This window comes from Amblyomma maculatum, chromosome 3, assembly GCF_055883805.1.
Source record: "Amblyomma maculatum isolate TAMU_Amacu chromosome 3, ASM5588380v1, whole genome shotgun sequence".
NCBI classification, from domain to species: Eukaryota; Metazoa; Arthropoda; class Arachnida; order Ixodida; family Ixodidae; genus Amblyomma; species Amblyomma maculatum.
Window position 1 is genome coordinate 81,017,419 of NC_139346.1, and position 143,374 is coordinate 81,160,792.

Sequence of the window (143,374 nt, forward strand, 5' to 3'; positions counted from 1 at the left end):
AATGACTCATGCGTGCACAGCTTTGGCACAGATGATGATGCAGGATAGACACAATGGCCATTGCCTCAAGTGACCGCCTCTTCGGGGAGCTTACCAGCTGCAGCCATGCTTGCCATTGAATTTGGTCATTCCCTTCAATTCTGACCTGGCACATTGTCATGGGCCAGGGAACGCTTTGATATTTTTTCAATGCCTTCACTGTTCTGCCAACATATTCTAGTTGCAGAGTTAATTAATTTTCTTTACATATGGCGACATGAATGTATATAGCAGGTTTGCCTGGGTTGAACCACAACCCTACGAGAGCAAGCTTCTAAACTCTGTTTTTAAAGGCAGCTTGTTAAAGGGCACGCCATCTGTGCTAAATGTCAGACTAACATCCGGTCCAAGTGGGAGTCTTCTATGCATTTAGTGATGTCAGTGACATCATATAAAGTGCATTTTTCCCTATACGCCATGCGCAGCGCCTATAGGGGCGCCACTGAAAGCCGCTTAGCGGCGGCCGTCGGAACCCGAGGCGGGCCTCATGCGGCAAGCCTGGCTGTGGTGCGCGCGTGCGATCTGCCGTTTGTGCGCGTCTCGCGGGCACCTCCGCGGTGACAGTGTGTGCAAGGGGATTGCCCTTTATAATAGTAGATGTGTTTGATATCACAGCCGTCTGAAACTGCATCGCCTCCATATGCATCAAGTGTCTCCTGCAGACTGGCGTAAACAAGGTTGCGTACGAAGTGAAGGTCATATTGAACGCCCCGCTTTTATAACGACGCCACGATAATTAGTTCATTCCTTGACCTATGAACCAGTGCTCTTTCTTTACTTAATGGTATACGCTTGCTTCGTTTACATGCACTATATTGCTATAGTAAACTAGGCAGCGTCTTCGAAACTACGAGCGGTTTCGTAGCGGTGCGACCGCAGGAAAAGCCAGTGAGCTAGCAAACCAGCATTCTGAGCATAAAAAAAATAGCGCATATTGGGTTCCTATAGCAAGAGTTCAGATTTTTCATGCTTGCACTTTACCACTGTACGGCATGGATTTCACGTATTCCGTCGTCAAAACGGCAGATCGGGTAGATAATTTCATGGGGGAATGAGATATCAGCATATCTGAAAAGCTGCATCACAGTTTAGCCAAGAGCATATTAGATTTAAAATTTGTATCCTAAACCAACCAAACCTATTTTATTATTGTAATATCATGTTCATTTCATTTGTATTACCCTCGCGCCCAACTGCAGAATTACAGCGCGCTTTATAACAAGCTCTAGAACATTTAAATTGAATATCAAGTACAGCGACATGTTATGTTTTTGTAATCTTGCCAGCCAACAGGAACACTGGCTCTGGTCTTCAAAGTAATTGCATGGCGAGTTTCAAAACGCATATCGGAAATTGTCTGTTCAATAACCTGCCACAGCGGCGGCTCAGGCTACTGAGAAAGATCGAGTTATCAGGACTGAAGTCGACCGCGCCGCCCGCGTTTAAGTGGAGGCGAAACGCAAAATGCAACCGTGTGCTGTGCGATGTCAGTGCACGCTAAAGATTGTCTGGCTGAGCATTTAATAAATCTAATGCGTATTGTATATTCCCGGTAGCGGAGTCAACCAAGTTTAAACAAGAAATGTTCATGGAAGGTGCAATGACAAGCAGAAAACACTAAAAACATAGTTATCAATAGTTATCACTCAGCCCTGGCACACGGTAAATTTAATACCTTTTCCATCGAATGACGTTTGTTCAAAATCATATTTGTTTGCTGCTACACGAGAACATATGACATTCGATGAAAATGACCTTAATTATCGAATGAGTTTGAGGTACTCATCCGAATGCGATCAACGAGGAAATGTGTTATCTCGACGCCAGAGACTCGATGAGAAGACACACCCAAAATAAACTACAAACGTGCCACCTGCAATAAATGCTACTGTGCTCCTATAATTGGGCAGCTTGTTATGTTTGTGAAATATGTCAAATACCATCGTAAAAAAAGAAAAACTGGCACCCATTGCTGCCAGCCAATCCGTAGCCACCGTACCCTGCGCGGGCGGAACAGGTCGCTCCTGCTGCCGCGGTCTGTAGGCACTGAGTTGCTGACACGGCGAATTTCTTGCGCCACCTTCAGAAAAGCATGCTCTGTTGATTATGGATAATAAGCGCCTAATTTGATGAAGGAATAAAAAAAAATTTACTATTTCCAAAGCGCTTCCAGCTACGGCTTTGATGTGAAACCGTTTTGGCGTTTAGGCATAGCGACGACTAGGGCCTAGCACGTGGCCAGAGCGCCGTCGTCTGCCGCTTTCGCGGGAGGCGTCGTTGCGGTAAGCTCACGGCATCCGATGTGGCAAGCGTTACGAATTTCCCATATGCTTTCTTGATGAGGCTAAGCTAGGGCGTTTTTCGACGGGCCTTAATACGCCGAGCGAACGATCTGGCGAAAACGTTTTGGAGTCAACGGGGCTGTAGTATGCTGCGCTGTAGGGCGATACTCGAAGGTTCTATAGGAGCGCCTTCGGACAGTACACTAGATACTGCCTATTTTACGTGTTGCTCTTGACACTTGTTTTAGTGCGCAAAGTGTACGCGTTGTTGAAACTCGTACGCGTTTCGCAGTCGAGCGCAGATGTGCGCACCTTCCGTGCCCTTTCGTAAACAAACGCCACCGACATTGCCGCTGACTTCATAATTGATAGTCCTAATCAACAGGTTGGTTACAAGGCATGCAATACATGGAATGTAAATTTTAAAGGCTGCTTTCGTTTACAGCGCAGTGATCTTCGCAACATATTGAAGGCGCACCAACATTTGCATGTCAATCGCAGTTTTACCATACTTTAGAAATGGCATTAGCTTTGGTTGTGTAGCAGTGCGTTGAAAAAAATGGCATTAACCTGAACAAATGTCATTCGGTGCGATTGCTTGCTTTCTGCGTCGAAAAACCGCGATTCATGGCCGCCGTCGTTCTCGTGAAGCGTCACTGGAAACTTATACAAACATGTTCCTGGTAAGGTTTTATGTCTGTTTGAAAAAACAACTTCGCAGCAATTCTTCCCGGACATTGCTAAAGATTGACAGCGGCGTTATATCAGTTAAACCACGATCAAAGACAAAAACACGACGCGCGCGCATAGAGGCTTACATGAACAGCGCCCGACCGAGCTCGCCTACGCTTTGCGGCTTTGGCGACAGGCGGCGTTGTCGGCGTTTTGCGCATCGCCTATAGTGATTTGACTTGTCCAAATGTAATATATCTGAGACACCAAATCTAGCACCCAAAAAAATGATGGCTTCAGCAGGTCAGCAACTTCATGTCGTGTATTGCATTTTGTGCACGCAGCCTCTGCCACTTCCAAGGCCCCAATATGATTGGAGCACCTGCTGCAAAAAAATGCTTGGTCGGGCTTGCATCAGTGCCACTGAAATGTTTTTGGCCCTTGCACAGGAGGGTGGACATGCGTGTCATTTCAGTGCTCGTTAGATTGTGATATGGGAGGTGGTAAAGGAGTTGGGAGTGGATAAAGGCTTGTGCAAGATGAACATCTTCCCCTAAATCATGCCTGTTATTGGTAACCCATTGTATTATATTAAGAATCTGGTTGCATTGGTTGGCAAGAGCTTGAGGTGTTGTAGTGGCCTTGACATTAGCCTTTAGAATGAGCCCTATCACTCGAACAGCAGAGCGACGGGGGTCGACCATCAATGTATATAGAGATAGGCAGTTTGTGCTTGTCTCTTGGCTTGCCTGGTAACGACTAGTAGTTCACGCTTAGAAGGGGAGCAAGTTAAACCTCAGAGACAGGTGTACTTCTGAATGGTGTCGGCTACTTGAAGATGGTCTTCAGTGGATCTGAGGGAGCCAGTGTGGACCGAGACAGTGATATCGCCTGCGTGTATAGCATTGTGAGCCTCTGATACGTGGGTAAGAGGAGGAAGTCCACTCATTGCGAGGTTAGAGAGCAGAGGAGAAAGCACCGAGCCTTGTAGTGTGTCCCGATTGGCTACAAGAATGGGAGGTGCGTGTGGGGGACTGAGGGTTATTGCAGCAATGTGATCTCAGAGAAAGTTATGAATATAATTTTTAATCCGAGCACCACAGCTTGAGGCTGCCAAGTGTCCAAAATTAGGTAATGTGAGACATTGTCAAAAGCTGCTTTCAAATCGAGAGGAAGCACCGCACGAAACAGATGTGCTGGGATCATCAAGGACAGTCTCTGAGCTGAAAGAGGATGTCCTGAGTAATTCGAGATCTTTATTCATACAGGGTGTACGGGAAGCAGTGGTGTCTGAGAGGAATTTAAGACGACACAGTTGAGTAATTTTAAGTTTCTCTGTACACGAAGTCAGTGTCAGAGGTCTTAGATTGTCAAGTAAAAGGGGATTGCTAGGTTTGGGAATAAGGACCACAGCGACATCTTTCCAAACAGATGGAAGGCCCCTAGTTTCCTTGGCTCCATTTAGCTAAGATGTGAGAGATGCCATGTTGCAATTGTAATAGACATGTGACTTCTTAAATAACAAATACTTCAACTGTAAATGTCATGTAAAGCTTACTCGCAAATGATCACACTTTGCGCGTATAGAACTTATCAAAATCTGGATCTTGTCTGGTTCCAATTTGTCATTCAAACGGAAATGGAAAGCAGGGGATATTTCTTCATCGCTTTCCGATTCCGATAAATCCCTCAAGACATGAACGCTGATTTCCTTTGTGGCACCGGTGCGTTGGTTTTGAATAGCAGTGTTTGGCTTCCTTTTGTTCTCACATCACTTGATACATTGACACATCACTCCCAGCATGGCTGTCAGGATCCGAAGCAATATCTTGAAAGTGGCTTTCTGCAAGAAAAAGTGTAATTAAGCACACAACACCTTTAGTGGATGGTTGGGTGACCACCATCATAACTCATGAGCCAGCATGATTTGCCCTTCATGCTCAATATCAACTGCGCAGCAGTTATTCTGCACGTGCAAGCTTTAAATGTCGTAGTTACTTATACTACAAATACTTCAGATTCATATGCTTAATAACCTAATGGCAAGGCACATGGCTAGGATTGCATTATTTTGACAGGGATGGTATGTTTGGTGTGTGTCTGTTGCCACTCCATCTGTAGTGTGAGGTGCAGACTTGTGAGTATATTGTTGAGTCAGCAGCATGGCGCAGGGAACAGTCATTTTGGACCAGAGAATGCCATGCCTTGTAAGGTGTATAGATACTGCAATATAAAAAAGACTAAAGGGTGCCTCTAGAGCATCAAGCTGTGCTGCAGCCTGTACTTTCCTTGCTCACGGGCACCAGAAAAACCCCAGAAAGGAGAGAATGTATTGTGCTGAACTTGATTGATGTGGAGGAAATGTCACAAGTGTACAGCTTTTTAATTCCACAGGGCTTGATTTTCCTCTGCATTTTGCCACCTGGCAGGAGGCTGTTTCGCATTCCATTTTTTGTCTTTGTAGTACTTCCGATGCTTTTGCAATAATGCTAACATGTTAATATGTGCCAGAACTACACAGATAAATTGTTACCATGCATCATATCTTAAGAATGACACTATAAGGTCCTAACAAATAGCAGAAGGGTTTCACTGAATCAAAGCAGTGCTTCTTAAAGGAGTATAGACACCTAACTTTTGGGTTTGTTTTATCCTTTGTAATTGATGTTAACGTACTACTGTACACGGATTACCATGTAACATCTGCCTACGACCACTGAATAATTTTTAATTTAATTTTTTTTTCACCTGTTTTGGTTTGGGTTTCAACTTAAGCAACCTCTCGACAGTAAGCTCACAGAGATGCTCGATTGTTCCTTTGCTTCATGTGCTCCATGCTAGTTGGCGACCTGTGTCCAAGCATCTTCCCCGTGTTAATCTGACGATCAGTCCAAGCGGGACAGCATTTGTTTTAAAATTAATAAAGGGGAGGACTCACTTTATACTCTTCAAAGGCGTGCCGAGTCGTTATTCATCATCCCATTTGTTCAGCCTCTGCAACCAACAAGCATTTGTGTCTATGACAAAATCTACGTGTTTTCAGGTGCTGTTTTCTAAATATAAATTGATTACATATTTATTTGCTGTGAACGCCAAAGTGCAGTCGCTGATTTTGCCGTACTCAATAAAGGTTCAGTACTCAAGCTCATGTTTCTCAATCATAAGTAGTTGCTTTATCCGGATGTGACCAACCATACAGTGCTGGGAGAATCGGGATGATGCAAAATGCACAGAATGGTCTTTGTCTTCCTAAGCAGTCATTCATTCACGAGTGCCTTGAGTATTTTGCTGGCAGAATAAATACTGCCTCACAAAGACGACCAAATCTGAGACACCAAATCTAGCGCTAAAAAATAATGATGGCTCGTGCAGGTCAACAACTTCTCTATTGCATTTTGTGCATGCAGCCTCTGCCACTTCCGAGGCTCCAATTTGATTGGAGCACCTGCTGCAAAGAAATGCTTGGTCAGGCTTGCATCATCATCATCATCATCATCAGCCTGATTATACCCACTGCAGGGCGAAGGCCTCTCCCATATTTCTCCACTTAACCCGGTTCTGTGCTAGCTGCATCCACTTGACCCCTGCGAACTTCTTAATCTCATCCGCCCACCTAACTTTCTGCCGCCCCCTGCTACGCTTTCCTTCCCTTGGAATCCAGTTTGTTACCCTCAGCGACCATCGGTTATCCTCTCTTCGCCCTACATGTCCTGCCCATGTCCATTTCTTCTTCTTAATTTCCACTAGAATGTCGGTAACTTGAGTTATTTCTCTGACCCACTCTGCACGCTTTCTATCTCTTAATGTTACCCCTACCATTTTTCGTTCCATAGCCCTCTGGGTTGTCCTCAACTTAAGTAGAACTCTCTTGGTTAGCCTCCACGTTTCAGCCCCATAGGTGAGTACAGGCAAGATGCAACTGTTGTATACTTTCCTCTTGAGCGATACCGGTAAGCTGCTAGTCATAATCTGCGAGTGCTTGCCAAATGCGCACCATCCCAATCTTATTCTTCTTGTTATTTCCTTTTCATGGTCCGGATCTGCGGTTACTACCTGTCCTAAGTAGACATATTCGCCTACTACTTCCAGTATTTCGCTACCTAATGTAAACTGCTGTTCCTTCCCGAGGCTGTTGAACATTACCTTAGTCTTCTGCATATTGATTTTCAAGCCTACCTTTCTACTTTTTCTGTCTAGGTCATCAATCATTATTTGCAGTTCATCCCCCGAGTTGCTTAGCAAGGCAATGTCATCAGCAAATCGCAGATTACTGAGGTATTCTCCATCTACCCTTATCCCTAACTGCTCCCATTCCAAGTCTCTGAATACTTCCTCTAAACAAGCTGTGAATAGTACTGGGGAGATTGTGTCTCCTTGCCTAACACCTTTCTTTATGGGAATTTTGTTACTTTATGCAGAACTATGGTTGCTGTGCAGCCACTATATATATCTTCCAGCATTTTCACGTACGGCTCTTCTACCCCCTGATTTCGCAATGCCTGCATCACCGCCGAGGTTTCAACTGAGTCAAATGCTTTTTCGTAATCAATGAATGCTATGTATAAGGGCTGGTTATATTCCGAGCATTTTTCTATCACCTGGTTGATGGTATGGATATGATCGATAGTAGAGTACCGTTTCCGAAACCCTGCTTGATCCTTTGCTTGATTGCAGTCTAAGGTTGTCCTGATTCTATTAGCGATTACCTAATACCTAAGGCTTGCATCAGTGCCACTGAAATGTTTTTGGCCCTTGCGCAGGAGGGTGGACATGCGTGCCATTTCAGTGCTCGTTAGATTGTGATATTGGAGGTGGTAAAAGAGTGGATAAAGGCTTGTGCAAGATGAACATCTTCCCCTAAACCATGCCTGTGATTGGTAACCCAGTGTATCATATTTATAATCTGGTTGCATTGGTTGGCCAGAGCTTGAGGTGTAGTGGCTTTGGCGTTAGCCTTTAGAATGAACCCACTCGCACAGCAGTGCGACGGGGGGGGGGGGAGGGGGGGGTTGACCATCAATGTAGATCGAGATAGGCAGTTTGTGCTGTCTATTGGCTTGCCTGGTAACCACTAGCTGTTCATGCTTAGAAGGGGAGCAAGCTAGAGCTCCCCGACAGGTGTACTGCTGAATGGTTTCGGCTACTTGAAGATGGTCTTTAATGGATCTGAGGGAGCCAGTGCAGATGCAGGCAGTGATATTGTCTTCGTGTATAGCATTGTGAGCATCTGTCAAGTGGGTAAGAGGAGGCAGAGGCCGATAAAACTTTATTCACAATGAGTGGGAGGAATAAGGAAATCAGCTAGCGTGCCGCAGGCCGTGGAGACTGATCGTCAGTGGAGCGATGCCAGGGTCATCGCTGGAACTTAGCTTGTCCCAAACTTTAGAGGGATCAGGCAAGAGTTCTGAGGGAGGCTTATGGGCTTTGCACGTCCAGATCATATGCTTGAAGTTGTCTTTCTGCAAAACCGGCAGAAGGGATTCATATCCTTATCTATGAATTTTGATTATTAGTTTGGATTGGGAGGGTCCCCGTCTGTAGCTGTGTTCATATTGTTGTCTGGTCATTGTTTTATGGGGTGGTGGGAGTGTTCTCATTGCTTTGTAATGTGCGGTGAGTTCGTGGTATGGTACGGCTGGCTCACCGAAGGGTTCCGGTTCCTGATTTTGCGCCACCACTTGGCCGGCTAATTCTAGAGCGTATTGGTGGGCAGCCTCATTTGCCGGATTCCCAACATGAGCTGGGATCCATATTAATTCGATATCTCTCTCGAGAGGAGATTCTATTATTTCACTGAGTATTTGTGAGGCGGGTTTGGAGACTACCTCTAGCAAAGTTACTGATTGCCAGTTTGGAGTTGCTTACTATGGTTGTTGCATTAGTAAAAGCGATGGCCGCAGCGATAGCGGCCTCCTCCGCCACTAGGGGTCTGGATGTGGAAACAGTCTCCGCCATATTGAGTCTCGCTGGGTTAGCGTTGGGCTGTGTGACTCCACATAACGAATATTTGTTAGGGTCTTCTGCAGCGTCAACGTAGATGACATCCTGTAGCTGGCTCAGGGTTTTGTGCAGTCTCTTAGCTCGTGCTTTTCTTTGGCCTTGATGGGGAAGTCCACTCACTGCGAGGTGAAAGAGCAGAGGAGAAAGCACCGAGCTTTGCAGTGTGTTCGATTGTCTTATAGGAATGGGAGGTGCATGTGAGAGACCGAGAGTTATTTCAGCACTGCGATCTCGGAGAAAGCTACGAATATAATTATAAACCCGAGCACTACAGTTGGTGGCTGCCAAGTGTCCAAAATTAGGTCATGTGAGACATTTTCAAAAGCTGCTTTCAAATCGAGAGGAAGCACCCCACGAAACAGATGTGCTGGGACAGTCTCTTTGAGCTGAAGGAGAATGTCCTGAGTGGAAATTCCAGATCTCCAGAAATTCCAGGAAGCAGTGGTGTCTGAGAGGAATTCAAGACAATACAGTTGAGTAATTTTAAGTTTCCCTGTACACGAAGTCAGTGATATAGGTCTTAAATTCTCAAGGGCTAGGGGAGGTTTGCTGGGTTTTGAATCAGGACCACTGTGGCCTCTTTCCAAGTAGACGGACAGCCCCTAGTTTCTTAGGCTCCATTTAACTAAGATTTGAGGGATGCCATGCTGCAATTGTAGTTGTTTTTGACATGCGACTTAAATAACAAATACTTCAACTGTCACATCAGTGTGGTACCCCAGCAAGAACATCACTAAGAAATGCACTGCTCCTAAAACTAAGCTTCACTTTGAAATGGGTTGTCTTTTACAGGAATACTTCAGGAAGGTGGGTTGTGTGAGAAGCTCCATTTGAGGCAGGGAAATACATTCACTATATATGGTGATCCTGCGTACCCCCTCCACCCTCTGCTCATGCGGCCATATGGTGGTGCACGTCTCAACAAACAGCAACAACAATTCAATACTGCCATGAGAACTGTAAGGCAGTCAGTGGAATGGGGATTCGGCAAGACAATCAGTCTGTTTGCCTTCTTGGACTGCAAAAAAAAATCACTAAATCTTTCTCCAGAATGTGCCTCAAATGTACATAGTAGCGACGATACTAACAAATTGCCACACTTGCCTTTATGGCAACCTAGTGGCAATGGTATTTCACTTTCATACACCTCTGAAAGAATACCCTGTGTTGCGTAACAGCTGACAAAAGCTGGTAAGAGTATCATTTATTTCTGCTATTTAAGCAAGGTAGATTGGCTTACTGACGATCAATTATGGCAGAAATCTCCGACGTCGTTCACCACAAGCCTCAATGACCATTGACATTTATCTAACGTAATCATTCCCTGCTGCCCATATAGTTGCTAATTATTGTTATCAACTTTATGCCCCTTACATTGTGTATTAATGTTTTCACTCAACATTTTATGTGTTCTTGAATAATTAAGATATGCCATAAACCTTACTGTACTGTCATGTCTACTTCTATGTTGCACTGCCATCATTTAACTTTTTTGTCTGCAATGCTGATCCATTTTGTTTGTTTACTAATCATTTGCAGCCTTTGTTTATTCTGCCTTTTTTTGTACATATTTGATCCGTGCTTCGCCCACCCTGTGAAAATCTCTTCCTGGGATTGCAGTATCAGTACATAAAATTAAAAATTAAATAAATAAAGGCACTTCGGCTCATGTGGACTATACAGTTCAAAGTTGTATTATGACCATTACGCGATTATGTTGTTGGAGCAAAATACTTTCCAAATATGCAATGTTCACAAATGCATGTCTCTTCTGTGAATAACAAAAACGTTGAGTTGGCTTTTTTAGCCAACACGTTCTTCAAAACACCAAGCAGCACGTTTTGTTATACCATTAACATAATCCTCTCTACTTAGCGCTTCCTGGATACTGCATCAAGTTCTCTCCGAAGCCTCCTTTCCTCTACATGGTCTTCTATTTGGGCTTTCTATTCAGTAATGTGTCGCTGCAGTTCATGCTGCTCGAGTGCAAGTTTCTTATCATCGAGATCCAGGCACTGCTTTTCTAGTGCGGCGTCTCTCTCCCTAGCAGACAGTTCAAACTGCAGCCTTTGCTCAAAAAATGCAAGGTTGGCTTCAGGATTGGCAGCTGTAAATGAAAGCACACAACTATTTACATATGACTCTTTGATAACTTGTAAAAAGTATATGATGCCCTAAAATGTTTTAACGTAAGTAAGTTTGCTTTAACGTTCATCCTTCGACATTAAAAATTTGCCTGCACATTATGCAGTGCAACATCCAGTAAGAAGTCCGAAAAGTGGAACTGTGGGTTTTAAGTGCACTCATGGACTACTTTTCAAAATTTGTATTGGTTAATTGTGGACACATGGCAAAGTGGCTTTTGCAAGCCCTTGCTGCAGCAGGAAATTATATTGAATAACCTCATAAAGGTGACTTGTGAGGTAATAAATTATTAGAGAAAAGTGTTAACACTGATTTGCATAAGGCAGCACAGATATTCAGTGCAGAATGTTTCACACGGAGGATAAAGGTGTGAGTCACCTGCCTCTTTTCCTTTGCTGGGTACAGCTTGTGGTGGGCGTACGATTTCTGGACTGGGCATTGGATGATTGAATTGTATTCCTTCTTCCACCTTGCGCCAAATTGCTTGCATCATGATGGCCGGACTGTGGTCCAGGTGACTCAATGCCACTTGGGAGGCTCAAGGTTGGAGCTTGCGACTGGCTGTCTTGGGGCACTGGAGAGGTGGCGTCTCTGTGGGCTGCTTGGGTTGGCATAGATGGCACTTTGTATACTTGGGAGTGACACATCTACAAAACTGTCACTGTAGATGTTTAGAAATTGTGATGCTTCTGTAGGCTGAAAATCTTCTATGTCTGCAAAGGAAGCAAAATTATGAATAACATTTGGGATTGTATTATTATTCATGTAGTCATAACTCCATAATTTATGAATCAGTTTTGATAAGTCATACTGGATACATTAGCTAAGCACCTGTAATATGCAAACTGATAATTTTCAGGATACATGCTGCTGCTTGACAAAATGCCAGAACACAACAATATTACAGCATCAGATTTCTCGTTTCATCTTCATTTGATTGCAAAAACATGCAGTACCATATTCTGCGTTTTCCAGTTGAGCGTAACGACCTGCTGCTGCTGTATCCCTTGTTACAGCTGCAGCCCATCTTTCCAAATTTGCAGCTCTACGGTCAGTTGGTATCGCTGATTGGATGTTGCTGGTTGGATGTCAAATGTTCGAACAACTACCTTTTTCAATGTGGCTCCTCTGATGATGTACCCAAATTTTTTTGCAATAGCTAACATTTCTGTGAGAAGCTGCTCTTTTTCTGCATGCTGTTCCGCTGTTCCCAACCTGTAACAAGAGAACAGTCAGCTTCCTATGTTCTTCAACTTGACTAAAGATAAAGCGCATAGGAAACACACACACAAGAGAAGAAAACACAGGACACGCGCCAATCTGTGTCCTGTGTCTTGTCTTCCCTCACCACCCACGAGTATACAGTTACACGCGGCAGGAGAAATGGCTTCGCATTTGTCTTCCAATATTACGGATGCAGCACATCGAAGGCAAATAAACATTACATAAGCGTATGCAAAGGACACAGCTAACCTGCAGCTACTGCAAGCAGAAGAAATGTGGTGAATATGTACTTTTTTAGATTTGCCGTATCATTATGCAGGAACTGTGCCATCAGCAACGAAGTGGTTGCATATTGATCGCAGTGAAAAGTTTTTCTTCATACCCTCTGCAAGATTTCTCGGAACTTGTGGCCACAGCTTCACGTCCTGAAAAGGGTTTGTTGCGAGCACTTCTCGCAATAAACAGATGTCATCTTCTGCTGTGTTGTGGGAGCACGCGTACGTTGCTCTCGGAGCTGTCATGTTTGCCGCCTGAGAGATAACGGCTTTGGATGGCTGCGGCTCATACGGCTCTCCTGTCTATCGCGGTTTCTCATCACTCGCGAGGGTGACCCAAGACGGCTTGGGAGCCCATGCTAGTTCAATTTTTGGGTCTTGGGTTAACGCGAACGCAAGAGCCCAAGACTGGCTTATGTTCTGCCCATGTGCACCTCCAGCAGGCAGTTCTCTTGGGGCCAAAGCCGCTTGGGCCCCCAATTCTAACTCTAATAAGCTGAATTCTGTAGAGCAATTTTTAGGGTAATGGAAATCATGTTGACATCGGGAACGCTTCGTCGAAGTTATTTTATGTCTATGCGGGACACACGCACATTGCCCATAATTTCCTTCTAGCAAAAAAGAAATCTGGGTAAAATGTACAGTGATGAGCTCACAGTTAATCACATTTTAATTGCATGCCTGCATAGCATTTAGGCAAACAAGCATTCATCGATTTTTCTCATAGTTTCTTAAGCCAATGTCTTACATCAAATATGAGTGTCATAACTCTAGGCACTTTACATAACAAATCACAACTTCGTGCTTGCCGCATCATAGCCTTAATTGCTTATGTGCCATAAGGACCCTTAGAACTAACATTTGCTACCACTTATTGGTGCGATCCAAAAGCATCTCTTCCTATGAGGGTCAATGGCAGACAAGGGATGAAGGAAGGGCTGTCCGCAGGACAGAGAGGAGGAAAGTGTCCTTCCTGCGTGCTTCCCCTCCATTTGTGCCCTAATCTTGCCAAGTAGGCCAGCTGTCATTACCTACGATGGCAAGAAAGAGCAGTGCAAGCCATGTGCAGGGCAAGAATATTAAAAGGCTGCCACAGGAGAGCAGATGCACTACAGCTGTTTTGCCTGTGGGTCATTGTCACGCGCTCAGTAATCACCGGAGGTCATCACCAAGACATGTCAAAAGGGGGGTGTTCGTTCGATGCCCGGCGTAGCCGGTAAGCAAACGTGGAGAATGAGACGAAGACGCGTTGACTTGAAACAACAAGACGTTTATAGGCCCAGAACGAGGAATACATAAAACATTTAGAGGGCAGCAATTAACATTCTAAAAAGCAATGACACAAGTGAAGGAACAATCGAATTAAATACTCCGAATTATGTGTTCAGGGTCATGCTTTTCCGGGATGGAAGTAACAATTTTAGTAACAGCAAGGGAAGGAAAGTTGACAGCAGTTTCAAACATACAAGTGACCGGGGCGGCAGTCCATTACTGGGACGACGCAGATGGACGGCACTCGAAGGCGACGATCCTACTGATGCAGCTTGCGGTCTGTGGATGCGGTACCGGTGGCAGTGGCTTGGGTACCCCCGGGAGTATGCGGCAGCTCGGGCTTCCTTCTTCGGGAGCGAACTGGGCGGACTGACTTTGGGGCCTCGGCGGCTCCTTTTAAACCCTTGTCGACGATGCATTGTGCGCAGGGTCGAAGTCCGAAGCAAAACACAGAGCGCACAAAATAGTTCACTCATAGAGGATGGCTGATGTAGACACACCACACTTTAGCACTGCATGGCCGCCCATCTTAGGTTTGAAAAAATAATGTGCAACAGAAACAACAGTCACATATGCCCCAACTTCGGTTCTTCTGGGGGTCACATTGCCAGAGAAAAAGAATATACAGAGATACAAAGGAAGCTCTATACTTTGAACGTAGTAGGGGTGACTTTGAGTGCGGAAAGTATTGGGGAAAGTATGACACAGGCAGCACATACTCTTCTGCTCGAGCATGGAGAGAGTTGGAGCTAACACAGGGAAAGCTATACTGTTCCGAGGCAACGTGCACGTATGCATTCTTGCATGCCCGACCAACAGTCACATATACAGGTCCCGTGAACATATGGGGTTTACAGAACAACAATTCAGCGTGTGTATAATGCAACATGGGCAAATTAATAGATGCTGCCTATTCTGTGACACGGCCCCCCCTTTCGAAATATCGCATGATATTCTAGACACACAAGGCAGCACACGGGCCTATACTATACACAAGTAAGCTTGCAGGACAAACATAACCGTTATATAAAACTAGCACATAAGTCAACCTACACGTATGATACAGCATTTGAATGTCAATACAGTGAATGTCATTCAAAAGAATCTATAACCTGCTAAGATAATTGGCTTCCACGTTTTCCTTGCCCTTTATATGCTCGATTCTGAACTGATACTCTTTGAGCACCAAGCTCCAATGCAGGACCCTGCTGTTTAGTTGCTTGGCCCATTGCATGTAGCTCAGTGTTTGGTGACCCGTTCGAACAAGGGCACCCCGTACAGGTAGGTGGAAAACTTCTGAAAACCCCCCAAACCAATGCCAAGCACTCGATTGTACTGTGTGCTGCTTCCCTGGGGAGCAGCTTTCTACTAGCTTAAGCCACTTGGTGAAGCATCCCGCCATGCTTCTGCATTAGCACTGCGCTGAGGCTGGTGTCAGAGGCGTCCGTTCGCAGCACGAATTGCTTGGAAAAGTGGGAGTCGTATGGGAGGGGTCGAAGCTCGCTGCATGAGTTCTTCAGGCTTTCTGGTGGACCATGGTCCACTTTATAACGTTGCTCTCACCCTTCCTCGTGAGCTGGGTGAGGGGTTCACTTTTTCGAGCATAGTCTGGAATGAAGTTGCGGTAATTTCCACTCAAACCGAGGGATGCTCGTACCTGACGCTTTTTTCGAAGGGTTGGGGCCATCTGAATCATCTCCAGCGTTTTCTCAAGTGGCGCCAGTTCACCTCTACCAATGCGATGCCCGAGGAACTCGATGTTCTCCATCCCGAACTCTCATTTGCTGGGTCACACTGTCAGACCGGCTTCTTGGATCCTTGCAAACAGCTGTCGTAGCGAAGAGAGATGCTCTTCTCACACAGTACTGGCAACCAGGACATCGTCATAATAGTGTTGCACTCCCGGAATACCTTCCACAACTGCATCAACTTGGAAAATACTGGGGGGCTGTCTTTATGCCAAACGACATAAAACAAAATTGGGAGAGTCCCACTGTTTTTGAAAATGCAGTCTTGGGCTTGGACTCTTTGGTCAATGGAATTCGCCAATATCTTTTGATGAAATCCACCTTGGAGAAGTATTCTCTCCAGCTGTAGTGAAGACTGCGTCAGCTCTGGGCATGGGTTCTGAATCTGAGACTAAGACATCGTTCAGGCATCGGAAATCGATGCAAAGCCGGTTCGTGCCATCCGGTTTCTTCACCAAAATGACTGGAGAATTGTGAGGGATTGCGATTTCTCAATTATTCCGAGTTTCTCCATCTGCTGTACCTCTCTTTCGACACCTTGCCTCGTCGCGAATGGAAGGGGATATTGCCTTGCGTGCACCGGGGTGCTGGTGGTGAGCTCTAACCGACATTCAGCCCAGTTCATCTTTCCCAAAACGTTGGAGAAAATGTGTGTTCTTAAATTACACCTCAAAGCTGCTGTCATTCATCCACCATCAAGATATCTGAAAGCTTCAAGTCTTGCTCGCCCTCTGTCTTCTGACAACCCGGAATAGGAATAGCCCCATCGCTGTCCGATTCAGTAATGCTACAGATTGCAGGGCATACCCTTTCTCTTGGCTGGTTTTCTCGCTCCTCTTATCTTTTAAGCAGGTTGGCATGAAAAATGTTTCTCCCTCCTGCTGTCTCGATTACGTAGTCTGCTTCACCTTTCTTTTCCTTGATCTCGAAGGGCCTCTTCCACTGATGTAGTAGCTTGTTGTTGTTGGTAGGCAGCAAAATCAGGACCTTGTCTCCAGGATTGAACATACTTTCTTTGGTTTTTTGGTTGTACGTTTTCACTAGCATGCTCCGACCTTTGTGAGCTCCTTATGCGCTAGCTTACAAGTTTCTTCTAGATGATTCCGGAGGTCGAAAACATGTTGACACGTTTTCTTCGCCTTCTTGTCTATCTGGAGGTTAGTCCACAACTCCTTCAAAATCACCAGGGGTCCTCTCACTTGTCGTCCATACAGCAACTCGGGCGAAAAACCGAGACTTGCTTGCGGCACTTCCCTGTATGCGAAGAGAAGCGGCGCTAGGTAGCGGTTCCAATTTCTAGGCTTTTTTGGTGCATGTTCTCTTCAACATTAATTTCAGGTTGCCGTTAAATTTCTCGACCATCCCGTTCGTCATCTGGTGGTACGGCATCGTGTGAAGCTGGCGTATGGAGAGAAGCCTGGCCACCTCCTTCGTCAAGTCGGAAGTGAAATTGGTGCCCCGATCACTTCCCAAGCAGCACACCAACAATGGACCGGCGTTGGCGTAACAATGGTAAAAAACGGCACGAAAGTCGGATCGTCATTGGCATTTAGGTCAAAAGAGACTTTTTCCAACCTTTGACCGATGTTCATGCCACGATTGGACCACTGTTCAGCCTACATTTGTCTGACATTATGCCATGATTGAACCACTGTACTGCCCATATATTCATATTGGCCCGCCGTTCACCCATGATTAGACCACTGTTATGCCGATGTGATAACATTGGCCTGACATTCATACCACAATAGAACCTACATTCAGCCAGTCTACCAAAAATGGACATGCCACAATTAGCCTATCTGTTAAAGCTGGCCCAGACTTATGCATTAAGTCGGCCAGTGCAGTCCCCTGATCGCAGCAAATGAGCTGTGGAACCAAGCCGCAAAAATATGTTTACCAGCGCCTGACACGTCGCTCGGGCGGTCAGAGATCGCAGTGGTATCACCTCGGGCCATCTCGTACACAGGTCTATTACACAGGCAGCGTGCCTGTGTCCTCGCGCTGAAGCGGGTTCAATGGGGCCTATGCAGTCCATATATACTACTTCCAATGGTTCTTGTAGACACGTCAAAGGAGTGATAGGCACTCTGTCCGTGGAACGTCTGTTTGCGAATGTTTGACAAGTGTGGCACGTCTCGCAGTGCGTCTTAACGTCAGCAGCAAGCGTGGGCCAGAAGAATGCACTACATATGCGCTGCTTGGTCCTCTTTTGAGAAAAGTGCCTCCACATGGCATATCGTGCGCCAATACAAGCACCTCCTTACGACGATTTTGCGGGAGGACCAGCTGCTTACACGGCTTACCGTCGACCACCTCCCGGTGTAAAAGCATCCCCTCCTCTATCAGCATGCCATGGGTGCCGCTGCGCGCTTGCTCCCATGCATCCGCTAGAGATGAGTCCGCTCTCTGTTCCTCGGCAAATCCGCGCTCAGCTGTGGCCGTTTCCACCGGAGAAGTAACTTCAATTTGCATCGCTTGAATGTCTGCAGGGGTTTGCACAGCGACCTCTTCAATTTCGAAATCTAGTGCAGACGCGCTCCCCTCGTCAACATTATGCTGCTCGGTTTCACTCTCTGCCCTTATTATTGTATTGGCGAATTCAACTCCCTCTTCCTTCACTTTTCTCAGTCCCTGAAATACATCGGGGGTCAGTAGAGCGTCCACTCCTTCAGCCAGATCGTCAGTAACGGCACGAAGTATTAATGTTTGTGGGTCCGCACTACCGTCCTCCACGACCAAACCGAGAGGGACGTACATAAGATCGGCCGGCACAGTGTGGCCAAACGCTCCACGCAGTTGCACCTTCCCTGAGCCCTGCTCTCTCGCGTCAACCGGGACAACACTTTTTCTCAGTACGGTTATATCTGCCCCTGAATCAAGGCAAGCTTGGAACAGATGTTTCCCACAGATAAACTCCACCCACGTCAGCCTGGACTCCTGTGCTGTCCCGCTTGTTTCTATCTCTCTAATGGCCTCCAGCTCACACGCTGCTCTCACTGCCAGTCTAGAAACCTGGGGATTCCTGCCTGACTCCTGACCTGCTGCCCCCTTTGGTTTAGTTTGCGGACAGTTTCGCTGCATATGCCCGAGGCCTCCACAGCCAAAGCATCTTGGGGCTGGTTGGCGTTCATTTCTTTGCTCGTTATCGGCTGATCGGCTGCCTGCCTCTCGCGGATGGCCACCGATTTTCTTAGGTGCCTCAACTGTTCCCTGGCGGTGTACAAGCTTGCTTTCCTCAAACTTCTCAGCGAGTTGGGCTATCTTTGCAGGCTTAAACCACTCTTCGGTTTCATGCTGCAAGACATATGCGCGTAGCTCGTCAGACATCATCTGTTTCGCCCGGTCCGCGACCACCAATTGACGCAAGTCATCTAACGTAGTGATGCTTCTACTACGGAGATAATAATCCAACAAAATTTCCACTTTGGTCACGAACTGACCCCAGCTTTCGCTACCCTTACGACATGCATAAAGTCTGCGCTTTTACTCTTCTGGTGTGAGTTTCAACTCAGTTAACACTAGCTCTCGGATTTATATGTGAGTACCCCATCGTTGGACTTGTTGCCTACCAGCGTGCGGCTCCTTTCATTCAGAAAAGGCAGTATAATTTGGCCAGAAACCGAATCAAGGATTGAACAGTTTCGGAGCATGCTTTCTGCTGTCTTAAACCATGCAGGCACAAGTTCGTCTGACTCGGGCATTGGTGCAAGCACCGCTCTAAGCTCATCCGCGTACACTCCCAATCTCGTCCTATCACCGTGACCTCCACCTTCGAAGGTTCAACCTCCATTTCGAGTTTCTTCAACTCGATTGTCAATTTGAGCCTCTGTATCTCGAGCTCCTTTTCTCTGAGCCGCATGACAGCATCATCGCTGCTCGCGGCTGCCGTGCTCTGCTCCCCCTCCGGAGCGTTCTGCCCTTCCGAGTTAGACACATTCTGGGGATTAGCAGCATCTGTTCCCACACTCCCAGATTCCTCTGCGCGCTGAGACTGAGATCGTGTGGTGACCGACATGACTACACTCACAGCAAACAGGAAAGGGCCCACCTGAGTTTCACTGTCGTTGTCCCGCGTCGGTCCCGAAGAATGATGCCGCAGATGGCCTGCACCTCGTGTTGGCTCGAACTGGCTCAGGCGTCGCTAGGTGCTCTCGTTAGGCGATGTCCACGCAACCCCGAGTTCGTTCTCCACTTCGTCTCTAGTGGCCGCTTCAGCGACGGAGTCCTTCCCCGCCGGAGCGATAGCTGTTCGTCGTTGTATCTTCACCCGGGGATACTGCTCGTCGTTACTCCGCCACGGTCTGGTGGTCTCCTTCCAAGCTCCACCTCTTCTCTTCCTCGAGCTACGGAGGCGTTTCTTGTTTACAGCGAACGCCCAGGCGTTGTGGTGTTCAGCTGTAGCTGTGAGGCCGCTCACCAGGATGTCGCCGCCATCCGAACCGTGACTGCAGGACCTCTCTTCAGGGTGTCCTCCTCAGCTCGTGCCCCGTAGCGCCGATGTCCTTGTTCGCTGCGCAGAAAGCCGCCGGATCGTCCCGCTCGACTGCGCCAGTTAACTTTCTTATATATATATATGGATGATAAGGTGTTCCAGATGGTTTGTTGATCCGGGGACACGTTGCAGGAAACGGACAGGACAACTTTTCGAGCGCTACAGGCACTTTATTGAATGGGTCAAAAACACATTTTGCTTTCGCGACTTCCTGCCACCAGTCATAAGTCGGCAGTCAGTCTGTCTACCCGTCTGTCCTTTTCTCCCCAAACACCCGTCTTAAGTATACATTTTCAACATCCTGGTGACCAACCTCGTGGCCAATCGGAGGAAAAGAGCTTCTTCAAGCCAATCAGAATGACAAAGCCACATTTTAAATAGCCAATGCAACATCGGCACCTCCGAGATTGGTCCTTCGCGAGCCCCACGTGCCTCCCACCAATCGTTCGCCCTTTCCCCCCTGTGGAGACGACGCACAGATACTCTCTCAAAATCAGGGGCGAGACAAAACAAATTAGCAAAGACACATGAACGCCCTTTCACTTTCACCAGCAATGCATACACGGGAGAGGGCACACAGGGCTTCGCCCTTTCCCCCCTGTAGAGACGACGCACAGATACTCTCTCAAAATCAGGGGCGAGACAAAACAAATTAACAAAGACATGTGAACGCCACTTTCACTTTCACCAGCAATGCATACATGTCCAAGGGCACACAGCGCAGCAAGAAATACGAGGGTAGTGTCCGGACCCCGCCGGCCGTAGGAAGAGCGGGAAAAAGAAGAGAATTTATTGCTGCCACGCTCATCAACACGAGCGCCGTGTGCTGCGGCAATGTTTCCGTCAACTTTAGAACCGACAGCACCGGATGTGCCCTACTGTTCTCCCGCGTCTTGGCCGGCTCGGCGAAAGCGCCGTGGGGATATTTATGTTCATGCTAGAGTCGACAGCTCGATGGCGCGGTGAGCGCCTTTCCGCTTGAATACTACGAAGGCATCACATTAGAAACGGCATCCCCGGCTTGCGCAGCCAGAAACACGAGACCGCTTGTGTGTAAACGTCGCACTTCCCGAGCGACCGTCCGTTTTCGTGTTTTGTTTTGACAGCTTACGGTTGCGTCGGTGCCGTCCCATTGGTAATGCGCTGAGCAGGGAAGTCATAAACCTTCGCCCGTTATTGGTCTGAGCTGACAGGTTAAATGACGACGTGGTTCGTTCTCCGCAGTCTCCGCGTCGCCGGCACGCCTGACTTGTACGGATCTGTCTTTGAAACTGAAACAACGTGTGCTACCCGTAAGATGACCCTGGGTTTCCCACGCGGCTGCAACAGCAACCAGCACACTCCTCCGGTCGCACAGGCCAAAGGTCACTGCAGCGTGCACATTTGCAGGCCCCTTAAGTGGTACGAGCGGCAGATGCGGCTCAGGTTGTTTTCCCCGAGAGTCATAATTCCCGCGTCTGGCGCCGAGATGCCTATTCTGTCTCACGGTCAGACCACCACCTCCCAAGGTCTCAGCCCCGAGCTCCCGGTCAAATAACTTTCCTCGTGTATTTCAGGTTCAACGGGCGCCCGGACGCGTACTCATAAAAAAAACCCCTGACAACAAAGTTAACAATCAGAAAGAAAAGACAAACAGAAGAAGTGAGCCGGCTGTTTTGGAGTGTTCCCCTTCTCCACAACAGCCCAGCAACTTAACACTTGGTAACAATGTTTGTCAAGCATTCCCCTAAGATGCACAATTGCTAATATGGCTAGTCATGTATAAAAGGAAAAGAAATCTGTTCATTTACATATTGCCTCATTGCCAATGACGCCGTGCTGTCTGTCATGACCTCTTGTGAGCATTTAATTATGGCGGTCACTCTTAATGGAAGGGGCTTCCTGATCACAATTACATATCGCATTTTTTTAAATATGCAACACCCCCGGGAATCAAAACTTGGAAGTAGGATCACAGACTTCCATAGTAGCACAAACCTGCAATTGTTTGAACGACCTGCCCTTCTTTATAAATTTCATTGATATTATTCCTCAACACTTGGCCACAACACATACACATCCGAAAGTGCATGACACTGCTGTATGTAAATGAAGTTCTAGGCTACTTTGCCAAATTGATGCCTGTTTGGCTGCCCTTGTAGCTGCAGTCACCAGTCAGTTCAGCCAACAGACTCCATCCATGTTTAAATGCCATTGAAACACTCGTGGCACAGGCATTCTTTTATATTTACTATTAAAGCGTGTTTCCGATTTCTAGGGTTTAAAAATTATGAAACACATGGCTACGAAGGACAACATTGTGGAAGAACACTAATTTTCATCAAGTGGGATAGTGTAACAAGCACTGATACTACATTGCACAAGCACATTCTGCACTGCTCCATTTCACTGCATAGACCTTACACAGGGACTCGTCCCAGCAGCAAAGTGCCTGACGCTTAGCTGCTGCAGCACGCTTACTTAAAACTGGAAAAAAAAACTGAACCGTATCAAACTTTACTGTCTTAACTGTAATTATTTTGCATGTTGACTCCAGCACTGACGCTGAAAACTGTAGGACTGCAAGAATAAGGCACTAGTATGTTTCAAAAGTTGCCTTCGATCGGCTTACAGATAACAGTTCATTCCTCTTTGTTTTTTTATAACTGGCTAAGGGGCTGCTAAATTACAACTTCTTACCCCCGAATGCAGAGATCTAACTTGACTCGGACTTGACTTGCAGCGATCTCAAGTCAGCTCCAACGCATGCCATAAATCGTGCTTGACTTGAAAGGCGACTTGCGCTCGACTTGATGCGGTCGAAATCGGGTCAATTTTCTTGGGGGCTGTCTTGAAGCCGACTTCGTTCATTTTTTTCAACATGGCCGCCACCAGAAGGGACGTCGCTCACCAGATAGCTTCTTTCGAATTCGCATGCCATGCCATGGATGTCGCGTTTTCGGAGGTGCATCGAATGCCTGCGATACTGCGACCGCCCATTCGTGATCGGGGAAACCCTATGGAGGTTTATGACGAGGAGCAGTTCCTCGCGTGGTATCGGTTTACGAAGGCTACGTGCTGCGACTGCTCAGCATGCTGTCCATGAAAGAAAGCGGCAACAACCGGGGACAGCCAGTGCCTCCACTGCTGCAGCTGTTGATGACTACGTTTCTACGGGGCAGGGATGTTCCAAACAGTTACAGGCGACCTCGTCAAGATCCCGCAGTCGACAGTGTGCCGTGCCGTGGGCAAGGTGACCCTGCTCATTGCAAAACATCTGCGTCCGATGCTCGTAAACTTTCCACACACCTCCAAATTTCGGGAGGTGATGAGGGAATTCTACGAGGTCGGTGAATTCCCTGGCGTCTGCACCCATGTGCGCATAAAGAGCCCCGGCGGTCCGAATGCGGAGGTGTTCCGGAATCGAAAGGGTTACTTTTCTGTCAACGTGCAGGTAAGCAATGATGCCCTTCGTACATCAGCAAGCTATTTGCACGTATGCGCGCAAACCATCGCTTGTGAATGATGGGTCAAATTTAAATGCAAGTATAACGCCGTGCTTCTATGTCTCTATTGTTGATCTGTTGACGCTGTTGATCTGCAATTTTTGTTTTTCACAGTGGCATAAGGTTTTTCAGGTTACAGAACAGCGCTTCCTTAAAGATAATATCGCATTGACGTTTAGTGACGTAACAGAAAGCAACCTTACGGCACGGCCGTTTATAAGGCCAGGAAGAAGAAATGTGCTATGTGCAGCGATGGTTGTGCCTACCTACATATTGCTAATCTGATACAGGCCGTCACCGGACCACAGCTGCAATTCTACAACATAGTAGCCAGCTGGCCTGGGTCCGTGCATAATAGCCGGATATTCGACAACTCCCGGGTGCGTGTGCTATATGAGGAACGGCGGGTGCCAGGCGTGCTGCTTGGGGATGCTGGGTACGCCTGCCAGCCGTTTCTAATGACGCCTCTAGCAGACCCTGGTCCAGCGGGCACACCCCGTGGAAGGTAAGTCTACATGTTGACAAGCCGGAAGTTCAGGAACAGATTAGTACCAATGTTCTTTTAGTCTAAAGCATTTTGTCTTTTAACTATTGGGATAAAACAAGCTATGGTGATATAGGAAAAAATGTATTTCAAAAAATAATGTGGTGTAGCATAATTTTAAGCACATTGGGAAGACGTCTCTTAGCGACTCATAATGCATTGAGCCAAATGTTTATACCATTTATTTATTTGCACAGGTACAACAAGGTCCACATAAAGACCCGAAACACGGTCGAGCGAGCCTTTGGGGTTTGGAAACGACGCTTTCCCTGCTTAGACATGGGACTGCAGCATAAGCCTGAACAAACTGTACTCATCGTGACGGCCTGTGCTGCACTTCACAATTTGGGCTGTTTGATGAAGGAGCCACAGCCACCTCATCATCATCATGTGCCAGCTGACACACCAGCGTCCACACGACCAGTGTACCTGCCACCTCGCGATGCTGTAAATGACAGCTTGTCAGGAATGCAAGCACGGCAGGTGCTCATAGAAGAGAGTTTCACCTAGGTAAGTAATGATGGAATCTCCACTATTTGCTGAGGACCTCGAGCCATGCATGATTGCAAACAAAATCCTGTATAATGCTTGCCACAGCCTACTGTTTGGAAGCATATTATAGTCAGATACAACTCGAGAGTGGCAGGTATGCCCATAGACATGCACAAGGCTAGGCATTAAGGGGAGCCAAGTTTCACCACAATCCCCACTTCCACCCTAACCAAGGCCCCAAGGACCAAACTATAATGCAGAGATGAGGGATGCTTACAAAACATTTGTCTTTATGTGATGGAATTTCAACACTTGCAAAATATTTTGTGCTTAATAAACAGAACAAGCATCGCCATGGTTGCAGTACTGTTTTTTTTTTCAATAGTGAAACTATGGCGAAACTTGTTCTCTTTATTAAGCTCAGAATATTGTCACGTACACGGTGACTAAGGATACCAATGATAGCAGGGGGTAGCCCAGACACAAGAACACAGCAGCACAGACGCAAACGTGTAAGCGACACTTTGTCGTCCTCTTCAACTTCGTCCTCCTTTTCCACCTCAGTCATGCGCCACCTGGCAACGCTAGGTGGCATTACCCCCTCCCTCCGGAAAAAAATGAGAAGGGCCGGTAAAAATGGTGTGAAAAGCAAGAGAGTGGTCACAGCGGGTGGCCATACGCTATCGGTGGTAGTACGGCTTCAGTCGCACAATGTGCACAATGTCCGAGCTGTGCTTTCGACGTTTTGGTTGTGTGGCACCGTCTGGGATAACTTCATAACTAAGGTCACTCACACGGCGCAACACTTTGTACGGCCCGAAGTAGCGGGAAAGGAGTTTCTCTGACAAGCCTGGACGGCGAACTGGTGTCCATACCCAGACTTGATCTCCAGGCTTGTAGTCAACCTGGCGGTGCCGGAGGTTGTAACGGTGCGCGTCAGTGGTCTGCTGCTGCCCAATGTGCACACGGGCGAGCTGGCGGGCTTCCTCAGCGCGGATGGCATATTGCTGGGCATCTGAGGATAGCTGGTCATCATCTGGGCACGGGAGCATGGAATCGAGCATGCTCTGAACTTCGCGTCCGTAAACAAGTCGAAATGGTGTGAAGCGCGTTGTCTCTTGTAAGGCTGTATTATACGCAAATGTAACGTACGGCAGCACCTCGTCCCAGGTCTTGTGCTGCACATCGACGTACATTGCCAACATGTCCGCAATCGTCTTATTCAATCTTTCTGTAAGGCCATTGCTTTGTGGATGGTACGCTGTGGTTTTGCGATGGGTCGTGCAACTCAGCTCAAATATGCGGTCGATCAGCTGTGATGTGAAAGCTGTCCCTCTGTCGGTAATGACGTAGGAAGGGGCGCCATGCCGCAAGACTATGTTGTGCATGAAAAACTCTGCTACTTCGGAAGCTGTGGCATGAGGGATTGCCTTTGTCTCAGCGTATCGAGTCAGGTAGTCAGTAGCGACTACTATCCATTTGTTTCCGGCCTGCGACAAAGGGAAAGGGCCAAGGAGATCCATTCCAATTTGGTCGAACGGAATGCGGGGTACTTTAACGGGCTTGAGAAATCCGGCAGGCTTCTGGGGCGGTGTTTTACGGCGCTGGCATTCGCGACAGCTTCGTACATAGCGTTTCACTGCTGCGGAAAGTCCTGGCCAGTAATACATGTTGCGGACGCGAGCAAGCGTCCGTGAGTAACCCAAATGACCAGACGTTGGTTCATCATGGCAAGCAAGGAGAATATCCTCACGGAGCTCGCATGGCACTACCAGAAGGTAAGTTCTGTCTTGGCTCTGGGAGTTTCTTTTATACAATACGCCTTGCCGTATGCAGAAGGAACCAAGGTGCCGAGATAGGTGTCGAGGCAGAATCGTATCACGCCCTTCCAGATAATCGATGAGTGGAAGGATGTCTGGATCAGCTCTTTGTCGATCCCTGAGCTCAGATGCGCTGAGGGCTCCTAGAAAACCGCTATCGTCATCGGCTGTAGTATCGCCAGTGTCAACGGGTGCTCGTGACAGCGTGTCAGCGTCTTCGTGTTTGCGGCCGGACTTGTAAACAATGGTTATGTCAACCTCCTGAAGACGTAAACTCCAGCGTGCAAGTCGTCCAGATGGGTCTCGCAGATTTGCCAGCCAGCACAAACAATGATGGTCGGTGACGACTTTAAATGGCCGGCCGTAAAGATGGGACGAAACTTCAGAGTAGCCCATACGACCGCCAGGCATTCCTTTTCTGAGGTGGAATAGTTCATTTCGGCACGAGAGAGAGTGCGGCTGGCATAGGCTATTACTCGCTCAAACCCGTCTTGATGCTGAACAAGGACCGCGCCAAGACCAATACTACTGGCGTCAGTGTGTACCTCAGTGTCAGCCGCTTCATCGAAGTGCGCCAGAACAGGGGATGTTTGAAGGCGCTCACGAAGCAAAGAGAAGGCCATCTGCTGCTCAGAGTTCCACACAAAGGAGGTGTCCTTCCTTGTAAGGCGCGTCAGAGGTTCTGCGATCTGAGAAAAGTCCGCAATGAAACGCCGATAATATGCGCACAGGCCGAGGAAGCGCTGAACAGCCTTCTTATTAGCTGGAACGGGAAATCGTGCGACGGCAGCAGTCTTATCGGGATCCGGGCGCACCCCATCAGCGCTTACAACATGGCCGAGGAACTTGAGTTCTGTATACCCGAAGTGGCATTTCTGGGGCTTCAGCGTGAGACCAGCAGAACGGAGGGCTTCCAGGACAGCTCGAAGGCGTTCGAGGTGTTGATCAAATGTTTCGGAAAAAACAACTACATCGTCCAAGTACACAAGACAGATCTGCCACTTGAGGCCAGTGAGGACGGTGTCCATCATCCTTTGGAATGTAGCTGGGGCAGAGCACAATCCAAATGGAAGTACTTTGAATTCATATAGGCCATCTGGAGTGACAAATGCGGTTTTTTCTCGGTCTCTTTCGTCTACTTCGATTTGCCAATAGCCGCTTTTTAAATCAATAGATGAAAAATACTTCGCACGTCGCAATCTGTCCAGTGAGTCATCGATGCGCGGCAACGGGTATACATCTTTCTTTGTCACATTATTCAATTTTCGATAGTCGACGCAAAATCGAAGAGTGCCGTCTTTCTTTTTGACAAGGACAACTGGTGAAGACCACGGACTTTGTGAAGGCTGCACAACACCATCATCCAGCATCTCCTGAACTTGCGTCTGGATCACTTCTCGTTCTTTGGCAGACACACGATAAGGCTGCTGTCGTATTGGGCGAGCGTCGTCATAAGTAATGATGTGATGCTGTGTAATGGGCGTTTGACGAACCTTCGAGGAAGAAGCAAAGCAGTGCTTGAAGTCTAGCAGCAGTTGCTCTAAAGCCCGCCGTTTCTCCTTTGACAAGTGACAGTTAATGTCGATGTTGTCAAGAGATGGCTCGTTAGTTTCTACTGCCGTGGATGCAAAACAGACCGGATCGTGCGCAACATGGTCAGCAAAAGCGATAGCAGTCCCCGGGAACAAGTGTCGGTACTCATTAGAAAAATTTGTGACAAGGAGTGCAGCCCGGCCATTGTGAAACGACAATAAACTTCGGGGAGCGCAAATGCCATGAGCAAGCAGGAGTGTATGGTTCGCCTCCGCTACAGCATCACCGGTACGGAAATCGTCACAGGTAACTTCCACAAGAGCACTGCTTCGCGGCGGCAGCGAGACGCTCTCAGCGGAAACACGAAGTGCGTTATTGCAAGGACTGCTACTATCTTGTTCGGTAGAGTGTCCCATCGAAAACGTGACGAGTCTATTTCGCAGGTCGATAACTGCTCCGTACTCCCGCAGAAAGTCAATGCCGAGGATAAGGTCACGGGAGCAGTCACTTAAAACAACGCAACTAACGACGAACGTACGTCCGTTAATCTGAATGCGAGCCGTGCACATCCCCTTTGGAGTAACTATATGACCGCCGGCGGTTCGAAGGCACACACCTGGCCAAGCAGTGAGCACCTTCTTCAAAACAGTCGCCATGCGACCACTCAAAATTGAATAATCGGCACCGGTGTCCACTAAAGCATTGACTGTAGTGCGACCGTCTAAAATAACCGGAAGGTCCAGAGAAACGCTTTTTGCTTCCCAAGGTGACGGTACCAGCAGCTCGCGGTCGGATCGAAGCGGCGACGACGGGAGGTCTTCAACGCAGCGACTACCAGCGGCCTCGCCCCCGAAGGTCGCTGTTTTCAGTTTTCCCGACCAGGGCTAGACGAGCGGCCTTGGTCCTCTCGCGAGGAACCGTGAGTGAACGAGGAGGAGCGCCTTGGCGAAGGGGAGCGGGGCTGACGCTGCGAACGAGATGAACGCTGCTCCGCCAGGTACTCCTCAATAACTCGGGGCCGTTGACCAAACCGGGGAGGAGGCGAGTCGATGCGGAAGCCGCGGAGACCGAGGCGTCGATACGGACAATCCCGGTAGAGATGTCCTGGTTCACCGCAGTGGAAGCAAAGCGGACGGCGGTCAGGCGTGCGCCAAATGTCGGCTTTGCGTCGGGGCAGCGGGCGATTGTCGAAGTTCTGCACTGGCTGCACCGAGGGCAGCGGAACTGTAGGTGACGCGAGAATGGGCGGTGGTGAAGGGGGAGCCCGACTCTGCAGAACTTCCGCATATGTGGGACGATTGTCGGTCCCCGACAGCAATGGCGGGCTCGGAACTACAGGCGAAAGAGGGCTCTTGAGTGCCTGCCGCACCTCCTCCCGCACTATAGCAGAAACGGAAGATGGCGATTGCTGCAGAGGGCTCCAGAACTTGCTTAGTTCTTCGCGCACGACGCTGCGAATCAGTTCGCGCAATGCATCGGGATGCCGCTCTGAAGATGCAAATGATTCCGCGGTTGTGCGTGTATGAAAAGGTCGGTCATAAGCCACGGCACGTTGGTGTAGCACCTTTTCCATTGTGGTGGCCTCTGCAAGGAATCCGTTTACAGTCGAGGGTGGGTTTCGCACAAGGCCTGCGAACAACTGCTCTTTCAAACCCTGCATCAAGTGCCTGACCTTTTTGTCCTCGGACATGGCGGGATCGGCTCGCCTGAAGAGGCGCGTCATGTCCTCGACGTATGCTTGGACACTCTCATTCGGCCTTTGGATGCGAGAGTGAATGGCACGTTCTGCATGCTCGCGACGATCTGCGCTAGTGTAAGCCTCGAGCAGTTGACGACGGAATTCCCGCCATGAAGTTAAAGCTTGCTCTCGGTTCTCGTACCAGATACGGGCGCCGTCCTCAAGGCTGAAGTAGACGTTCCTTAGTTTGGCAGCATCGTCCCACTGGTTGAATGCAGCGACACGTTCAAACTGAAGGAACCAATCCTCCACATCCTCAAAGAGGTCCCCATGGAAAGTCTTCGGTACCCGAGGGGCCTGCAAGGTGTAGTTACAGGCCGGTGCGAGGCCCGTCACCTGCTGCGCAGGAGCACTAGATGTCATGGCGGCGGGTGCTGGCTGAAACTCCGGAGACAGTCCCTGGAGCCGTCGACTGGAGCGATGCACGGGGGTGTCCAATGGTACAGGGCTGGCGCGACGTCTTGTAGATGGAGATTCTTGCATAGGCGATCGTTTTACCCAGCACCTCCACCAGAATGTCACGTACACGGTGACTAAGGATACCAATGATAGCAGGGGGTAGCCCAGACACAAGAACACAGCAGCACAGACGCAAACGTGTAAGCGACACTTTGTCGTCCTCTTCAACTTCGTCCTCCTTTTCCACCTCAGTCATGCGCCACCTGGCAACGCTAGGTGGCAATATTTTGTGCGACGTGCCGACACACTTCTCAAAACCGTTCCTTGAGCCCATGGCTTTCCATTTGTAAAGGTGACAAGTAAGCAGTTTTTGGAACTCAGGATCATGGACCTAGCCAAGCCCATTCAGAGGCTTTTTGTCCATGGGCCTCAGCATCACTGATGTTGAAATAAAGATTTGATTTGAAAAAAAAAAGCCTAGGGTTTTCAACTCCACAGTGTCCTCAAAAATCCTGCAGCAGGTTAAAGATGTGGGGGCAGACAAGGCGCCATCTTAGAGAATTGGGGGTGCCCCCCCCCCCCCTTTCCACACACCTATAGATATGCCTCTCAAGGGAGGGCTGATTGTCCGAATATCACCGTCAATCCCATTTTACAAATGCACTATTCAATCACAAGTTCTTACATTTAGTTATGACCATGGCATTGTGAGGAACAAACAACCAATTGGCCGAGGAAATCCTTTAAGAGGCATTTCCTGCTGGATTTTTAAGCTTTGCCGTATGAAAAAGTGCTTGAAGTTTCTACTTTCATGTTAGGAGGGGGTGGGGAGGCTGTTTATAGGCTGTGGTGCCTTTCATAGCCGCTCTTGTATGGCCTCCTTTGTAAGTTTGCACTCTTGAAGTACTTTCTTGAGTGTCCCTTTGTTTAAAGTGCACTTCAGAAACACTGTGTTCATCTTCTAGGGGCAGGATGCACGTTGCTTGCTTCACCTACGATAGGAGCTTGGACTGCAGCCTCCTTTCCGAGCATCTTCTCCAAACATAGCCATCTGCTCTCTGGAGGCCTTAGCACTTGCCAGTGAACACTGCTTGGGCAGTCGCAGTGACCTCACCTGCCCAAGCAACTGGATCATCGCTACAGATCTGTGTACCTGGGTTCAAAGCAGAATCAGCATACAAAGGGTGGAATATGTGCTGCAGTAATTGTAATGCTACAAGTCGAATGAACGAAGAAGAGGCAGACAAAGTGTGTGTGTGTGGGTGCATTGACGTGCTCGGGGCCCGAATCCTTCACAGCGGTCTGTTTCGACGTCTGTTGTGCCCCGTGCTTTTTTTTCAAACTGTGCTTGTGTCTTGCGTAATGTGAGTGCATCAGTGTTTTGCATGCTGTGAAAGCTTTGTGCAACATAGCAATATGTTGTTTCTGTAGGTGCTATGGCTATCTCTCTTCATTCTAATACTGTCATTGTTGTGGTATTTGGGCACTGTTTCCTTTATATACAGTTTAACATTCCCCAGTGCAATGTTGGTGTGTGTGCATAATATGACTGCATTTGTGTTGCTGCATATACTACTGTGTGATAGAATGCAGGATCCTTAAAGGGGTTTATAGACTCATGTTTTCACGTAGTCTACCATGCCTCACACGGGCCGCCACATATTTTCATCTGTTTCTCGGGGAACATCTTGGTAGAGTAAAGGAATTCTCTTCATACTTGTTGACTTCAAGAGCGTTTACTCAATGGCTGCATTATTACCCTCCGTAGCAATCAGCACACATACTTTCATCATTTTGTCTTGTTCATTCCAGTGTCATCTTTTCTACATTAACGGATTTGAGCCAACACACTAGGACACGTCTTCCTCCTCTGTTATGCTTTCTTTTCATAGCTTGTAAAAAAAAAAAATGGAATATGTGCTGCAGTCAATATAATGCTACGAGTCAAATGAACGAAGATGAGGCTTCGTATATAATCTCAGCTTCATATTAAGTTGTTTATGCCATTTAGTAATTTGGTGTGTGGGCAAGATGTTCAGGTTGCATTCAGTACCTTAATGTTAACACATGCTGTGACCATTTATACCAAATATTTCTATGCACTGCAATGTTTAAATGGCAATGACAAGATTCAGGCTACCTAGGGTAAATCTTTTGCTGATCCTGTTACCAATGACCTTCGAGAAGCCCAGGAACAGCTGCATAGTCTTTCTTTATACATGCATGAAAACTGATGCACATGGTGCAGGTGTAACAGCTGTAGCGTCCGACTGGGCAGATGCATGGCTTGTTCATTGTTGAAATGGGCAAGCATTTGAGTTAACTGCGTATACTACTGCGTGATAGAATGTAGGATTCTTAAAGGGGTTTATAGACCCGTTTTCTCGCAGTCTACCAGGTCTCACACGGGTCGCCACATATTTTCATCTGTTGCTCGGAGAACACCTTTGTAGAGTGAAGGACTCATTCTCTTCATATTTGTTGACTAGAATTCATATGTCAAGTTGTGTATACTGTTTGACAATTTCATATATAAACACGCTCTCCACATGATCTTAACAAGCCATGTTGGCAGAGCGAGTGCTGCATAACCTTCTTACCACTTATTTGGTTGTGGTAGCTTGTCAGACATGCAAGCAGGTAACACACAAAGCTATGTGTTTGTGCACATAAAGAGTACTTAAGTACTTATTGTTTGTATGCGCATTCATTCAGACAGTTTCCAGTTTCATTGAGGTTAAGCAACTCTTTATTTTGCTGCCTCTCGCAGCCTCTTTAGTTGCTCAAGCTTAATATTTCTTTCTATTTCAAGAATTTCAATCTCAAGTTCATTTTTTTGTTTTACAGTTTCCGTCTCCAGCTTGTCCATTATCCATTTATGGATAATGGACAAGCTGGATAATGGACATGGATAATGGACATTTATCAATGAGATTATCCATTTCCAGCTTTTTTTGTTGGAGCTCGAGTGTGCGAATGTTCTCTTCGAAAACACTTTTCTTTTCTCGTTTCTCCAGTACACTCTGATTGTCCTCCACCAGCAGTTTTATATGCACATCGTGCTTCTCACGAAAGAGAGAAGCTCTCATACCGTTCTCCTCTCGAGGGATTTTTCGGGTAGAGCCATGCGCCCTCTCGGTACCCTGCTATTATCAGCAGAAGCCATGGTATTAGGAGCGGCGGACCTGTTAGCATGCCCAAAATTAGAAGCATTGCAGCAACCCCTTGCAATGATGTTTTGCATATTGTCGGGCTGCGTGGCAGATAAAGATACACTGCTGTTTTCAGCAGCTTCTGGAGCTGCTGTACCAGCCCCACTTTCAATGGTATCAGCTGGTGATGCTTGATCATCGACGATTGCTTCCCAATTGTCATCATCTGTATTAAAGAAACAGATGATATATGTGGGTCAAAATAAATACAAGCTCCTGAAACACTCCCTGCCTAGCTTATTAGCTGCACATATGTTATCTATGGTGGGGAACACAAAAGAGTGAAATTGAAGTATTCGAAATCATGCGAAGGATAATGCGAGCTGCATGTCAGCTACAGTGAAACTCCTGTTTTTCATGATCTAATAAAGCAGTCTTGAACCAGAAAATGACACAACTGTGGCATGTGTTGGTAGGGGCAGTGCCATTCCTGTAATTAGTACTGAAACTTCATGCACTGGAATCTATGTTCTTTGTATGATATATTTTGTGTTATAAATTATGCACAACTGGCCGTGCCGAACTGCATCACGATTACAATGCAGCTAAATGACAGACGCAATAAAGATATCTTGCTGCACTTAACAATGCCTTTCCATTTCTAATGCTCATGCCGCCTGCATGAAAGTTACTACACAGTTTGCCTATGTGCACATTGCGGTCAGTGATGCTACTTAGAAAAAGTGTAGTTATTTCCACCCTAATGCTCCGTACACTAGATAAGCATCAGCCAACTACAGAGATGAGCACATCCATAAGCAGCAAAATTTAAAGCTACAAAAACGTGAAGTAAATTCTCTGCTGTATAAATTCACGTAATGTTCTTAAAATTGTGGTCGGACATAGCTCTAGAACGAGGCGGCAAATGCCCCTCAAAGGATACCAATGGTTTCTTCAACCTTCAACATGCGAAATGCTTTACCTGTGTAGTCAAAGCCAGTGTCACCTGACCCATCTACCATGGGCTGCAAAAGCCTCATCACGGGTAAGCTGTCAACTGGTGGCAGATCATTAGCCCCATCTGAGACATATTCATTTTGGATCCGGGTACTTATGTGGCTGGCGATTGCCACCACTTTCTCGCTTAGGGGTGACATGGTAGCAGGTGCTGATCCTCCTCCTAAACAGAAAAAAAAGTTTAGGCATATTGAAGCAAGTTTTAAAGCAGGAGAAATACCTAGACATTCTCTATTGTTTTGTCTCTTATGCCAACTGTTCTTAAAGTGATCCCGTACAAAAACGAAGTACACTGCTTCATTTACACGCCACTGCCAGGTATAGAATCTGTGCTCGCATGTGACGGCAGCTTAGCGGGCCCGGAGCATTTCATCGATTCACGTTAGCCTCAATTTCACGAGTGTTTATGCTCTAGTTACGCAAACTTCCACAAGAAGACGCAGCTGAAGGCAGAACACTTGCCTTCCTCCCCTAACTACTCAAACTACTTCGCTGTTTATCCGAAAGCGGATCACTCACGTATTGCAGTGCAGCGCGTCTGCTCCGTGGAAAACGTGCTTCCGAGCTTAGTAGAAATATATGGAGCCACTGCTTACGGCCCAGTTAAATTATGCACAATAAGATGAAATTTCATGCACTTGTCCAAAGCACAATTTATACAGGCCTTGCTAACAGCACTTACCCGTCTTGTGGCGATCTCTCTTGCTTTGCAGCCCCCTCTTTGGATTTTTGCTTCATATTATTCCAGCATTTTTTCAGCTGGTGGTGGTCGCGCTGGGTCACTCTGTGATTGGAGTTAAAGAGCCGCGCGATCTCTATCCACACTTTGTTTTTCTTTGCTAGCGAAGCTACGTCCGTCTTTTTGCACTCCACGACGTGCTTGTGTTCGCCAACCAAACTTGTTAGCAGCGCTCTCTCCTCGTGGGTAAAGCGAGGGGCTGCTTTCCGCTGAGAGCCGGAATCTTATTGTGACGAAGCTGAGGGCTGAGACATTGTCACCTAGCTTCTATAGCACAGCTTCGTAAACAGCAACCGAACTGATGGCGATGGTGACGGTCATCTGCGGGGCCGGTTGCCAACCAAAACATCATTCATGTGTACTCGGCGGGCAGCGCTGATATACCATTCCCGCTGTCAGTGTTTATCGACAAAACTCATTCATACATACTGTTCATTTATGAAAGCGAATTGAAATACACGGTTTTATTGCCATATAATGCGCATTAATATATTAATGTGTTTGTTACTCTTCGCCTCAGACGACCAACGTGCCCGTCAAGTCAAGCACGTGCTTGACTAAAATAATGGACATTGCAGACTTCCTCAGATCCCACAAGACAGAGAAGGAAAGCAGTTGGTGCACTGCGAACTCACTGGGTGTAAGACGAAACTGGAAAATGGTGTATACTGGCCCTTTCGTTGTACTGAAATTCCTCAGTGCACTCAACTTTGTGGTCTCTCACCTGACCACCCAAGGTTGCCGTTCTCGGAAGACGCATGTAGTTCACACGGCCCGCATGAAGCACTGCTGTCAACGTGACGAACCTCGACTCATCTGCCGGGCATAGTCTGCAAAGGGGGCAGTGTCACACACTCTCCACGGTCCTGTATTGGAGGGAGATAAGGTGTGGTAGGAGAGGCAAAAGCGGAAGCTGAGCCTGTTCGTTCGTGGTGTGCTAACATCCAGCACATCCTAATATCCTACATGTAAATAAACCTCGTACCAATTTATTAGAGCATGCCTTGTATCACAGCTTCACAGGTGCTGCCCTTGATCCTTCAAGCGAAGACCCCAGCCTTGTTTCTGTCGCCCCGGGGGCCAGCCAACTTGAAGACACTGCACCCAACCAAGCCAAGCAGCCTGATTTCGACATTAACCTAGTGCTCCCCCGAGACAGGCAAGACCGAATTCGCACTCTTCTTGAAAACAACTACAGCGAGTGCTTTTCTTCAGCGTCGAAGGTGTGGCAAACTCCGTTGGCAAAGCATTGCATCATCACGGGCGAAAACACTCGACCGCTACGTCAAAGGGCCTACCGTGTATCGCCACGAGAACGCCAGGCCATACGCGATCAAGTTGAGGAAATGCTGCGTGATGATGTGATTCAGCCATCCAACAGCCCCTGGGCGGTACCAGTTGTTTTGGTGAAGAAGACGGCACACTTCGCTTCTGCATTGATTACCGCCGCTTGAATAGCATTACTAAGAAGGATGTCTACCCACCTCCCCGCATCGACGACACACTGGACCAGCTCTGCAATGCCTATCGATGGACCTGAAGAGCGGATATTGGCAAATTGAGGTCGACGAAAGAGATTGCAAGAAGACTGCATTCATCACACTGGACGGCCTTTTCGAGTTCAAGGTGATGCCAATTGGCCTCTGCTCCGCACCAGCGACGTTTCAACGAGTAATGGACACTGTGCTGGCAGGCTTGAAGTGGCAGATTTACCTGGCATACTTGGATGATGTCTTCTCGTCAAACTTTGAAGACCACCTGAAACGGCTGCAGACAGTGTTGGAAGCCATCAAATCATCGGGACTAACGTTAAAACCAGAGAAGTGCCACTTTGCCTACGAGAACTGCGGTTCCTAGGTCTCATCGTTAGTAAGGATGGTGAAAACAGCTGCAATCGCACAATTTCCACCACCTGCTGACAAGAAAGCCGTGCGCAGGTTCCTTGGGCTGTGTGCTTATTATCGACGATTTGTCAGAAATGTTTCGCGCATCGCAGAACAGTTGACGCAGCTTACAAAGGCTGACGTACCTTTTAAATGGGAAGCGCCACAAGGAGCAGCCTGCAGTCCTCTCCTGTCCTTGGCCACTTTGTTGAAAACGCCGAGACCGAAATTCACACCCACGCAAGCAGTTTGGGCCTAGGAGCTGTTCTCGTCCAGAAGAGTGCCGGACTGGAGAAAGTAATTGTCTACGCTAGTATGTCCCTCACTAAAGCCGAAGTCAATTACTCGGTGACTGAGAAGCAGTGCCCCGCGATCATCTGGGCCATTTCTAAGTTCCGTCCATATCTATACGGTCGACCATTCAAGATGGTAAGCGACCACCACGCGCTCTGCTGGCTGGCTAATTTGAAAGACCCCTCCAGCCGCCTTGCCCGATGGAGCTTATAGTCTATAAGTTGTGCCGCAAGCATTTAGACGCAGACTGCTTATCCCACGCTCCCGTCAACGTTCCTCCGAAGGACGATGACGACGATTCCTTTTTAGGACCAGTAAGCGCCAGCAGCTTTGCACAACAGCGATCAGATCCTCAGCTGACAGACCTAGCAGATTACTTGGAAGGCAAGACCGCTTCTCCTCCTGCTGTGTTTAGGCTTCAATTGTTTGGTTTGTGGGGTTTAACGTCCCAAAGCAACTCAGGCTATGAGAGACGCCGTAGTGGAGGACTCCGGAAATTTCGACCACCTGGGGTTCTTTAACGTGCACTGACATCGCACAGTACACGGGTGCCTTGCTTTTCGCCTCCATCGAAAAGGCTTCAGTTGTCGTTCGCCTTAAGCAATGATGTCATCGTAAAGAACTTCGCTCCCAACAAGACAGCGCAGCTTCTTGTCATGCCTAAAAACCTCAGACAAGAAATTCATCATGCGTTGCACGACGAGCCAACAGCAGGGCACCCCGGTTTTGTGTGCACATTGCATCGAATCCAGAAGTACTACTGGTCGCGAGTGCCTGCAGACGTTGCCCATTACGTAAAAACGTGCCGTGAGTTCCAGCTACGCAAGACGCCGCCGATCAGGCCAACTGGGCTACTGAACCCGATACCGCCCCAACCCTGCCCTTTCAACAAATTGGGATGGATCTTCTCGGCCCCTTTCCATCTTCATCTGCGGGTAACAAGTGGATCATCGTGGCCACCGACTACCTTACCTGATACGCCGAAGCAAAAGTACTGCCCAATGGTACTGCGGCAGAAGTCGCAGTTTTTGTCGAACGAATTCTCTTGCGACACGACGCCCCAGTAGTCCTCATCACGGACAGGGGAACGGCATCTACGGCAGAGCTGACGCAAGCCATCCTAGAATAGTCATACAAGTCATCGACGACCTACTGCGTACCATCCCCAGACAAATGGACTTACGGAGCGTCTCAACAAGACTATTGTGGATATGACTGCAATGTACGTCGATGCCGAGCACAAGACAAGACACCATTCTACCTTACGTCATCTTCGCTTATAATACCGCCGTCCAGGAGACAACCAGGTCGACCCCGTTCAGCCTTGTGTACGGCAGGGAGCCCACAACGCTTGACGCAATGCTGCCACACGTAACCAATGAGGATAACCTGGACATCGCCGCCTACCTTCAACGTGCAGAGGAAGCCCGAAGACTCGCCCAAATGCGCATTAAAGATCAGCAGCGAACTGACGCCCGACGTTACAACTTACAACGACGCGATGCTGAGTACAAGCCGGGAGATCAAGTCTGGGTGTGGACGCCGATTCGCCGCTGTGGACTGAGTGAAAAGCTTTTACGCCGATACTTCGGCCCCTACAAGGTGCTTCGCCGACTAGGACAATTAGACTATGAGGTCGTTCTCGACGCCGCAGCAGCATCGCAGCGGCACCGAATGCATCCAGAAATTGTGCATGTTGTACGCCTTAAGCCATATTATGCGCGCTAAAGGCTATTCATAATTGCTTTGCAATGTTTATGTTAATTCATGTCTTTATTTTGAAACATCGAGGCGATGTTTTTTAAGGGGGGGGGGAGTAATGCCACGAACTGTTTAAATCTTTATTTGTTCCTGTTCGAGAGCCGCTGGCATGTGGCCTTATCATTGTTATTATGGCGCTTATCAATTCTGTATCCCGTGCTTGTTCATGCTCGTTGTTGCGATACAACGTGTTATTTTCTTTGTTGCGAACGATGCACCGAGATCTGTCTCGAAGATTCCGATCACTCGCGTACGTTTCTACAATGTTCCAGGTTTTGCTACTAGCAGTTTGCGAGTTAACTAGATTGTTCTGAGTAGCCTTTAAATTGAGCGTTTACAAGTGCGACGGGTATTCTTTGTTCGACGAGCACGTTTGTTGCTATCGCTGCCACTGAGTTGCTTAGCTTCTTTGCGGGCGCAAGTCAGCCCAATAAAGAGTTTCTTCAGTGCAATCACCGACTCTTCATTTGTGTCATCGACCTTGTCACCACCACGTGACAATGTGACAAATGCTCTCAACATAAACTTTCTATCAGGGGTACTTATACTGCTGTTGTAAGTTACTACATCAATATAAAACCCTGCATCAATATCAGTGCAGATGAAACTACTTTCCAGTTCAGTAGGTACAGCAGTGCATTTCGCTATCAACACACACTGAAGGGCAAAATGGGCAGTACCCGAAGAGCGAAGACCTTGCTCATTCGTGGGGTCCGGGGAGGTTTTGCTGAGCTGATGTGATGAATAAAATCTGGAGTCCGAGTCGTGCTTTCAAGTCAGGGGGCCGCGCAGTTTACCTTTTCTGTGTACTTCCTGAGGCAGAGCCAGATCGTTGCGAGGCTTGTACTGTTTGCCTTTGTGCACCTGCAACATACAAAAGTGTCTCTTTAAGTAAGGCAAATTTTCAAATACTATTAATACAGGTTTTTTGGGTGAAGAAAGGCACCCATCAGTGCCTTTCACTCTTCTATCAGAGCAGACTCTTCAGAAGCTGGTATAACTTGCGGCAAAGAACTTGCAGTGTGTCGCAGTCTGTCGATGAATCATGATTTGGCTTTAGAAAGCTCAAGTGGTGGAGTACCTTGTTAAATGGAAGTCTAGACAGAAGGCGCTCTGTACAGGTGATGTAGAACATACGTGCCAATAAATACAGGGTCTTCTCAGAAGCGGTCCACGAGCGCAATGCTGCCTCTATGTCAAGGCCCAACTCTGGTTTTTCTTTCCAGAGAGATGGCTGCAGATCCAAACCTTTGAGCTGTCCTCCATTCAGAGAAGAAAAAGAAGTGTGCGTAAAAACCTCCCCAACACTTGCTTATGATAGACACTATTTCTTCATAGAGGATGTGCAAAAGTGGCTCTTTGAAAGATTGTTTCAAACTTCTGGTAAAGTACAGCTGAATGGTTTACGGACAGCAATTTTGCTTGCAGCCTCTGGTCAGAAAATGTAGCTGCAAGGTGTTGACGCCTTGCTGCAGCTGTAGCTATGACAGCTTGGTGTTTAGTGAAGAAAGTGTGCAGTGCTTGAAACTGCTCGAGAATGCGTTCTAATCCTCTCAGAAGCGTAAGCCAGCGGCATTATACATTTCTTAGAAACTCAAGAATTTGGCAGACCTAACTCCTTATGTAGCTGCTTCATGTCAGCATTCCGGGCAGCAAATTTAAGTAATAGGGCACACCTGCTACAATACCTTCTAGATTATTGGAAAAAGAGTGTCGCCCAGCTACGAGTGCATTGCGCACCTTATGGAGTGTACACTTTCCAATGTCAAGCATATCGGTGCTCAGATCTTTTAATTTATGTTTAAGGGATTTCATGACATTTGGCCCATCAGTAAAAAGACAGCAACTATCTGTTTGGTAGCTCTACAAGGGCCTCTTTCACACATGAGAATAAGTTTTATCTAGTGGCATGGCCAAGAATAAAGGACTGAAGATGTTCCACAACAACACAGCCTGCCTTTTCTGAGTAAAATTGTACTAGAACATCTAACTGCTGGACCTTTTCTTCAGGTTTGGGAGTATCATCAATCATAATGGCATAAAATATGCCTGGACAAAGAAGCTCTTAACCACTTTTGATTTGAATAATGGCCCAAGGCCATCAGAGATCAGATATAACTTCTCGTCCACATTTGAAATTTCTTGCAATTGCTGAGTCTGGAAATGTGTGGATAGATGACTGTGGCAGTGTTGCCCCATGTATATGGCAGAGAATTGGCAACTACAGATAAAGTGAACACTGCCTCTGCCTTCACAGCATTGTCTTGCAGAGAAGCCACTGCCTCATAGCGGTTGAAATCAAGGCTCATCTGAAGAAATCCGGGCTTGACAAGTCGGTCCATCAGAATCCCGCATCTTGGAGGCCCTTTCGATATGTTTCTTCAACATGACACGGTGCTTTTCTGCTGTGCTGTGCACAATTCACAGGGGCACAACAAATGATGCAGAACCCATCGGAGTCCTTCGAAGTTTTCTTGCACCAGTCAGTAATGAGGTCTCCATTTCCATCCTATTCTTGGAGTATATTGCTGTTGAAATTTGTGCAACGTTTTGTAAACAAAAAGGCACCCTTTATACTCACTACCAGCAAAAGAGCACTGTGTGACAGCTTGAGCACCACTTATCACTACCGAAAGAATAGGCTGTCATTAATAATCAGTTACAAAAAAGTCAACATTGAGCACCACTTATCACTACCGAAAGAATAGGCTGTCATTAATAATCAGTTACAAAAAAGTCAACAAGTCTTAAAATGTGATGGTCATAAAACATAATAAAATAATAAAACAATCGTGCAAACAAACGTCACGTATATCTAATGTCCACACACACATTAGGCTGTGTACTATATAAGCCTGGTGAACAATTTTACCATGTGCCGATTTCACTAAGGACACAGAGTGTGGTGCACATAATCCTTGTGCACCTTAACTAGCTATATTACATGTGAAAATGTATGCTGCCACTAGTCTGTAATACCAGCGATTTTTTCAATGGCCACAATAAGCATGCTACAATCAAGTTTAACTATTGCATGTGGCTACCATGTTTTCAGTGTCTTGCAGCAACGTGGTTGCAGCTTGCACGTTTGCGAAGCTTTTGAAATGACTATAAGTCATCACAAGATCATGCTTTTTTCCACCCTTGTGCCTCAGATTTTCTTACAATGTTACATCCGCATGTTAATGGCCAGAAAAGAAAAAGCCCGATCACTCCTCCAGAACCGAGACATGGTAGCTGACCTGACTTCGTGCACACATCATGCTGCACACGCCATGATTTTTTTAGAGGCGTGCAAATGTCAGTTTTGACTCCAAAGCGAACACAAATAAATAAAAACTAAAGGCTATTTTGCATTCATGCTAGCCCGCACAACCACCGCATAGTGCATGCTTGGGTGCCCCGGCACGAACGCTTCTGTCGTACATTACGTTATGGAACTCTGCTGCCTAAAATATGCAGTTTCTATACTCCGCGACTTTTTTGGCACCGCTAGCGAAGCTACGGGGGAGGAGCATCTGTAAATGTGTCCCTCCGCCATGTAGTGAAGGGTTGGCCTCCACGGAGCCTTTCACTGCAGTTTCAGTTTCGTTTCCGCGGCCAGAGAGGAGCGCTTTCTGCAGCTTACTTGTTGGAGTCCGATATCTTTTTTTAATAGGTTCACGCGCGCTTTATAGCCACCATTAATGACGAGGAGCCAGACGAGAACGTACAGACGTTGCTGTTTTCTTTTATACGTGCAATCAACCGTGCGCAGCAACTTTCAGTAAGGCATTATAACTCTTGGCTCGCACATTTTTCACTAACGAAGTAAAATAGATAGCTTACCTATATTTTAGCACTAGAAGCCAACACTAACGTGTGGTAATGCGCGATATATTGTTACGTTTCCGTGAGTAATAAAAAGTAAATTGCGAAGAAGAGACAGCGCCTAAATAATCTTTGCTAATGCTCGTAGAAACTATATATCTGTTGTATGTTTGTCTAAGTAAGCATTCAATAAATGCTTGCACCAGTAGATCACACCACGTATTTTCATACGGCACAGAAAGCTACAGCAGGTAGTTTTTCTGCATAAACACAGCACTGTAGTCGAATAAATTAACAAAAATATATGGATGCTCCACAACACTGTCATCACACAACGTGACAATAGTTTTCAGCGGAAATAAGAAATTCCTATGAATCAGCAATCTTGATGTCCCCCTTCCAATTCTTCCACGCCACTCATTTCGCTGCTTTCGCTGGATGAGCTAGATTCCAAGTCCAGAGAAATTATAATGGCATCCAGCTGCGTGTCAATTACTCCATCACGTTCCCATGCTTCTTCTTCAAGGCGTACAACATGGGCACAGTCCCGTGACCAATCCTCTCTTGTAACGCGGGAGACCCCTTCGTTCACGAGTTTTTCTACTGCGGACAGAATGAGCGTAGTGTTGTTGGCAGCGACGTAGCCTTTCACTTGACTCCACACCAGCTCAATTGGATTAAATTCACAATGATAAGGGAGGCAGCCGGACTACGTCGTGGCCAGCACTCTTTGCCAGAGCATCAATGCGGTACCCAGAATATCGATGTTTGTGTTGGTTTACAACCTGCAACAGTTCCGCCTTTAGCTGGTCGCCCGAAAACGGCATGTTTTTTTCTGTCAATCAAGATTCAATGTCGCTTTTTCGAGTATGCGAAGTTGGTACTTTTTTCAGTTGCACACTATGGTACGGAGCGTTATCCATCACTATTACACTGTTTTGATCAATGTTCGGCACTAATTCTTCCATGAACCACTTTTCGAATCGAGCACCGTTCATTTCGGTGTGGTAATCGGCAGTTCCTTTTGTAGCGCGAAAGATCAGGCACGCATTTTCGACGAATCCATTCTCACTGCCGGTGTGAACCACGATCAATCTGCCGCCTTTGCCGCTTGGTGCACGAAGTCCAGTTGTTAGGCCTTGGCGAAAGGCATCTTCCCTTGACGCCACTGTGGTGTCTGTCCAAACTTTATCTTTAACGTGGCCTGCACTAACCCAGGTCTCATCAAGGTAGTAAACGGTCCTGCAAAAGGAAGTGAATTTATGTGGCACGCGGTTTTCTGCATCCATTGCTAGTTGAAAGCTAAATACTACTACTACTACTACTACTACTAATAGTAATAATAATAATAATATAGTAATAAACAACGAGCCCAAAGTGATTTTGACGCGATCTTCGATTTAGGACGGACAGAGGTTTAAAAAAAAGCATACAGACTCATACATGCAGCCCCGAAGCGACCCCGTCGCTATAAGTAATCGCAGGGTACGTGAGACGATGCACCTGGACGGTTTTCATCGCGATCACATGACACGACGAAGCCGGCAGCGCAAGGCACTCAACTTACGTATGACCGTATCACTTCGTCTATTACGCGCCTGCCTCTCCAGGTTCATCCGAACCGCTTCCGACACTGCACAGCGCTTTTCCATTGTAATTGTCTTACAGCTCTGCAATTACAAAACAGTACATGTTTCATCCTTGCCTTCTCACATAATGCATGCAGTTACATGTCCAAAAATACCTAACAAAAAGCGTACTTGCCTCTGCTTCTTTCTCATTTCCCGGATCGTCCGGAGGTACTTTCGTCGCCACGCGACGATGTCGTCTCTTTCCAGAAGGGAAGAGTTCCGCTTGCGCTTCCGGAACGCAAACCCGATATCGTTTAGTATCCTCTGCAACGTACGGACACTTATATTCGGCATATCCATATCGTGATCATTTACTACGTCCTCCCGTAGCTTTGCGGCAGTCTGCACTTCGTTGCGCATATAATACTGATGCACTTTGCGCCTCAGAGCAGCGAGAGTGAAAGTGTCGTACCTTTCAAGCCGCGTCTTCCCGGTTTTTTTTTTTAACAAGCCCAGGTGACGACTTCAGCTTGCTTCGCTTTGGAGATTTAAGAGTGCCAGAGAGGGCCTCCGCTTTAATACGGGAGACGGCACGCTCGCTCACACCGGTGAGCTCGCTGACTGCGGCGCACGGATGATATAGAAAGCTGAGGCTGACTGCTTCTTACGCCAGCGTACACGTTGCACACCATCTCTTTTGCCTGCTTGGACAACCATCGGTTTTTCAGTCTCACTTGCATCTTTTTTGGCGAAAGAAGAGGTCTAGTTTTGGAAGAACCCGACACGGTGCAAAGAGCAGACGCCATCCTCTTTCAGCGCGCTCGGTGTTTTGAAGACCCGCGACGGAACTCAAGCGAACCCAGATAACCCGGAAAAGAAAACAAAACGCTTCGCAGTCACCTTCCAATGCTAGCAAATCGTAGTTATGTTAGAAATGTGCTTAAAATAACAAGTTTTATGATTTCTATTTTCTTCAAGGCTAAACACTAATTTTAATTTGCAAACTATATTCACCCGCGCAGGGAGACAATGCGTTTCGGCCCCGCAGCCTTCCCAGTGGTGCCAAGAAAAGTTGACGCGGAGTATAGGCCTTGACGAAAATGGAACGATAAAAGCCTTTGCTGCAAAACAACCGGCTCTGCGCGTGCGGTTTGTTACTTCGCTCCTTCATAACGTCTCCATTGCTTGGCTCGCTCCTGCTGACCTAACAGCACTTCATATAGCAAAATGGTATTTTTCGCCGTTTCTTTTTAGTTTCCGCATCTCGACTTGAAATCATGGTTGCCGCCGCTCACTGCACGTATATTATGCCAAACTTCGAACTAGCATTCTTGAAGCTATGCTCGCTGACAGGCACAGATGCACTTTTGTCCATCGCGCTAGCTGGCGCCACTGGCTGCTGATGCGAGCTTGTGGGCTGTGGTCAAGCAAAACACTCGCGAGCAAACAGAAACCGAAAGTGCCCGATTTTGTTTTTATTTGCGCACCAAGCTTTCTTCGTGGCACAGAGTGGCACCAGAAATTATACAAGGCGCAATTTGCCATTTATAGAGCAGGATGGCGCAAGGAAATCGTCGTGGCGCAAATGGCGCCGCAATTGCACTCCTGCAGTTCCTTCCGAGTTTGGGACTTTGGAATACACAACATAGCACTGACTGGCTGGATCTGGTAGCTTACCTTTACTACACAAAATGAAGCCGAAGAAACCTATGGGAGAGACACCGAAGTGGCACTTGTCAAGGGACACTTTGGGGTCATGCTGTTGTAGTCGCTGAAGTATCCGGTCAAGCAATTCCAAAAAGTCTGTGAAGGAAGATGCAAGCACAAGGATGTCATCCAAGTACATCCTGACACCAGATCCTGAAGGATGTTGAAGGTCATGAAGAATGAGCTGCATAGCACGTCGAAATGTGGAAGGGGCGTTCTTGAGACCAAAAGGCATGTGTGTCCACATATATGTCCCACTATGGGTGACGAATGCTGTTTTCTCATAATTAGAGGGTCGTAGGCTGTTTTGCCAGTAGGCGAATTTCAAGTCCATTCAGGCAAATATGACTGAGGCACCTGCAGCATCTTGCATGATCTCGTCTGCATGGGTGGATGACACTGATGGTGAGTTTGTTCAGCAGAACATAGTTGATGCACAAGCGTTTCTTCAGTTCTTTAGACATGACTATGGTGGCAAAGGTCCATGGCCAACACCTCCTAGACTTGTTCCAGGCCTGCGCGTCAAGTGCCTCGACGTCAGCTATGTCACCGCTGCCCGTCCCAGGCGACGCGCCACTTCCAACTCCCCTGCTTGCTGGTGCTTGCTGCGTAGCCGCGCTCAGGCTTTCCACGAATGTGCTTGGTGCGCAAGAAGTGAGGTGCAGATATAGTACATTATTGTCGAGATGTAGGAAGAGTTAAAATGAAAAATAGAAAAGAATGAGAACGTTTGAAAAATAGCATGTTGTGACGTTCGCTCCAGGTAAACACATGGGCTTTTTGTCAAAAATGCAAAATGCGTAGAAACTTTACAAATAGGACAAAATTTATTTTTGGGACTCATGATGAAAGCACAACACAATCAAAAGACAACAATAATTGCTTTCATTATCACTTTTTGGTGACTGTTGCATTGTGTACTTTGTGTACTTTTGCATCAACTTTTGCAGCAGCAGTGACAGTGTTGTTCCTGTCTTTAAAATAATTATTCAGGATTATACTTGTAGCACATCTTGCTGCCATACTAATCACAAGTTCAGGTTCATGGCCGTTTTCACATGTACACAGTTCTCCGAGCTCTGGCAGGCTTTTAATCACAAGGCGTTTAACAATGTTCCTGTGATTAGACATTCTAAGAAGTTCGTGGCATTTTTGGGCTGCAGCAATTTTTTACTACTACTTCGGCATGCATTACAATGGTACCTACACACGCACTGGGAAATTTTAAGCTCCCTCGACTGAGGTTCGCTGTCAGTGAGTACATATCCGTGTCTCTCTCGTCATCTCTCTCAACAAGCTTTTCTTTACAGGTGTCGCACTTCAAAACAGAGTGCACGCAAAAGCCTGCAACATAGCCAAACACAGCGATACGTGAACTCAACTTGTCTAAGTCTTCAGACTCTACATTAATGTCGAAAGACGCTTTATGTGGGGCACTTTGTGAAGCAGTGTCCAGCAGATCATCATCGCTTGCTGCCAGAAGGGTGCTCTGCAGTCGCAGCCAGCCTTGACATTCATAAAATTGTCGGATGCTAATGTGATAGTGGCCTCCTGCAATTTGCCTGTTCTTACCGAACCTGTGTTTGAGACCATCTGTCTGCACCTTTCCAAGAAATGCGTACTTGTAGCGAAGTTCAACAGTACAGTACTTTGTGAACTCCAGCAAAGTGTAAGCTGAATTTCTCCAAGCAGTAAGAGTTGCTCTTGTGAGTGTACCACTGTCATGTTAATATAACTCCCACACATCAAACCAAGTCACCAAGGCACCCAAAAAGGTCAGCTTAGGGTCATCTATCAAGGGTGAAGCTGGCTGCTCGTAAACATTCCAGTGCTGATACCCTTTGTCTGGTGTTTTAACATTTACAATTTTCCACCATCTAACAATTACTCTCACAAAATTTGCAGTTTGCTTAGCATGTTGAAATGCTGGCAAGTCACTGTGGGCACCTAATGCATCAGCCACAAATTTAATAAATATCTGTAAGTGAGCTTGATATTGTCTCTCCAAATTGCCGAGGTTCAGTGCTTTTGAGGAGAGGTGGTAGCTGCATTTTAGGAGCTGCGAAGCTTCAAGCTTATGAAGCTTGCGTAGTTCCTTGAAAGAAGCCCACTGTATGGCATCATGATGCACTGTGTTATTTGAAAGGTCAAACAGGGGGAGATAAAGGTTAGTTCCAGGATTTTTTTATTTAACCAATTGTTTCTAATGCACTTCAGCAAATGCACAGCATCAACAACATAAAATAAAGGCCGCAATGCGTCAGCCAGATTTGGATAAGCTATTTTCAGCTTGGGGGGAACTGAGGGCCTTCCTGTTGATCAAATTGTTATCCAACACAACAGCTAGCACTCTGAATCCGATTTTTTCAAGCCCGAGGATGACTTCCGGCAGCACTTTATGAAAGGACTGGGTATTCAGCGTTCGCAAAGGAAGAATGTGTACAACTTCCCAAACAGCTGAGCATGCTTTGCAACATAAACACATGCATGGATGTAGTGGCCACATTGGAGTGTGCCGCTGCTGCACTAATATTGCCACCTTTATAATAAAAAAATGGTTGGATATGGATTTCATCTACCATGAGAACAATATCTTTTTTCATGTTGCTTCAGTTGTTTGAATCTGTGGACGATGTATTTTAGAAAATTATCATTCCCAGGTTCATTTTGCGGCGACAACTGAAATGAATTGCACAATTTCTTATTCTGCTCAGATGTGGCAAGACAAGAACACCGGACGACCTAAGGAACTTGTATGTGTGAGGGTATATGGTGTGCACAATACAAGCAAGCACCATAATCTCCCATGAATACTGGATGCGTTCCTTTACAAGCAATGTCACCTGTTGTTTAAAAAAGCTAACCATATCCCTTTGCTCTCTGTGATGTGTTCCTCGATTTTTTTCAGAAGGGCACAAACAATATCTGGATGGCACTGAGAGGAACACTCGGCGCTCTCAATGCATTGCATTCGATTCAGTAGTTCCAGGAGAACATGAAATCTATGACCTTATTTGGCACCAAGTAATTTCCAAAATGCTTCAAACGTTTGTCCAAGAAACGCGCTTATCTCCATATCAATGGAGATGGTCATGGATGACTGCAAAACAGGTGCTCTCTCATTCACTATGTTCAAGAACAGCGTACAGTTAGGGCGATGAATGACTGCCCACACATCAGGTGCACACACTGTCTTCAATCGTTCTTTCAGTTCAGGAAGCGAGGAAAAACTACGCTCAATTTCTTCACTGTGGTAGGAAGCTGCAGATTCAGAAATCGCATGAGCAAGTTCTGATGCTTCTCGGCGTGTCCGTTTGCTATCTGGTGATAGTCTGGAATGGCAGGAGTCTTGCTTTTACAAGTAGGATGGGCATCCCTGAAAGAGAGTAGGCACTGATCCTTTTCGAAGCCGGGGTACTTTCAATGAAACGGCAAACACTTGCCCAGTCCTAGGATCCGTATAAGAAGTCTTCCATTGAAGACATGATTCCTCGAAGTGCAGTGCGCATACCTGCATGTAAGCAAAAACAAAGGCATACTGATAATATGTGACTGCTAGAATTCAATACTTGTATACGGTTCTCGTTGGATAAAAATGAATAATCTAATTGTGCTTCAAATGTAGGCTAGAAGCGCAGTGTAACAAATATATCCCTTACCTTGTTATTCTCTGTAGGCCTAAAATCCTTCCTCAGTATCGCCCTCAGCCACTTCGTGCATTGCACTTCTTCCTTCGGGAAGGAAAACACTTGGGCTTTTTCCCCTGTTCGGTAATTGCTTGAACATGCCGGAACACAACACTTGTTTGGCATGTCAAAACCAGCATATGCCGCAAAACGTAGGCGCACAGCAACCAAATAGGGCAAAAAAATCGCACAACAACAGCCCACTCGCACACGACACAAAGCAAATATGGCGTGCGGTGGACTGGTGGGCCGGGACATTACCCCCTGAATAGCTTTCAGGCCTGCGCGTCACGTCACGCGATGTCAACGATGTTACTGCGCGCCGGCTGAGGGCCGCAAGCGATTGCCACACGCTCATCTCGCGGGAAGTGATGCCATAGACAGGCTCGTCGACAAAAAATTAAGATTACGAACAGAATTATACATATTTATCACAGCAGACACTGTCTATATATATGCATATTTACTACTACACATTGCCGCCATAATACATGACAGACAGAAAACGATGCGCTGTAATATAGAGGGATGTTGCCTTTTATGCAGGTTTTACCCTCAACCTGTTGAGGGTAACACCAGGCAAGGTTTCAACAAGGGGGCCTGTCTTCATATGAAAACATTGCCTATGTTTCTCGCTGGAAAGTTGCCAAACGTGCTGATGGCCAGTAGCAACAAGGAATGCAGCAGTCACTCATTAGCAGACTTTAGCTTGGCTGAATCTTAGCAAAGTCATAGACACAGTATTTAAAACAAATGGTTGGCAAGTAACAGTATTTGTCTGCAGAAGCCATGGGGGCAAATTGCGCTAAAAACACAGCACACAAGAAAAAAAAGGGGGGGGGGGGGCATGGCTTCTGCACACATTCACCAACTAGCCCGACAACAGCTCTTGCTAAAGCATATCAGTATTTGTGTTTCTCCAATTTCTTGAAACATTTGAAACATTCCTTTCATACCAAGGTTTATTCAAGGTGATTTGTTTGTCTATTTCGGTTGCCCCAACACCTGCCTCTGCTGGGATTGTACAAGATTTGCTGGAGTCGCGGGGTTCAGGATACGAAATAACACTGGGAAGGCCCCTTTGTCACCTGAAACTGGCTGACGTGATCAAAGTTGGAAATGAAAATAACCAAGAAGTGTTAATGAAACTTAAGATCACAATGGCCACCTCCATCAGTATTGAAGCATCTACAAAAAAACGAGAATGCACTGCATGGTTTCTGCACCGTAAAGGCAGAATAACTGTCTCAATGCTCAAAGATGTTTGCCGCTCCAAGCAGCTGAAGTGCTAATTACTAGTTGATAAAATATTGAATTCCAAACCAATTTTTAGTCCAGCCATCCAGTATGGCATAGAGTTTGAAGAACTTGCAAAGGCTTGTGCACTTGCTGCCTTTAAAGCACAGCACATTAATGGCAGACTAGATGACTGCGGTTTGATGATACTGCCAAACTATCCATATCTTGGCTGCAGTCCAGATGGGTTACTATATTGTGACTGCCATGCTCCAGCACTACTTGAGGTTAAGTGCCTCTACACACTTCGAGATGTGCATCCAAATGATTTGGTTAAAGCAGGACAAAGCCAGACCTCTGTTTGGATGCCACTAGTGCATTAAAGTTACCGCACAAGTACTACTACCAGGTTCAGGCACAGCTACACTTGAACCTGATAGGCAGCACTACGTGGCATCTCTACTTGCATGTTAATAAGAGAGAAATGATGATTGGTGCAGAAAAGGAAGAAGCATTTATGGACACTTACATCAGTGCCCTAGAAAGTTTCTGCATATAGTGCTACCGAGGCTGTAATTGCAGCTTAACTGGTAATGCCCGCATGGTGAAGAAAGTCTGGAATTGCTAGTCCACTAATGAACAATATAAGGTACCTAGCATATGGTGTGCTTGGTCATATACTCGCACCTCAGTGTTGCATGTTGTGCTTTGAATACGTGCCAGACAATTGCAATGCTTCTGCTGTCGTTTCGCTTTTATTCACGCCTTTTTGATAAGAGGACCCTTCAGATTGCACAGTCCAGCACAAACAAAAACAATTCTGTTAATGTGCGTTCTGGACTTTATCGCCAGTGCATGTTTGAAGATTCTGTAAGTCTTTATACGGTTAATGGCTCTCTCAACATGTATCCGCACTGATGCAATTGTCCTTGTCTGTGTTACATCCTTTTCTGACAGTTGAGAATTACCTAAAAATAAAGAAAATGCTTTTGAGTACTCTGAAACAACAAAAGCTATGTTTGCTGTAGTAAAGAACACTCACCTCTGGTGAAGGCCAGTGTATTCATGTTTATGCCTCGTGCTACCAGGTGAGGTACAAGCTTGAAGCCTCTGTCTGCCAAAATATGATCGCCTGGAAGAAGGTGGTCCTCTACGCCCCATGTTCTATGTGCTTATCTGAGGCCCTGCCACTGTACACGTCGGACACATGCATTATAAGGCCATTGGGAGCTATTACTGTGAGGAATTCCACAGTGTTTGATCCCTTGTATGGACTAACTTTGGGCTCTTGCCAGAAGTTTTTTGGCTGTTGGAGTTGGTGCCTCTATGCAATCAAAGATGCACATTGTTTGTCCATGGCCACTTTTGACAAAGATTTGTGGAATGCTATACATAGCTGCCCGCGGCAACCAAACGACATCTTCCATTATTACTTCCAAGTTGAGTAGCATTTTTGAAAATATTTTTGACACACGCAACTGAGATCTCGAACCTTCTTGCTAAGTCTGCACAGAGAAGCCAAAGTCTTAGCCTCATTAGAGTCAGAAGCAGTTGTTCAAGGTTTAAAACCCTTGATAGTTTTGTCGCTTCCATGCTTCGCAACTTCAAAACAAGATTGTTAAATACATCAACTGGGATCCCAGTGTAAAAAATTTCTTGTGATGTGAGGTATTGGGAGTGAGTACACTGCGATACAAAAGAATTCCCTAGCAAAAATTCCAATAGAGGAAATCAAATAGCCTATTTGCTTATTGACACCAATAGGCATATTTGCCTACAGGTCTGTTGGTGTATAATCATATTGGTGTATATGTCCTCCAGGTCTGATGGCTAATTGGTTTTGAGCCTATATGTCACATATTGGTTTCATACCAATAGGCCTTATTGTTTCACTGGCCTACTGGTGTCCTGGATGTGTGCCGGCTACCTCAGTAAACAGCAAAACAGAGGGAAGGGGCCTGAAACCATTTATTTATCACTTTTTTGTGCCTTCATGACGTCAGCAATCTTCATCGCGACGATCTTCTTCAAGCAGCGGTGTCGAATTGCAGCTTGCTCAGATGTGCACTTATTTCTGAGGTAGTGCCTGAGAAAAGCTGCAGCAAAACGACACAATGAGACTGAGAAAGCCACACTGATGCAATGTAAGACCAGCAACTTCAATTAAAAATTGCATGTTTGCAAAACATTCACTACAATCACTCCAATACAGCACATGACATTTAATGCCTGGCAAATGCTGTGCTGAACTATTCATTATATTTATGATGGTTTCAAATGGAAGGTTTGAAATTGTTTGCTACTTGCATTTTAATGAGTACTCTCAAACTATGCAAGTTTCACTAAGGTGCAGGTTATACTGCAGGTCATGCACCACTGCCATATTTCATTCATTGAGCAAAGAGTGATGTATAGATATGTACACAAGTGCATATCTTCAGTTATCTGCTGTCTTATAAGAATTCGTGAATGCATGATCAATAATGTTACACACACCCCATGGCCACTACACCTGGCTTCTCAGCTGTGTGCCTTTTGTGCTGTCCAAGACATTGTTTGTTGCTCAGGATCTATGCTGGCACAAATACCAGTAATTGCAGTAATGGAACTTGGGCAAGCAGTGCTGAATCCAATTCTGACAATATAAGCAGCTGAAGTGCATCCTGGCACACGTCTCATGGTACTGTGTCACAGTCATAGTGAATGCCAACTACACCAGCAGTGTAGCCACTGACGGTGCAAAAATGTTTTGCTAAAACTGTCTCAGACAAGAAAGTGCAGGCACTTGTCAGCAAAACTTGGCTGCTCCAGAGCACAAGTGATCGCTTATGAACACTGATACTACAAAATGGTATTTAACATTGTCTGGTGCAAGAATAGGCTTTTTTTTTCAAATTTCAAACGTGTAAATACGTACATTCAAGGGCAGCAAACTTATTTGGGTCGAGTGCTGGCTTTACCTCGCCTTTTGTCCGGTTTGATGCTGCGCCCGTGACGCTCCTGTTGACGAGGCCTGTAGTCGAAAACAATTTCACGCAAGCCTCCCGAACAAATACACTGTCCTTGGGACGTGACATCAAGCACTGAAAGGATTCTTTGGCCAGCCAGATGCCATGGCCCAGATACACCTGAAATGAGAAAAGAGAAGTAACTTACAATGCTGGCAAAATTGCACTAAAACTATGTTTAGCAAATCTATTTACCATGAGATATGCTCTAAAATTATCAATGCCAGTCTACAGCTGGAACACATGGTACAAACTCATAGCTAGGGAAACGGCAGAGAAAAAGATCTTCCCAATTCTATGCTGTTACCTCTGCTGTTCAAAAATTTTTTTCGGCATTCAAATTCTTAAACTTCATTAGATGTTAACCCCTAATAGTAAGGCTTCGCAAGTTATGAAAAAGAAAAGAAACTAAAATAAAAAACAGTACACTACATAACGCACATGTCAATGTGCCAATGTGCGAGAAAACCCGAGATGGCCGGAAGAAAGGTCATCGTGGCACGCACGAAGAACTTCGTCATGTAGCGTTGTGGGTACTACAAGCAGGTAAGCAGTTTCTGTTGGACCGTAGTTCTTCTTGTAGAGCACACCATCATGCAGGCAAAATGACGACAGTCCGCGCCTGAAGAGCTGAGGAGGAGATGACACGGTTCCTTCGAGGTATTCAATGAGGGGCAAAAGTTCAGAGTCAGCCCTCTGCTTTCGGGTAAGGTGGACGTCGCGATAACACCGAGGAAAACGGAATCGTCGTCGGAGCCGTCCGCGTGGCAGGGAGTAGGGGCGTGGGACAGACAGTCAGCATCACTGTGTTCTTGCCGGACTTGTGCACGATTGTAACGTCAAATTCTTGCAACCGAAGGCTCCATCGAGCAAGCCGACGCGATGGATTTTTCAGGTTTGCCAGCCAACACAGAGAGTGATGGTCGCTCACGACACGAAACGGACGACCGTACAAATATGGACGAAATTTCATGACTGCCCACACAACAGCGAGGCACTCCTTTTCGGTAGTTGAATAACTAACTTCGGAACGGGACAAAGTGCGACTGGCGTAAGCAATGACACGTTCTGCACCGTCCTGCCACTGAACAAGGACCGCACCGAGGCCAACGTTACTGGCATCCGTGTGCAGTTCCGTGTCGGCCTCTTCGTCGAAGTGGCCAAGTATTGGCGTACATTGGAGACGAGACTTGAGTTCCGTGAAAGCGTTTTCCTGGTCGGGGCCCCAAAAGAACGGCTCGGCATCTTTTGTCAGGCGGGTCAGAGGCTCAGCGATCTTGGAGAAATTGTTAACAAAGCGACGATAGTACGCGCAGAGGCCGAGAAATCGACGCAAGCTTCGTTTATCCGCTGATTTGGGGAATGAAGAGACAGCGGCCGTCTTATCTGGGTCTGGGCTAACACCTCGAGCGCTGACAATGTGGCCGAGAAATTTCAGCTCGTTAAAAGCAAAGTGGCATTTTTCGGGTTTTGGAGAGAGACCGGCAGATCGGATGGCCTCGAAGACAGCGCGCAAACGTTTCAGGTGCTCGTCGAACGTGTCCGAGAAAATCACAACGTCGTCGAGAGATACGAGGCATGACTGCAACTTCAGACCCGAGAGTACAGTGTCCATCATTCGCTGAAATGTGGCAGGGGCCGAACACAGGCCAAACGGGAGCACTTTAAATTCATACAAACCGTCCGGCGTAATAAAAGCGATCTTCTCACGGTCTCACTCGTCAACCTCTATTTGCCAATATCCACTGCGGAGGTCAGGGGACGAAAAGTAAGTGGCATGGCGAAGGCGATCGAGGGAATCGTCTATGCGTGGCAGGGGGTACACATCCTTTTTCGTGACTTTGTTGAGGCGTCTGTAATCCACGCAAAACCTCAAGATTCCATCCTTCTTCGCGATGAGGACAACAGGCGAAGACCAGGGGCTCGTCGACGGTTGGATAACATTGTCCTGGAGCATTTCTGTTACTTTGCGGCGGATGGCATCACATTCTTTTGAAGACACCCGGTAAGGACGCTGACATAGTGGACGTTGGTCATCGGCAACTATAATTCGGTGCTTCGTTAGTGGCGTCTGTAGGACCTTGGAGGATGATGCAAAACAATCTCGGAACGAATTGACAAGATTCTCTATGCAGCGTTTCTCACTGGGCAAGAGGTGCGGGTTCACATCAGTCTGAATGGCTGTAGGCGTCGCATTGTCGGGGTCTGACGTGTTGGATAAAGCGTACTGGCCTGTACATTCTCCAAGTTCTTAAAAATAAGCGACCGTCGTGTTCGCCGTCAAATGTTGGGGTTCACATGTGAAGTTTGTCACTAGCACGTTGGCTTGGCCACGGACAAGTTCGACAAGGCCCCGAGCTACACAATCTTGTCGAGTTATAAGCAGTGACATGTTAGTTTCAGCAATGCCACACGTGCCGGTGCTGTGATCACATTCGAGTGTGACGAACTTGCTCGCACGCGGAGGGATCGTTATGTGGTCGTCACAGACGCGCAACATCGTTTTCCGGAAGTCCGTGTTGTTATCAACGGCTCGCTTGGTTGAAAACGATACCATGAGCTGCTCCCGAATGTCTATAACAGCACCATACTCTTGGAGAAAATCCATGCCGAGAATCAGATCTTTGCAGCACTCTTCTAATACGGCAAATGTGCCAGTGAAAGTAAAACCGCAGATCTCTATGCGGCAAGAGCACATGCCAATCGGCGTCATTACATGACCATCGGCGGTACGCATCATTGGCTCAGACCAAGGCGTCAGAACCTTATGGAGTGCCGTGGCTAGCCAGAACCACCTAGACTAGTCTAGCTAGCTGCTCATGACGGAGAAATCGGCGCCGGTATCCACAAGTGCGGTCACATCACAACTGTTGGCGGTTACAAAAATTTCCCCGGAAACAATGCGTTCGCAGCACTTCGGTAAGTTCATCGGATCGGGTCGTCGCCGCTCGGGCCGTCGCGTCAAATCGTCGGGTGGAGGCTGTTTAATCTGAAACTTAGTGGCGGCCCCACCCCCGGAGGTCGCCGTGTTTAGTTTTCCCGGTGAGGGGACGTGCCTCTGAATTGCCCAGAGGAAGAGTACTGACTGGGCGAAGCAAAACGTTTCGGAGATGTCGATCGCGACCGCCGTTGTGGTGACGTTGGCTGCATCTCGTTAGCAGCCAGGTACTCCTCAATCTCCTGTGGTCTTTCGCCATAGCGGGGTCGAGGCGCGTTTGGTGGAAATCCTCTCAAGCCTATTCTCCGGTATGGGCAATTGCGAAGAATGTGACCAGGTTCGCCGCAGTGATAACAGAGCGGCCGTCTGTTGGGCGTGCGCCACAAGTGCGCCTTGCTGATAGCGGGACGCTGGTATTGCTGTGGCTCGACGGGGCGCAGATCTTGTTGCTGCTCGACGGGGCGCATGTAGCGAGGCGGTGGTCCGACAACGGGACGGAATGGATTTGGCTCGGGAGCAGGTCGACGTAAGACATCACTATAAGTCATGATGCATGGCTCCGGTTGTGGTGCTGGTGGTGGTGGTGGCTGCACCGCTCGCCGAATTTCATCACGGATGACGTCCACAGTAGAATAATTCTTTGCAGAGGGAGCATTCAAGTGGAGGTTTTGCAGCTCTTCGCGGATAATGCTCCTCACAAGCTCCCGCAATGCCTCGTCCCTGGCTGCTGGCACGGACGCGCAGCAGGGTGTGGCCGCTACGCTTGTCTGGCGGCCATATTGGGTACTCCGTTCCTGCAGGGAACGTTACATGCTGGTAGCTTCTCTCGCGAAATCTGCGACAGTTCTTGGGGGGTCGCGAATGAGGCCAGCGAACAACTGCTCCTTCACCCCGCGCATGAGGTGCCGTACCTTCGTTGCCTCAGGCATGGTAGGGTCGGCCCGATTGAAAAGCCGCGTCATGTCCTCGACAAACATGGCCACACTCTCATTTGACTGTTGAGACCTTGAACGAATTGCAATCTCTGCATTTTCTTTGCGCGCACTCGAGCTGAATGTTGTAACTCATGGTGAAAGGCTGCCCAGTTGACAAAGGACGCCTCGTGGTTCTCGAACCACGTCTTGGCCGAGTCTTGCAGCGCGAAGTACACATTCATTAGCTTCCGCTCGTCGTCCCATTGGTTAAATGCAGCCACACGGTCAAAACTGGCCAACCAGTCTTCCACATCCTCTAACCGGTCACCATGAAATGATGACGGTGATCGCGGTGCGAGAAGGACGAACGGTGGGGCGTTGCTGGAAGGCTGGCTTGTCTGGCTGCTCGTCGTGGATGTCATGGTTCGTAGCGGGTGGACAGCGGTTCAAACTCAGGTTGTAGGCCTCGCAGGCGACGGCTGGCTTTATGGACAGGAGTCGCGTCCACGCGTTGATGAGCAGCGTCACTGACGTCTTCGGGGGCAACGTACATGGGATCTTATCCTGCACAATCCACCAAATGTCACCAACACACGTAGCAAGCAGCGCAACAACCGAGCTGGCTCTTTTTAATAATCAAACGAAAACTCGAGAGAGACGAGGATGACGCTTAGCCACGTGCCAAGACATTCGGCCACTTGGTGGCGCTAGAAGATGGTCAGCGGTGTGGCAATATACATTAGGGCACATCTAGCTTGTAAAAGTAGAATCAGCAGAACCACTGGCAAGAAATATGTATTCGGCGAGTTACATCCCCTCACCGGCCACACGACCTGTGCATAGGAAATAACTGGAATAGGGTAGAAATTCCATATTCCTCAGAGCTAATATCAAAGTAGAGTCTTCTGGTTTCAGAGCTCAGGTTCATATGGGAAACATTATAAGCTGCACATTAGGGACAGTGCAAAGCACAACAAAGAAATTAGTTCTGGGTCAAATAAAGAATGCCAGCAGTTCTCTCGGCCCATAATAAAGTTTACAAAATATATGTTGATGAATGTATTTAGTTAAAATGACAAAATATCAGTGCAAAAAATGACACTAACTTCGCTTCCATTTTCTGAAAAGGGCACCTCAGTACCGGCCACTTCAGCACCATGGCCTCTATCACCATTGTCAGTTGAGTCCTGGCTTACAGCTGGCACAAGCAGAGCTTCCGGCTCTGCAGTCCTCTGCTTCTCGGTTGAAAGTGGCAGTGCCGCTGACGAAACTGGAGGCTTGGAAAGTCTTTTTTTAAAATCGGCGACTGGTTCCGTGGTGGGTGTCAGTGGTGCGCGCTGTTTGGATGGCGATTTTTGCTTTCGTTCTGAAAATTAGAAAACAGATGGCAGGGAGCTCAAATGGGCAGTTTTGATAAATTACAATTGTAAGCTGGTGATCAGCAAGTTAAATTTGTTACGTTAAAAATATATAGTTTATTATAGCACTATAGCTTTTACTTCTTAAATTGTGCTTCTTTGCATATAATGACAAAGCTAACAGACCTGTTCCAAATAATTTGCTGTGTAGTGCATCCTCCAGTCGTGCCACCCTGTTGCGCAAGTCCCTGACGTCATCTTGCAGTCATTCGATCTCTTTCCTACAGGCTGCATGTGTGTCTTCTTCACCATCAGAATTTAGTAGGTCCAGTTGTTGTTTCCTGAATCTCTCTTCTGTGTCCCGTTTTTTGTTGTTGCTCTTGGCTTTCTTTACTATCTGAAAACAAAAAACAAAATGAAGAAATGGGGCTTTGCCAGCAATACTGCTGATGGATTTACACCCCTGATCAAGTCTTTAGGCCACAGTGCCCACTTGTAATGGAACGAATGTCCTATTAATTCCCTCCATAGAATAGTATTTAAAGCACACATCGAGCAATAAGCTCTTCTACCGCGAAAGGAGACTGTCTCTAGCATATCGAGACCCTTTGGTCTGTAACAATCTTTGGGCAAAAGACTGAACAGACACTACACTTGTATAAATATGACGCGTTAAATCAACACAGTAAAATTTTCAAACTCTTCTCGCCACTGCATTGTTCACTCAAAACACTGTCATAAAGAAAACACTGCAACAAAAACTTGCTTCATTGATCCTGTTTTAAATAATTTTGCCCGCAACTGCATGCCTATCTGCGTTGTGAATACATGAAATTTTTTTGTTGGCACAAGGTAAACCTGACTATACTGCGCTATAGCACAAGGTATTCCGTTACAGAAGGTGGGGCCTCAGAAAACCAGCTGCATTAACTTTTCTTGCACAAGCTGAGCATCAGGCCAAATGAAAGCTTGCAATACAGGTGGGTACTGCAACCCTACTGAAAATAACTCTATATAGGACCTATTCATATAGGGTTATTGGACATGGGAGTTGTGGGACATAGGAGTTGTGGGAAACAGGAGTTGTGGGAAACAGGAGTTGCGGGACAGGAGTCGGGATAGGAGTTGATGTGGGATAGGAGTTGCGGGATAAAGGACATATGGGACAAGCAAGCAATGCTGCCGAAACAGTGTGCCTATATATATATATATATATATCCTAACATGGTTTAAATTTCCAGGTGCACTGTTTCTGCAGCACTAACTGCTTTGCATGAAACGGATAAGCAGCTTTTACTTCTCATGGATGAAAATTGTCACACATGCTCCAGCTACAGCGAGCTCGGTGTAGAGGAATTAAAGTGTACATACAACTTAGGAGTGACGTGCCCGTGTGTTTATTTTCAAAATCACTTGTTGAAATCATTTAACATCTCTCCGATGTATCTGTTCATTTTTTTTATGCGGGCATTTCCTGGGAACTCTGATGGGTTTGCAGCGACGTACGCTTGAAAGGCATCTGAAAAAGATTAAGCACAAAATGGTTGTAACATACCGATGGGTTTCAGAACGCTCATTTACATCTCTGAATTCCTCGCTAGCATCAATCCTAAACAATGTTTCAATATGCAGCAAATATTATACAGTCGAACCCGGTTATATCGAACCCGGATATATCGAATTTTGGTTATATCGAACTCACGAAATATCCCCTTGAAAATCCTATGTAAAAGTATAGGAAAGCCGGTCGTTCGATATATTGAACTCCGCACCACGCACTGGAAAGTGTGCCTTCCCCAAAGACGATCGCATCACCCTTGGCCGTTTGCCGCGTGACGTTTTCAAGCCACGTGCGGAAGGAATGAGAAGGGACAGTTAGGCGACAGCAGGTCTGGGCAGCGCCGCACCCATTCCCCAAAGGCGCGCGCATCTGCAGTTGTCGTTTTCCGCGCGCTAACACATGACGCTTGCAAGCCATGTGCGTGGGCGTGCCCATTCTTTTGCTGAGCCATCTCTCTCCTTCAGCACGCGCAACGCATGCGCCAAGCCAGCTCAGCCCATTTTCAGACAGAGGTCGGACGCTTTCTCCAGCGTGTGTTGCGAACCCTCTACGTGCGGCAGCGCAGCGCGGCGGCGGACGTGGCTATGGCGCCTGCGGATGTTAAGAAGCGCCAGCTCTGTTTTTTTTTTTTCGAGAGTCATTCTTTCCTATCGTTGGGCTGTACACGCGGCGTAGCGTAAGATATGGCGGCTGCGGACGTTAAAAAGCGGCAGGAATTTTTTCTTTTTTTTTTGCGGGATGTTTATTTTATATTTTTTTTAATCGTTTCTCCTTGCATGATGAATCAGCGAAAGCACGCGGTCAACTGCTGCGATCATGACGCCCGCCCCAAGCGCGGCATGATAAATCGAACCAGGCTTGTGCAATCAAGCCATTACGGGCACTCTGCCAAGTTCGCTCCCCGCCACCGCAGGAGCTATAAAAAGATAAACGCGCCCTGACGTTATTGCTGCGCAGCATCTTGGCACGCTGCCAATGAGCTGTGGATGAGACGACCGAAACGGACTGACGCGCGCCATCGACATGCAAGTAAAGATGCTCGCGATTTCCTGCCGCCGCGGCGACACAGAAACCTTGTTTTGAGCTGCCGCGGTGGCTCGAGCGGTTCCAACAAGTTTGAAAATTTTCGCTCTGTCGCTGCCGCTCGTCGCTTGCATGTGAGCGAGCTAGCCTTAACGCATTTTTATTTTTTTAAATTCTCGGATGCAAAAGTGGAGGGTGGGTTCATTATGCGAGTGGGTTGATTACGCGACAAATACGGTATCGTTTTTTCGCATCGTAAGTGCCGTCGCAAGTCGATTTCTGTATATCGAATAATCGATATATCGAACTATTTCGCGATCCCCTTAGAGTTCGATATATCCGGGTTCGACTGTATTTCTTGTAATTGTAAATTGGGTTTCAAAACTTTCCCGACGTACTGTACACCTCTGAAATCTCCCGTGCATCAGTGCTAAACAATGCTGCAATACACAGAAAACAATCTACTTCCTGTAATTAGTTTTTGCCAAACCTTGAGAGAGTGGCGGTTATTGATCCTCTCTCTCTGGAAACCAATATGTTAAATAGCTAAGATTACAGGGGCGAGCATGCAAAAATCAAGCAGCCCTGTATTAATGTGCCGTGAACATAGATGAAGTGTGGCAAGATTGGTTTAATTCTCTGGCAAGCACTAACAAAGAGTGAATTAAGGTACATTTACAGTGGCATGTGCTATTTGCAACTTTTTGCAATCCTGGCCCCTCCCTATATTTAGAACAAAATTTAGCTGGTGAGAAGGTGATAGCAACTTCTTTTGGAACTGCTATTCCACACTAGTCGAACCCAGATATATCGAACTCAAAGGGGATCGCAAAACAGTTCGATATATTGATAATTCGATACAGAAATCGGCTTGAGACGCCACTAGTGATCATGAAAAATTATACTATTTGTTGCGAAATCAACACACTCGCATACTGAACCCACCCCCACTTTTGCCCCCCAGAATTTGAAAACCAAAAAAAAAAAAAAAGCGTTCGGAGGCACGACCTTCCGTTTCAGCCCTTGCATCCACTGCTCATTATTGGCAACGCACCAAGATGTATGCAGCGATAACATCACGCCGTGTTTATCTTTTGACTATACTTTTGATAGATACTGCAGTAGCAGGGAGCAAACTTGGCGATAGAGCGAAGTGCAAGAGTGTGCCCACTTTTCTGCCGAGCTTTATCTCTCCTCTTCCTCTCCCTTTCCCAGTCTGTGTTCGCAGCAGCCTGCACTACGCATGCGCGGACAAGCCAGCTCAGCCCGTGGCAGACGCTTTTTCCAGTTCTCCAGTGTGTTGTGAACGCTCTCCGTGCGGCGGCTGACGCGCGTCTCGTGTCCTCGCGCTGCACGTGCGTTATCTACGACGGCTGCGGATGCAAAAAGCGGCAGTGCTTTTTTTTTTTTTTTTGCGGGAGCTGATCAGTGCCATCGTGCTGAACATGCGGTGCAGTGTAAGCCATGGCGACTGCAGACGTTAAGGACTGGCAGGCGTTTTTTTTTTTTTTTTTTTTTTTTGCGACAGACGTTAATTCTTACATCTATGAATCAACGAAAGCACGCGGTCAGCTGCGATCATGACACCGACTTTTAGCATTGTTCGTTTCGAACGGCCGTGACATTTAGCATCTTGGAGCGCTGCCAATAAATGAGCTGTGGATGCATGGAGGGACGTGATGGTTGAAACGAAGGGACACGCCTCCGAACACTTTTTTTTTTAATTCTCAGGGGCAAAAGTGGGGGGTGGGTTCATTATGCGAGGGGGTTGATTACGCGACAAATACAGTATCATTTTTCACGATCTCAAGTGGTGTCTCAAGCCGATTTCTGTATATCGAATTATTGATATATCCAGGTTCGACTGTATTTTACTGCGCCGTTCAGTGCCTCTATGAAAAATTCCGATGAAGACAGAATGCCTGAAGTAAAAGTTACACTAGATATAGCCATAGATTGCACTCACAGTGGGCGGCTGCCACACACCATTTTGTGTGTTAACACGATATGTTTCAAGATATCATTCAGTAAGAGATTGTCCCAAACAAGGTAACGGCAACTTGCCCCCCCCCCCCCCCGCCCCCATTAAAGGTGATTTGACAGTTACTAATAGCTCTACCCTCTCATGCAATTGCTTGATCAATTATTTGGACAACTTTGAAGCAATAAAACCAGTCACCTTGCGATTTTACTTCTTGATGCTTCAATTTCTGTCACTGATACGTACTGATATAAGAATTTTCTGCTCAAGCTACCCAGTTATGCCACATTTCTGTTGTCTTCCCCATTTTTGACATGTTTCCTAATTAGTGGCACAGTAAATGCCATTAACCACACAGTGCATGATGACTTCACTCTTAGAAATTGGATCTTATGAGCCAAGATGAAGCACCACAGTTGTGCATACTCACTTGCAACAGCTTCAAGTTTCACTGGAGTCAAGGCCTTTCTTCCTTGCGTAGCTGGCCCGTCTTTGTTGGAAAACCGCCGGCTGGGGTTCCCTGTCACACTGCGATTCTTGAGGGCTGGCACGCCCCAAAGAACCTTTGTAGCCTCCTTGCAAAACAGCGAATCTCTTGTTCTTCTCAAGAGCCAACTCCACTGCTCTGAGGTCACGAAAACTCCTTTTCCGAGATGGATCTGTATCAAAGAAGCATTTTGCAGATATGAGCAAAAGATAATATATAACTATCATTAGGGTACAGTGATTACCACTGGATTTAGAAAAACAGGATGCATTAGAAAAATTCAACAGGTCTCAACTTTTTGCTTCAATTACATGGGGCAAGATGCACTAGCACAGGAACAGTGATTTAAGTTGGTATTTTCTTCGTCTATTTTCAAATTATGAAAATAAAGATGTTATAGGTTTAGGACGTAAAATACACCGTGGAAATAGATAAAATCAAGAGTCCTGAGAAAAACTACTGAGAACCAAACATTCAAGGTATGGTTGTTTTAGTATTGCTCAGCATGTTCACACATCTCCCATTCAGATACAGTCGAACATCAATATTGGGATTGCGTGGCAGCTTTTTTTTTTTTTTTTTCATAACAGCAGCAATGATGCAGCCAGTCTGCGTCGTCGTGTGTAAAGCTCGCCAGCTTCAATATCACTGATTTGGTGAAGCGCTTTCTCGCCGATTCCCCGCAGGGGGCACCTGTTAAAGCAGGTGTTTGTGTGTTTTGTGCGACACCACGGACCCTGAGCACCCACGCTTAGCCGTGCGTGGCATCGTCGTGTCTGGGGAAAAGGGGATCCTGGTGGTTGAGCCAATGCCGAGTGTTTGGACCCTTAAGGCCCCTCGGTGGAGGCAACACACCACTTTGGCCCACGCTTCCCATAGACGGCACCTTCGGGCTGACCCACCCGGGGGAAATCGGCAGTCGCCTTTTCCTATCCTCCCCTCCATCTTTCACTTTCCTATCCTCTTTCTCAGAACTTTCCTGTCTTCTCCTCCCTTCTCGCTTTTTCCTTTTTCCTGGCGGCGAGGGTTAACCTTGTGTGGCTAACCACCCTGCGTTACGCCGTATTTGGTTATAGTCAGAGTGTACAGCTGACGTGGCCAGGACTCTTTGTACAAGCTCCTTTCCCGTCCCCTTGTTGGGCTCCATGGTGGGTGGCTGCCACTTTGGCCGAAAAATATCACATTTTATGGCTGCTTCTTTTTCTGGAACTGATCGCCCTCTCAAAAGAGGGCGGACCGATGTAACCCATGAATTTTTTCAAAAAAACAAAGAAGTTTTCCCAAAGTACTATGTGATACATAGTGAAGAAGAGCAAAAATCAGCGAGAATTATCTCCCCATTCATAGTTGAGAAATCACTGACAAGTGCACTAGGTGCAGGTTACAAGGTGAAAAAACTGGCAAGTGGAGACCTACTGCTTGAATTGAAAGACTACATGCAATACTTGAAACTGTCCAACATTGAGTGTATCGGGGACATACCTGTCTCGATCACTGCTCATCGATCACTGAACACTGTCCGAGGTGTGATTTCAGAAAATGATTTCATACACTTGACAGAAAAAGAACTGTTAGAAGGACTTGCTGATCAGAACGTTGTAAATGTCCAGAGGATTAAGATAAGAAAAGAAAACAAAGAAATCCCGACAAAGCACATTGTCCTTACATTTGCTTCCAGTGCTCTCCCTGACACCATTGAAGTAGGCTACCTGAAGATAAGTGTAAGACATTATATACCGAACCCTAGACGATGCTTTAACTGCCAGAAATTCGGACACGGCTCACAGAGTTGTCGCGGTCGCCGAACTTGTGCGAAATGCGCTTCAAAAGAACACTCAACTGATGAATGCACCGAAACCACATTGCAGTGTGCTAACTGTGAAGGAGAACACCCTGCTTATTCAAGGTCTTGCCCCACGTGGAAAACTGAAAAAGAAGTAATCACTATCAAAACAAAAGAAAACTTGTCATATAAAGAAGCGCGACAAAAACTGGCCACTACTCCTGCTTTTCAGTTCACTGCAAAACCAAGTTATTCTGGTATGGCACAACAGCGCGGGGTGCCACACCAACATATAGCACCTGCCCAGGCCACACAGAGTGAGCCTCGGGCAGGGCTACCCGCGCCCCAGGTGGAAGTGGCTCATGCTGCTCCCCCACCTCCATCTCAAAAGAAGGCTATGCAGCCCTCCGGGTTGACAAGCCTGAAGGTCTCTCCTCATGAGGCGAGGCCTAACACGAAAGAACACTTATCTGGGGCGCGCTCCTCCGCTGCCTCTGAAGAGGAGGCAATGGACACGAGCCCCGGTAGGGCTGTGCCTTCGACGTCAGACGGACGACGGCACAGCTTAGACCGTCAAAAAAAAGACAGGCCCCGAGTCGTTGGGCCAAAAAAAAACCTAAGCTAGTTTTTCACATTTTTCATAAAATAAGATGGCTTGTATAATACATTGGAATTGTAGAGGACTACTAAATAATTACAGCGACATAAAGGACATCCTGGCTACATTCTCCCCATTGGCTTTGTGTCTCCAGGAAACCAACTTAGGTCCTCAGAACAAAAATTTCCTTAAAAATTATAAAATCATCCGCCGGGACCGGGAGCTGTCCAGCAGACTCTCGGGTGGTGTAGCCATCGTCGTGAAAACTGGAATCGCTGCTCAGGAGCTGACTCTTAATACCAGACTTGAAGCGGTAGCAGCCACATTATTAACACATAAAACCATCACAGTATGTTCAGTATACCTCCAACCACACATCAAGATAACACTAGATGATTTAGAAGACCTTTTACAACAGCTTCCCGAGCCGTATCTTTTAGTTGGTGATTTTAATGCTCATTCATGTCTTTGGGGCAGCGAGCAAACAGATACTCGTGGTCAGCTTATAGAAGATTTTATTTTATGCAGCAATGTGTGTCTCCTAAACTCTGGCAATCCAACATACTACTCCCCAGCCACAGGCAAAGCGAGTTGTTTAGATCTGTCTTTTAGTTCACCTTCTATTTTTACAGATTTTAAATGGGAAGTTTTAAATAATCCGTACGGAAGCGACCATCTTCCTGTCATGATCAGCTTATCATCCTCACCATCAGTCATCCCGACAAAACCCAGGCGGTGGAAACTGCATTTAGCTGACTGGTCTTTGTTCAGGCAAGAAGCCAGTCTAAATGAAATTTATTCAGAGAAAATTGATATAGACAAAATGAATGAAATATTTACAGCATGCATTCTTGCGGCAGCACGTCTATCCATTCCCCAATCCACAGGAGTAGTGCACCAAAACCACAAAGTCTGGTGGACACAGGACTGTAAAGAAGCCAAAAAAGAACAAAATAAAGCCTGGGGTATTTTTCGGAGATACCCAACATATGAAAATCTGACAGTTTTTAAAAAAGCAAGAGCCAAAGCTCGATATATTCGTCGTAATGCCGAAAAAAAATCATGGCAGAAGTATGTTACATCTATAAACAGCTCCACAACATCAAAAAAAATGTGGGAACAAATTCATAAACTAAATGGCAGCTTCTCCCCATTCACAATTCCAATCCTCACAGCTCCTAATACACAGACAAGCATCGAAGAACAAGCTAATATATTAGGTGTGCATTTCCACAAAATTTCGAGTTCTGCACACTATACAAAAACATTCTTAAAGTACAAGGACAAGATTGAAAAATATAGACTTCCTACGAGGGGCAGCACGAACACACCTTACAATAGGCTGATTACGCTGCAAGAACTGAAAGATGTTCTCGCTTGCGGTAAAAAAACTGCACCTGGTTCTGATGAGATTCATTATGAGATGCTCGCCCATCTATCAGAAGCATCTGTAGAAGCGCTTCTAAAGTTTTTTAACAAAATCTGGGTACTAGCTAAAATACCGGAGACTTGGAAAAGAGCCATAATTGTGCCGTTCCTAAAACCCGGCAAGCCGCCGACCTGTCCTGGGAGTTACAGGCCTATAGCCCTAACTAGTTGTTTAGCAAAATCTTTTGAAAGTATTTTAAACACTAGATTAACCTATATTTTAGAATCAAGTAAACTTCTTAATATTCATCAGTGCGGTTTTAAGAAAGGATGCTCAACTACGGACCACCTAGTACGCCTCGAAAACACTGTCCGCGAGGCGTTTATACATAGACAGCATTGTCTCGCTGTTTTTTTCGATCTAGAAAAAGCATATGATACAACTTGGAGATTCGGCATCCTACGTGATCTAGCAGCTTTGGGCATCCGTGGTCGAATGCTCAGTGTTTTAAAAGACTTTCTTTCACATCGTTCATTCCAAGTGCGCCTCGGTACCACCTTGTCGAGAAGCTTCATTCAGGAGAATGGGGTACCTCAGGGGTGCATTCTAAGCACAACGCTTTTTGTTGTAAAAATCAATTCCATTACCAATGAAATCCCAAATTCCATTATGTGTTCACTCTACGTAGATGACCTCCAGATAGCCTGCACCTCTTCCAATATATCAACGTGTGAGAGACAAATACAAATAACAATAAATAAACTAGTGGCATGGGCCGACAAAAATGGGTTTCAGTTTTCCCCCCAAAAGACGGTGGCAGTTATGTTTTCACTCAAACGGGGTATTCAGAACAACCCTGTCTTGCACTTAAATAGAACCGAATTACCAGTTAAAGAAGAGCACAAATTCCTAGGCATTACTTTCGATAAAAAACTCACATTTCTACCTCACATAAACACACTAAAAAAGAAAGCCTCAAAATCTCTTAACATACTGAAAGTTCTTTCGCGGAAACATTGGGGTTCCGACAGGGCATGTCTTTTACATGTATACCGTTCTGTTGTACGCTCCCGCGTGGACTATGGGAGTATAGTGTACGGTTCAGCTAGGCCTTCATATCTAAAAAAACTGGACCCTGTACATAACTTAGGTCTGCGCCTTGCATGCGGTGCATACAGAACATCCCCTATAAGCAGCCTGTATGTAGAAACAAATGAGCCTTCACTGGAAGACAGACGAATAGCCCTCACGTGTGCTTACATTCTAAGAATAAGGTCACAGAAAAAACACCTCTGTTATCCAGTTGTCACAACTTGCCCCTCTCGATTAATTTTCACAAATAAACCCAAAGCAACAAGGCCACTGATCATGCGATTCGAAAGCATGTGCAGTGAGTTGCAGGTCCTGGACACCTTGCCTGATGTCGCACAAAACAACAGCCCTCTACCTCCATGGTACAGTCTTTCTGAAATCTGTGACCTCACTCTCACACAGTTTCCAAAAACCAAAACCCCACAAGAGCACATTATTCAGGAATTCCTAAATTTGCAGGAAAAGTACAAAAACTTCACAGACTTTTATACCGATGGATCTAAAACTGCTGTGTACACTGGAAGTGCAGTTGTGCAAGGAGATTCTGTGGAAATCATAAGACTTCCACACTGTGCGTCTATTTTCACTGCTGAATCCTATGCCATTTCTGTTGCCGTAGAGAAAATATTAAAAGAGAATGTCATAAACAGCATTATATTTACAGACTCTCTAAGTGTTCTCACAGCTCTAAATTCCAGAAATGCAGCTGCTCCTTTACTTGGAAGCATAATACACAATATAACAACAGCCATAGCTCGAGGATACAACGTAAAATTCTGCTGGGTCCCGAGTCACGTGGGCATTAAAGGCAATGACAGAGCAGACACATGTGCTGCTGAAGCCCGCGACAAGCAAATAAAGAGCATAAGCATACCTTACAAAGACTGCACGAAACTTGTACATCTCAAATTAAAAGAAAAATGGCAGTCTGCCTGGGACAGTGAAGTGGGAAATAAACTACACTTGGTAAAGCCCATTTTGGGAGAATGGATGTCGTGCCGGCATAAGGAGCGTTTTATAGAAGTGATCCTATGCCGTCTCCGCATTGGACACACGCACCTGACACACAATTTTTTGTTGAAAAAAGAAGAGAAACCACGATGCGAAAAATGCGGAGAGGAACTAACTATTAACCACATTTTTTTCACATGCGCAAGTCTTGAAAGGATAAGAAAAAAATTTTTTGCAAAGTTTTACAAAGAATACATTCCTTTTCACCCTAAACTGATTTTAGATGATGATGGACTTGTTGATTTATCTTGTGTTTTTAGTTTCATAAGGGAAGCAAATGTTTTACACAAACTGTAGCAAAAAATGAAACATACGTCACTAAGAGAAACTGAAACCTTGTGCTAAGCACATCATGGTGTTGGCAGCTTAAGCGCCATTGGATCTAAAACAACCCAAGCTTTTAAAAGGAGATTTTTAAACAAATTAGTTTTTAACACACTCATTTTCCCATTTCTTGCAAAACAAAACTTTCACCTTGCTCGTGGCGCATGATAGCCTTAGTTGCTTATGCGCCAAAAAACCCAACACAACACAACACAACAACTTTCTCGCCGATTGACTGGGTCTAATGCATCAAATTAAGCTTATAAAGGCCCAGATCAAGGCCTACATTAAATAAATAAATGCAATGCTAACGCGCAGCTGAACTGCCTAGGAAACCACCCTACAGCAGCAATTTAGCTTGCGTTATCCCACTTAGTTCTTCATGCGGGCTCTTACAAGAGGTGGGTGGCCCCACGGTATGGCCTTGCACCAAATAACGAACCACAATGTAACGAAATTCGCGATGTAACGCCATCAGCCCTAACGCAATAGTTTTAACGGCTTCCCCTGCAGATCCTCATTACTTTACAACTTGCTCAATCACCAATTCCTGAATTCGCGACACTATCATCTCACACCTACTCATTAGCCTATACTCGTGAGCTACCACATTCATCTTTTTTTTATTTCCCAATCTCTGCCCTATTGAAAACCATGGTTTTTTCGTGATTTAACAAAGTAATTTTATGCCACACTTTCAAAGTCCTCGCACATCACATGCATGTATCAGCAGCCACGTTAAGATCCTAACATGAGAACTTTAGCCGAGACACAGCGCAATTTGCATTTCTACGACATCGACGCAAGTTTGAGGGGAAGGTTCAATAGGCGAGAGACTTTTTTTCATGACAGTTGTCCATCCCTCCACCCTTCAATCGTCAAAGAAGGCATGCGGTCAGCCACGATCATAATGCGGGCTTTTAGCATCATTTGCTTCAAAAGGAGTTTACTGATACAGACATTCCAATGATTTTATGGCAGCGGACAGTGCTCACCCCAATCACTGTGTGGTAAAGAGAAATCAAGGCCCATCCTTTGGATGGCGCTGAGCAACCGAACCAGCTGAGCAAGCCACTACCCCGCACTCCTGTCTAAGCCACTGGCACTCTGCCAGTGGCTTAGACAGGATTATTGCCAGAACTTCTTGCTCATTTCCTGAATTCATAATTTACAAATTCCCACCTACTAGAAGTGTTCCACTAACCTTTTACCTTGTTTGGGCAGCTAGAACATGGGAACCTTGCCGTAACGAAATTCGTGGTTTAACAAAATTTTCACCTGCAAGTAGGACTTTGTTATATCGAGTTTTGATTGTATCGGACACCCCACCCAAGGGAAGCGTACAAGCCAGTCAAGATGTGAACTGAGCGAACGCACTAAAGGTGTACTCCAGTGCTTTTTGAAAAACATCATTCTCATTTTAATTTTGCCCATTGGGTTGTGAAGAATGAAGTGTTAGTCACAGTCAATATAGCCAGAAATTAAGCCTACAGATATAACACTGTGGCCATACTTATGTCTTCAAGACTAAACCTCATCACTCTGCAGTGGCCAACGAAAAACAGCTACAGTCAAATCTCGATATAAAACATCAAAGTTCGATAGACACCATCTCAGAGTTCCCTGAAGTTTTAAAAGCTTGTCTCGGTCTTTCAAAATGATCAAGGCAGTCGATGGGGCAATGCTTGCAGTATGCAGAGGCCGAATTTGCTTTTTCTCTGCATCGATTTCTTGCAGTGAAAATTTCTTTCGTATCTTCTTGGCGCCATCGCTGTCTGCAGTCATTGCCAGACCTCGCAAAAACTTTGCAGCAAGATAAGATAATCCGTTACAAAAAAAAAAAAAACATCTTCCCATACGCATGAATGGCACGACCCACTCACCAGCGAGTGACATACAAAACAGAAAATAAAGAAGGCTAGATCTGCTGGCTACCGCGCATTAACCGTAGCTTTGTGGTGGCCCTAGGAGCTGGCACCAGTTTTAGTGATGATGGAAGCTACAGCCCACGGACCATACACTGAAACGTCAGTTTCTATGTCACGCAAAAGTTGCGGCGCTGTTAATTTAGCTGAATTCGTAATACTGATGTTCCTATATTATAGAAGAAAATATTTTAAAATGTACATTATTCTGAAACATACGCTATATTGAAATTCACAATTCTGAAATATTTTTACATTAAAAACATAGGAAATCTGTTGGCGATTTCTAAAAAGTTCGTTAACTAGACTAAAGACTAAACCACCCTAAAAACAAGCACACATGGCTTGGCCATTCCTGGAGTCCGGAAAAAATTTGAGTCTTCTCATCGGATCATGTGAAAGCACTCCATCAGGCTGACCATTGGAATTTGCATAAGCAAAGCATTATGCTGCTGAAAGTCCACATGAAAACATACCCATCACGCAAACTAGCACCTTTAGAATTTCAGCCACTGGTTATGGGACTACAAAAATGTTCTTACCTGGCCATTTACGTTGGCAAAGAGGGCTGGTGGCAGACTGTGGTCCATAGGCTGCAATTAAACAAAAAAGAGCACCAGGTAACTTATCAGCACAAAACTGTCTTGCATATCATGACTAAAAAAGCTGCCCCGTCTGTACAATATACATTAGGGGCTAAAAATGTGTGCAACCAAGAAAGCCCTGAATAATGAAGCACCTGACTTAGCGACTCTAATGTTTGCATCTTTGCAAGAAGCTGATGCAATCGTGAAATGAGACTCGCATGTACACTGACAAAGAATGCTGAAAGCCCTACAGGCTCTAGCACTCGTCACCAATCCACCGCAGCCATGAGTGAAATAGTCAATTTATGAACCTCAGTGGGAATGGCTGCTAAATTTTACTATTTACTTGAATCAGTGACATAGCAAGCATAATTTCAGGCTTAACTAATAAAGCTATAGTATGCGACACAAGTATGCTCTGCAGCTACCATACCTGGTCGGGTGACTCTTTGGCAGCCTCTGCTGTAGTGTCATCAGTAGCCTGAACCAAGAATAGAAGAGTGATGCTGTGATAAGTTCCCAGGTAAACTGTCAGGGATTAAAATACACCACTGACACAAAACAATCATCTATTTCATAATTAAGTCCAGCTGAGTACCACATAAGCCCCACAACTGGAACTAAAATGACTACTACTGTCTTTATCACATGCTTTTGGTCTTTTTACCTGGCTTAGCAGAACGGCAGGCCCTCGATCACACACAATGTTCATTTCATGGCCTTGAGCCTCTTCCACAAGCTAAAAAGAAACAACATAAAATTGCACTCAATTGAGCATCTAGGACACTAATACACCACAGAAGCTAAAATCACTACACAGTTTCCTGCTTTACATAAGAATTTGTATGCATGCAGTAGCAAATGACTAATACAGCAGCAGCTCAACACCAATCATGTTACTGTAATATGCACATGTGCAGTGAACTGGCAAAAACTTGATATTAGACATCCAGTGGGAAAAAAACGCAGTCCTGTAGGTAGCACAGCCCTCCAAAAACAATGCTGGTATGACACACACTGAGCTATTAATCTAGACGTAAATGACAGCCAGAATTTACTTATTACACTGTGCACATTTTTAGGCTGTGGCAAATGACATGCTGCAGGCACGATTCCAATTTCTCTTTTCATACCTGGCCGGAGGGCTCCTGAAAAGCTTCATACTCGATTTGTGCCACAACCTGATGACAGAGCAAAAGAAAACAGCAGGCCAAAATTAGTGAATGAAGCTTTAATACAGCTACAAATAAATTGTAAGAGGCAAAATTCCAGCACACAGGGGTGCTACAGCTGAAATAGGATATGTAGAAATTTTTGGAGCAGCAAAATTTTAGTTTTGGAGCAGTAAAATCCATATTTGGAACAGCTCAGAGGAAAAAATACTGCACCTTGCAGCACTAATTCAAATTCAGGAGCCGTTAAACATTGAATAAACCTTAAAAACTTCAGTAAAACGCCAAGTTGCGGGAGTTAGTGCATAGTCAGGCAAGACACAGCGCAACAAGGGAGACAAGAGAGCAGAAAGAAGACTGGACCAGCGCTGAATAGCAACTGAAGATTTTATTGAAAAGAACACAAATACATACTCCATTCACAACCAAGAGCATGCATGGGAAGAACTAACAGCACTGATACCTGAAAACGTGAACAGGATCGTTGTGCTCACATATGCGGGTATTCACGCACCTGCCCGTCTGGCCTATATATCTTTTTCCACAGGTAAAGGGAACATCATACCCTGTGCCATGGTATGATTTTCCTTTTACCTGTGGAAAAAGATATATAGGCCAGACGGGCAGGTGCGTGAATACCCGCATACGTGAGCACATGTTTCTTTGGATGGGGCCCCTTCTAATTTGGCCTTACACTCGGATCTCAGTTCTAACTCAGTTCCAACTCAGATCCATGTAGTCTGCTCTTTAATGATACCGGGATCCTTTACAAGCCCGGCGATAAATTAACCACGGAAATCAGCGAGGCATTTCACATTCACAAAAATCACGACACGTGTTAGTACCCCATCTATTCTTATTCATGATTGTGAACTGCGGTATCTTGATTGTTAATTTTCACGTTTTCAGGTATCAGTGCTGTTAGTTCTGCCCATGCGTGCGCTTGGCTGTGGAGTATATATTTGTGTTCTTTTCAATGAAATCTTCAGTTGCTAGTCAGCGCTGGTCCAGTCTTCTTTCTGCCCTCTTGTCTCCGTTGTTGCGCTGTTTCTTGCCTGATTAAGAAACCTTACTTTCAGCACAAAAAATGAAGAGGTGTGAACATCGAACCGTATGAACGTGATCCAAAGGAAATCTAGCAAGGGCCGCCTATCAGCGGTTCTGCGTGTACCTATCTTTGCAAATAAGTGGTTTGTACTGCAAGGCATGTATAAGACTGAAAAAAAAAAAGTGAGCCATAAAAACGAGGAGGCTCATTTTTCAAACTTCGGAAATCGAAAAAAAAAATTGAGAAAAACTAGAGAATATGCATTTTTTTTTGCATCTAGCGCAGTTTTACAACCTTAATCCCAGGATCTAATCTTGCTTGCGAGACTCATAAAACAATGTTTTACTATCTCCTAAATCCACAGCTTGTGTCGTGCAAGGGCAGCTCCAGAAAAGCTCAATTTGAAGCCTTGACTGCGAGCTTCCTATAGGCTGGCGATGACTCTGTGGTTATTTCGGGATGGCATGATGCTGTTCTAATGCCCATTCATACTTTTATCTCTTGCATTCACATGCCTCTTCCACTCTTGCAATACCGTTGCACTTTGAGGATGCTGCATCACAGGGGTCACAAGTCGTGCGGTGAATTACCACCATAACACAAAGGTGTTATTTGTAACAAGTGCTACTGTGTCTTGCTGCAAAAAGGGCCACGGTGTTAATTTTGATTTTGGAGCAATTCTTCATCAGTCCCATGAAGTTTGCGAAGTTTGCTCACTTTGGCATAATACTTCTGCATGCACCATGTCACTACAAACTGTGTATGCTAGACTGCATCTTTATTTTTGATGAGAACATTAACTATAGCAACTATATTAACTATAGCATTAGCTATGCCTTTATCACTGCTGTCATTCATTCTGAGTTCTCTTGAAAGACACGTCAGCCAACTTAATAACAGACAGAATTTTGTCTTTTTTGTTCTTTACTCCATAAAAAACTGGACTCTCTAGCTTACAGGAAATTACCACGATCAAAAACAAGTGCAAGTATACATAAGCTGGCCTCAGATGACAGTCATTCATAAAAGTGCCATAGTAAGTCAATCGCAGAAGCACATCTAGGTTGTGAAAACTGTCATTGTAGCAAAAAAATATTCAACAGCAAAATATCAAAACGCCATTAAACACGCATTAAAGCTTCCATCCTCACTGTATTTACCTGGTTGGGGAGGACAGGTGGCACAGCAGCTGGTATCGCAACTGCTTGCCAGGTGGCTGGCACCTGAATGCCATAAGAGAACAGGAGAAAACCACAAATTGGACATCTCAGATCAAAACTGCAGTTGACTGGCTTTGCCTAACAAACTATGGTCAGCATGAAAGATGAGCACTTGACATTAAAAAAAACCAGAGCAACACGAACAAACAGGATGCATTACCTTACGCGGGAGAAACTTCGTGCTTGTTGAACAGCAGTCGCTGTCACTGTTATTTGCTGTGCCAAATGCCAAGCTTTGTCTATCAGATTTGAACCAAGCCTCTGCAGAAAAGTAAGTGAACAAATAATAATCATTTTCAGCTTCAACACTGACATAATTTCAAGTACAAAAGAACACTTGCTTGTGTAAGCGCAGAGCAATACCTGAATGCATTGCCCATTAAACCTGCAAAGTCTAACTCACCCAGCTTATTCTCCAGGAGATCTTGGAGGTTGGTGTACCGCTCTTGGAACTTTTCCAGGAGCACCTGTAGTCGTTCGGAGCGGTCATTGGCAGCTTCCAATTTGTCCTCTGCGTGGCGCAGCCTTTTCTTCAGTGATCTGCAGCGCTCTTGTTCTTCCTTGAGTTGTTTTTTTGAAACCAAGTCGTCATCTGATTCTTCTTTATCGCTAAAGAACAGCTCTTGTTTTCTTTTCGTCGATGTGGCCACCTTCCTTTTTTTTCCTTTCAGACAGACTGACTATAAAAAAAAAATCACTGACATATCAGTAACTAGAAACTAAAAAGCTACAGCTGTCTAATATATAATGTGTGAAATACACAGTGCCACTTGCATGTACCAACACAGTAATTTTGGCTTCATTGTGAACATAAAACCATTGCCTAGAATGAAGTAAACACTCCTGAACAGATGAGAATACTTCACCAGAATATTATGATACATCAGTAAGAGCAAGATGCATTCTAGCTTCCAGCTTTTTTTTCTTTACAGCATGCAAATATCAAACCCAACCTCAATGCAAGTGTGGGGTAATGCAATGACAATGTGTTAAATACCAATATAGAAAGCCTGCCGACTTATTAGCTGCTTTCCTTTCCTACCATAATTACTCACAATGCTTTATCCATGATTTTCTCAACCTAATAACAAGCAGAAACTTTGCTGTCTGCAATCAAAATTACGAGCTTGTTTGTGCAGTTGTCAATGCTGATAGAATGACAAATGAGGCTGTTTATATACCACGCTATATGCTGGTGTTCATGCATGCAGCCAGACCCCAAGGAAAAGCACCCATTAAATGACAGGTACATGACAGCCGTCTGCCACCAATGCACTTTAGCAATCAAGTTTCATAACTTTAGCATTGCCATAGACGTTGTGCACTAAGACAATCTTTCCCTAACACAGCTTAGTTCTCTACATGTGTATACATGTAAACGCATGGAAGTGCCACCCCCTGGTTTCCTTGTAAGGGCGGCATCTGAACTTTTCACAGCTCACAAAGCAGCCTACCAAAAAACAAAAGTGTATAGGAAATTCAAGGTGCCGCCCATAGATGACACTCAATGCCACGGGTCATAATCTGTATCAACCTTTTTCTCTCTCACGAGCACCTGCTGTCCATAATCCGCATCAGTATCACCAGCTCGTTTTTTGCAGCTATTATAAGTTTGAGTTGTGGTGGCACGGTATTTCACTGCAGTTGTGGCTTTTGTGGTCTGATTTTTTTTGTCAAGAACTGCCAAAAATTGTAATTTTAGCATGAAGTGCAAGCACCTTCACAGCTACACAGCTGGCTTGTGCCTTGTCTATTGTGAACATGTAGCCACTGATCTGCACTTTACTATCACTTAACAGGGAAACTCTTCTAGTTTGGGAAACTTGTCCAGCCACTTTGGGATGTTAGACCCTATAAATTGAACCAAACCAAACTTGTCTGGATGGACATAAAGATGGGCTTCGAGATAAAACATGAATCAACCCTTGAGAAAAATGCTGAGCTCTCAGGTTGATATTAAAAATCTGAATACAGGACATATAGTTCAAGCACTGTACATCATCATCCAGATTCAAAGTTAAGGTGATGGAACCACAGCTGGCCAAGAGTCTCGAGTGGTCATAAATTGCAGTGTAAGAAGGGGTGCAGAGCTACAACACTGCTTGCTCTAGGCCAACTGACAAATGAGCATATGAAGCAACAGCTACGCACGAGTCAGAACTCTCGGCCAAATTTTCATCTGCTCAAAGGGCCACTGTCCAGGAAAGGAACTTCTCAGCAAAGGAGCCCACTGTTTCGATCAAGTACCGGAGATAGTCTGTGGAAAATGTTACAGTGACAAGCGCGCCGCAAAGCAACGAAAATACAAATCAAAACTCTCTCATGCTCTCCTTCAGAAAGCCAGCTTCCCCGTTTCCTGCACTGGCTCGTCGAGCCACAGTTATGACGTACTTGCCTAGAACGACATCCATTGGTCCGTCTCGCTGACTGACGGGAGAAGCTAGGATGGGCGTACACCACTAATTGTGTCCACCCATCGCTTCTGCACTCTTTTCCCTTGCCCATTTCGTTTCGCGCAGCAGAGAGTGCCACCATCACCACCCCCCTGCTCCAAGTCCGTTCTGTGTGCTACGCCATTTCTACAGCCTTCCCTTCTTTTGCGCAACCTGAAGCTTTCACTCCGACGTGACCTCTCGTTTTCTCTCCCTTTTAGGAGAGAGGTTCGGCGACTCGGCCCAACGTCAACGACACAGCAAAAGCGAAGAAAAAGAAAAGTCTCAAAGGCGGGGCCATGATGCACGCGAGTGACGTTCTCCACAAGACACCCCACCTCCCGTCAAACGCGAAGGAGGAAGGGGAATTTGGCTTACAGAGGCTAGGCGACCGAGCAGGAGAGTGAAAAACCTCTGAGAAGGGACCGAAGGAGAGGGAAGTGCAAAATCGGTTGATTGCGGTGGCTGTAACTCCCGTTATTAATTACTCTTTTCAAAAACTTCTGGTGGCCTTGCGTTGTGGGGACGAAGCCTCACAGCCACCGAGGAAAAAAAAAGTTTTACCGGAAGGTGGACAGTGGGCCTTTAAGAATTAAATGACATTGATCACATGCGAGATTTCAACTACTGCTGAAATAATGATTTCCCTTTATGGCCTTTTTGGAGAGAACTGCTTTTGAGCGGTTGAAGAGCGTAGCGCAGGGAAGACTACAGGCATATATCAATGGCTAGCAACATGTGCTAGCAGTCACAAGAGAATGGGACACTTCCATTTTTTTTTTTTTTTTGCACCCCGCCGACTGCCAACTGAATTCAGAACCGTGTGTCTCTCTACCACAAGCACGGCTGATGGACGCGGCCTTTTAGCGCATTTTTGTTATTTTATTGCTGTTCATTGGGATTACTGAGTCTAGCTCTTCTATGGGAGGAGCTTGAACGGCTTCATGGAATACATGCTGTGATTGCGAGTAAACAAACTCTTGAGCACGGTGTTTCTGCACACGCTTCGACGCTTCCAAAGAAAACGAGCGTTGCCGGGGCACCACCCAGTAGAACCATACGGTATGTGCAACAGAAAGGGCATCTGTACCCTTCTCCACCGCGATTCTTTCCGGTCGTCTCCACCAGCCGCACATGCCAGGAATTGCGCCTCCAAAACCCTTCTATCTCCGTGACCCCTAAATTGGAGTTATGGCAATAATACGAAGAATCCAAACAATCTATGAACCTGCTAAGCTGACTGTGAACGAGCTCTGCACCATGGGAGGAAAATACGACATCATCACCAAGTAGATAACTAATCATATTGATAAATGGTGCTGTTAATGGAAAAGGGTGACAAAATTCACAGACACAAATAAACCACAAATGCAGCAAAGAAAACAATAGTAGTGCATGCTTTCATGTTCACAGCACAAACCGAGACGATGTGCACTAGTAGCCCTTTTATAGTGCTTGTGTACTGATCAGACAAATGCCAAAGGCAAGCCAGTGACAAGCGCAATGGGCATACACATGTACAAGCTGAAGATGAGGTCGAAACACAGCACAATTGCAAAAAAGCAGGTAGGTGTTGCTGCACTTTGGTTTAGTTTAGGGGGTTCTTCACCCTGAAACAACTCAAGCTATGAGAGACATAGTAGTGGAGGGCCCCATATATTTTGACTATCTGGGGTTCTTCAATGGCCACTGAATCACACAGTACACTGGCCTTAGCATGGCGCCAAACCTGTGCCTTTCAGGTCAGGAGCTCAGCCCTGCTTTGTTGTGTATTTGTGATACATGCATTACTGTCTTTATAATACCAAAAAAGTTCAAAGGCAGAATAGGTAAATACAGCACTTTTTCTGAACAAAATGCAGCCTATTCCAGTTAATTTCATAAGTATGATGCCACAATACTGTTTTCATCTTTGTCAAGCTATCTTATCTTACATGCGACGTCATGCCGCATCTTCGAGAAATAAATGATGTAAAATCAATTACCTTTTGCGAAAGTGTGTCTTTCTCGGCAGTTTCCATTCGGCATTCCCCAAATATATTATCAGGTACAGCAATGTGCTTCTTCTTCATAGTTTTGATAAGGTCCTGCAGGTTTGCTGAAAAAAATGGGACCACTTGTGAACAAAGGGAAAAAGAAAAGCGACAGCAGAGACAAAGAATTATTTACTACCACGGCCAACTACACCTGTGGGCTTTTGTTTCAGTCCCCTTCCCCTAGCGTAGCCGAATGGATGTGCACATCCCGGGACACTGCGGGGCTCTGCCAAAGTTTTGCTATTTTGCTACGGCGAAGACTGAAACAAGTGAGTTTTGCACGAGGAGTCTGCCTTCAGTCTGCTGAATGCTTATGTGGGAGTAACCACCGTCAAGTGAAAAAAGCGCACTGTTTCGGACAGCCGGCAGAACCTACGCGCAAAGCTGGGAATGACAGCAATTTGCGATAGAGATCGACTGATTAAGTAGCTCGTTAGCGCTCACTCGCTCGCCCAGACAGCCGGCCACCGCAGAAGCAAAGTGTAGTCTCTGACTGCTTCTACATAAATTCGACGGACATGCGTGCACGAACAGAACAGCGTGTTAATGAAGGTGCACAGCAAATATCTCAAATGGGACGGAATGGAAAATTGCTTTCAGAAGCAATTTTCATTTTGCTACAAGAAAGCTTCTCACTAGAGCAAACTCATCGTGCAGGTGAGAGCTTTTTATCTGTTCTTAGCTTCTTATGCACAAGTATATGACTAACACAGATCTTGAGCTGCTAACTTTGATATACTATGTAATGTGCTGCACCACAACTTTTTAATCATGCGCAAAGATAATTGCGACATTAAAAAAGTGTTGATGACACTTTAATCTCTTCCTTGGGTACTGTTTCTTTGACGACTATCTCTTAACTGTCCATTTTGGATGAACTGAATATAACCATCTTTTGTGTTGTATGTATTAACAGTATTATGGTCCTGTTGGGCTAGTGCATCACTTAATGTGCTCATTCACACTGCATGGAATCTCATTTCAGAACAACTTCTTGGAAGATTTGTCCAGCGTGCTGCTGGCCTTTATGGGGAACGCTGCATGACCTTCAATTTGCATCAAATCTTACACTTGGCACAAGCAGCGCGTAACTTTGGCCCTCTCTGGGCGCATTCTGCCTTTACATTCGAGAGCGGCAATGGCCAGATTGTAAAGCTTGTGAATGCGGCTAAAGGCGTTCCAGAGCAAATTCTCGAAAGAGTAATTCTTTCACAAGAACTCAGCCTGCTGATTACAGTGATGCCTATGCCAACAAATGTGAGAGATATGTGCATGGGCTTTCTCGGCCACTTAGATACACAAAATGCTCGGCATGTCAGTGGTACATGTGTATTTGGTGTGCCAAAACGAGTGCCCTCCCTTTCCCCACAAGAGGCTGCCTGCCTGGAGTCATTGCTCGGTGGTGTCCCTCATCTACAGGAGCATTTCAGGTTTTCTTTCCTTGGAACCATTTTTCATAGTGAAAAATATCGACCCAGTAAAAAAAACTGTGCAGTGTTTGAATCCAGAGATGGTAAATTTTACTTGATAAAAAGAATATTTGAAGTCTCAGACACCTCATCTCCAGCACATGGAAAACTTTTCTTGATGTGTTCTGAGATAGTGGCTGAAGGCAGTGTTGCAGAATTCCCACTGCATATTTCAGGATGTTTTTTTTCTTTGGTGTATTCTTTGCTTGCACTCAGTGTTTCTTACATTGCTAAACCTTGTGTTTTCATTTCATTCAGCAGCAGAGAGCAGTACATCTGCTCTATTCCAAACTTGGTTGAACGAGACTGAGCTGTTTTGTGGATTTCAAAGATGCAGTTGCCTACCTGCGATAAGAATTAAAGGTTTTGTTTGAATGGCTAAAGCTTAGTTAAGATCAACAAAAATGTGGCTTTTTCCCATCCAGACACTCACTTCCGACCAATGGCTGTCCAAGATACAAGCCAGTGTCCTCAATCTCTTCAACTCGCCCCACTTCTAGCCTTAACAATGAAAAAGTGTGGGAAGTTGTTCACTTGTCTTGGATATTTTTTTGTATGGCTGCCATTTGCTGAAATGGAGTGCTTGGAAAGGAAAAGTTGCAATTTTCGGCTAAGAGACTTATTCATATTTTGTTTTTATCCAACATGCTGTTAGTACAGACTTGAATGATAGTTTACTATACTAGAATATTTGCATCTGATTGTAGAGTGATGCTGATTGCATGAGGTGCATATATATGATGTGGCAACGAATTGATACTATGGGAACACAATGTTTTGTTTCCCTTTCAACTTATTTCTGCACTTTCAGATTCGTTGATTACATGTATGGTTTGATGGATGTTTAAAAATAAAATCAAATGTGTAAATACTAAATTACTATTTACTGTTTTATATCTGATAGCCAGCTTTGTGGCTACCTGTATGTCACAAGCTGCCTCACAATAGAGCAGAAGTTACAGAGTCTCCTCGCTCTTCTGAGCATGCTTCGACATGACTCTCTGGGGCAGTGACTGGCCAGCGCGCATACCTGACGATGGGCCACAGTACAGCCAGCCAACAGTATAAAAAGGCAGACTGCAGCACGCCCGTGGCAGTACGCTCTGGGGAGATGTGGTCTCTCGGCCCACTCTCGTGGCCGCTTGCTCTGGGAAAGTGTCTTGTTTTTTCACTGAGCCTGCGATCAACTCGTTTCTCTTCATCTTGTACGGCCGCCACTACTGATCAACTCTGCGACTACGATGGAACATGAAGGTCGTCAGAATGCCTTTTTTTAACAGACTGTCGGTTAACTGATTATTGTTTTTGTCTCTGTTTAAACCTTGATCTGGCTTAGTATTTTACGCTCTGTGTAACTCTTGCCCTTACTTACTTTATCTGGAATACTTGCTTTTTTTTTCTTAGTCTTCTTTTATCGCAGTGTTTGTTCATTATCAGTTTTTCCTCTTGTCATTTACCAAGTCATCTTTTATCACTATCATGACCTGGCATTTTTTTTATTATTATGCAGTGTAATTTGGACTACTAGTTATAAATATCCAATTGTTTGTAAACAAAAAGTGACTTTCTAGAACATGTTCCTCAATCACAAACTGACAAACATTCTTCACGGGTTGACCAGCCTAACCTTTAACTGTGTCCTTAAGCCTGATAGAGGTATAGCGGGTAACTATGAAGGGGATCCCGCGCCTCTGTTGACCGAAAAGGCGGGTGTTTGTGACACTCACAGCCATCATATTATTGCGTTATTTTCATGTCAATAAAAAAAAGGTGGGGACTATTTTTTTCTTTGCTTTTGTTATTCTTCATTATCTTCCTCATATTCATTATCCTTATGCAAGTTTTATGCTGCCTAGATATATAGGTACAGTTTGCATATGTATCTTTAATGGTGATACTATATACACAAATGTGGCAGTTATTAGTAGTGCTGCATGTATAAGATGTTTATTATTTTAAACAATGTAGCCTATAGACTTTTTCATTGGGCGAGGAGGAGGTCAGAATGCCTCCTCTCTTGGCTGCTGCAAACAGATTCCACTGCCGCTTCCATTGTACTGACGTCAAGTGCTCGCAACAGCACAGCACAGTTGTCTTAGCTTATCCCCTATTATTCGGTAGAAATGAAATGCCAAAAAAAATTGTAAACAAGCTGGCAGCTGTTCCGGTCGTGCGCCCGTGAAGCTCCGCAAGATCAGGGTCGATCGTCCTATTTTTATGGCGCTCGATGGCAACAACTATATTTCACGGGAATAAGCATAGATCGATTAATTATTAATGCCATACATATATTGAAAGCTATATGTGCCTCAACTCTCGAGTTTAGGTTCGTGCAGGAGATAAAGTACAAGTTTGTTCCGGACAAATAGGCGCGTCTATCGACTCGCTTAATTGAGATATATACGTACGTATCTCGACCGAAGCCCGCTGCCTTCACTGCAGGGCAGTCGGCGCTCCCACGGCACGAGGCCATGTAGGAGCAATTGATCGCGACACGGATTGGGGCCGTCGTAACCGCGTAGCATATATGTACATGGCCTCCACCGGCCGGCAATGTACGCGCCGCAGCGAGTTGACATTTCCATGCGCCGCGCGGTCCGCATGCAGCTGCTTGATCCATGCTTATAAATTCGTCGCGGCGATCCATCAGATATACTATACCCGCGCGACATGGTGGTGCACCGCGGGCATGCGCCGTCGACTGTATACGTACCTAGCACTCGATCGATCGGACAATTAAGGAAAATGAACGAAGTGAGCGCGTGCGTGAAAGCTATAGGTGCACGTACGTATGTATGATATACAGCAACGTACGCGATCGCGTGGAATTCCCGGTGTTTTCCGGCCGCATATTTTTGTGCGATTGTGGTGCGCGCGCGCCTATAATATACACGAATGTATTCGCGGACTTAATTCATATCTCGATCGAGACAATATCCACTAGAGTCGATTGCAGAACAGTTGTTTGCAGTCATTTTTTTTAAATCATGATCCAATTGAGCTGCGACACCGTGTATATAAAGATTTGCCTGCGGACGTACGTCGTGCGAACATGTACATAATATCCTACATGCGGTGATATAGGAACACATCCAGCTCCTGTAATCTAGTACTCAGGACCTGCATGTGTGGGACAGGACCTACTCAACCTCCTTTACCTCCTAAAACGTATCCTGCATGCAATATGCAGGAGTTATAGGAGCCTCTAATGGGAGTGCACAGGACCTCTTCCATGTCCTGTACTTTCTCCCACCAGTCCTGTATGCTTATTTGCGGGTCCTTTATGCCCCATATCGACTCCTGCATACTCTTATATCGTTTTATAAAGGACCTATTCAAATCGCAAATAGGTTTTTTCAATAGGGAAGCTTTCATTTGGCCTGATGATTGGCTTGTGCAAGAAAGGTTATTGCAGTTGGTTTCTGATGCCCCACTGTCGCGAAATTGTGCTTGCCCTGTTATTTTCTTTCTTTTGCGGCAGCGAGGATTCCGGCACTGTGGTGCCGAGTTCAATCCCCTATATGGGGATTGGGGCTTTCGCCGTGTTCCCTCTCAGTTTCCTTTCTTTTCTGCCTTGAGCGCCTTAGTTTTGTAGGGACGACTGGCCCCAGCTTTGAGGGAAGGAAACTCGGTCCCAGCCAACCAATCTCGAATGCGGACTGCGGCGACTGTCGGTTACAGGGAGGGAGAATAGACGACCTCCTACTGTTGGGGTGTTTATGCGTTCGATTGATTCAGCATAGGCCTTTGTCCCGGGTGTCTTTTTTTTTTTTCCGAGTCATGTCCGTGCTTTCGCTTGTCGACCTCCGGCCACGCGTTACAGCGGGTTGTGCTGCGAGGAACTGGTAGAGATGGAAATGCGGGCCAGTCGGTGTGAAAAAATTGGTGCATGCAGACGGATGCGTGAGGTCAGCCACGATGCGCGAGGCAAGCCAAGGTCGGACAGCGAGTTTAAGCAGGGGCTGCCGCGGCGAGTGCGGTGACGGCGGCCCTGGGATGCGTGGCCCCAGACCGCCTGAGCCCACGACATCGCCTCAGTCCCGCAGCGAGCATCAGCAGCTAAGCCACCGTTTCCCACCGCCACTCTATCGAACTCTTTTCTATACCTCTTGCTCTTTTGTTCACATCTAGCTCTTTGGTGTTTTAGGCATTCCCGCATGTAAAGTTGTAGTGTTACCCCTTTGTTTTTGCCTGCTTTATGTTAATAGTTAATGCCTGCGTCATCTTTCTTTCCAATAGGCACCCTCACTGATCTCCACTAGGGGGTTCTGGATGGCGCATCGCCGCTTTTGGGGCCGCGCGCTCACACGGCAACCGGAAGTGACCGAAATTGTACGTGCTTGTCCCGGAAGTTGGCGTCTGCTGTTGTTTTCAAAGGCGGAATTCGAGTTTTTGCTTGCGCTTTGTTACAATTAGAACTGCACAGTTCAAATTGGCTATTGGAAGAACACGTAGTGAATGCTTAAAGGCGTAAACTATAACGTTTTCTGCTTGTATATCGTATGAGTGCTGCCTAGAAATAGTAGCAGCAGCTCGAACGAAATATGAATAACACGATCTGGCGGGCTTGTTGGTCCGTCCTGTCCGCCTTCCTAACCGTGTTCGCGCTGCTGAAATCGTGGTGATAGTTCAGCGCTCTGTCCTGTCCGCCTTCTGTCTTTTTCCTAACCGTGTTCGCGCTGCTGAAATCGCATGGATTCCCATCAACTAGCCCGCCAGATCGTATTATTCAATCGTATGTCAGCGCTCTGTCCTGTCCACCTTCTTTTTTCCTAACCGTGTTCGCGCTGCTGAAACAGTATGGAATGAAATATGGGCAGTCCTGTCGCTAAGCGGCTGATCAAGGCAGCCAGTGCAACAGAATTTACTTATTGTAAACGCAAATTCATCGCTTTTGCAGCGCGTTTAAGATAAAAATAACCTCAAACTCGCTCTGATGCTCGTTTCTAGGCGGTAACTCAGTACTAAATGTCATTTCAAAAAGGGACAAGAGACCTACGCTTGAGCTAGCACAGCCGGGCATTATTGCTGTTTTGGGCTGTTTTCAGAGTACGCGGCACACATGCAGTAGTTACCTTTCTTTGAAGGGTGGAGGGGTCTTCCAGAGAAGTTTGGTTGAAATGTTGGGTAGCAGACTGAGGCTCCCCCCTCAAATCATGTGTGTTGTTCAACTTCCCAACCTCTATCTGGACTGTTGGCTCTTTTGGAGGTTTCATAACTTAGACCAGCCTGCCACAGTGCTGTATCAAGATTTTAATACACGTTGCAGAACAGGCAGTCAAACACTTTCTGCAGCCCTTAGTTACAATATGCTGTGCTGCTGGATCCACCTTGGAAATGGTAACCAGTAACGAGCTCCAAAACCTGACGGGTAATGGCTGCAGCCTATGAACCTATGTTATGGTTTTCTAGGGACATACAACTATCTACGAATGGTCATCTCTTTACTAGTCATCATTCAGGTCTTGAAAAACAACAAGCAAACATCAATGCGCTTAACTTACATGTGTTAGAGGCCTTGACTAGGAACTAAATAAGTACACAAATAAAACATGGTTTATTTCACTCGAAAATTGGCACTTTTCTCACATCACATATTACATTATTTTATTGGTGGTTGAAAAGTACCAAATTCGTCAAGCGCTTGCGGATGTTTGGGCCATTGATCTTCGCTGTTGCTTGCCTTGCAGCGTGGTGCATTCTAATCTTTATGTAGCATCCAATGACACATTTAACGAGACGCACAAAATGATTTGAGTCAGCAGCTGACTCAAACATGTGCTCGTTCAGTTCTGGATACAGCTGGCCGAGCCGAGTTGCCGAGAGCTCACCCATGACCTTGGCTGTCAAGGCAGTTTGTCTCTTTGAAAGGCTACCGCCATTAACTTTTTCCTGGAGACGAATGACCTTCTCGGTCATCTTGCAGATATACGAGGTGGATGATGATGGCTTGGCAAGGCCTCCGCGGTTCTTCCTGTTCAAAAGCGCTGAAGAACATGCCTCTGCAATAGTAGCTGAGTGGCATAGGGTGCATGGGATCTTGCGCTCTACCATACGGCACACAAATCGAGCAATGTATCGTAGAACATTTTCTAAGTAGGGAGACAATATAGGAAGCTTTCCAACTTCCGCATCAAGTTCACTTTCACTTGGAAAGTCAGAATGTTGCATGAGGTCTTCAGTGCCATTCAATTTTGCTGTCGCCATGTCTAGCTCATCAGCGCAAATGTGGCTGGACACGTACAGGATGCGTGTCTCATCAAGAGATGTGCAATTGCCTGCACTGCCTTTGATTTGGTTGCGGGTGACAAGTCGCTTGTATGCAGATACAAATTGTGCCACTGTGGGATTATTGTTCCATCCCCCTCTTGCTCGCACAGCAGCAGAGTTCAATGTGATTCTGGGAAAGCTTATAAGTCAGCAGGTAGTGCAACAGAGGAGCTTCACTCAAGAGGAGAGTGGATGCCAGGCATTTTACACTCTCAATCGTAATAAGGAAGCCAAGAAATGGAGTTTTTCTTGGTGTCTTGCAGACAGGCGTGCCTATTACATCAGTGAGCCCCTTTATGTAGCTGTTTGCTTCTTCAAAAAACCTCAACCGTGTTCCCTTGTTGGCAGGTCGGAGTGGGGCCTTGAAATTCTTGGCAATAGGATTGCGTGAATTTAGGTAGTCAAAAAGCCTGTCAAACAAGCGAATAAACTTCACTGTTGCTTCGGAGTGTTTGAATTGCGGGAGTTTTAAATCCTCCCGGCAGAAATCTAGGGCATCAGCAACACTGGAGCTCAAAGTTTGAACAGCGAGGTTCACCTTCATTTTCTGCCTATGCCACTCAATGTGAGCAGCACGAAGTTTTGTAGCAGCATGGAGGCCTTATTTCTCTTGCACATCGTGCAGCTGACGAATATAGTGCCATTGCACCAATCCTCCCGAGGCGTCTTTCAGGCACTCAAGTGAAGCCAGAGCGTTTCTGACCAACTTAACCATGTGGCATGCATCCAGAAGACAGTACACCTTTCCACTGGTCACAGGGTGGGGGAATGATGTGCACATTGCCGATTGGTCCTCAAGTTTGGCACCCAAATCTTTAAACATAGTGAAATTGCATCGGAGGCCATCACAAGTGATGGATGTGACATGCACTCCTGTGTCGTGCAACTTGGTAAGACATAACTTCACTATATTTGCACGTTCCTTTCCCGAGAGACCATTGATCAGGAAATAACCGCAGGGTATCTTCCAGTGAGAATCCAGAGATACAAGCATGAAAACTAGTGCTTCAGATGCAACTGCATTGCTGTCATCATCTACCTCATTTCCAATATCAACATAGCCTCTGAACTTCTTCCCGTCCCATTCAACATGCTTCCTGATGGACATTTCGTCGACCACAAGATTGCATAGAAGTTCTTTGTTCTTGTTCTTGGCCTCATTGGCTTTTGATTTGATAGCATTTAGAGCTTCACCAGTGAAACCAGCTTCACCATTTACACAACTATACCACTTGGTAATTGTTGATGGATGCGGCAGTGCGCAATCAAAAGTTTCACTAACATAGTTGTAGGCTTTTGTTGAGTAAAATTGCAGTGTAAGTGCAAACATGCGCAACATAGGGGGTATTTTTCCCGGCTGTACTTGACAGACTTATCTCCTTCTGCTGGTGCATGTTTCAAAAGGTGTTGCATGATCTCTAGAGGCGCGCCTGAAAAACATCTTTCAAGCATTGCAGAGGCATCTTCTGAAACAAGGTTCTTCTCTTTGAGAGCACTAATTATCTCAGTGAATGTGCACAGCTTTCTTCTCAGTCGGCGCTCTCGTTCAAGGCTCAGCTTCAGCTTTTTCTTGACACCAACTACTGAGTCCACACAGAGATCCATTTTCCTCTTTAATGTCTTAGGAGACTCGAATACGGCGTAGTTGTGATCAGAGAGCTGTAAATAAACCACAGGGAGTTAAAGCTTTTACAGGTACAATGTGCAGAAAATTATGAGAGATGAAAGCAGACATCTAGCAACAGACAGACATCACAGCCAAGTAGAGCTAGTATATTTCAACCCATCAAACAAATTTTCAAAATACTTCAACTAGAATAGCACTGTGGCTTTTGCATAGAATTCCTTTTCTTTGAAAATGTGAAAATACACTATGATAATTCTCGTTTAATAAAAATGCCACAATAGTAATGCCTTAGGGAGGCTAAAGCATATGAATTTGATTATGGTGAGGTGACAAAGACTTACATCAGCTAAGTTGTTCTCAGTTGATGTACGAGTGCTAGTTGTCGGCTCATTCTCTGGTGTCGTGTCCTCGGCTGGGGTTCTTTCTTTCGGTGGTTTCCTCCCAGCCGTTTTCTGAAAGAGCCATGTGAACGGTGCTCAGTTCTTACCAGGACTGCACAACAGTAAAAAAAGAAGTAATGCTGGCCACAACAACACAAATGTGGAACATAGTGTGAGCATCGTAACACCATTATTTGCCTACCTACGGTACAGCTCAGAGTATGTAAAAAAAAAACTTGACGAAATGAATAGGAGACACTAGCAATCTGGATCATCAACACTGTGTGCATCTCGCTAAATTTCTTTCTTCACAGTGTAATGCCAGTTTAGTTTAAAGTGGCCACCCAGCGCTCTCAATTTAGTTCGGGCCGCGGGCCATTCGAGATAAGATTGCCAAGGGGGTCGCGCACAAGCCTCTGCTATAAGAAAGAAAATATATTCTTAGGCAAAACCTCAGGTGTACTCATCCCCATGCTTGTGCAGAGCTTTGGAGGGGTGTGCCCAGCTGCTCTTAGTCTGGGAAAATGAAACTGACCAGGCACTTTGTGCGTTTGCGCACTCACTATAGCGCAAGCATTGTCTTGGGAAACCGAGTATCTGAACAACGATGTCATTTCTGTGCAGCATCGAGGAGTTCCAGCGTTCTAGGCAAGTATTCTGACTATACCCCGGGCGAGCGAATACAACGGCACACCTTAATTCTAGTTTGATATATTTTAGGGAACATCACAACTCAGAATCGCCTTCAACAGACTCCACAATTGCGCGGCTCGTCCTACGTTTCCGCGCTCCAGCAAGGAAAAAAATAGTGTGTATTAAGTGCGTGAGATCAGTAATACTATGGTAATACGTAAATAATTTATGTGCCTAGCCTATTTTCCTGTTTTATTCATGGCCCTTTCATTAGTAGAGTCGGCTGCATCTGTTGCAGAAGATTGATGATAACCTAATTTTCATGCTTTACTGCTTTACTCGTTTCAGTTTCGGAGACTCCTCAAGTTGGCAGCCAAATAGAGATTCAAGGGTGTGCTCTAAGCACTTTGTGAACGGTGAAAAAAGCACCATTGAAAGTCACCCTGGTTATGCACCCACGATATTCCCAACAGTGTACAAAAAGCGGTCCACTTTGCCTTCTGCTCGGTTGGCTAGATTTAACAGGTAAGCTCGTCTCTGCTGTGCTACTTATGCTCTAGTTTGCTGCAAAACCTGAGACTCTGGGATGCATTACATTTTTTTTAATTTAGCTTCACCTTAAAGCAGTTCATCTCTACCAAGAAATCTGCATGTACACGTGTACCAAAACAAAAGCCACGTGCACTCACAAGTAAGATTTTAATGGCATTAGTGCTTCTGTTATATGTGCAGGTGGAAACAGCGGCACTCTGCGTCATCATCTGCCCCTTCTGCTGCCATTGCATCACCTGTTGACACTACATCATCTGCTGACCTCGGGTCAGCTTTTGCCCCCACAGCTCAACTAGCAGCAGCCAGAGGCACCTGCAGCCTTGCCACAGGTGATCAAGCAACTGGCCCGGATGAGTTGTGTGAGCAGACATCATTTGAAAACTTGGATCTGCTGTGCACCGTTGCTGCTGAGCTTCACACGACAGCAAAATCCATGGTGAGCTTCTAGGTATTTCGTGAACTGAAGTTGGATGCCTGTGGTTGTACAGAAAATTAATACTTAAGCTGATGAACTAATACTTCTCACTCGCTTTTTTCTTGTTTTTCACGTGACTTGAGTATGATTCCCCATCAACTTGCCCAGTTTTCGGTCCTTATCAGAAAATTAAGTTTATACTTTTGGTATTATACCATGCTCAGTTACGTCTCCCTGTGAAGCATAGGCAACAAGTTAGCAGCGTTATACTCTTACTGTTCTTTCCTTTCTCCTTGCTTTTCACTAACACCTGCGCACAAAATGTGACAGCATTTTTCTGGAAGGCTCATATCGAGATGTTTCTTTATTGTTGATAATCTTGTACATTATGACTAGTGAAGATGAGTTTTGCATTGTACCTAACATGTATTTATTCTTTATTATTGCAATTTTACACAGGAAACCCAAACAGAAGACACAAGTTTGTCAAGAAAGAAGTTTACAGTGTTCATGTGCCTCATAAATGAATCGGGTGCATCGACTCAAATAACACATCTTGAGACATGCGACAGCAGCGTACAGCACCAGCCAACATCCATTAGCAAGCACAGTGGACCTGATCATAGAACTAGCTATTTTTCCGGCTATGAAATCATTGTAAACTCAGTGAATGCATTGCAAGATCTCTGTAGTGTCAGCAACATAATCTTTGCATTGCTTCTTAGCATGTTGCCACCTTCTTCAGAACGAAAATGTGATGTCACAAATCAAAACAGGCTCCTTTTGTTTCTTATGAAGCTAAAACTTGGCATCAGCTACTCGTCACTAGCTGCTCTCTTCTCTATAAGCGAAACGTCTGCGTCGAGACGTTTCAAAAGCGTTTTGAGGACACTCTCTGTGGCAACCAAGAAGTGGATTTTTCGCCCTCCCTCAAAAGTGATTGAGGCCACAATGCCTGAATGTTTCAAGGCTCATTATCCTGGAAGTACAATGATTATTGATTGCACAGAAGTACGTACTGAGCAGCCACCAACTGTGCAGCAAGAACGAGTCCTATACTCGAATTACAAAGGGACATACACACTTAAGTTTTTGGTGTCCATAACACCAGGAGGGATGATATATTTTTGCTCGAAAGCTTATGGTGGTAGGTTATCTGATACACACGTAACTGTTGATTCAGGCTTTTTAGACCTTGTTCAAGCTGGGGACACAGTTCTGGCAGATAAGGGATTCCCAGGCATTAGAACACTTTTAGGGAACGAGAATGTTGTTCTTGTTATGCTGCCATTTCTCCATGGCTCTCAGTTCACTCCAGAAGAGGTTAGGGACACTTACAGTATTGCGCAAGTGAGAATACATGTCGAAAGAATGATTCAAAGGATTAAAATATACAATGTATTAAACAACAAAGTACCAACTGAGCTCATCCCATGCATGACTGATATTTTCCATATCTGCTGTGTACTAGCTAACCTCCAGCTTCCAATCATTAAACGAAAAGAGCAGCCACAGTCATCTTAAAACATCCACTTCACTGGTCTTGCCCTTGATAGCATGAAAGGAAACAAACATGGGTTTGGTTTCTTTTATGGTGTTTAACATCCCAAAGCGACTTAGGCTATGAGAGACGCCGTAGTGAAGGGCTTCGAAAATGTTGACTACCTGGGGTTGTTTAACGTGCACTGACATTGCACAGCACACGGGCGTTTTCCTTTTTGCCTCTATTGAAAAGCAGCCGCCACAGCCGAGATTCGATCCCGCATCCTTAGGTTCAGCAGTCGAGCGCCCTAACCGCCGAGCCACTGATACGGGGCAAAACAAACATAGGTTACGGAAGACTCAAGTCTACTAGCCAGTATTTCAACAAGGGCTCGGCTGCCTGGGATTTCGACATATCCTTTTTGTCAGAATATTAGATGGTGGGCTGAGGCTTCCAACCCTTCTTCAGTTTTTTTCTGTGTTACCAAGAATTAAATCTTTCTGCTGTTGCTTTGCCATAGATACTCATTCTGGATAGTCATTTGTTTGGCCATACATCTGGGCATTAGAGCATCTGCACTTTAATGTTTCAGAGTTGGATGTGGGTTATGAGAAACACTGCAGTGGTCAGCTTTGGATTATAATTTTGATTTCATTAGGGTTCTAATGTGTACTGATATCTCGCAGCACACAAGGCAGTGGCCAGTTTTTGTAGACTGTGGGTGCTGTTTCAATGGAGCTTAGAACTTCTACGACGTTCCGGTCCGAAACTTTTGTCTTAACAGTGTATTGCATCAGGTACAGGAAATTGAAATAGGCAAGATTAGTTCAGAACTGGAAGTGGATATGTGATGCTGTACTGTGAAAAATGGCCTGTTTTTGTGTGCATAAAGTTAGAGGCTGGGTTGAGCTGTTTGCCATAATTTTGTGTAGAAAACCAGAAAACCTTATCAGTGCAGTGATCAAATGTGGATAATGCATTGTCACCTGCCTTTACCTGTCAGTAAATCTCGTGTGCAAGCAAAGGATATATTTTCCAGTTTTATATTGTATAATGTTGTTGTTTCCATTAAGTTTGTTTTTTTAATGCTAATGTTGTTTTGCATTAATGCTTTGAAGTGTGCCATTTTCCTTCTAGCACATAAAGAAATGCATTGCTAACCAAGCTGTACTTAACTGTCCAGTTTGTAGTGAATGCTTAAAATTTTTGTATTCCTGTCAGTTTTATTTGCGCATTAGAACTTTGTGTTTTGCAGATAGTGTGATGTGGCGCACTTGCATGATCTCTCTATACTGAATATGCATGAAAAAAAAAACCTGTGCTTTATTCTCTGTATTCTTCTCCCGATACACAACATGGGGATACAAGTTGCCTTTTTGCTGTTCTGTAAAGTACTTTGTTCTAGGTCTTCAGAAATGATGCATGAAAAACACTCTTCAAATGAGCTTTTGTTTTTAGTGCATCTGCTTCAGTGTTATGCACACATGCAGCAGCAGAACTGGTAAGCAGTGGTCATATTTCTTAGCTCATTTCTCATGTCATTTTCAATTTCATAATCACACTATGTACTTTTAGGATGTTAGCATTTTCTGACATGCAATAATAGTAGTAAATGGGAAATGTATTTTTCCATTGTGTTTGGGGCTCAATTCTGATGTACATACAAATTGTAGGGAACATGTGCTTTATTTTGCTGCAGCAGGCAGAAGAAAAGTAAAATAAAAATCTTCAAGGGCTGGTATTGATTCTTAAAGAAAAATGTCATTCGTTCACTTCAATTATCACATTTTCTTTGCTGGAGTAAACAAAAAAAGCATTTTTTTACATTTAGCAGGTACAGTAAGATCTGTACTTGGGTATAATAATGGTGTGTCATCTTCAGCCTTCGGTTGCTGCTGGTGCCCTGGATGTAGTCAAGAATGCTCTCTCCTGAGGCGGTGAACATATCACTGCTTTTGCATTTGTGGGGACACTTGATCTCAAGGAGATCAGTCTCCCCAGACAGGCAGAACATGCCGTCAAGGCTGCCACATAGCCACGGTTGATCTGGGTGAAGGATGAGGCCCATCTGAAGTAGAATAGTTTACAATCACCTTACAATCAGACACTACAACCAACCGTAGTTTGTCCCTGGCTTCCCTAATAAGTTGCTAGTTTCTTGATTAACTGCATGATACCCAGATAAAAGTAACAAAACCAGGCTCCACAAACTCTATTGTGTGGCATGAGCTGGAATGCTTTATTCAACCTATTAAAAGCAAAACATTGTCGTGTTGAGGTTCACACTGCTGAAAGGGTTGTGCAACATTGGATATTTTTTTGCTTTGGAGGCTTTCTTATTTCTGAAGTGCTGGATTTCACAGTACTGTGAAGACTCTACTAAGTACGAACTCACCTCCACAACTTCAACACCTAGTAGGCGCTCAAACTCCACCCGAGCCAGGGGTTCCATACGCAGTCCTGTAATTGGGTAAAAAAAATGAAATATATGTTTTCTTAAGCTTGCTATTGTACAGTTGGATTATACAGCGCCAAAACATCATTTAAAGGAGTCGAGATCCATTTGAAAACATGAGAACATGGATTCTCTTCTGTCACTGTTTTAGTGCTGTGTATTCCACAAGAAAAATCTTGCACTTTATGCGTACCATATGCAGTGGCCTGTGATGAAAATGGCCTTGAATCCAGGATGGCCTTGGCAACCACCTCAGGGCTGCGTCTAGTATGTAGTACTGTGTGCCCAGTTGTGCTGCTTATCCTGAATTTTTTCTCCTTGTGCCACCTAAATAAGAGTTCACATACCCAAAATCAGAAGCATGAAGTAAACATGTACCTGCTTTGTCAAAAGTTTAGAGCTGATGGGCTTGGTTCTAAGCTGTGCAGTGGGGCTCCTGTAGCATACCTGGAACTCCAGCCCATTAGAGGAGTCAGAACTAGAGATTTTCTTACCCTCAGGAGATTTGGAAGGCTGTGGATGCAGCCTTCCTACTATACCTACTGTATACCTACTATAAGCAAGAATGACCTCTGTCATTGTTGTTTCCATACCTCAGACAGCTTGATTGGCCCATGGTCGCCACGCATAAGTCTGGCACAGACTCCCAGACAATATTTGTTTCATAAAACTCTTTCTGCTGTTGCGTCAGGAGCTGCATATGGTCTTTTGATCTCACTGTTTGTTTTGGGTAGGTGCCCGATATTTGCAGCACATGCAACGCCTTGCAAGGTGCTGGAAGCAGCTGGCCAATTGTTTCTAGCTGCAAAACCCGCCTGGCTTCTCTTTCTGCCTCTGTGTCGGTTAAATCCGTCTCACTGTTGACCATTGCTCCCAAAGTTTCAGTGAATGGTGAAACAATGCCTGGAAAGTATTCCAGCACATAAAATGGGGACAGCTCATCAGGCTTTTTGTTCCCCACAAAGGTGCTGTTGTAGTCTGGAGGAAGAATGACAAAACACACTGAATATTAAGCAATACAGTTGGAATAGCTAATCAATGTGTTGAGCACAAAACCACATAAATATGGTGACAGGTAAAAGTGACAGCAAGGAAAAGAGATATGACCACAGCACTACGGTTTGCAAGGAGACATGCGATGACATAACAGATGTTTCATGCAAGCAGTGCTGTACTGAAAACTAGCAGCACATGCACTACATAACAGCAATAAAACAAAGTGCATCATACCTCCAAACAATTCCTCAATGCTGGCCTTGTCATTAAGCAGCGGCTTCCCTGCTGGTTTCCCCCACGCCTGTGGTGCACTCGTGCAGGATGCGTGCTCAAATTCATTGAGGTAAAAAGCAACTGCAGCGCAATGCTTGCAGTTGCCCAGGCTGCCGTAGCGACACGTGCATTTCCCGCTTTCTATTTTTCGGGGCTCAGTCGTCAGCTGCAAATCGGGATATCGGAAGAAAAATAGACCGCTCAGGCATAATGTGAGGCCAAATAAGTAAAAGTGCAGTGGGGCAGTAAAAACTGCAAAGCCGACAGATCGCACATGCGCCTCGGCGTACTTAAACCGCATTGTTTTGTTTACTTACCTTGAGGTCAATTTCATATGTGTGCTTGCTCTGTTGTGACAGGCATTTTGCCGTGACTTCAGTGCCGTCCACTTCTCGGACTCCAAATACATGGCTATTTTCAAGTAATCGGCGTCCTTTCCGCAGTAGCGACGGCCGAAAATGCTCCTCGAGGCCGTCGACATGCTTGAATCCGCAGTGGAGAACCCGCGACATTGCGGGTAGCTTACGTTCTCCGGCTGCTGCTGAATGCAAAAATAAAACGTCCCGAGCAAATGAATCTTGCGGTGCAACGTTAAGGATGGTCGTAACGACGCAGATACAATGGGAAACAACGGCGAAAACAAGCGCTTCAGCGGCGCCGGCATCTAATGGAGCGGCTTCGTGGTTGACGACACCTCCGTTGGTGGCGCATATGTCGCCGCGCTAGTGGCGACGCCCGACGATTGCAGGTTCCCTATACTTATTTACGCTATTGTTATCTTGCTGTTGTGCATTGCAACTTTTCGTTTTCTTTGTGTGTGTATATAAGTAAATTTCACTGCCCCGATCTTGAGTATGCTCATGCCTCCGGCCAACAGCCAATCAGGCGTGGCCCTTATCGCCGGTCAACGTCAGAGTCTGATTTCGCACGCGGGTGAGAAGTTTGTCGCTCCACCCCCTCCTACGTACAGTGATTGCAATGGTGGGCAGGTTGGCCCGAATAATTATAATCAACCGACCAGCCACCCACTAATATCTTGACACCCACCTTGTGTAATGAAATACCTTGTGCCATGGTGCAGTTTAGTCAGGTTTCCCTTGAGCCAATATAAAATTTCCTTTATTAACGCAGATAGGCAGTTGCAGGCATAATTATTGAAAACAGGATCAGTGAAGCAAACGGCACTGCTGCTCTCGCAAGCGAGACAGCTGCTCAATCCTTAAGATGTGGATGTATGAATCCACTCTGAAAACTTCACCGCCACATTCGTTCTTTCCGGAAATGGTGACTTGCGCTGCGCGGTTTCGCTGCCCACGAAACACAAAAAGAGCTAATTGACATCTAGAATATGCATGCCTAGACCAAGAAATGGGCACTTCTAAAAGAAGTCTCATTTGAGACGTTCTGTAGACCCAAGAACTACAAGCCTTCCTGTAGCTCCGGTTTAGCACTGCTAACGCTACGCTAGTAGAAATCTTGAAAACTTCTCGCTTAGAAAATTTTTACTTGTTCTAGACATTGCTTCTAGCTGTAGCTTTGCTAGTAGACTTCTTTAAACCCTCTTGGCTAGAGCATTTCTATTCTTGTTTTAGATGTGTAACGATTTGCAGTTTCTGCTAATTGTCCTCAATCAATTCTGCATGTGAGGTCACACAGTGCTCTGCTTTGAGAGCATTTTTTTCTAAATTTAATGACACATTTAACTAGGGAGAAGGCGAATTGATGAAGGCTTGCACTTTGTACAACACAATAAGACACAGCCCAGTTAACTGTAAAATTTCGAAAAAATGTTCTCAAAGCACAGTATTGTGTGATCTCACATGCAGAATTGAAGACAATGAGCACAAACTACAAATCACTACACTGAATAGTGAATGCACATGCTGAATGTATGAAGAACACATGCTTCTCCAGTCCGAATTTTTATTGCACTCCATCTACAAAAGTAAAAGCAATCAGCAAATAAACTTGTTGACAATATGGATTTGAGAAGCCTTTTTTGAAGGTTCTTCTGCAAAAGTAAATTCCAAACAACCTGCACTGGCAAAAAACTTACAGGCATGCATGCAAATGCACTGGTGTAAACTCACTGGAACCATCCACCCAGAAGGTTCTGCATAAAAATATTTTTTATAACTTGCATAGATATATAAAATCATAACGCACACTGAAGGCATTGCGTGATGAGCTAAATTCAATGGCTTATCGTGAGCTCCAAGTTCTGCCTTTTCCAGGGGTCTTTAAGACAGACAAGATTCCAGCAACCTGCAAAGACACAAAAAGCTCAAAATAATCAAACGAGCCAAAGGCAGTGGCAGTTCAGCTCCGTGCCTGTGTTCCGTGGGGTTTTTAAGAAAAGAAAAATATGCACGGAAAAAGGAAACACTAAAATAAGGTGATACCACTAGCATCTATTCAAAATGTCCGGACCTACCATGAACGTCATTGAAATCATTCACCAAGTAGGCCATGCATGAAAAAAAAAAAATCCCTCATAGCTCGCACCACAAAACGAGGTCGATGCAGTGGCCTTATGCTTCGGGCACTGACCTACCGTGAACTTAACAGTCTTTTCTAGTGTGTTTTAAGAGAAGAAAGCTTTATTCACCCTGTACATACACAGAAAACCTTAAAGCACGGTGCCTTAAAGTGAGCTGAAGGTACTGATTTGAAAACGCTACAGTGCAAAGATGACAACAAAAACAAAAGGACACCATATGCGCACAACTACAAACTATTTATTGGAAGAAAACACGAATATTCTACATCTGATGCCAGTGAAGTGCCGGAATTTTTCCGAATAGACTAATATAATTAATTTTCTGCAACACAATCATTAGCAACAAAATAACTCCTCGAGATATATTACTTCAGTTCTAAATTTGCTACCACACATAGCACGCATCAGTGAAGTTAACAAAAGCCAATGCAATACACCTAAGTTGCTTGTTGGGCGAGTTGGTTGGACAGTAAGTTAAAACAGCGCTAGAAACATGGACAGATAGAAAGACGAACACGCAATGTGTGTTTGTCTTTCTATCTACCCTTGTTTCTAGCGCGCTAGTCAGACACATCTGCGGCACAGCTTCGGCGTGCTGCTTTCACCATACAAGAGAAGTGGAAAGTTACTGACTGTTGAGAAATATGAGCTCCACATCACAGCGCAGCAGTGGTTGTAAAATACAGTGCGGGAAAGCTGCAAAATCAGCGTAAATGTCTAAGCGCGGGAAAGAAAGACAGCACACCGAGCACACCACCATCGAGAGCACGATGAGCGACCGTTGAGCATGTCGAAAAACTAGAAAAGATGAGTTGAACGATCGGTGCGCGCGGGTAGCAAGCAGTCGCTAGCGACTGCAACGCCAAAATGATAACAAAGCAATAACTGCCTACAAAACCCAACTATTACAAAAACAATTATAAGTTTAATTTTATAGTTTTTTCTCAATTTAAACTTTATGGTTTTTGAAGAAACAAGAAAAAAAGCCTGAATCAATGAAGCAATGTTGACACATTGTAAATTGCATCGGCATCGAGCAAACCGCCACCATGCAGCAGGCTTCAGCATGCGGAACGATGTTTGAGCGTACGATCGGCTCTCCTGCTGACTGTTCTCTTGCCCAAGCAACAAACAACAGTGCGTTGGTTTTCTCGTGCTCACAGGCAAGCCGGAGTAGAAGCATGTCATTCGCGTGCCTCCCGTCGTCTTTCAGGACCCGTATGCTACCCAAGTGCGGCCTTACGAGCGGCAATACGGTAGTTTTCTGGTGTTGGCCAGGCAAGCTGGAATGAAGAGGCATTCGTAGCACGAAAAAAGTGTTGTCATTCGCGTACCTCCCCTCGTCTTTCAGGACCGGTGTGCAATCCAGTGCAGCCTTACGAGCGGTATGTTAGCTGGACCGTAAATGACGGGGCTTCGGTTCCCGCTAGAACGAACCCCAGTTTCAAAGTTCGAATTATTTTAAAGCGGTCTCTTACCTTCTGTTACTGATTATCAAATAATGAAGTTGAGACACTGGAATAATGCAAAGCTGCCTAACAATTTATGTGCCGTAATTATTGTTTAATTCCGTGGCTGCATAAATCATGCATAGAAAATGTTTGCTGTGATTCGTGAACATTCTTTGAATAGGGATTCAACATTGTGAACAGGTGGAACATGGAGTATTTTTTGCGGACGTTTGGAAGTTAGTAAACCCTTTCTACAATAGTATTTGTGAAAAGTTTCTGAACAAACATCGCTGAGAGGACTTTCGAAAAATATTCAATTGACGTCTCCAAAAAACATATCTGAGATGTCTTTGAAATGGCGTCTTAGTATAGACGTGCTGAAGAAATTTTCCAGCAAAGTTCTTTCCGTCGACGTCTGTGAGACGTTTTGTTCTACAACACGATGTTTGTAGCCTTCCAGAGCTGTTTAAAGAAGTTTATTAGACGTTATGTGTTTCGTGGGCGGTAACGGCTGTAAGTAAGTAAAGAAAGTAACAAAATTCCCATAAAGAAAGGTGTTAGGCAAGGAGACAATATCTCCCCAGTACTATTCACAGCTTGTTTAGAGGAAGTATTCAGAGACTTGGAATGGGAGCAGTTAGGGATAAGGGTAGATGGAGAATACCTCAGTAATCTGCGATTTGCTGATGACATTGCCTTGCTAAGCAACTCGGGGGATGAACTGCAAATAATGATTGATGACCTAGACAGAAAAAGTAGAAAGGTAGGCTTGAAAATCAATATGCAGAAGACTAAGGTAATGTTCAACAGCCTCGGGAAGGAACAGCAGTTTACATTAGGTAGCGAAATACTGGAAGTAGTAGGCGAATATGTCTACTTAGGACAGGTAGTAACCGCAGATCCGGACCATGAAAAGGAAATAACAAGAAGAATAAGATTGGGATGGTGCGCATTTGGCAAGCACTCGCAGATTATGACTAGCAGCTTACCGGTATCGCTCAAGAGGAAAGTATACAACAGTTGCATCTTGCCTGTACTCACCTATGGGGCTGAAACGTGGAGGCTAACCAAGAGAGTTCTACTTAAGTTGAGGACAACCCAGAGGGCTATGGAACGAAAAATGGTAGGGGTAACATTAAGAGATAGAAAGCGTGCAGAGTGGGTCAGAGAAATAACTCAAGTTACCGACATTCTAGTGGAAATTAAGAAGAAGAAATGGACATGGGCAGGACATGTAGGGCGAAGAGAGGATAACCGATGGTCGCTGAGGGTAACAAACTGGATTCCAAGGGAAGGAAAGCGTAGCAGGGGGCGGCAGAAAGTTAGGTGGGCGGATGAGATTAAGAAGTTCGCAGGGGTCAAGTGGATGCAGCTAGCACAGAACCGGGTTAAGTGGAGAAATATGGGAGAGGCCTTCGCCCTGCAGTGGGTATAATCAGGCTGATGATGATGATGATGATGAACGGCTGTAACCCACGTGGATGAAGCAAGCGATTTTAGCTTGCTGGCCTACAGCACTTTTTGTTGAAGGCATTGTGCTTGCATCACCAGTTGGCAACGAAATCGCGCTGTAGTGCGTAGGCGCTGTGCAAGTCACCATCTCTATAAAAAAATGAACGTGATGGTTCAGTAGCACAACGGGAAAATGAACGAAAAAGAAAACAGTCGAAAACCGGGGAAAAAGAAAAAAACAAACCACGCCTATCCCAGGCGACAACAGGCAGACTGGCTGTGATAGACCTTTTTCTACGCGCTTTGATATTCGCATTTCATTTGACGCCGCTATTACCTAGCGCACCGAAGAAATGCACAATACTGTCAGTAATACAAGGCATTCAGTGACAGTCCCAAAGCATATGCAACAATCCGGCACAGGTGCGTTCGGAAGCGCTGTTCGGGCGTACACACTGAGGCATCACAATTAAGAAATGTGCCACTTAACCAGCACAACACGAATATTTCCCACTCAAAAGTAATGGTTAACAAAATTAATTCTGACCTCACGTGGGGAGTCCTCGCTCGATTCCGTCGAGGCGTCAAGCTCCTCGCTGTCGGATGGCGGTGGCGGTATGAACACACGCTTACTTCTTTGTTCTGCCTCTTCCTTTGATGCTAAAATGAAGATCGAACATCTGAATATCACTGAAATAAAAGACGCAAGGCATATGTTTTTCTTACCGAAGAGTCTCAGGACTTGCGCCTTGAAATAGCCGTTTTGTTTGGAGTCTTCCCAGAAGACATCATATCACTTGCTTCTTTCGAAGTCGTGGAAGTGGGATGGACGAAAAGCTTTAAAATCCCGTACGCTTACTACCACCTTTCAATCATCAGCGCTGAAGCGAACTTACGCGAACATGTTTTCACTACTCGCACGTTACTGTATCACAACGTGAAGATAAGCCATAAAGTGAATAGCACGTGGTTGCGACTTGCAGGCGATCACGATTCACGACGAGACCTTAGGTCTCCTCGATTTGGCTGCACTTTCTGCACGAGTTCACAAGTGCTGCACTTTGGTGCTGGATTTGGCGCGTGCAGGGCGCGCCACTAGCACTGTCGCACTTGATTTGACATCGTGCAGGCCTTTTAGTGCACGAGTTCTCTGTACGATTGCACGCGCGCCGTAGCCAGTTCACGTAGTGCACGAGTTCTGCAGCAGACGACATGCGCGTGCCCGTAAATGGTGAACAGCGGGAGGTTTTCCCCGTGTTTGATGACATCGGCTTCCACGCCATCGGAGAGCAAGGAGGGTTGCTGTATGAGACGGAAGGTGAGTGACACGTGTTTTGCTGACTGACAGCGCAGGCATGCGGCCCGTCCAATAATCACTTGCGGATCCATTTAACTTTTGTTTTCTACATAGACGGCATTCGCGTAAGCGTCGTCTTCGCGGAGGATTACAACGGCAGCTAAGTAATAGAGGCTGCGGTTCCGGAAGGCGGTCATCCGAAGCAGCTGCAGACCCTGAGGCAAGCGCCAACGCACAGTTGCCGCCAATAATGAGCGGGAAGTGTGGGAGAAGCGCAAAACTCTTTATTTAATTTCACAGTATAAAGAATTAAATGAGCTTGTGGGGGAAAGGTCCACCTTATGGTAAGCTTCTGTAGTGAACGCTGAACAAAAACTTATTTGCAATAGCTACCGCATGTTAAACTAGGCCATAAATTTATTTTAACCAAGAAAACTAAATTACCTTAACTTCTAAAACGTTCGCAGCACAAAAAAAAAAAGAGCGGGGGAAGGGGGACGAAGAACCACACACGACAGGAGGGTGTTGTAGAAGAATACTGCGTTCTACTTTTTTTTTTACGTGCTGCTAGCGTTTTAAGAGACTGGTTAATACCAGCGGGCCGAAACATCGGTGTTGCACCTTAAATTGCTTGCGCCCTTACATGCATGTGCACGTGCATTACCCAAGCTACGGAAACTATTGTTTATACTCTGCTCCAACCCACACAGAACAAAGAAGGTGATGTGGGCCGAACTTGCCGCACTAATTAGGGGCAATCTGACTTATCTGCAAGTGGACCACGGACCCCGAGCACCCACGTTTAGCCGTGCGTGGCATCGTCGTGTCTGGGAAAAAGGGGTCCTGGTGGTTGAGCCGATGCCGAGTGTTCGGACCTTTAAGGCCCCTCGGCGGAGGCAACACACCACTTTGGCCCACGCTTCCCATAGACGGCACCTCCGGCCTGACCCGACCGTGGGAAATCGGCAGTCGCCTTTTCCTGTCCTACCCTCCATCTTTTGCTTTCCTGTCCTCTTGCTTACAACTGTCCTGTCTCCTTCTCTTTTCTTGGTTTTTTCATTTTCCAGGCGGCAAGGGTTAACCTTGTGTGGCTAACCACCCTGTGTTACGCCATATTTGGTTATAGTCAGGGTGTAAGGCTGGCGTGGGCTGGACTTTCTCGGTAGCTCCTGTCCCGTCCCCTTGTTGGGCTCGGTGGTGGGCGGCCGCCACCCTGGCCGAACATCAACATTATTTTATGGCTTCTTTACTCTCACATGATCGATCCCGAAAAAGGGGTCGCACCGACGAAACCTCTAAATTCTTCCTGAAAAACCCAAACAGGTTCCCACGATTTCATGTAGTACACAGTGACAACGCTGAGAAAACGGCTTGACAAATCTCACCTTTCATAGTGACCAAGACACTGACAGAAGTAATAAGTCAGGGTTACAACGTGAAGAAACTTCCGAACGGAGATCTTCTGTTGGAAATCTTCTATAATCATCAACATGCAAAACTGTCCACATTAAAGTCTTTCGGAGAAATCCCAGTGACCATCAGTCCATACCGTTCTCTGAACACTGTCCGCGGAGTTATCTCTGACGATGACCTCAGATCCTTAACCGAAGAGGAACTTCTAGAAGGCCTCAAAGACCAAAACGTAACAGATGTTTATAGAATAAAAATGAGGCGTGATGACAAAGAGATTTCGACCAAGCACCTTGTCCTGACATTTGCACAAAGTACCCTCCCCGAATCAGTCGAAATAGGGTATATGTGAAACTTCAACTCAGGAAATATATTCCAAATCCTCGCCGCTGTTTCAACTGCCAAAGCTATGGTCACGGCTCCCAGACCTGCCGCGGCCAGCCGAGATGTGCAAAATGTGCTTCCCATGTACACGATTCCCAGAAATGTGAGGTTCAGACACATTTATGTCCCAACTGTGAGGGTAGTCATCCTGCCTATTCACGCACATGTCCAATATAGAAACAGGAAAAGGAAATCATTACCGTCAAGGTAAAAAAAAAAAAAAAAAACATAACTTTCCGGGAAGCACGAAATCGTGTTCTGCCAAAAAAAACCTGCCTATTCTGTTGTGGCACAACAGGGCACTGAGCCACAACAGATTCTGGCACCTGCCCAGGTTTCACACAGTGAACCGGGAGCAGGGCCATCCGTGCCCTTGGTGGCTGCGGCCAGCGCTGCGCCACCACCAGAAAAACAGGCTGCGCAGACCCCCAGGTCAGCCGGCCTCAAGGCCTCTCACCACGCGGTGAGGGGAAATACAAACGCACCTGTGCGGTCCGCAAGGGCGTCCAGCGAGTCAGAAGACGCGATGGACACAAGCCAAGGCAGTCCTGTGCCGTCGACGTCAGACGGACGGCGCAGCTCCTTGGATCGACAAAAACTAGAAAAGCTCCGAATCAGAGGGCCTGAAAACAAAACTTCGCTTTCTCTACTCATTTAATACAAAATGGCTTTTTTACAATGGAACTGCAGATGACTTTCAACTAATATGAATGACATAAAACACTTATTGGCCACTCACTCACCACTAGCCTTGTGTTTGCAAGAGACAAATTTAGGTCCCAAACATAAGAACATACTCAAAAACTATACAGTCTTCCGTCGCGACCGAGAGCAAGCTCTCAGGCTCTCAGGTGGCGTTGCCATCATAGTAAAAAATGGAGTAGCAGTTCGAGAACACAAACTTAAAACTAACTTTGAAGCTGTAGCGGTAACCTTACAGGCTTTTAAAACTATAACTGTGTGCTGCATATACTTAGAGCCACACTTTAAATTTAGTAGTTATGAATTAGAACTTTTAAAGCAGCTTCCAGAGCCATTTTTAATAGTAGGAGATTTTAATGCATATTCCATCCTTTGGGGCAGTAGAAAAACAGATACGAGAGGCGAAATCATCGAGGATTGTATACTATGTAATAATATCTGTCTTTTAACACCGGGAAACCAACCTACTGTTCATCTAGTTCAGGAAAAATGAGCTGTATTGATTTATCCCTCAGCTCACCATCAATTTTTACAGATTTTAAATGGGACGTTTTAGATAATTCATACGGAAGTGATCACTTACCTATACTAATCAGCTTAACATCTTCACCACAAATCATCCCATCCAAGCCGCGACGCTGGAAACTACATTTAGCCGATTGGGCACTGTTCCGAGAGAAGGCCAGCCTAGAAAAAATTACTCCAGATAAATATAATATAGATGAACTAAATGATGCTTACACAAATTGTATCCTTACTGCAGCACATATAGCAATTCCTCAGTCCTCACAAGTGGTGAAACAAAATCACAAAACCTTGTCTTCAAAAGAATGTAAACAAGCAAAAAAAGAACAAAACAAAGCATGGTGAATTTTTCGCAGATACCCAACACAGGACAATTTCGTCAAGTTTAAAAAAGCAAGAGCAAAAACCCGCTACATCCGCCGCCGCCCCAAAAAACCCTCCTGGCAGAACTATCTAACTTCTATAAACAGCTCAACAACATCAAAACAAATGTGGGAACAGGTTAGAAAGCTAAATGGCAGCTACTCTCCATTTACCATTCCCCTTCTAACAGCCCCCGGAGTACAGACTATACAAGAACAGGCCGACATTTTAGGTGAATATTTTTCTGCAGTTTCCAATTCATCACACTACACTCAAACATTCCTAAAACACAAAAACACAGCAGAGAAACAAAAACTCCCTACAAGTAGTGGTACAAAAGAACCCTATAATAGCTTAATTACACTACAAGAAATAAAAAATGTCCTAACTGCCGGTAAACAAACTGCATCTGGCCCTGACCAAATTCACTACAAAATGCTCGCCCACTTATCCGAACCTGCCATAGAGGCACTATTAAAATGTTTAAACAAAATATGGGTCCTAGAAAAATTGCCAGAGGCGTGGAAAAAAGCTGTTGTCGTACCATTTTTAAAACCCGGAAAGGAGCCGACATCTCCTGGTAGTTATAGGCCCATTGCTCTCACCAGCTGTTTAGCAAAATCCTTTGAAAGTGTTTTAAACTTCAGACTAACTTTTGTTTTAGAATCTCATCAACTTTTAAACATTCATCAGTGCGGTTTTAAAAAAGGATGCTCAACAACTGACCATCTCGTGCGTCTTGAAAACACTATCAGAGAGGCTTTTATACACCGACAGCGTTGCCTTGCCGTTTTCTTTGACCTTGAGAAAGCATATGATACAACTTGGATGTATGGGATATTGCGCGACCTAGCAGATTTAGGCATATGTGGCAGAATCCCTCTCCATCCCAAATTACTTTTAGGAGAAAGAGCAATAAGAAACTTAACATGTGTTCTTAGTTTTTTAAAAGAAGCAGACGTTCTGAATAAACTGTAAACTTTAACGAACCTTCTTCCCCTTTTCAAATAAGAACAGATTTTAACCTTGCTCTTGGCGCATGATAGCCTCAGTTGCTTATGCGCCAAAAAACCCCAATACAATACAATACAATTATCTGCAAGTGGAAAATAAGTGGAAGTCGCTAGAGCGACGATATAAGAAAACAAGAATAAAAAACAATTCATCGAGGCACTCAAGAGCGAACTGTGATTATGAGAAGTAAGTAGCATTCAATGTCTTCTTCGCCTGTAGCTTATAACTTGTAACACCTGGGTTGAACTTTCAAGCGAGCTGTCGGAGGTGCTTGAAAAGCAGCACCACATCACTCCGACTGTGCTGCTGACGCAGGGAAAAGTCGTAAGTCAGCAAGCTCCGGAACAAGAGGACGCTGGCTCAGGGTGAGTTGCTTTTATTGGATATAGCATAACAAAAGCTCATTCTAATGAAATTTTCAGTGAAGAAGACGTGCAGGGGGAGCCTGCTGATCCTCAGCCACTGCCAAGCGTCAGCAGAAGGCGCCGCCGCAAGGACACCCCAGTGGAGTCTGCTTCAGATAATGATCGAGAGAAGCAGAGACTACAAGGGAGCGACGCCACCAAGACAGAATGGCCCTGCTGCGGGAGCTAATAGCTGCCGTTCGCGACAATAAAGAGAAGGCGTAAACAACACTCTACTATGGCTACTGCTTCATTGAGCAACCAGGCTGTTTTCAGCACCGGTGACGAGTAATCATTTGCCTTCGGCTCTCGCAGCACGCTGGCGAAATTATCCCGACATCTTCATTGTCGTTGCCCACGTCGCCGAGATGAAAATCGGCAAATTCGTCCATGAAATCTCTTTCCGCATTGCACTAATTGTTCAGCACGCAGGCGCCCAGCACAATCCTGCAGCACTAGAGGAAGGTTTTTGCATCGACTAAATAGAGCCGCCTGAAGCGCTGTTTCACAAGCCCGAACGTGTTCTACCCTCTGCTGGCTATTTTGTTATACTTCTTCTTCCATGGTGGAAAGCTTGCTCCGTTATTTCTGTAGGGCGTCAGCAGCCACGGAAAATGTGGGTATGCAGATATATGCAGGTAGTATATGTTCATCTCCACATTTGCCGGCGGCCTCTGAGAAGAAGGGCCTTTCCTTCAGCACGCGGGCGTCGTGCGCAGAGCCCGGAAACCCTATGAACACATCAAGAAATTTGTTCTCGTTGCAGATTCCCTGCAGAATGATCGATGGCCACTTTTTCCTATTGATATAGGAAGCAGTGGATTCTTCAGGTTTGCAGATTTCCACATGGCTCCCATCAATACAGCCGACAGTGTTATGAGGGCCTTTCCCGCCTCTCTTAGCCAGGAAACGCCTTGCTACGGGCCATCTCAGCATCATCTGGCCAAGCTATCACATCGTCGCTGATTTCGAAAAGGAAGTCCAGCACTCTCCGAGACACAGCACAACAGACGACTCTGTAACGTCAAATCGATCTGCCACGGAGTTCATGCTAGTCTGGCTCCCAAGATAGCTGAGAGCGATCAAGATGGTCTCTTCGGCAGAAACTTGTCGTCGTCCGCTCGCAGCCTTAGGATATGAGGAAGAGCGCCTGAAGCGTTCGCACACAGCGTCAAAAGTCTCTCTGGACAACCTAAAGAGTTTTTTGAAGTCGAAGTCGAAGTACCTCGAGGTAATGTTTTCGAAATAACCACTGATGCGGTTGCGGTCCACACGCAGAAGCTTGCACGCCGCGAGGGCAAATGCACTTCGAACTCGGCGTCGAACTCGTAGTCCTGCACAATTTCCATGGCTAACTGAACAACGTCACCCACGTTCATCCACGAACCACGCAAGTCGCAAACGCAAAATCCGATGCAAACAAAGGAGGAGGAGGAGGAGGTAAACTTTATTAAAGTCGTAGGCGCGTGGTGGGTTGACGTTCCCGTCCCCGCGGTGGACTCCTCTTCTAGGCCGGACGCCAGGTGGCCGACCGACGATGTCGTTCGGCGACCTCTTCGGCCCGCTCCGTGACTCGGAGGTGAACCTCCGGGTCGGTGCTGAGCAGCGCGGCCTCCCACTGAGATTGGGTAGAGAGCTGCAGACTCTGTGATGGCTTGTCTTGATTACATGAGTATAAGATGTGTGGTGTGTCTGACTTTTGACGTCCACAGAGAGAACAGACAGGGCTGAACTGCTCTGGGAACCATATGGAGTACATGTACGGATTAAAGAAAGTGTGTTTGAAGCTGCCGCCAGGTGACCTGTTGTGTTTTACATAGAGATCTATGTGGTTCTGGGAAGATTTGTCTTTCTTTCTTGAAGTGGGTAGTAATTTCTTTGTAGGTTGTCGTCCGCTCCTTGGCCGACCTGAGCTCAGGGCAGCACACCTCCCGGTTAACTATGAATCCTCGGGCAAATTGGTGCGCCGCCTCGTTCCCAGGATGGTCCGAATGGGCAGGAACCCAGATCAATGTGATAAGGCGGGTATGGGAGATTTTTTGTAAGATTTTGATGGCTGCGGAGTGGGCCCTTCCTTTTGCAAAATTTTGAATTGCGGTTTTAGAGTCGCTAAGGATGTATTTGGCAGTGGTGGAGGAAATGGCTAAAGCTATGGCACCCTCTTCGGCCTCCTCCGGAAATTTTGTTTTATTGATTGTCGCCGATGCAAGGGGAGAACCTCGATGATCGACAACTGCCATGGAAAAGGCATCTCTGTCCGCATGTTCTGCCACGTCCACGTGCGCCGTGTCTTTCTGTACTGAAAATCTTTCGTGTAATTTTTGTGCCCTAGCCCTTCTTCTGTCCGTATCGTATTCTGGATGCATGTTTTTAGGCAAAGGACGGACTATTAATTGCTTGCGCACGTGTCTTGGAATCGGCAAAGTGTGGGCACGGGTCCCTTCATATTGTATTCCTGCTTCTTTTAGGATGAAACGTCCCGTTTCAGTGCTTGATAGTCGTTCGTATTGTGCGGTGAGGTGTGCTTCCATCATTTCCGCTAAGGTGTTATGAATTCCTAACTTTAGTAGTGTTTCATTTGGGGTATGACGAGGGAGGTTAAGCGCAATTTTATAGGACGGCCTAATTAGAGAATCCAGGTCGTCTCTTTCTCTAACTGTGAGGGTGACGTATGGTGTAGAGTAGATAACTCTGCTAAGAACGAAGGCTTCTATTAGTTTCCTGGTCTCAGCTTCTTTAACTCCTCCACGCCTATTCGCGATTCGTCTGAGGAGGAGGGAAATTTGCTTGACGGTGTTTTTCAGTTTCTGAATTAGTGTGTCGTTTTTTTGGTTTGGCTATATGAGCATTCCCAAGATTCTTAGTGTTTCCACTTCTTGGATGGCTGCACCTTCCGCGTAGATTTTGATCGCAGGCGCTTTATTCTTTCTTTGACACTTTGGGTGTACAATGAGTAATTCAGATTTCTGGGGGGAACACGCGAGTCCCGCGGCTTGCGCCTCCTCTATGACTACGTCTACCGCTGTGTTGTAGCGTATCTTGTATCGTGACAATACTCCTCTTGGTGGTCCAAAGGGTGATATCGTCCGCGTACAAAGAGTGTTCTAGGTCTGGGATTCTTGCGAGTTCGTGTGCCATTTTGATTAGAGTTATACTGAATAAAAAGGGGGAGAGGACCGATCCTTGCGGAGTTCCTCTATCTCCTAAAGTGAAGGTGTCGGATTTGATAGTGCCAATTTGAATTTTAGCCGTCCTACCGGAGAGAAAGTCCTTGATGTAGTTAAACGTTCTGGCGCCTACATTCAGCAGTGAAAGAGATTCTAGGATTGCTTTGTGTTTAACGTTATCAAATGCTTTGATTAAATCTAGGGCTAGGATTGCCCTGGTACTCCTTTCTTGCTCATGAGAACAGACTTCGTTTGCTAGTCTTAGCATCGTGTTCTGTGTTGATAAATGTGGTCTAAAGCCGACCATAGTGTTTGGATATAAATTCCCTAGAACACTAAGGAAGCGGTTTCAAACTGTAGCGGTAATGCTGGGTTTTCCACCGAGGCATTTAAAGCTCTAAAAATGAAATGTGATGACATGAAGAGTCAAGGCCACCAAACTGTGCAGTTTGATAGTCGATGAGATGGCAGTCAGGCAGCAGGTCTAGCGGAATAGGGTTCATTTTGAAAAATTTGCTGACATCCGCACAGGAATTGATAGTGATTGCCTGCCTCAGCAAAATCAGCTTTTGTTCGCATGGCAGTGGCCATCAATGGACGATGGAACCTGCCCCTAGGATACTTTTATGGCGATGGTCTCGTTGGAAAGCAGTGTGCAAATTTAGTCACACAAAGCCTGTTGCTTCTTCATGATGCCGGGGCAATGATTGTAGCACTTACATGTGACGGCGCCCCGGCTAATTCAGCCATGCTGCAAGAGCTTGGGTGCAGCTTCAGGAATGTGGATTACTTAAAAACAACATTCCCTCATCCTGCCACCCAGAAACCTGTGGCTGCGATTCCTCGACCCCCTTGCCACATGCTAAAACTTGTGCGCAATGGTTTAGCACATAAAAATATATTTCATTGACTATAATGGGAGAATGGTAGCATGTCAGCATGTAGAACGTTTGCACAATTTGCAGCAAAAAGAAGGGATTTACTTGGCAAACAAATTACGCAGAGCCCATATTGAATGGCACAGACAGCCAATGAAAGTTAGACTGGCAGCACAGGGAATGAGCATTTCTGTTGCAACAGCACTTGCTGAATGCTGAAACTAGAAGGTTTTGCCAACTCTGAACCTACCGAAAATTTTTAATGCATATAAACAACATATTTGTTGCACTAAATTCAAGGAGCATGCACCAAAAGAGGTTCAGAAAACCATTAAATGAGAGAAATCTGAACAGCATTGAAGCTATGTTTAAACCCTCATTCATTTACCTTTCATCTCTGAAAGAATTGATAGATGGTCGGAGACGTAGAGACAACTTGGAAAACAAGATTTGGTGGTTTCATTACGTGCATGAAAAGTCTAACTGCTGTTTACAATTTCACTGTTGGGGAAAAGAAAGTCTTGAAATACCTTCCAGGCCACAAAATTTGTCAAGACCATCTGGAACGATTTTGGCCTCATTAGGTCACATGGAGGTCACAACGACAACCCAACTATACAGCAGTTTCGCGCTGCATTCAAAAAAGTAATTGTTCAAAATGAATTGCGTGATGCTGCCACCGGGAACTGTTTACGACTGAAGGCAGTCGCAATCTTATCTTGCAGCAGTGTGCCCAGTGCTTCTGCAAGCGAAAGGTTGAATGCATCGACAGAAAGAAAACTGATTTTGGACAATGACACCGCTGCGCAACACCAACAAGCAGCCAGTGACCACGACTACATCTCTCATCCAGGACACATCACTGAATGGGGAACAAGAATAGTTACCTACATGGCTGGCTATGTAGCGCAGAAGTTGAATACAAAGTTGCTGTGTGAACGTTGCGCTGCAGCACTGTTCGCAACTCAGACTGATGCACATAGCTACTCATTCATCCAGAGGAAAAGCAGGGGAGGACTTTGCTACCCATCAAAAAGCGTAATGGAAATTTGCAAAAAAATGTGAGTCACTTGTGCAATGGGCAATACATACTAAGAGCATAACATCGAAAAACTTGCTGAGGCATCTTGTGCATGAGGTTTTAGATTCCATTCAGCAAAGAGAACTTTTTCTAGAGCTTCATGAGCACATGTATGACACTGCTCCACTTGAAATCGCTACATTTTACTTGTACAAAGCTGTCACCCGTTAATAATTAGGGGGTATTATTAACGATGCGCCCTTAACGGTGCGCACACTCCCAGACACCCTTTGAGTGAGTGGGGGTAGCTGTTCCGGTCGCAAAGGAGATGCCCTCGACCTGCGTGGCAAGCTCAGCCGGAATTCAACTACCTTGTGGTGACAGAAGGGGGTGGTCGTTTGGTGCCCAGCGGTCGCCGGTTCAAACTAGAGAAAGGATCGGAGTCAGAAGTAACAAACAAAACACAATTTATGCACAGCAAGAGACGATACAAAGGAATACACAATATCACTTGAAATACATAGACGAGAGGTTCACAGAATACAAACGCTAAGCATGCAACTACAGTATGATTCAATAACTCAGAGTCTTTACAATAGATCAAACACGAGAGAGTTACATAAACAAACACCAAATTGTTCACCGGGCACTGTTGCAGTCCGACGCCTCAAGAGTCACGATGTGGCCGCCATACGAGACGAGCGCCGCTCCCTTGAAAGTCCGTGGGCTTGCCAGCAGCGGGTGATCCCCGGGAGTCCAGCCGAAGCAGAGGCGAGCACGTCGCAAAACACTGACGAATTGACTGACTGACTCCATCATCAAGCGGCGCGGTCTCTTTAAATAGGGCGCGCCGCGTCTGTTTGTTAGCACGCGCCAAAGCTAGCGCGCACACACACATAACTTCGCTGGTTATAGCTCCCTCTTCTCCTCCAGTCGAGCCGTGCGTCGTCATTGGCCAGGTCCCACAGAACTTTCTCGAAGGGCCTGGCACATTCCAGGCCGATGAACCACCGTCCTCCCCGGGCAATGGGAAAGAGGGTCACGGCAGCGCGTACAAAGCTACGCGCTCTCCCGCGCGGGGAAGGGGCTTTTCTCTCCATGCTCTCCACGCGACGCCGCGCGCGCCTAGCGCTGTACCGGCTTGATGAAAAAGGGCGCCGATTTCGTGACAAAAGCATCACAGAGTGCTTCTTGAAATGAGGCTCTTTCATGCAGACAAAATGGTCACAGAAGGCTTCCAGGATGCTCATATGCGACAGCTTATACCCCGGTCAGACGAGCAAGTTTAGTGTCACTTTCAACGAGTGCACTCGCCTTTAGTGTCATTCGTATCGTGTCACACGATGAACTTTAATGACACTCGCTGCTGAACGCACTCAGCGCGGAGTGAGTTTGGGGAACTCACTACACTTTGTCCGGCAGGCGAGTGTGTAGTCTCGATAGCAGCTTTCCAAAAATAAAATGCAACGTTGCCGATAAAAATAACATTTGTTTTCACCTATTTTTTTTTTACCTTTTCGACCTTTTAAATTTAATTTACGCTAACCGTAGGGTATATATATATATAGCAAAAATTGCAATCAATATTCTTTCATTTAGCTGCAATAGTCGTCAGGGCAGCCGCAGTGACATTGCTATGATGGCTGATGGCTCTCGTGGCGACGACCGTGAATGGTTATGTTGCGGCAGTGTTGTTGCTTCATCTGCTGTCCAGGCAGCGTGTTTCTAGCAGAGTACAAGATGGCGTTCTGCCCGATGGCCGAGGAAAAAGAGCGGACATCATGGTCGGAGACATATGCCTTGATAAGGCTTTGGGAACACAGCCTCGGCAACCTCTGGCGCACGAAGCGTAATGCAAAGGTATACACGGCCATCGCCGAGAAGCTGCAAGCCGCCGGCATTATGAAGACAACAAAGGAAATGAAAAAAAAAGAGAAAACTTGGGCAACAAATATAGGTGAGTTTTATATTTTGAACGCTCTGATAAAATGGCATGATTTGCATCGCCTCTGCTGAACGGAACGACGAAACGGCGCTGACAGACGGGGACGGGGAGCAGTTTCGTCGTTCCGTTCAATATGAACAAACCAGCCCGACTATGCCCTCTTCCTAGATCGCTCCCGCGTGAACTTCTGCGTGGTTTTGAGCAACCTTGTCTCCATGTTTGTTGATACACCTTGCGCGCTGCACGTGCAAGCCAGATACATGCGTCAGCTAGCTTATTTTCTCTCCTAGATTGGCATGATATGCAATGCTCCCGCGTGTTCTTTTGCGTGATTTTGAACAAGCTGCAAGCCTCGCATGCTGCAATTGCACACCACAGACTGTGGTTAGCTAGCCTATTTTCTAAATTCTGTCATGGTCATAATCACCCTCAGGCATACTCAACATCGATTACGGCTTTGAAATGCTCCATTGTTATTGGGCTCAGAAACCAACTACTATAGGCACCGAGTGACCGCGGCAAATACAAGTGCTTCACGCCTGCTTGTATGTAGAACTTATCTAAGGTGTTTCTGCGTGTATATGCATTCATAAATTTCCCTCCACATGAAACTGCTGGGAACCTTTGTCATGCAAACGTTCCTTCCCTTGTTTACACGTTACGTTGCAGCAACATCTTCAATTTAGAAATTAATAGCCAACAATAATGGCAGTCAATGCATTAAGGTTGCCACATTTCCATATTTTTCTTACACTTCGTTTACAATAAAGTCCATGAGGTCAAGCGGCGTAGATCACAGTTTATGCTTTTTTCTTTGCAGATTTCTCAGCCGTAGAAAAGCTACAGGGTCAGGAGGTATTTCCTGGCCTTATTATTCGGACATTCACAGGTTCCTGGGCTCCCTGCCAGTCATATGACTGAAGCCTGATGGAGGAATCAGGCTGCAGTCAGAACGAGAACGAATCTGCTGAGCTGGTGTGTAGTTGTGGTGAGTTTTTGTTTGTAGTAAGTGTGCAAAATGACTAACAAAACAAATTTCTCTGTATGCAGCCCGTACTTGAAGTAACAGCATGCAATACTTGGGGAAACCCCATTATTCGGCGATTCAATTTTTTTTTAAATTACAGTACCCTTCAGCTGCATGTCGAACCATATCTGCTACTTTAACGCAGAACATTTGCATTGTTTCAGATCTTCAGCATGCTGGAGGGAGCAGAAAGGGAGTCCGCGGAACCAGATGCGGTGTGTAATGAAAATGAAGACATGCCTTCTCCAGCTGCGACTCCAAAGAGCCTGAGCCCTTCCCATGCACGGCGGCTTCGCCGCTGCCTTCAGCAGTGGAGAGCCCCAACGCGGCAAGCTTGCCTCATACACCTAAAAGGCAGCGGGCAGCTGCTGCAAAAGGGCTGGCAGCCCAAACTTCCCTCCAGCAGCTGCTTGAAGTGCAACAGTAGCTACACTGTGTAGCAGAAAAAGAGAGAACCAAGGATCGAGCGCTCACGGAGTGCCAGTTAGCTCTGGAAGAACGTGCTGCCATTCGTGAAGAGCGGCTCATCGATATCCTTGAAAAACTTGTAAATAAATAAATAAATGTAGCCAGCTGTAAGGGGGCAAATCATTTGAAATGTTATTACACTAGTGAGCACACCACTATTTTCGGATGCAGCTCAAGAAATGAGGCTACATTTCCTGGCTTTGACCGATCCTAATGACCCTGCGAACGGGACAATGCAGGGAGTGGCATGATATTACACAGAGAGGACTGTCCTGAGGCAAGTATCTTTGTTTCATGCGTCATCCCGTGAATTGTCATGCAAGCAGTCATGAGAACCTGCCAACACCATTGGAAGAGGTCCTTGAAAAGAAGTACTCGCAGCATATTTGTGTATTCGTGCGCATCGTCGCTCTCAACACAGAGCCTTGCAGTTAACCGTCGACAAACAAGCGGACAGAATAAGCGACATTGAGCAACAACTGCAAGTGAACACATTCTGCATCGCCGCTCTTGCCGCTGGCAGCTCGCCACAATACAGAGCAAGCGATGGGCCTTCATCCCTGACTTCTAGTATACATTTCTACACAGAAAACAGTATTGCACATCACTAAAACAATGAACGGTCAGGCAAGTTACAGGGGTATTTTGTGCGGACGGTAGAAAAGTGACAAAAACGTGAATGTGCTTTTAGTCAAACCTGTGCATCGCAGAAGCACACATAGGCATCACTGACTACCAGCACGTCAAGTTGTGAACTGCGCTTACTTCCGGAAAAAGCTGGCCAGAGCATCTCGCACTACTTCGCCTTGCACATCACTCACTGTGGTAATGTGAGATGGTTGCCCATTGGCGGCATCATGTCCACTCGCTTTCTGCTACCACTACAGCTCAACATTGTCCTTCAACATGTCACAAATATTATGAAGCAAGCAGGCAGCTCGGATCGCTTGCTTTGCGTTTTGTAGTCTGCATTCAATTTTTTTCAGAACAAAACGTGAACGAGGTTTCAACCGCCCAAAAGCATTTTCTACAATTGTCTTAGTTTTGGAGAGGTTATAGTTAAATGCTGCTTCAGGAGTGCCGCTTCCTGCATTTGCATGAGGCTTAAGCAAGTTGGTTGTGAGCGGAAATGCCTGGTCACACAAGATTATTGGTTACACAGGTGTGTTTCCTATCAGCACCACAGGAGAACGAAACAGCTCCCCTTCAACCACTTTGCTGAACTGCGAGCGGCCGTACACATGGGCGTCGTGGCACCTGCCTGGGCTTCCGACATTCATGTAACGGAAGCGGTAGTGATGGTCAACCAGTGCCAGGAAGGTAATACTATGCCTGCACGAAATAAAAATAAAACAAGCTTCACCGTGTACACAGACATATTTTCTAGAACTAAATCAATGACCATAAAATTTATGTTGCAAAGAGAATTTCTACATTTTGATGAAATTTCGATAAAATAACTCTAGGTAGGGGATTGACTGCACAGGTAAAATTTCCTTTCAGGAGTGAAGAACCTCACACGAAAAATCACGCAACTGTCTCTTTTTTATCTTTTTGAGAATCTAAACCGAACTAGTTGAAAATAAGGGATCATAATTGAAAAAAAAAAAACTTACCACCCCTTGTAGTTGAAGTAGCATGCTCTTTTGGTGGCGATATCGTCAAGTGGCAGCCGTCAAGGGCACCGACGGCGTGCGGGATACCGTGGACAGCATGAAACTGTTGCACGTGCTCCGCCATCTCATCGCGACGTACCATGCGTAGCCAATTGGCCTCCAGATTCTCGAGGAGGACCTTGAAAAACTCCCTGTACATCTCGTTTACGGTTGACCGGCCGAGAGCAAATAGATGCGCAATAGTTCTATCTTCTGCGGTTGACCCCAGAAGGTACACTCCGACGGCTACTCGCTTCTCGACTGAGATTGCAGCCCGCATGTTCGCGTCCTGTCGAGACAAGTCACGCTTGCACGATTCCACCAAGTATTTGAAGGTTCTCTGTGACACAAGAAAGCACTGTTTGAAGTGGAATTCGCCTAAGTTGGACAATGTTTCCTCGGACCACCTTTCGTTCCTCTTAAAGACCCGTCGCTCCCTCTGCATTGTAGACGAGCTGTCAGCGGCGAGAGTGGCGATACAGAATGTGTTCACTTGCAGTTGTTGCTCAGTGTCGCTTATTCTGTCCGCTTGTTAATCGATGACTAACTACAAGGCTCTGTGTTGAGAGCGACGATGCGCACGAATACAGAAAAATGCGGCGAGCACTTTTTTCCAATCAGGTTCTGCCTGTTGCGCAGAAACAGAAACATCGTCGTTGCGTGACGCCATGATGCTTCAAAATGCCCTGATCTGCTCCTGGCTTGTCACGTCTTGCGATGCCTTTTTGGAATGCCCAAAATTGCACAAGCCTTGATGATAATCGCAAATAAATAGTGCACATAATTTATAATAACAAGAAAATTGTATATTACGGCATTTAGATGCAGAAACTATTTTTTGTTCCTTGCTTGAAGTGCCGTTGTCATCGCCATCACTTTCGAATGACTCTTTATTTTGCCATGTAGCAGCACGCCCCGAAAGTGACCTTTCATGAGGTTGAGTGCACTCGCTGAAAGTGACACTAAACTTGCTCGTCTGACCGGGGTGTTACTCAGTTTAAGGAGCAGTAGTATGTAAATAGGCTGTAAATAGGCACTGTTTGTTTTCTGAAATCCAGAAACAGATTTAGATTAAGCCCGCTCAGTGTGATGCTGAGTGACACTTACATATGAAGTATTTTTTTTCTTTTCTGAATCCTTTGTCAGGTTGCACCCCTAAAAATTCATCACTTTCCCTTTCTGGAACTTGGGCTATGTTTTGTTTAAAGTATTCCTGACTTGTGCTAGCCACAATATCATTTTTCTAGTATAAAGAAAAGAGGTACCTTGATTTCAGAAACCTTGGCGCCACGACAGCAGTCTGAACTTGTACTATTACAAATCTCCAAGGTAACACTAACTACAAATAGGTTCTCTGTTAGAAGAGCAGAAAATTGTATTAAAAGTTGTTTAAAGAATGCCCTTTTTTTCAGGCAGTGGGTACAATTAACATTACGTTGCTTATGCCATTGTGAAGTTTACTACCCTTAAACTACACTGCAGCTCGAGAAGCCACAATGTAAGGCCTCCACATATATTTCATCCATGGTGGTGGATTTTGAATTTTTTGTAGGTTTGAAAAACCACTACAGTTTTTAAAATGTCCCGATGTTAGGTGCTTTTACATCCATCCCCTACTGCTTCACATTGATGTAGAGAAGGGCGCACGAGTGGATATATTTTACCAAATGAGCAAATTCACTTCGTACTGACTGCCTGTGTATGGAAAAGAGTGCTAAAGACAATTGCAACAGGATTATCACGAAATAGAGCAGGCGCACGAAGAATCTCTCATCTCCCAGTTTGAGAACTTCCTGATCTATTTTTTTAGTATGAACTGGCATCGTACGGTACATTGTTGTTTTTGCATTTTATAGCCACAGAATTGCTCTCAGTGTAACGGAGGACATGCACAGTGTAGCCTCTGTGCTATATTTAGGCAGTGAATGAACATCAACCTTTATTCAACCTGTCCACAAGGTACCAGATGGCTATGCAAAGCCTCTGGAAAGAGGTTCACAGAACATCAACCTCCAAAAGTCTTTGGCGAACATTGAAATTGCGAACTGTTTTACAGTTCACTGCTACTAAAACTTTGCAGCGCCTGCAAGCTGCCCTGCAACCACAGACTGTGCATATGTAAACAGTTTTGTGGAGACTATGAATATGTTCATTATAACAGAACACATGTATGCCATTGTTTCAACAGCATGTCTTGCGCATTTGCATATTTTGTAACAGTGCTCATCTGTGAATTAGCTAAGCCATATGCTTAACCATGGTTTTCATGGTACAACAAAATAGTAGGACGTACATTAATTCCAGATGTTAGAAACCTTTTCTGCATATTCATAAATTATGCAGACCTACTTATACTCTTTTTCATTACAGTTGTCTAAATCTCATGTAAATATGCCATGAAAATTAAGTATTTGATACTGAATAAAAATACTAATGAATATTGTCTTCTGTACTATGTCATTCAACACATGCAGGAAATGTTTAAATAAGCATTAATTGCTAATACTGCATATGTCTGTTCACTCATAAGCAGTGGTTGAGCAACCCCGAATAAATGTTTTTGTTATGAAGCATGGTATTCCACTATATTTTCTTTGTTATAGCATTATAACGCTATAACAGGGCAAACTTTATACAGGGTTTATCTATATAGAGAATGCGAAACCAGGTCATACACATAGTTTTGTCTATGAAGACCTTGCTGGCCTTTAGGAGAAAATATGTTTGCATAAGGAGATAAAAGGTAGGTCACCTTGCATTTACCACTGGTGCAAGAGCCAAACTGCAGTACATGAAACAACTATTAGAAACGATATGTATAAGAAGGCTGAGAAAAGTAAGGCATACTGCTAAAAGTGCATGTGCACAGAACTGGTTTCATATTTGCCCAAAACAATAGACTTCTGGCAGTGAGCCCAAAATTAAATTACCGAGTGAAACTGTTTTCAAGTTTTGTTCTAAAAACCTCGTATGGATGAAAACGTTTACCACTATAGCAGCTTATAAGAGCTAATTCTAATTTACATAGGCGCACAATATGGTACTGTGTGTAGTACATGCAATACACTGCGCGCACTCACATACATAGTTACACTATGGACACATTGTGCTAAACTACTATGTGGATCCAAGTGGAAAAATTAAATCTTACTCCATTCGAACCTAACATGTCCGCGAGCAGAGAAAATGTAAACTTAATCATATCATATAGTTTCATGACGTACCACGCTCAGGACGCAGTCAGCGCTCAGCAGTGTCACATGATTTTGTAATACCCTCTCTACACTGACGGCTGAACTGGTTATCTGAAGAGGCTTTGCAAATAGCTGAGGAAAGGAGGATGGCAAAATGTATAGGGGAAAGAGAAAGATACAAGGTTCTCAATGCGGATTTTCAGAAAATAGCAAGGAGAGATAAGAATGCCTTCCTGAACATACAGTGTCAAGCTGTTGAGGACAACAGCCAATTGAGGAACACAAGAGCTCTGTATAAGACAATCAAAGATTTTAAAGGAAGCTTCTGTGCTAAGCTGGGCGTGATAAAGGACAAACGAGGCAAGGACCTCACTGAAGCCTCAGAGATAAAGAAGAGGTGGCAGGAATACACAGAAGAACTGTACAAGAAGGACCCGGATGTGCGAACCCAACATAGGACGGTTGTGATTACTGATCTCGAGCCGGCATCCTGAAGAGTGAAGTTGAATGGGCCTTAGCCAGCCTTGCTAAGAACAAAGCTAGCGGAATTGATGGTATTCCAGCTGAGTTGCTTCAAAACCTCAACCACGACGCTGTTAACACACTGCATACATTATGTCAAAAGATTTGGACAACCCTGCAGTGGCCACAGGATTGGAGGAGGTCAGTTTACATCCCCATTCCAAAGAAAGGCAGTGCCAAAGATTGTTCCAACTACCGCACGATCGCGCTTATTTCGCATGCTAGCAAGGTGATGTTAAAAATCCTGCAAGGTAGGCTGCAGCAGTATGTGGATCGGGAGCTTCCGGACGTGCAAGCTGGGTTTCGCAAGGGCAGAGGAACTAGAGACCAAATTGCCAACCTTCGCTGGATCATGGAAAAAGCAAGAGAGTTCCAGAAACCCATTTACTTCTGCTTTATTGATTATGCGAAAGCGTTTGACTGCGTAGATCACAGCAGATTGTGGCAAGCTCTCCAAGAGATGGGAGTTCCAATTCACCTCATCTGTCTCCTCAGGAACCTTTATGAAGGGCAAGAGGCCACAGTCAGAACTGGGCATGGTCTTACTGATTGGTTTCCGATTGAGAAAGGGGTGAGGCAAGGCTGCATACTGTCGCCCTGCCTATTTAACCTATATGCAGAGTGCATCATGAGGAAGGCCGGTCTGGACGAGTCTTCAGCTGGAGTGAAGATTGCTGGAAAACGTATCAACAACCTTAGATATGCGGATGATACCACTTTAATGGCAGAAAGTGAAGCGGAACTCAAAAGACTTCTGATGCGCGTACAAGAAGAGAGTGAGAAGTTCGGGCTTAAACTGAACATTAAAAAGACGAAGATCATGGCGTCTTGCCCTATCAAGTCCTGGAGCATCAATGAACAAGAAGTGGAAGCTGTGACAGATTTTCTGTTCTTGGGCGCCAAGATTACCTCGGAAGGAGACTGCAGCCATGAAATTAGGAGACGCCTGCTTCTGGGAAAGAGAGCAATGGTTAGCCTTGACCGCCTAGTAAAGAGCAGAGACATTAGTCTGCCAACCAAGATCCGTATAACCCGTGCTATGGTCTTTCCAGTTGTGATGTATGGATGCGAGAGTTGGACTGTGAAAAAGGCTGACCGCCGAAGAATTGACGCGTTTGAATTGTGGTGCTGGCGAAGACTCTTAAGAGTTCCTTGGACTGCCAGAAGATCAAATCAGTCGATATTGTCGACCATAAACCCTGACTGCTCATTGGAGGGTCAAATTCTAAAGTTAAAGCTCAGCTACTTTGGTCATCTGATGAGAAGAGAGGATTCGCTGGAGAAAGATTTGATGTTGGGAAAGGCTGAGGGTCGCCGGAGAAGGGGCAGGCAGCGAACGCGATGGTTAGATGGCATTCTCGAAGTATTGCAGATGAAGTTATGTGATGTTAAGAAAATAGTGAGAGACCGGAAAGCGTGGCGTGACATGGTCCATAGGGTCACGAAGAGTCGGACACGACTGAACGCCTGAACTGAACTGACAATAATCTTTTAGTTGGTGTCCCGGGCAGTCAGTTTTAACCTTTTACGTGGATGCATTGGTAGCTTTTGTCCATCAAGCCAAACAATAAACCTGCCTTATTAGTTTTTGTTTCGTTACAAATTCTCTTTCACCAGTATACGCGTGTGCACACTAGCGCTATAGCTCGAATACGTTCTATTGTTGACCGCTCAGTTGTCCTGGAATATGTTGTTCGCTTAGTGTTGATAATCTGTATACGTAAGCATGCTTGCAGTACACTCGGATCAGCATAAACTTCGGGTTTCGTGAGAAAGTGAGCAAGATAAGACCCTTTGCAAAACTCTGGAAGTCAGCTTAATTCTCTGCACAGCAAAAACCACCTCACCATGGCGGCCAAATCTGTTTTGGGGGCAGAAGTTGGGAGTTTCGTCCACGCTACCGAGGAGAGAGGTTCGCGTCTCCTCTCGATCGCGTCGCTGCATCCATCGGCCGCTGTCTCCGCGCTCACCACCCGCCCCACCGACCTCGTACCTACTTCCAACGCCGCTCCAACTTGAGCAAAGTAGAGTTCTGGGCGAGTTGGTTCTGGGACATGATTACTGGGAAGCTTAGCGCGGAACAGACAAGGACAAGAGAGGCACACAGGACGAGCGCTAACTTACAACTGAAAATTGGAAGGGGAAAGTGTACGAACTCGAGGTAAAAATATGTGCGCATGCTCTATAAAGCGCTGAATTTGCATGACTGGAAAGATAATTCAAGATAATCTAGGGCCACCCAAAGGCAGATAAAACAGAACAAATAGATAAGAAATACCGGAAGCATACAAAAAAAACTTACACAGCATTTAAAAACGATGCTTCCTTTTTCAACAGAACAACCCTACTGAAAAACCAAAAGTTCTACGGGGCAATAACCTCATAAAATCTCATTTAATCGCATAGAGTCTCATAAGGTGCATATCATTATCATAAAATATCGTACATAATTTATGATAATGTACAAGAAACTATGAGAACTTATGCAATTGTATGCGACTTGTACGTGATTTCTTATGTGAATTGAGTGAGATTGTGTGAGAAAATGTGAGGTTATTGCCCCTTACAGATTTTTCAGTAGGGAACCGACGTTATATAGGCCAGACTGGCCGATGTCTATATGAGCGCTTAAGGGAACATGCTGCATCGTTTAAATCGTCCCAATCTAATAACCTGCCTAGGCATTGTTTAAGTTGCAAATGTCATCCACTTTTCGGGCAAACAAAAGTTCTTGGTCGGTCTAAGGTGCAATTAGCAAGAGAGCTTCTTGAGGCGTCATTCATCCATAGATTAGGAACCGATAAGTGCGTAAGTGAAACGTCGGTTGTTCTGTTGAAAAAGGAAGCATCGTTTTTAAATGCCGTGTAAGTTTTTTTTTGTATGCTTCCGGTATTTCTTATCTATTTGTTCTGTCTTATCTGCCTTTGGGTGGTCCACCTAGATTATCTTGAATTATCTTTCCAGTCATGCAAATTCAGCGCTTTATAGAGCATGCGCACATATTTTTACCTCGGGTTCGTACACTTTCCCCTTCCAATTTTTACTTGTAAGTTAGCGCTCGTCCTGTGTGCCTCTCTTGTCCTTCTCTGTTCCGCGCTAAGCCTCCCAGTAATCATGTCCGCTGCAACTGCCCTCCTCTCTGCGCTCTCCGATTCGCCCGCCGCCCTGCGCCTCCGAGGGTCCGCCCCCCGCCAGGCCACGCCCCTTTTTCTCGTCAGTCGCCGCTCAGCGCTCCGCGGGAGCGGATGTGCCGCGGAGCTCTTCTTCGCTTCAACCTTCGCCTCGTCCCGTCCTCTGCCTCCGCGCTCCCACTCGCGCAGGCTCCCATCTCTATCTTGCTTCACCCATCCACCCAGCACTCACTGATTCTTTTCCTCTTACGCCTTTGCTCCTTGTTCCACTCGGAGCCACTTCCCCGCCCTGGACTCTCCATCGCTGGGATTACCATCACCGGTCCATTCCGCGTCGCTAGTACACCACTCCGCCCCACCTCCTACAACAGCCTGGACTTTCCAACGATCTACATTTTCTTCATCTCCACTCGCTTCCAGTGGCGCAGTGCTGTGGTGTGTCAGTTCAACTCTCCCGGATTACCCCTCGCATCATGTGCGCCGCACCAAACGGATAAGTGTTACCCACCATGGATATAACCACCGCAGACATGGACTACCCTTTGGACTTATCCCACCGCAGTCGTCGCCTGTCGCTAGATCCCGATCGGCGTCGAAGCGTGAGTATCGGCACCGATACTTTTCCCGCTATGGATAACCTTGTCCATAGAGTCGACTATTTGCTCCGCGAGCATTTGGCAGGCCTTCGGGTCATTAAGGCAGCTTCCTCCATACGCGATTCGTCCCTCCCTCTAGTCCATCTAACTCAGTCTGATTCCACATGTGACCCCCCTCCTCCGGACAGATCACCCATAAGAGTGTTCCTATCGCTAAGTCTTCCTCCTCCAAGGATATCACCCCACTCGCCAAGTCCCCTGAGACTCTCGATACTGTTCCCCCCGTCATGCCTCCTCTATCGGACCCACCTGATAGCCTTCCTTTCAGTAAATCTGGCGCATCCCCTCTCTTGGACCCCTCACCCCCAGTTACAAGAAGCCGCGCCCACTTCCTCAAAGACCCGAGTCCCCCTCCCTCCTCCTCCAAGCCTCCCCCCTCATCCAAAAAATCCAAAAAGCATCTCCCACGCGCTAGCACAGTTAGCTCACAGGACCAAAAACACCCTGATACTTCTGACCACACTGAGTTCCCAGCCTTACTTGAAACCATGCCCCCTGTGACTCCCAGATCTCCTGTCAAGGCAGACACTCCCGTACAAGGAGCCCCCCCCTCCCTCCAAAGAGCGGGCTAAGAGCCCAGCCCCTCCAGGATCACTATTACCAGTGGCAGCCTCCTCGAGCTCGACGGCAGCTGATTCTCCAGCCATATCCAATAGCTCAGAGCTCCCTCCACTCACAGCAGCTCCTCCCACCGCATCAATGGTGGCCCCTCCATCTGAAGATGCTGCAGCTCGCCTCATTGTCAGCCCGCAGGCACACGTAGCGCCTTTGCAACCCTCCGCCCCTGATGTCTCCGGCTGGGTACATGTAACACGCAAGGCACATCGCCACTCACCTCCACCAGCTGCCACTAGAGCAGCCACCGTACCCTTTCGCCCCGCGTTCCCAAAGCTCTCCTTCAGGAGTGCAGTGAAGGAGGACTACTCGGGCTACCTCTATTCCCAGCTAGGGGTCATGGAGGTGAGGGTAAACAGGCAGAAGAACATAATATCGGCCGACATTACATCCAGGTCCTTCCTCCCTCCGCTACTCTCCCTCACCACCCTAGGATCCACACCGGTGTGTGCCTTTGAGGCCATTCCCAACCTGGGGTGTGTGGGGTCCAAATATGGCCTTGATGACGAGATAACAGCAGCAGATGTAGCGGAACAAATGGAGTCCAGCATCGAGGTTCTGTCCATACGGAAGCAGAGGAGCTAAGTAATAGTGCGCTTCGCCGCGGCCTCCCCTCCCGAGTATGTCCACAGCTATGGTATCCGCTTCAGAGTCCGCCCCACACTGGAGAGGCCTACCATCTGTTTTAACTGTGGGGCATACAACCACAAGGCAGCTAGCTGCCTCTATCCCTCGCGGTGCATCAGGTGTGGAGGATCTCACTGTCAGCGAGAATGTTCCTCCTCCACACTATCCTGCATTCATTGCAAAGGGTCGCATCATGTTACGGATCCCGTATGCCCTCGCTGGCAATCTGAGAGCAGAATTACAGCCGCACTTCGGGGGGTCAGTGATCCCCTAATCCGCAAACAAATTATAGCCTCCCACTGGGGCAAGGCCGCTGCTCCCGACCGAGTCTCAGGTCCCGTCACCACCCATAACATCACTCTGAATAATGACCGCACTCAGAACCGCGCGGACGGCTCGTATGCGGGAGTGACACGATCCCCCACGACCTCCCCACGTAGAGCAGATGCACCTGTAACCCCTCAATCTCCTCCACCTGCCCCTCCTCCTGGGGTTTCTCCTGCATCCCCCCTGTCTCCTCCTCCCCTACTGAGATCCCGCACAGCAAGAAAGATGAGGATCCTCTCACCGCCGCCCTCCTAATGGCAGTTACTGCCCTCCTCCCTCTCCTCTCACCTGATTCCCCAGCGCGAGCCACCTGCGAGGCAGTGGTAGCCAACCAGGCAGCCTATAATGGCTAAAGACAAGAAAAGAAAGCCTTATCGCCCCACCATCCTCCAGTGGAACATCCGATCCCTCCGTAGGTATCACGCGGAGCTCGCCCATATTCTTCCCCACACCCCCTACGACATCATCGCCCTCCAAGAATCATATGTACAACCGTCCGCCTTACGCCTCCCCGGCTACATAGGATACACGAGCCTCACTTATTGCACAGTCAGCTCCTGCCCCGATTCCCCCTGTTCCAACCTTTCTCACCCTCAGGGCAATCCCAGGGCATCTATCTACGTAAGAAGATCCCTCCCGCACTGCGCAGTTCCTCTTGCTCATCACACCAGAGCCCCTCTAGAGTGCTGCGCAGTGACGGTGCGTCTAGGCGGCCTGGACACCACAGTCGCTAGCATCTACGTTCGCCCAGGGAGACCCTGGGATGCCTCCTCAATAGCTTCGCTTCGTAGTAGTCTTGGAAGGGATGCCGTCATATGTGGAGATTTTAATGCTCACCATAGGGACGGGAGCAGCCGCCGCTGCACGAGCAGAGGCCGGCATCTGCAGGACACCATACATACCTCTGCCCTGAAGATTCTGAACAGCGGCGTACCAACTTTCCTACGCCCCAATACCATCCCCACAAGTATTGACCTCTCCCTAGCATCTGAGAGGTGCTCCTACAGCTGGGCGACCTCTCCGAACACCTGGGGCTCCGATCACCTCCCCATCTTTCTCACGCCGGAATGCGGCCAAAAACAGCCAACAAGATCCCACAAAATTACAAACTGGACTAATTACCGAACCGCCATAAAGAGCATATCCGCTGATCAGGACATCCTCCAAGTTGTTGTCTCCTGCGCGGAGAGATCCTCTAAATTATGCACCGCCCGAATCACAGCCCCCGTACCTGACCTCATGATGCTCAACCTACGCACCAAACGGCGACGGGCTGAGCGCCGCGTCATACGCACGTCGCGTCCTGAGCACAAGAATGAATATAAACCGTTGTGATGCGCAGCGCCGCCGGCACGCCAGCCACCGTCGCTCAGAGAGCTGGGGCAATTTATGCAGCAGCCTGGAGAGCTCCAGAAGTTGATCGCGCGTCTGGCGCTTGCTTGACGCACTTCTCCATCCCATCCGCCTTCTCCGCCCCGTCCTCGCCGTAGCCATCACTCTTCAAATCGACATGCAGCACTGGCGGAACTCTTTGCAGACCGCTTCGCTCCCACCGACCCCCCTCAACTCGCTTCACTCACAGCCTCCTCCCCTCAAGCTGCACTCCTTCCATCGTTCCGTCCACTCGCAGATCGTATCATTGCACTCTGCAATAAAGAAATCTACCTTCACGAGCTCAATCTAGCCCTCACCCACAACCGCCGAAGAAGCGCTCCAGGGGAGGACGGTATAACCACCCAAATGCTCCGGAACCTTGACGCACCGGAGAAAGAACGCCTCCTCGAGTCCTTCAACCGCATATGGCACTCAGGAATCTTACCAGAGTCATGGAAAAACGCACTCATTGTTCCCATACTAAAACCAAAGAAAACTGCAACTGCTCTTTTCTCATACCGGCCCATCTCCCTCACCTCAGCTGCGTGCAAGGCGATGGAATTCATTGCACTTAAGCGCCTGGAGTGGATCACTTCCACCCTAAAATTCCTCAAACCTACGCAATCCGGCTTCCGCAGACACCGGGCCACAGCGGACTCCATATCTGACGTCGTCAGTTCACTCGAAGAGGCCCGCACCAAACGCCAAGCAGCGCTCCTACTTCTTCTCGATGTTCAGAGCGCCTTTGATCTACGTCAGCATTCAGCCATACACGGGGTCCTTGATCATATCTCTATCACTGGCAAGCTTCGCCTCTTCATTACTTCCTTTCTACAAGACCGCACCTTCCAAGTCCGTATTGGCACATCCCTGAGCTCTCCCAGATCTCTCCCCACCGGTGTCCCTCAGGGGTCCGTCCTTAGCCCTTTCCTCTTTAACCTATGCATGGCCGGCATATCCCACGCCTCATCATTATCCCTTCCATTCCCCGTCTCTCTTGCCTTCTATGCGGACGACATTGCATTGGGGGTTACTGGTCCCACACGTAGAATGTCTGCCCTGCGCTCCTCACTCCAGCTGACCCTAAACGCCATCATTGCGGACTTGGCATCCATGGGCCTCACCGCCTCGGCATCCAAAACTGTTGCTCTTCTTTACCATCCTAGAGCAGCCGCCAGACGAACCACCATACCCCTCACCCTCAATGGCATCCCTCTACCATGGCAACGGCAGGTTACATACCTTGGTCTCACAATCGATCACCGCCTGACTTGGAGACCAGAGGTCATGTCCCGAGGTCATGGCTCAGACAGCACAAATAGCGAGAGCATTCGCCTCCTCCTGGCGCGCGGCAACGGATGCTCCCCAGACTGGGCGGTGAGGCTCTTCGAGGCCGCAGCCACATCCCGACTTACATATGCCCTCCCACTCCTAAAGCTTTCCATCGCAGCTCGCCAAAAACTTGATATCTCGCACCGCAGGGCTATACGCTCCTTCCTTGCCCTCCCTCGCTACTCACCCATCGGACCCACCCTCGCAGAAGCCAAGCTCTGGCTCCTCTCACTTCGTTTTCTTAGGATAGCACTATTCCATATTGACCGGTTGCTCAAAGCCCCTGATGGTCATCCGCTCGTCGACAACCTTCGCTCTCGCATGGGATCCATAGCCCATCTGTATGAAGATATCATAGGAGTTCCGCCCTCCTATCAACTCCTTCCCCCTCCTCCAGACATTCCTCCCCTGAACATCTCAGATGGCCTAGACCGCATTTCAAAAAGAGCCTCACCTCATTGTGCCATTCTATCCAGCTCTCGTGAGCTCATATTTGAGCATCTGGGAAATCACCTGCTTCTCTACACTGATGGATCTGTCCTCCCCGATTCCATTTCCTCTTCTGCGTCATGCGTCATCCCCTCCCTCGGCATCGTAAAACAATGCCGCCTCCCATTCCCCGCCTCCTCCACCCTCGCAAAAATCGCAGGGCTACACCTAGCCGCGGACCTTATCCAGGATCTTCAACCCTCCCGTCCAATCTCGATTCTCACTGACTCCAAGGCAGCTCTCCTCCTCCTTAAGACCACAAAGGTCTCCACTGAAGGCATCACCTCCCTTGTACTTAGATTTCACTCACTTGTTGACATGGGGCACGACATCCACTTCCACTGGATCCCATCTCATTCCGAAATCGAGGACAATGAAGCTGCTGACTCCGCAGCTAAGGCAGCTCACTTCAATGCCCCCTTCACCACCCCCTCACTAAATTCGACGCCTCTCGCCACATTCTATTCAACACCATTCTCTCTCTCCATCCGGACTCCCTAGTTGCCTCTGGAAGACCTCTCAGACCTCTTCCCAACAGACTAAGTAGGAAGGACAGGTCAATCCTTCTTCGCCTCCGGGTGGGAGCCTGCTGGCCTGCGGCCAGGAAGCACCGTCACGGCAGAATTCCCTCCCCATCTTGTGCCCGATGCGGTCAACCAGAAACATTGGAGCATCTCCTCTGCACCTGTCCTTCCTTTTCCACGCAAAGAGCCTCCTTACAACGTACCTTCAGCGAGTTAGGCTTGCCTTGTTCCGCGCGGAAACATCTCTTTCCCGCGTCCCACCATCTCGCTGCCCTCCAGGGTCTCCTCACCTTGATCGAGGAAACCAGCCTAATGACCCTGGTCTAGACCCACGTCCCCTCCTCTCCACCTTGTCTTTCTCCTCTTGGTTTGGTTGGATTGTGGCGTTTAATGTCCCAAAGCGACTCAGGCTATGAGAGACGCCGTAGTGGAGGACTCCGGAAATTTCGACCACCTGGGGTTCTTTAACGTGCACTGACATCGCACAGCACACGGGAGACTTGCTTTTCGCCTCCATCGAAAAGCGGCCGCCAAGGCCGGGATTCGATTCCGCGTCCTTGGGAACAGTAGTCGAGCGCCGTAAGTCTTTCTCCTCTTTCATACAAACTTTAATTCCCCCTATAATCCCCTCCCAGACCTTTCGGGCGCAGAGCAGTGCACTCCGACAGGACTGCAAAAGAATGCGCTTTGCTCCCTCCTTCCTCCAGCAACAGATAGATATATAGATAGCAGAAGTTGGGTGCAGCGCAGAATACTTCTGTGTCAAGCCTGATGTCATGCATGAACCTGTGGAGCAGAATTCCTTCGCTTTTGAAAACGAAGAGGAAGCATACGGGCGGGAGAGGCAATATGAATGGCACTTGCTACGAACTGGCTTCCCCGATGGCCTCTTAATACCATAATGGAGGGCTTACAAAAGTAAGTCGGGCAACCATGAGCGGCACGCTGACTGGCTAGTGTGTGCAGCGCGCGCGTTTCATCCGGGAGGGGGATGCAACGGGGGGAGGCTCCCGCCGCGATGACTGCGCGGAGAGGCCGCAAGGGGCGCTGCTGGTCGAGTGGGTACGTGCGAAAGCTCGCGAACTCCTGTCGTCTGCTACCGCGCCGGTGCCGCGCAGCCTCGCGCGATTGCTCAGGACGTGTGAAATCAACGTTTGACACGCATCATCTCTTGGATTGTGAAGCTGGAAGACGCTAAATGTGAGCAGAAACATCCTAAGGTGTTAAAGGCTAAGGGACAGTGCAAGGAGCGGACATGTTTCGTGCCTTTATGTCGAAGCGGCTATCGGTCCAATGAAGAAAAGGTGTCTTTGTTTACTGTACCGGCGGAACTAGCACGGCTTGCTGAATGGGAAAATAGAATCAAGAGGGCAGACAGAAGGCTGACACCGAAGGCTGTTGTGTGTGAAAAACATTTCGAGGTCGAATGCATCGAAAGATCTTTTCAGATTGCGGCGAACGGCGTCGTGAACGAACTCACCCGAGAGAAGCCACGCTTGAAGCCCGATGCTGTCCCTACAATATTCAAAAATTACCCAGTTGATCTTGTGCCTAAAACGACGGTAAAAAGGAAGGTGCGGAACATTTGCGACCAAGGACCGGCACCTAAACAACGGAAGCGAAATGTCGAGCTGGTGGCTCCGGAGTTGTGCTCCATCGTCAATGGGAATGATGCGCGGGTTGACCCCGATTGCGTTACTCGTGGAGGTGCATCAGACGAACTCCAGAAGCGGTCAGATTCCGAGCAGACATACATTGCTACAGGACCGGTGTGTCATATCGAAGCTATACTGCAGTCTCCGTGCCTAAGTGATGTTCAGCACCCGTTCGATGGAATTCTGATTCCGGTGACATGGATGAAGTTGCCTGCAGCGTTAAATAGCGCTTTGACTTATGCCTGTTGCGAGACCGAAGTTGCTGACTTCTCGAAGCTATTCATCGAAAGAATGGTGACGTTTGGAAAACCTCTTGAGCACAGTTCTGTAATTGCCACAATTTACTTCCGAGGAAGAGAAAAGGAAAAGTGCGTGCTTACAGCCCGCCATGAGGCAGAGACATTGATTAAAGAAGTGGTTCTGCGTAGCCTCTGTAATGGATGTGGCATGATTCCTGTTGCAGGCAAGCACACCTCGTACAGAAGCATGTACTTTGCAGAAAAATTCTTGCGGACCACCGATGGAAAAGGAGAGTCATGCTGCGTCCAGAACAACAAAAGGTTCTTGCAGTGACAAAAACATTCAAGAATTGTACTCGCGCTTTGAGAAAGACGACGAAAAGCCTGGCTATTGCTCAGCAGCAGGTTGCTCAAATGCGAGCACCTTCGGAAGCAGATAATTATGATTCTGCCTGGACGAAAAAGTTTGCAAAAATATCTGCAACGATTCAAAGGTGGCTTTGGTCTGAATGCGAAGGTTTTTACGGCTTTAAGCGAAAAGACCAAAAACATGGACACGTTCAGCCGTCATGGGGCCTTCTTGTGGACAAAATTAAACTCTCGGAACATCTCAATGTGAAGGCAGCGGGTGAGTTTCACGACTACTTTCAAAATGTCATTATTGTAGATTTTCATTAATTCTGAAATTCAGGTAAAAAATCAAAACGGCATTTTATTCGATCCATTGTGACAACCAATGTTCCGCATGATGCGTAATGTGCGTTTTGTAACAATTCAGGTAACAGTGAAGGCTTCATGGATCTTGGCGACTACACGACCAGTGACCACAAAGGTGTGCTTACAGACCACGGGATGGTGGTGCTTTTTCAACCCTATACCAGTAAGTTTCAAACGTGCTACCTTTAAACTTATGGCATCAACAAATTGGTCATCTCGTACCATCATTCTTGCGCATTTTGTAGGGAGCTGGACGCAAATCCTGGTCGTTTTTGTCTCGAATGGAAATGTAAAAGCAGCCACACTGGCAAAAATTATAGTCGATTGCACGGTTCTGGCTGAGCAAGCTGGCTTGTATGTTGACTCCGTGATATATGTGACGGTACCAGCTGGAACAGGAGTATGTGGCGGAGGATATTTGGTATAGATGGTGAGCAAACTATTTCACTCATTTGTTAAAGCTGTCAGCCTGTGTGGAAGCATCCGAAAATAATAATATAATAGTTTCACTGGAAGGGAAAGGCGCAGTATCTGTCACACTTGCTCTGTGGACACCTGACCGCGCCGTAAGGGAAGGGAGGAAGGTGGGAGATGAAGTGGAAATAAAGAAAGGGGAGCTGTAGTATAGGGCTACGGAGTAATTTCGACCACCTGGAGATCTTTAACGTGCGCTGACTTCGCACAGCACACGGACGCCACTTCGTTTCGCCTCCATCGAAACACAGCCGCTGTGGTCGGGTTTGAACCCGGGAACTCCGCACAGTAGTCGGGCATCTTAACACTGCACCAACCCGAAAAGCAAATTTTCAGTTAAGTTTCCACATAGGTGTCATAAGTTCTCTTCATTCATTTTATAATTGAAACTTCTTAAAATGTATATATATATATATATATATATATATATATATACATACTGTTACGGACGAAGGAGGAAGAAGAGGGCAGTGGCGCGGGCAGGCTCTCTGTCCTCTGTTCTTTGTCATCGCTTGCTCCTCGTAACATTTGGTTGGAGGTGGGGTAAGTCATCCGAATCCTTGCCTTGGAGCATCGGCGCCAAGCTGGGACATGCATTGACCGAGGGCCCAGGGACATCGCCGAACAGCTTCGGCCCAGCCCTTTAAGCCTAGACCTGACCAACTACACCGCCCAGCCCCCAGTCCGGGCCTGAAGACAAGGAGAACAGACACACCAACCAGAACCGAGACGAAAAACCCGAATGACCCGAAGGAACCGATGGACACGAACACGCAATCCCCGCCCAAGCCGCCCGACGTGACGTCGAGCCATTGGTCCCATGGACACGCCCATCATCCTGCTATGGAATCATCATCGGTAAACTTCCTCGTCTACGATCGGGACGATCACTCGGTGGACCCGGGTCATGTTACGGACGAAGGAGGAAGAAGAGTGCAGTGGCGCGGGATATATATATATATATATATATATATATATATATATATATATATATATATATATATATATATATATATATATATATATATATAGGCTGCAATCAATTTATATTGTTTCATCCGTTTCCGTGCTAATATATTCAAAAGCTGCGAGTTTGATGTCCTGCCGCTGTGGTAAATATAGAAATCTGCTACTTTTTATCACACTCAAAGTTGTGTAGACGAACCCTACACAGTGTCTGTTTCTTGCTGCCGTTTAAAAAATTTGTTCTCGTATAATTTTGTCCTATTTATCAAAACTTACCCCTATCCCTATTCTCCAAGAGTTTGCACAGATAAATACGTTGACAGAATTGAACAACGAGAGGCAACAAGGGATATGAAGCGAAAGTACGTTACACCCATAGCATCCTTGTACAAAGAAGTGGCAGTTCAAACACCACCAATGTCTGACCCCACTCCGTGGGAATTCACGACTATTACGACAAACAAGACCACTCGGCTTCGTCGCAAAGAAAAGCTGGTATCTCGACCTCTGGTTGATGCCCTTCCAGGTACCTGCATTGCATATACGGACGCATCAATTATATAAAATGGCGGTAGAACGGCAGCTACTAGTCCAACACACAGCGAACTAAAGGTACATAAAGAATATGTTTCAGAATACCCGGACCCGGTTGTGATGGAACTCTATGCAATCCGCGATGCTATGGAGGCCATAAATAAAATAGATTCCATAACAGAAGCCCACATCTATACAGATTCCTTAGCCGCCATAAAACAACTGAAGAAAGTGACGAAGACGCTATGTGTTACCCAGGAAATCCACGCACTCAATAAAAAAACAAAGATAAGCATCCAGATACATTGGGCACAAGACGATGCTGAGAACGCTGAGCAGAGAAAAGTTGACCACCTCACACACGAAGTTCCAAACACTAATGCGCCCCCCACCAGGCTCCCTTTTGATGCCCGCTCCGCTGTTCCGATCTTAGCATCCTCTTTAAGAAAAGTACACGTGCCCTCATTCCCCCGTGTACATCCCCACTCCCTCGTAACTTAACGAGATTGGAGGAGGTTTCCCTTAGAAGGATAAGAGCTGGGGCGGCCCTTACCCCGTCGGTAAAATGTCGATGGGAATCGCAAGCAGACTTCGGACCAACCACATGCCCGAAGTGTTCCACACCAGCTGCAGAAGTGGATGTTCGCCACCTGCTATGGACTTGTGTAGGGACAAGGACATCAAGGACACAGATTCTGCGCGAAGTGGGACTAACCACAACAAGGTAAGAGGACTTTTCTAAATGGCTCACCGACAACGCTAAGAGCGGGAGCCTGCTCCGGTTCCTCACGGAAAACCATTTACATGATTTTCTATAATATGCCTTATGGCAAGCTTGCGTACAAAAAAAAAAAATTGTCCTTAATTTATGCATAAAACGTGTTTTAATAGGTTCTGCTACTCGTCTGAGAAACAGCAAGGAGCACCCTGTCGACCCTGAAAGGCACCTTTTCTTTGTCTCAGACTTTCCGCATTTATTAAAAAATTTGCGGAATGGATTTGTGCCCAAAGGCTACCCGACCCTCCTGGCTACGTTCACAGCGGTATTATCGATACAGCGTGTGAGCCGGACCGTGACAATGTTACGCTGAAAGCTATGCCCAACATAAGTTCACACCTGAAGCCTAATTCATTTGAAAAAGAAAAATGAGAGTAGGTTTAGCGTTTCAACTGTTTGCTGTACAGGTGATCAAGGGACTCTATGTGTACAGGAACCGTATGTATTACGTGTACAAGAATGCAGAACCAACATAAGAATTCGTCAAGCAAATGAACTGGCTTATCCGCATAATGACCTCAAGGACGAGCCAAAAGGCTCTGAAGCCTGGAAATAAAGATGAAAAATTCCTAGAAAATTTGTTACATCACTTAGACACATGGCAGTGCCATGCAGAACCAGCTGGGGGCGGTTTTCTTACCGAAAACACGGCTTATGGACTAAGGGTTACGATTAGGAGCACATTAGACTTGCTATCCTATATTAGCTCCACCGTAGGATACAACTACTTCTTCACTTCGCGTCTGAGTCAAGACAAACTGGAAAACGTTTTCGGCATTATAAGGCAGTCATCCGGTTGTAACGGCCACCCTACTGTTTCGCAGTTTCTGGTGACTGTTAACTGATTGTCGTTTTATAACCTGGCAAAACTACCGAGAGGAACAAACTGCTCACCAGATGTTATCAAAGCACTCTTGAGTGAAGCGCCTGTATCACAGTCCAGCACTAGGGCAACGCCACGTTTGAACATTATTGATGATTTATTTGACCATGGGAAGGTTGATGAAGCCGAGGAAGCAATTGACAGTTTTCTGTTCAAAAGTTACCATGCCGGGTACGTAGAAAAGAAAAGTAACGCTGCCTTGATACTATGCTGCCGGCTATGTGGCGAGAAATACCACCGCAGAAAACGCATGCCCGCAGTGTGCATCTTGTCTTTGTGTGACGCCAAAAGACGCAAAAATGAACGAGAGCTCTCATTTCACGGCTCATTTTTACAACGGTGGGCTTGTCTGCCGCTAGTTCCGCCCTGTCCACTGCAGTCAAGCTAATCGAGGACGAATTCACCACCTTCTTCAGTAAAAATATTCTGCACGAAGAGAGCTTGCTAGATTTTGCCAAGTGCTTACGTTCACTCTCACTGCCGCAGCTTGGCTGCTCTATCCATGAGAAAGAAAATTTGTATGAAGGGGTGAAGTTTTATGTCTTGTTAAGGTTAAGGTTTTTCGTTAAGGGCCTGAACAAGGAAAGAGAAGGTCAAAGGCAGCGACAAAAACCCCTCATGTTGCGACACTGCCAGTAGCATGAAGTGTGAATAAGTCTAGTTTGTCCCCTCTCTGTAGCAGTTGATTTGTTCTATAATACTGTACAATGTTTTGTAAACAAATTACATACTTTAGGTTTTTTTTTTGTCTGCAGAAAATGGAACGACCAGAGTTTTGGATTCCTAATTTTGTGTCTTCAGATATCCGTAGATGTCATGCACGTAATTACTATTAGCTTGACTCATTAAGAAAGATAAGCTTAAAAGCTGCTGTAAAATTTTGCTTTTTAGAAGCTTGTTTATTTTGATGCAGATGAGAAACATGTTAAATTGTTGGCATGCTTTGGCCATGCCATCCTGTACATGCGCCATCGAGCTTCTGTTCTCAACATCTCGCTATCTGGTAAGTGGGCTAGTAGAATTGTAAGGAAGTTGCTGAGATTGGTGGAGTAATAATAAGTCGAGGTCGTAACATTCTGGGTTTGTTTATTGGCACATTTGGGCAACATACAAGTATTGCCCACGCGGCAAGACAAAAGGAGGTGCTGAACCTCCTGACTGGGTCTTGACTTCCTCTTGTTGCAGCAGCAGGAGCGGTATTGCGTTAAAAAAAACGCTATCTTCGCCGTCATTTACACAAAAGATTCCAAGTATCCAGAGAATGTAAATTCGTTTTCAAATGCTAATGATTATTTAAAATTCATCACGGGGTCATTTTAAATTTCACTGCCATAAAGCTCTTGATTTCATTGTTTAAATTTCCATTGCAACGAGGCATCTCGTACGATGCTTTAGTAACAGAAGAAGGACCTTTTTGTCATTTTTTTTTCACTTCAAGTATGGCCGAATGAAGGCTATGTGGTAAGGGGCTTGGACTTTCTGAAATATATTTGCTCTCGAGAGCTTAGTAACTGGAAAAAATATTGTTGGATGGTTACTGTCGAGTTTTTAGCCGATGAAAGCAAACTGCTAGAATACGCCAACAAAGCGGTCTCCATAATCAGTCGATATTGTCGACCATAAACCCTGACTGCTCACTGGAGGGTCAAATTTTAAAGTTAAAGCTCAGCTACTTCGGTCATCTGATGAGAAGAGAGGAGTCGCTGGAGAAAGATTTGATGTTGGGAAAGGTTGAGGGTCACCGGAGGAGGCGTAGGCAGCGAGCGCGATGGTTAGATGGCATCTTCGAGGCGCTGCAAAGTTATGTGATGTTAGGAAGATAGTGAGAGACCGGAAAGCGTGGCGTGACATGGTCCATAGGGTCACGAAGAGTCGGACACGACTGAACGACTGAACTGAACTGAACTGATGGTACCGCAAAATGTATGCACTATAAACAAGCTTGCTGAAACATTTTTGTAAGAGCGCGTCAAATATAGCGTAATTGCTTACTTCTCGCTGCTTTGAGCGCGCGTATCACGGCGCGAATTGACTGCCAGAAATCATCCTCATTGAGGGCCCATTTTTTTCGCATAGTTAGTCGATGGGCGGAGCTTGACGTCAGCTGACGTCATAAAACAACGAATTACAGCAAACATTTCAAGCGTAGGCAATTTTAGCTTCATTTATTTCTTTTTTGCTTATACTTTTAGGTTTTTTAGTGCGTGTATTTGTTAAATATCTTTACTATTTGGAATTGAAGGTTAGCTAACGCGGGCAAAGCGACGGCTGAGCTAGCCAAGCCGAGCGATGTAAATAATCAATCATATGAGTTCTTGCCATGGTTCTTGCGATGCGCTGCCATCCAGCAGCTGTTAGCAGTGGCTTCTACATGAAAAGCATGAAAAGGGGCATGCACACCAATCTGTGGGCTGTGCGTATGATTTCGTAGCTGGTATTTCCTAGAGCCTGGAGCCTGTAGGGCATTGCTCTTGAGTCTTGGCACTCTGAACAATCTGAACCTGTTGTGATCTCATCTTGCAGGGTAACGAATATGCGTCCAACGCGTCAAGGTAGTTGTGATGCATCGATGCATATAACAGTGAAGGAAACGTAGGTTACGCTTGAAGCAGTAGTACACCAAGATACCCCATTCACATTATATATTATGGGCAAAGGGAATATGGGTTATGGGAAGCGCCAATGCAGTGTGTGAGTCAGAAATGAACGGAATTGTGCCGTGCATGAATCCTGAATTTTCGTATATCACACTGCAGTAACGGCAGGTAGCTTTCGTGAGTGCGTGATTAAACGCAATACGAAGGAGGCGGCACTAAACTCGAACTTCTTGAGACATGAAATACTCGCGTAAGGAAAGCCGCCGTCGAACGGTTTTTGGTGGTCGCAAATCGCAGTGGTGAAGGTTCACAGCAAACGCAGCGTACTGAAACCAAGAGCGCTTGAACTTACATGAGCGGTTTCTGTTGCATACCTTATGAATTTTCCAATAAGTGGCATCCTTTGCATTCAAAATTCACTCACGTCCCAGTATTCTGCTCTGCTTTGAGCACTAGTAATGGACAGTTGGTACCGTAACGTTTGCGCACTCTGTTATTGTGTGACTGTTTGCCAGAATGGCTGCAAGGTTCGAAACTGGGTTTGGGCCCACCGGGCAAGTAGTGCGCAGAACCCTAGAAAAGCCGAACGCCAGGTCAGGGGACGCTTCTACCCATTGTAGGTTTGGACGCACAGAATTTGAATGTTGCTGAAAGTTCATGCCATTAGCTATTGACCCAGTAGACGAAGTCGATAAATTGTAATGCATGTTGGGGTGCTGTGTGTTATTTACTACAAGGTCGAAATGGGGCAGACGCAGGATGTGTTGCAAGACACATTGTGATGACACATGCGTTAAATATGGCTTGAGAACCACGGTCAAACACCTATGCTTGTAGTAAAGCATGTTTTGATCATCTTATATCAGTTACTGCTGAGAAAGCAACATGACAATCAATGTTTCTGGCAATTTATTTTGCCTGGGAGGATTTAGCCGCAACAGCTGCTACAAGCCGCTCCAGCAAAGCCATTTGGTTTTCGAAGCGCTCGGCCTGATCCTTTTTGGCCTCCTGGAAAACATTCAGGAGGGTGTCGATGGAGGTGTCCTTGCGGCGCCGCTTGTGACATACGCCATCCTGGGGCTGTTGTGAGGGCCCTGCCTCGTTATCGCAACCGGCCTCTAGTCTAAAGGTGTACTGGAACAAGCATTTTAGGCTGAAAAAAGCTTTTTGGAACTGCTCAACAATTATGCTCAGGCAGTCTTACTTTAAATCTTCACCCCGTATTACTTTTCCTGGCGCTAAGAAGAATGTGGGTGAAATATGATGCTCGCGCTCCAGTACCTCACCTACCTCCCTAAAAAAAATATGTTCAAAACGTTTATGAATGGCAGCTCAAGTAAATCCACAGTAGCAAGAAGTTCAGAAGACCGCATGATGCAGCACAAAAGGCAAAACGAGCAAAGGTTTTTGGTGAGCCTCGCTCTACTAACCAACGTTCCAAGATGTAGACTTGTCTTTGTCTTGGAGAAGATAAGTTCACTTGTTGAAATATTGGCTATCAGGCCGAGGCTCTCCTCTAATTCTTATTCAGTCTGCTAAGATTCTGACCTCCAGTAAATGTGCTCACTCTTCACGGCTGCAATTGACGCGCGAATGGCCTGACGAATTGTTCTTCGTCTTCGCTCGTTTGTACGCCCTTTCTACGCTCTTCCGTTTGTTTTCGGTCTGAATTGGGCTCATAGTGCAGTTACACCGCTTGTTTATTGGATTGGAAAGGGCTTGCCACAGTGCCCTCTTTGTCCTGAAAAGATGCAGAGCATAAAATATATATTTTTCCATTTATGAAAACAAAAGTCAGCATTAGGGGTTTCTCAAAATGTCTGCACACCAATAAAGACCCATTTATGGGCTTCTGCATTGGTGTGATGACCTCTACTGAGGATTCGCAGGGAAAGTGATCTCGTTCAACACAGTTTCTGACATTTCATTCTCTCAATGGCCAAACTGGCATTACATAGGGAAGGAAGTTTCATCAAAACATAGATCAGCATGTTGTGATGATGATGTTACTAACAGGTTAATACCAGTTATTTAAAGAGACGAGCCAAACATATAGCTTGTCTGCTTTGTCGGGTCCGATGAACAATTTCAGAAAACTAAATTCATCTATCGCTTTTTTTTTTTATTCCCGCCGAAATCTGTTTTTTAGCGTGAAAGCACATACCGGAGACAAAGTCCAGATTGATTTCCGACACTGGTGGTTGTTTTGGTCTGCGGTGTATGACAGTACGAAAAAAATTCGAGGTAGGCTGAAGCCCCATAAGCCCTCCCCCTGGCTACGCCCCTGTTCCTTAGTATTCTTTTGCAGCGTATGCAGGTCCTCCACGTTGCCTCCGAGATGCATCCTCGGTGGAAGCTTTCTTCATGTTGCGACGATAGGACTTGGTCTGAGCAGAGTCTTTAGTAGGCATCATTGAGAGTTAACGACTGTCACGCGCATTACTCAGTAAAATCAATTCCCGAGTAATAGATACCGAGCTGCTCCAAAACTTGCTCAAAACCGGTGTCTCTGAGTGAACCACAGTACGACAACCTGAGAGCACGCGGTATAGCAGCTTTGAGCCAATGGCGACGTCATTTTCGGGAGTTGTGGAGCAGCTTCCTACTTCCGTGGGTTTCTATGGAGACCTCGTGGAGG

At 46.1% G+C, this 143,374-nt stretch overlaps 7 protein-coding genes and 3 pseudogenes across 8 annotated transcripts; 2 read left to right on the forward strand and 8 right to left on the reverse strand.

The window, feature by feature from the left end:
* Positions 1-31,151: 31,151 nt before the first annotated feature.
* LOC146195082 (uncharacterized) lies at positions 31,152-37,340 on the reverse strand (annotated as a pseudogene).
* Positions 37,341-43,195: 5,855 nt separating this feature from the next.
* Positions 43,196-44,876, reverse strand: LOC146195083 (uncharacterized; annotated as a pseudogene).
* Positions 44,877-44,990: 114 nt separating this feature from the next.
* Positions 44,991-49,909, reverse strand: LOC146195084 (uncharacterized; annotated as a pseudogene).
* A 2,609-nt stretch (positions 49,910-52,518) lies between these two features.
* LOC146195085 (BEN domain-containing protein 5-like) lies at positions 52,519-59,053 on the reverse strand. The gene is made up of 4 exons (XM_084596717.1): positions 59,021-59,053; positions 53,937-54,147; positions 53,009-53,115; positions 52,519-52,524 (listed from the first exon to the last, which is right to left on the reverse strand). The coding sequence occupies exons 1-4, from the start codon at positions 59,051-59,053 to the stop codon at positions 52,519-52,521; spliced, it is 357 nt and encodes a 118-aa protein (XP_084452843.1).
* Positions 59,054-60,629: 1,576 nt separating this feature from the next.
* On the reverse strand, positions 60,630-73,729 carry LOC146195086 (BEN domain-containing protein 5-like). 2 transcript variants are annotated; one of them, XM_084597681.1, is made up of 5 exons: positions 73,646-73,729; positions 73,412-73,459; positions 72,934-72,984; positions 64,233-64,461; positions 60,630-60,756 (listed from the first exon to the last, which is right to left on the reverse strand). In XM_084597681.1, the coding sequence occupies exons 1-5, from the start codon at positions 73,688-73,690 to the stop codon at positions 60,647-60,649; spliced, it is 483 nt and encodes a 160-aa protein (XP_084453807.1). In that variant the 5' UTR covers positions 73,691-73,729; the 3' UTR covers positions 60,630-60,646. The 2 variants fall into 2 exon arrangements, with proteins under 2 accessions (XP_084453807.1, XP_084453808.1); XM_084597682.1 differs by having other exon boundaries at positions 73,412-73,506; positions 73,646-73,704.
* A 114-nt stretch (positions 73,730-73,843) lies between these two features.
* LOC146195087 (uncharacterized) lies at positions 73,844-77,046 on the reverse strand. The gene is made up of 5 exons (XM_084596718.1): positions 76,822-77,046; positions 76,579-76,679; positions 76,359-76,421; positions 74,112-74,159; positions 73,844-73,877 (listed from the first exon to the last, which is right to left on the reverse strand). Exons 1-5 carry the CDS (start codon positions 76,906-76,908, stop codon positions 73,844-73,846), a joined length of 333 nt encoding a protein of 110 aa, XP_084452844.1. The 5' UTR covers positions 76,909-77,046.
* Positions 77,047-80,567: 3,521 nt separating this feature from the next.
* Positions 80,568-82,695, forward strand: LOC146195088 (uncharacterized). Its single transcript, XM_084596719.1, has 2 exons — positions 80,568-80,592; positions 81,803-82,695. The coding sequence occupies exons 1-2, from the start codon at positions 80,568-80,570 to the stop codon at positions 82,663-82,665; spliced, it is 888 nt and encodes a 295-aa protein (XP_084452845.1). The 3' UTR covers positions 82,666-82,695.
* Positions 82,696-92,698: 10,003 nt separating this feature from the next.
* On the forward strand, positions 92,699-93,990 carry LOC146195089 (uncharacterized). Its single transcript, XM_084597680.1, has one exon. The coding sequence runs from the start codon at positions 92,743-92,745 to the stop codon at positions 93,754-93,756; it is 1,014 nt and encodes a 337-aa protein (XP_084453806.1). The 5' UTR covers positions 92,699-92,742; the 3' UTR covers positions 93,757-93,990.
* A 1,499-nt stretch (positions 93,991-95,489) lies between these two features.
* LOC146195090 (uncharacterized) lies at positions 95,490-98,055 on the reverse strand. Its single transcript, XM_084596720.1, has 6 exons — positions 97,757-98,055; positions 97,401-97,605; positions 96,764-97,148; positions 96,364-96,497; positions 96,111-96,175; positions 95,490-95,783 (listed from the first exon to the last, which is right to left on the reverse strand). Exons 1-6 carry the CDS (start codon positions 97,949-97,951, stop codon positions 95,490-95,492), a joined length of 1,278 nt encoding a protein of 425 aa, XP_084452846.1. The 5' UTR covers positions 97,952-98,055.
* Positions 98,056-141,645: 43,590 nt separating this feature from the next.
* On the reverse strand, positions 141,646-143,147 carry LOC146195091 (uncharacterized). The gene is made up of 4 exons (XM_084596721.1): positions 143,068-143,147; positions 142,304-142,477; positions 141,941-142,030; positions 141,646-141,859 (listed from the first exon to the last, which is right to left on the reverse strand). Exons 1-4 carry the CDS (start codon positions 143,145-143,147, stop codon positions 141,646-141,648), a joined length of 558 nt encoding a protein of 185 aa, XP_084452847.1.
* Between the last annotated feature and the right edge of the window lie 227 nt (positions 143,148-143,374).

Coding starts and splice junctions, on each gene's coding strand:
- LOC146195085 (XM_084596717.1), bottom strand. CDS start 59,053: ATGGTGATAGAGGCCATGGTGCTGAAGTGGCCG. Junction 54,148..59,020: donor CCATGGTGCTGAAGTGGCCG/GTACTGAGGTGC, acceptor TTCTCATTTCAG/GTGTATCTGGGCCATGGCAT. Junction 53,116..53,936: donor TAAGTTTGCTGCCCTTGAAT/GTACGTATTTAC, acceptor GTTTTGCTGCAG/CTTTTCTCAGGCACTACCTC.
- LOC146195086 (XM_084597681.1), bottom strand. CDS start 73,690: ATGAACATTGTGTGTGATCGAGGGCCTGCCGTTCTGCTAAGCCAG. Junction 73,460..73,645: donor CTGCCGTTCTGCTAAGCCAG/GTAAAAAGACCA, acceptor TTCTTGGTTCAG/GCTACTGATGACACTACAGC. Junction 64,462..72,933: donor TTGCCAACGTAAATGGCCAG/GTAAGAACATTT, acceptor TCTTTGATACAG/ATCCATCTCGGAAAAGGAGT.
- LOC146195087 (XM_084596718.1), bottom strand. CDS start 76,908: ATGACCGCTCCGAACGACTACAGGTGCTCCTGGAAAAGTTCCAAGAGC. Junction 76,680..76,821: donor TCTCCTGGAGAATAAGCTGG/GTGAGTTAGACT, acceptor ACTTTTCTGCAG/AGGCTTGGTTCAAATCTGAT. Junction 76,422..76,578: donor CGAAGTTTCTCCCGCGTAAG/GTAATGCATCCT, acceptor TATGGCATTCAG/GTGCCAGCCACCTGGCAAGC.
- LOC146195088 (XM_084596719.1), top strand. CDS start 80,568: ATGGCGCCAAACCTGTGCCTTTCAG. Junction 80,593..81,802: donor GCCAAACCTGTGCCTTTCAG/GTCAGGAGCTCA, acceptor ATGTATTAACAG/TATTATGGTCCTGTTGGGCT.
- LOC146195089 (XM_084597680.1), top strand. CDS start 92,743: ATGTGCCTCATAAATGAATCGGGTGCATCGACTCAAATAACACATCTT.
- LOC146195090 (XM_084596720.1), bottom strand. CDS start 97,951: ATGTCGCGGGTTCTCCACTGCGGATTCAAGCATGTCGACGGCCTCGAG. Junction 96,498..96,763: donor GGCCAATCAAGCTGTCTGAG/GTATGGAAACAA, acceptor ACTCTTATTTAG/GTGGCACAAGGAGAAAAAAT. Junction 96,176..96,363: donor ATCACAGGCCACTGCATATG/GTACGCATAAAG, acceptor ACCCAATTACAG/GACTGCGTATGGAACCCCTG.
- LOC146195091 (XM_084596721.1), bottom strand. CDS start 143,147: ATGCCTACTAAAGACTCTGCTCAGACCAAGTCCTATCGTCGCAACATG. Junction 142,478..143,067: donor ACCGAGGATGCATCTCGGAG/GCAACGTGGAGG, acceptor GCATCTTTTCAG/GACAAAGAGGGCACTGTGGC. Junction 142,031..142,303: donor GTCAATTGCAGCCGTGAAGA/GTGAGCACATTT, acceptor TATTTTTTTTAG/GGAGGTAGGTGAGGTACTGG.